Raw genomic sequence first — 121,896 nt, 5'->3', positions numbered from 1 at the left:
TTGTGCGAGGATTTAGAGAAGGAACTGCAGTGCGGTCTTCCTCTGTGAAACAGCTTTGGAAAAAGGTGTTTAGTATTTCAGCTTTACGCGTGTCATCCTCTGTTTCAATGCCATCATCATCCCGGAGTGTCTGGATATGCTGTTTCGAGCCACTTACTGATTTAACGTAAGACCTGAACTTCCTAGGATTTTCTGTCAAGTCGGTACATAGAATTTTACTTTCGAATTCACTGAACGCTTCACGCATAGCCCTCCTTACGCTAAGTTTGACATCGTTTAGCTTCTGTTTGTCTGAGAGGTTTTGGCTGCGTTTAAACTTGGAGTGAAGCTCTCTTTGCTTTCGCAGTAGTTTCCTAACTTTGTTGTTGAACCACGGTGGGTTTTTCCCGTCCCTCACAGTTTTACTCGGCACGTACCTGTCTAAAACGCATTTTACGATTGCCTTGAACTTTTTCCATAAACACTGAACATTGTCAGTGTCGGAACAGAAATTTTCGTTTTGATCTGTTAGGTAGTCTGAAATCTGCCTTCTATTACTCTTGCTAAACAGATGAACCTTCCTCCCTTTTTTTATATTCCTATTAACTTCCATATTCAGGGATGCTGCAACGGCCTTATGATCACTGATTCCCTGTTCTGCACTTCGGGTCTGTTTGTTATCAGTAGGTCCAAGATGTTATCTCCACGAGTCGGTTCTCTGTTTAATTGCTCGAGGTAATTTTCGGATAGTGCACTCAGTATAATGTCACTCGATGCTCTGTCCCTACCACCCGTCCTAAACATCTGAGTGTCCCAGTCTACATCTGGTAAATTGAAATCTCCACCTAAGACTATAACATGCTGAGAAAATTTATGTGAAATGTATTCCAAATTTTCTCTCAGTTGTTCTGCCACTAATGCTGCTGAGTCGGGAGGTCGGTAAAAGGAGCCAATTATTAACCTAGCTCGGTTGTTGAGTGTAACCTCCACCCATAATAATTCACAGGAACTATCCACTTCTACTTCACTACAGGATAAACTACTGCTAACAGCGCCGAACACTCCACCACCGGTTATGAGGTAATACACAAGCCAGGTGTGAAACATGCCAATGCTGACGCATTGAGCAGGAAAGTGGCAGTATTTCAAGTAACAGGGTTGATTGAAGATGAGTGGAAAAGGGCACAAGCCGTGGATAGTGATTGCCAATTGTTCAGAAAGCGACCGCAGTTCCTGGTACAGGGCGGGCTACTTTGCAGGTCGACGAAATGCGGCCCACGCGTCGTCGTACCAGCAGCGTTTAGATGAAGTTTTGCACAGGCGCATGACCATTTTCTTTCAGGTCATGGTGGGATAAGAGCTACGGATAGGCGGATAGCGGAGAAGTTTTGGTGGAGGACACGACGTCAAGGCGTAGACGAGTACGTCAGGAATTGTGTGCCATGTGCACAGCGTGCGTACTTGAGCCATCAAAAGATTCAGCTTCAAAGATTACCAGAGGCAGACAGACCTTTCCAAGAAATCGGAATTGATGTATTAGGCTCATTTAATAGGAGTGCAGCAGAGAATAAGTATGTGTTAACAGTGATTGACCATTTTTCTTGGTATTTAGTCATGGTCACATTACCATATCAGAAAGCAAGTACGGTGGCCCAAGCTTTAGTTAGTAATTGGTTACTCAGGTATGGGATACCTCAGTCCTTAATCTCGGGTCAAGGTCCTAATTTCACGTCTGATCTGATGAAGCAACTGTGTAAGTTACTGAAGGTAAAGAAACTGCGGACTAGTCCATTCCATCCGCAAGCAAACGGACGAACGGAGAGAGTGCATCTCACGATCGCTAAGATGTTGAATCACTGTGTAAATAGTCAACACACAGACTGGGATGTGTACTTCCAATTCGTAACCAGTGCATATAATAGTAAGGCACATACGTCGACAGGATTGTCGCCGTACGAGGTGGTGTATGGGCGGAAGATGCCATAACCTTTTGACATGCTTCGTCCAAGGCTGGGAGCGGAGGGCGAGCATGTAAGGCAATTTGCGAAAACCATTAAGGAAGTATGGCAGAGAGTTAGACGAGATAACACGAAAGCGCTGGAATGACAAGAACGGATGGGAGGTACCACGAGGAAGTTGCCACAGTACAAAGTAGGCCAATGGGTGATACTAGCTAATCCGTATGTTCCAAAAGGGAGAAGCAAGAAGTTCACAAACAAGTTCCAGGGACCGTACCAGGTAGTGGAAGTGACATCACCTGTCAATGTAAAAGTACAATTGCCTACCAAGACAACTGTGGTTCACGTTAGTAGAGTTAATCCGTTCCAGGGGTTAGTAGATCCGTGTATATGTACTTCTCCTTCTGGCAGAAAGCGAAAAGAAGCGCCAGAAGCAGATAGTAAACCGGGTATTAAGTATAAGTTGTGTTCGATGGATGTGTAGTTAGCAGTAATTATCATGTGTGTATTATTTTTGTGCAAGGACTATTGCTATTTTATTGGTATTAAGGGGTAGTGATGGGAGTTTTTTCCTTCTCTCTTCATTCTGTAGGTGACACAGGATGGGGTACACGTGGATAGTATGGGGCGTAGTCCTATGGCAGCTGACACAACCTGGCCAGGTACAGGATATGCCGTTGCGAAGTGGGGTGTTGTTCGGGAAACAACCAGATGTGGTCCTCACGAGTCACGAGTGTACGCTTCGGCTGGCACTCAACATCCTGCAGGTAAGGAACGAGATGCGGCAGCTACAGGAGGTAGTATCGAGTGTGGAAACTGTTGCATCTAAGAACGGAATATTACGGGACGTGCAAGAACAGTACGAGGCTTTGGATAGGTCATGTAAGGAAATAAGGGGACAACTGCGCCAAGTCGTGAGCATGATTCCACGGAGGAGAAAAAGAGTAAAGAGGGGTTGGTTGGATGCAGGTGGGAAGTTTCTGAAAACAATTTTTGGAACAGCGGATAGAGACGATATTGAGGGTTTGAACAATTTTTAACAGTTATTCGCGACAAGTAGAAAAGCATAGGGAAGTTAGTGGATATAAACACAACAGAGATACGGGGATTAGGTACAGCGTTGTTGAATGTGACATGTGTGATGCGTGGGATGGCTGCAGGGTTACGAGCATATATACAACAAACACAGAAATTATTGAATACGGATCTGGAACAGGTACAAACGCGATTGGATATAGTGGAAAGGAAGCTGGAAATGGCTAAATTGCTGCAGGAACTGGATAACAGCATTGGTGATGCACGAGTGAGGATGGATGAATTGCAAGAGGCAGTACATCACGCATTGCACGGGCAGGTGAGTGTGACGTTGTTGTCACCAGAAAAATTCAGACGGAGTCTCAACCAGGCAGAGGGAGACTTTCCAGAGGCGGTAGAGCGCGTAGTGCCGATAATTGAAGCGATTATGTCACTTTTTTATTATATGTCTAGGATTAAGGTAACAACGGATCTAGTTAAGATGTACATAAGGATTAGATTTCCAGTAACTAGTGTGGGGAGACAGTATCACTGTTACACAGTGCATCCTTATCTGGTCAGATGGGAGCACATGGGGAAGGGCGTACAGTCCAGGACAGAGGAGGTTTTATTAATTTCTAAGAAGGTGGATACTAATGCTACTATGTCGTGTTTAGAGTAGATGTCTAACGGAGTCAGTTTCCATTTGTCCATCACGGGTTGTTTTCACAGGCAAGGGGTCGTGTGAGATCCAGTTATTTAGGGCAGAAGCAGAAGCTTCGGAGTGTCGGGGAATAATAGTGAAGCCTACGCCACATTTTCACCAAAATGGGAGGCATTGGTTGTATTCAGTATTCGCTACGAAGAGGATATCAGCCAAGTGTTATGACAATGGGAATTGGACATCAACCACGGAGATGGAATTACAGGACAGAAGTTTGCTAATCAATGGAACAAATTGTGAAATAGTAGGGGATAGTTTCAGCTTACCAGCGACAGTCTCGGGAGTCACCAAGGTTACAGATACGCATCTGACGTTGTAATGGCCAAATGCGTCATTCAGCATCGCTCCAGGACAAAACTTTGACGTATATTAACAACACTTTGGATGCTACACTATTGCAAACGATAGATAAATTAGTAGATTCGGAGAAAGGTCAAAGTTCAATGCAGCAATTATTAAGGCATATGGAGGAGTACGATACCAGGCGGAAACGTAGCATAGTGACCATTGGTATTTCAACCAGTACTATTACCGTGTTGATTGTACTTATCGGTGTGGTATATGTCTTATTAAAACGAAGGATTCAGCATGTTAATGCAAGACCGCTCCATGAGATTTCTGTAGAATGCATTACCAGTAGGACATGAGTCAGGGCAACCTGGATGTATACAGGGAAGAAGTAGAATATAGGATAGAACTAGAGATAACGTATAGGGTAAATTCGGGGACGAATTTAATTTTTAGGAGGAGGCAGTGTTGCGGCCACATGTAGTAAGTGTTCCTTCACGCAGTGGAGAATGGCAAAACAGAGGCACGCCGGCGACCAAGGCGTTGCGAAATAAGCACGCACATATAGCCTTGCTGACAGCAGCAGTCTACCAACAGTCTGCCGCAAGGACGCACACAGACCGGGCGCCGAGCGAAGCCTGGAGAGTGCTGAGTAAGGGGAAGTGAGTCCAGCACGCTAAGCTACGCTGCAATATACTGCGGGAGTAATAGCAAAAAGCTACCACCGAGGGTAAAAAAACGTCCTCCTTCTGGATTTAAATAGTGGAGCGCAGGCAGCAACAGACAGAAGCCATTAGGAAGCAGTTCGGATCTGAGGACGGACGTGGTACGTGTCTGAATGTTCAATCTTCGTAGGTGACGATTCTGGAAGTCTGATCCAGCTCGCAGGAGTCATCCGTTCACCACCAGATGTCAACTCCAGCTCTGAAGGTCAACCCGAGTTCGGTCGGCACCATGGCTGACTAACTACAGCGAGAACTTCCAGCAGGACCGGCCGCAGCGCGGTCTTGGTCACAGGCGCCGCTGGGGACTGACGTCCGGACTTCACGGCAACGCAGCGCCATGGCGCGTGGTCCGTCCATGACGGGACCTCACGGACATCGCGACTGACGGCTTCCCAGCCGCCGGTGCAGCAGTCGTCGGCAGCTGACCTCACGGCGATGAGGCTCCGTGGGCGTGCCATACTGGGGCGCCAGGTGGCGACGAGTTCATCTCAACCACAGGGCGTCCTGGATTCAGCTGAGCACTGGTGGCCTGAGGTTCCCGAGTGCGATCAGCGGCGCGTGTGGCGCGCATTGTCGGAGGATCTACACAGCAGCAGCCAGGCAGAGGAATCCGCACGGCTGGGCAGCGACGACGAGGGAGAAATTGTAAAGAAAGTTCAATAAATAATTGTAAAACTCCACGCCGTTTCGCCGGCCGAAGTGGCCGTGCGGTTCTAGGCGCTGCAGTCTGGAACCGCGAGACCGCTACGGTCGCAGGTTCGAATCCTGCCTCGGGCATGGATGTTTGTGATGTCCTTAGGTTAGTTAGGTTTAACTAGTTCTAAGTTCTAGGGGACTAATGACCTCAGAAGTTGAGTCCCATAGTGCTCAGAGCCATTTGAACCATCCACGCCGTTTCAGTCTTTGGCGCAGCCACTGTGTCTGCTGCTAATGTCTGCTGCTAACAAGTGGTGCAGAAGTCGCAACAATACGAAGCATGACGGGAAGCAAGTGCTCCACAATAATGTTCATATAATCCACACACGCCCTGGTGCCTTCTATTATTACCACAGGTCCCATGGAAGACCAGGTTAATGTCATCCATCGCATAATATTTCCTCCACCGACCTAGGTCAGTGGTGCAGTGCAGGTTTAGAGCAACAGATTCCCTAGATGGCGGCACATCTGTACACGATTAATCCCACTAGGGAATTTTATTAATCAGCAATCCAATATCGATGATCCCGTGCCCATTGCAGTCGTAATTGACAGTGTAGTTGAGGGTACATAGGAAATCTGCTGCAGAACCCGTTGTTCAACAATGTGCGCTAACGATTTTCTCCGAAACACACAGTTTCAGCATCCTTCAACCACTTTAGAGAGATGCTCAGTCTTTTTCGACATACTCTTTCCTATGTGCCTGACCATCATAACCTACTCTTTATCAAAGTCGCTTAAGTCAGCGATTTCCCAATTTGCGACCCGTACAATGATTCCTCATTTGTCTCTGCTCTGCTTTCATACTTTTCTTACCACGTCAAATGCGTGCAACGTCACCAGGTAGTATCAACTTTTATGGTGTTCAGCGAACTAATGTTTTTAAGTTGTCAGTGAAATTTTTTGAGTGGGTTAATATAAGTTGCGTCAATGCTTTGTTCCTTAAGTATTGTTAGCATAGATCTAGTTGAAATCGAGTCAAAATCTTTCTCATCATTTATAAATCTACATCACGATGTTAATTAATTGTATATGCTGTGTTCTTCATTATCAGTCAAGATTTACAATCGACGAGTTGTGCTATATCCACCTTTAAAGCCAGCTTGTTCCTGTGTTTGATTAAACGCAATGATTTTGCTTACAACTGTTAATGAAAACTGAAATCTTGTAAATTATTTAGGGAAAGCTGAAAGCGAATAGCACTTCATTTTTGTAGATGTTCTTTCCTGAGAAGTTGTCAGTTATACGCATTGTTCCAATTTAACGTTTTTAATACATATTTATACCAAGCGAATTTCACAGCTGTCTTATATTGTTCCCTTTATTTCATAAATGTGCTATATTTAGTACTCACCAGCAACCAACCCACAATGGATAACGTTTGTTTCTAACACATTGTCAGTCAGGAAGTTGGACTGCCACAAACGCATCACTAATGAAAACACTGTCGTTATACCAGGTAATATAGTTGATTGAGCCTGTTTGCATTTGTAGATTAGTGAGACAGCAAATTTAAGCTAAAATATCGTAAAATTGGAGAATCTTTCAACAAGACACAAAACAAATTTATCTATGTAATTTTTAGTTAATGTCTGGTTACAAGTGTTGGTTTCCAAAATAGACAACAAGATACATAAAATCCATACGTGTCTGAGTACGTAATACATACTGTTGGCGGAAGCAGGGCAATAGACTTCATGTAAGAAACTGAAACTAACGCACATGGAGCAAAAAATTCATACAAAATAATCCCTGAAGTGACAGAATTACAAATTTGATGTATCCAGTAGTTTTGGAGAATGTTTTTTTATGTACTTTGATGGTAACATCTCAGTAAGAAATAGGGCATCAGTCACATTATGTCAGAGGCTCTCACCTAATAGATCAGAAACCGGTCGGGCAGACCCATCACGTGGGCAACCATCACTGCCACTGCATGCCTCAGCATAGCAAATGCGACTCGATGCCTTCAAGACCGGCCACCAGGAGGCGAAGCCTGCGTCTACAGAAGGCACCACCGACACCGAACCTGATAGAGTCCGCGCGCCGCGTAGCAAGGAAAGAGTGCCAACAATATTCCGCTGCAGGCAGCTATGTAAGCCGACGACAGGAGAGCACCAGGTAGCACCAACATACAGACATAGCACAGCAAAGCTAACTATTATTGCCAGTCGCAAACCAGCTGACCAGTCGGCAATGCAGTGAAGCCGTACTGCACAAACCCAACCACAGTGCGATCGATTTAGGGCCAATCGACCACTCATATAACGACCTTGGCTTGTTACAGGGACAGCTGCAGCTGGCCCATGAAACTTTGCAGGTGCCCAGCGCAGCAGTACCTCTCCTCGATAGGACTGACACTATTTATGACGACCTAAGCAACGACGACGCTACCGAGCATTGAGCGATACCCAAAAGTAAGAACAACCCCGCCCTTGGATGATCAGTCACTGTTAGCAAGAAAATCGCTACTGCTCTTACTATCCGACCAGGCTATCACAGAGGTTTTTTTCCCTTGGCGCTTGCCTTGGCACTGTTTTTTACCCCTTTGGCCATGAAACCGCTACCCTTCTTTCGCCTTTCGCCCACCATCTATCTCCTCAATGCCACCGTACTAGTGGGTAAACCTACCCAGACGTATGGATAACATCACGGCTCCACATCCCGTGAAGGCCTCGATTAGTAACTAACAAATACAGAGGGAACAGTAAGTAGATTTCTTATGATGACCTCCATGTCGGTGTGGGTGTGGAGGGGCTCCACCCTTAAAAAAAGCACTAGTCAGTCAGGCTTCGAGAATCTTCGCTGGGCCAGACAACGGGGGCTACTAACCCCATCAAACAGGATTGCTCTCGAAATCCGTCCTCAGCAATAATCTCCGTTGCCAGAAATCGTAGGTTTTTCTCCCCGACTCTCTCACTGACTGATATCCACGGTCGTTAGTTCCTGCAGCGACGTTATTCTGAATAGGACTTGCTGGCTTTGTTTTCGGTCCAAGCTCTAAGTGCTATCTTATTGGACCTAAACACGGACAGTCGTCATCCTCGGACTCAGACTTTTCAGCCATGAACTTAACATATAGCCAGAGGTCATTGAGGAACCAGCAAGTGGTCATTCCCGTGTTGGCTTCAGGCAGGATTTTTTTTCTGTCCAACCAGTGCCCTGGGCTCTTAGTGCAGTCTTTCCCTTATTTTGAGCCACAATTATTCAGTACCCATTCTGTTACTCTTGCTACTGTATTCTTACCTTCTAATTGCCTACAATCGGAGCGAGAGTTTGTTTTGTTCAGTAAACTTATTATAACTTGGACTTTCTTGTGCCGCTCAGCACGACACTTCAATCACCGGTTTAAATAAAACAGTAATAAGAAATACTTTCCAGATCTCCTTTGTACTGTAGCGTCATGGGATCATGTCCGAGCCCAGTGGCGAAATCGAGGCACTTCCTGACAATCACTGGCTCAGCATTTACACTATGCCACTGGCCTTGCAACTACTACCAAGATACAGGGAGCAATAACCATCATTAACAGCACTTGGCAGGCCGCGTGCTTGACCTCAGCTGCAACAAGACCTGCATTGTTGTGTATGAAAATTGGCTGTCCAGCCAGGGTGCAGCTTAGACATGTTGCGACAACTGGGCATCAACGTCTACTGTGTGCAGGCTGCTACTGCGAGGTTGCCAACGTTCTTCCATCATCCCGACGGGACTGTCAGCCGGGGGTCTAGCCACAGACTGTATGGTCTTAAGCCACTATGGTCGGACTGAGCCAGCCACCACCCTCCGACCACCGGTCCCACGTTCGACCCTGGGCCACACGCTGGCTCCTTCTATCGCAGTTATGAGAGCAGCGTCACAGCCACCTGATGTAGCACCGAGGCAGTACGGTGCGCTGCTAGCTAGGTCAGTGCCGAGCCGTACTGACAGAAAGCACTTATTCTAGACACACAATTGCCACTCCGTCCCGGCCAGAAACTCACCCCCTACCGACTTGCCCATCCAACTTAGAAGTAAATTTGTCACCGGTAGTTCTGCATCTACCACCTACCACCTACCATCCTCCGCTCGCCTATACCTAGCCCATGCTTTTACAAGTGATACCACAAAACCTGTTGAAGGTTGGAATGAGGACGATGACAGGGGCATTGCAGAAGTGATGTTCGACGAAAATGTACAAGTAAGTGTGTGGGGTTGCATAGGCCCATTAGGAAGATTTTGCCTTTTCTGTTTTGTTTTCCTAGGTATACTGTAAATTCCTGGTAGTAATAGTTGTGCAAATTGGCAGTAAGTGAAGAAGTGTCAACTCAAGAAACAATTCATCACTTGCTGCACCAGTTAACTAAAGTGCAGGCTGATAATGTGTATTTATATTGTGAGATACACAGACTTAGCGAAGAAAGAAGGGAACAGCCAATTCATAACATGTCCCCATCAGTCTTAGACGCAAGAATGGTATCATTAGTGACTACACTGTGGTGTAAATCTGGGGAATATTAGGGAATTTAAATGACGAGCAGTTGTTAAGTATGGCTCGACTATAATTAGCTGGTGATGCTAGGTCGTACGTGATGTGTCACGATGAGTTTCGAAACAGTCAGTCCTTCCAGGATGCTCCATGTGCGTCAGTTTCAGTTTCTTACATGAAGTCTATTGCCCTGCTTCCACCAACAGTATGTATTACGTACTCAGACACGTATGGATTTTATGTATCTTGTTGTCTATTTTGGATGGACCAGAACACATTTGCACACTATCGGAAACAACTGAAGGGAATAACTCAAAAACAGAGAGAGTTTGTGGAGAGTTTTATGGATCACATAAGGAAGATAAACATTAATATGTATGAACCGATAGATGACGATAATTCCAATAGGGCAGAGGCAGAACAAAGGGTGCCAGAAGCATTTGTGTGAGGTTTGTCTTCTGAGACGACGTGTAAAGTGTGCGTAGAGTTTGCACCGACTTTAAACGAGGCCGTAACAGTTCCAACGGCTTTGGCCATGATAGACGCCGTGAGCAAGCCTAGGGACAGGAAAGTATGTTTTAATATCAAGTTCAAGTGTTATAGGTGTATTCAGCCAGGTCACCTCCAACGATATTGTAGCAAGTTTCAATGTATGAAGTGTAAATACGTTGGGCTCTGAACTAGACTGCCAGCACAGGAACACGCAAACATGAGAATGGGGTTCTGGGGTGGACCTCTCTCACCAACGTTAAATCAAACAGGGAACAGTACAGCCACTGTGCAGCGTTCCCAGCGTATGTCAGCGGGAGGCACCCTATGCTAACTCAGTGGCAGACTACTTCTCTAACCAGCTGTGTAGGAAACTGAATGTGCAAGTTTTTGCTAGATACAGATTCGCAGGTATCCGAAGTCAGTCAGGCATACTTGGTACAAGAAATCAGAACCCAACTGGTTGTAGGCTACGTGGTGCAGCAGTTTGTAGATTTTCGAGTGCAGATATCACTCACCTGTAAGGATTGTCGGTTCGAATGTTTCCTAATTCATTCCTACCTGGTGGCACAGGGAGCCCTGAGGAGATTCATTACACGAGGTAAGAGATACCAGACATAAAGTCCCAAACACTGCTCCCCACTCTGGAGTTGCTGCAAAGCCGGGCCAAGTGAGTCACCGTCTGTCCCAAAAAACTACTATGTACAGCACCGGGCTCGTCCGAGGTAAACCTGTTCAGTACACAGAAACCAGCATTTGAGTGTTCCAGGCAGGTAATTGCAAGCAAAAATGTCAAATTGGCTGTTTCCTGAAGCGTGTCCCGCAGTCACCATCCATACCAGTTATGGCCACGGGCACACTGGTAGCACAATGTGTTTAGAACTACGAGGGCAAGTGATGTTGATTAATGGCATCAGCTGCACAATTTCTGAACGGATTTTTATCCGCCACCATCCTCAAAGCCTAAACAATGAACGGACCAGGGGTCGATTTAACGTCCTCTCAATTTTGAGCCACTGCGGCCTGACAGCCACCGATCCAAAGCTAACTCTGGGCCGCCACAGGACAGCTCCTCCTGACTGCAATTACGAGAGCAGAGGCGCCGCCTGACACAGCACTTAGACAGTTCAATGTGCTGCTACCGAGGTCGTTGCCGAGCCATAGAGATGGAAAGCGCTGACTCCGACGTACGGTTTGTAGTCCGTCTCAGGCAGAGGTGTACTGCCGCTCGCCTCCTGTGGGCGCTGTGTCTGCTCTTGTCCAACTTAAAACCCAATAAATTATTTGCTGCCGCTTGCTGTATTCATATTCTGCAACCACTCTCCACCCCCACCAAAGAACCACTAGTCCACACCCAGCTCCACCTCTATAGTACACTATAGGAAAGCAGGTAGTACTTAGACATGTAACTTATATTCTATATTACTTTTCGAAGTTAAATACATGTATTTCTTAATTCTCTTAATAATTACAGTGATTGACGTTTGGAAGTTCTTCGTAACGATCAGTTTTCATCATGTGGATGATAAATGGGACCCATAGACAATTTCATGGTTAGTCTACTGGCATTCCGGTGGCGTTATGAACCGAGATGTACTCCTGCATTTTACGAACTCCTCTCACAAATCACTTGACGCTGTTGGGAACTCCAGTGAATGTTACCACTACATATCGCCATAAAACGATACATTCGTATTATCTAAGAGATCGTCTGCGTAGGGGAGTAGCGCAAGATTCTTGTTCCAGAACTCCATCCTCTCTGCGTCCTTATCATAGGCAAGTGTGAAGTTGGTCTGCATCAGCAAGTAGCTGCGGTTTGTGTTGTCGTACGGCTCCCACACCACAGGGTCTGCCTCTGGGGTCGGATTACTGAAAACAAAAGACAAAGCTGAAGTTGACTCGGTCTAGATCGAAGAGGATATTAAATTTTACAAATTTTAATTCATTTCTTCTGATTCAGTCGTTATCGTAGATAAACAAGAGACATAAATGTCTCAGGGAAAAATATAAGATCTGAAAAAAATTACTAGTAAAAATTTCATTTCAATTTTATCTGTTGAACTAAATTACTGTTAATTATTTGCGTCTTTTCATCTCTGACGCCTGCTACACTCAGTGTTCTTAGTACTATGTGTTATGTATCATAGCCCCTGTCTGTACACTTCAGGGAATTACTTCTGGGTATCGTAACACAAGTGCCACCAACCTGTACTCTCCTCTAATAAAGATTTTAAAAGCACTTGTTTCCAATATACATTATCTGAGTACTTAATTCCCATCGTTCTTCCTAACATGATAAACTTAACACTCGCATTTTACTTTCAGGCAGTCAAATATTCCAGGTATTATACGTGCACTCACTGAAATATCCCTCAGAAGGTTCGGTGATGACAGGGGAAACTCCCAACGCAGCCCGCTCAGATTTACTGGTAAGAGGGCCCAGTGGATAGCCCTTAAAAAACTGAACAGAGATTAAGCATGAAACCAGGAAGAAGGTGTAATGAACTATGAAAAACTATATAAACCATTGAACGGTCCAAGGATAAGAAGTGCAGCAACATAGAGCAGCCCGGCAGAGCGACCGCATCGTGGTAGAATGGTCAAACTTCATTCGTGCCAATATATACATTATGAAAAAATGCAAAATATAAACATTGAACGGTGCAAGGATATATATATATATATATATATATATATATATATTGGCACGAATGAAGTTTGAACACGGCTCGCCCGCTTGACAATATAACACCGTGACCATCCTACCACGATGCGGTCGCTCTTCCGGGCTGCTCTATATTGTTGCACTTCTTGTCCTTGCAACGTTCAATGTTTATATTTTGCATTTTTTCATAGTTCATGAAACCTTCTTTCTGTTTTTATGCTTGATCTGTGTTCAGATTCTGACGGGATATCCACTGGGCCCTATTATATATGTATTGAAATTTGTGTCTGTGTCGTGGTGTAACGTCCGCCTGCAACAGTCAGGTGTAAGGTAGCGACTTAAAATGAAAGTTCATTCTGCACAAGCACTCTATTAGCAGCCGAAAGGATGTGGCTTTCGAACAGGAGCCGCAAACATTTGATGACAACGTGACAAGTCAAGCGAATCCTCCGTTGGAAAACACGTCTGGTGTGTCACACACGGCATTAGTGACAGTAGGTATGTCATATATTAGGAGTCCCTTAACGTCGTACCTAATTTGTACCCCAGGTAAGTGAGTGAGGTATGACTCCTTGCCCGATATAGGTGTTTGTATGAATGTGAATGTAATCACTTCCAAGAAATGATGAAAACATAATAGTTTGTCACATAAGCAACAAATGAATGCAACAGTTTTACGATCACACAGTTTCTTTATGCTCTGTCAGAACATACGTTTTTAACGTTTTGAAGTTGCGTTTGGTTTTGGAAGCTTTGACTGTTGAATTCCTTTGTTGTAACGTAGTTCACTCCTGTTTATTTGTTGTTTACATTTCTGTGAGACGTCTATGTGGTTTCTCGGCTGTTCTCACTATTTATCACGTTTATTTCCGACGGTAACGTATTCTTACCACATGACTCATATTCTATAACCAGTGTATAGTATGACAACTACCAAGACTACAAAAAGGGAACAAACATTTCCATGACGGACGGACAGTTCATAATGTTGTGAAAAAATAAAATAAAAGGCGCGAGGGAATTCTGAACACAGCTTGTCCGCTTCACAGTCCAACACGGTGACCACTTAATCACGACTCTGGGCAGTTCATTTCCGCTCAATATTCCTAAATTTCTAAACTTGGACCTTTCACTGTTTCTGTTTTGTATTTTTTCACACTTCAGCACACCTTCTTCCTGTTTTCATGCGTGATCTGTATTCAGTTTTTGACAGGCTATCTAGAGGCCCATCTTATCACTGAATCGGAGACGGATGTGATGGGGAGTTTCCTTGTAAGAATATTGCGCAAACGGTTGTCAAATGTATGATATTTTTTGTGGTAAAAATGTCACACGTTTGACAACTGGTTGCGTAGCATTCTCAGTGCCAATTGAAGAGACAGATGTACGTTGGTTTCACAACAGCTTATCTCAGAAGTTTGTTGTTGTTGCTGTTGTTGTTGTGGTCTTAAGTGCGAAGACTGGTTTGACGCAGTTCTCAACGCTACTGTATCTTGAGCAAGCCTTTTTGTCTCCAGATAACTGCTGAACCTGCTTACTTGCTCTCTTGATATCCCTCTGCAATTCCCTCCCCCCCCCCCCCCCCCCTCCCATTTCCCTTCAATATTAAACTGAAATTTCCTGATGTCTCAGAATGAGTCATATTAAACAGTCTCTTCTTTTCGTCAAATTATGCCACACATTATTGCCTCAATTCTATTCAATACCTCCTCATTAGTAGTGAGAACTACCCAGCTAATCTTCAGCATTCTTCTGTAGCATCAAATCATTTCCAAAGCTTCTATTCTCTTTGTGTCTGATCTACTTTTCCTCCATGTTTTACTTCCATACAAAAATACATTCCAAATATCTTCAAAAACTGTAATTTATATCGAGGTTAACAAATTTCTCTTCTTCAGAAACACGTTTCTTGCCATTGCCAATCTACATTTGACATACTCTGTACTTTGATCATTATCAGTTATTTTGCCGCCCAAACAGCAAAAATCATCTCATACTTTCATTGTCCCATTTCCTAGTTTAGTTCCCGCAGCACCGCCTGATTTAATTCAACTACATTCAAATATCGTTGTTTTGCTTTTGTTAATGTTCATCTTATATCTTCCTTCCAAGATACTGTCTATTGCAAGCAACTGCACTTCTAAATCCTTAACTGTTTGACAAAATTACAATGTCACTAGCAAACATCTGAGTTCTTACTTATTCTACTTGAACTTTAACTCCTCCTTCACATTTTTCTTTTGATTCCTTTACTGCTTGTTCTATGTACGGTCTGAATAACATTGGGCATAGACTACAGCTCTGTCTCTCTCTCTCTTTCAATCACCTCTTCCCTTTCATGCCCTTCGACTCTTATAATTGGCATCTGGTTTCTTTTAGTTGCCGCATTTTATCCCTTCTATCTTCTGAATTTCAAAGAGTGTATTCCATTCAACATTGTCAAAAGTTTTCCATAAAAGCTATGAACACAGTTTTGCCTTCCTTTAACCTTTCTTCTAAGTTAAGTCATAAAGTCTGCACTTCCTCGTATGTTACAGCATTGTCTATTTATCTATTGGAACCTCTGCTGGCAAATTGATCTTCCCCGAGGTTGGCTTTGCCAGTCTTTTCCATTCTTCTGTAAATTATTTGTGTTAGTATTTTGCAACCATGAATTATTAAGCTGATATTTCGGTAATATTCACACCCGTCAGCACCTGTCACCTTGCTCACCAGGTGGAATAGTTTTGTCATGGCTGGCTCTCCAAACGATATCAGTTCTGAGCAAATTACGTCTGACCAGGGGTCTTGTTTCAGCTTAGATCTTTTATCTTCTCTGTCATGTTATTCTCACAGTATCGTACTTCCCATCTCATATTCATATATTTCCTATTACCTTCGCATAGTATTGCCTTCAAGTTCATTTCGACAAACTGCAGGGACGGATTCCTGAGTTGCAATCAAGGAAAAACGGTCCTATGACCATATGGCCGGAAGTGCATCGTTGTCGTTGTAGATGACGTTAATGAATGAGTTCGTCTGATTACATGTCATGCGTTCCTTGTAAGTTACATGCTGTGTGATTGACGAAGCGTACCGAAAGCAGCAGTATGGTCCGGTTTTCACGTCGGCAACAAGCCGAGATGGTGTTTTTGTACGGCCAGGCAGATGGAAACGGTCGAGAGGCAGCACCAAAACAAGTACCCTCACAGACACAAACCACACCAGCCCTTTTTGAGCGTTTGTGTTATCAGGGGTCCTTTGCAGACAGATGATCCTGCAGGAAGATGACGGATTTGGAGGACCAGATTCTACAGGACATTGAGGCGAGCCCTAGTACAAGCTCCAGACAAGTGGCAAGCCAACATGGTGTAAGCCGAAATATGATTATGTGCAGCCGTGTGTACTGCATCCAATGGAGGCCACTTTGAACATCTATTGAGACTGTGTTCCGGGACGATTTTTTGTTGTCACAGGCACACTGTCCATTTCCATGTTAATAGGACATTTTTTCCTCCATTTCCAGTCAAAAATCCTTCGCTGCATTTCATCGGTTTTATCAATGCTCACGCATTACCTTTCCCTGGTACAAGTTCCCATCTTAGCTCTCGATATTCACATAGCTGTTTCTCTTTCCTCCAAAGGCCTCTTTAATGTATCTGTCTCTTCACTATTTATGCATGCTTCTGTAGTCCCGCGTTGCTCCTCTAGGCACTCCTGCTTAGCCATTTGGCCCTTTCAGTCAATCTCATTTCACACCTGCTTCATTTGCAGTTTTATATTTTCTCCTTTTATCATTTAAACTCAATATCTCCTGTGATATCCAAGGATTTCTAATGGGCCTTGTCTGTTTATCTACATGAACCTCTGCTGCCTTTACTATTTCATCTCTTAAAGTTTGTCACATGTCTTCTACTGTATACCACTCTCCTGTTTCAGTCAGTCGTTGCCTAATGCTCTCTTTGAAACTCTCAACAATCTCTTCCTCTTATAATTTATCCAGGTCCCATTGTGGCATTTATGCTTCACCTCCTCCTACATTTCATTATCTTTTTACTGCTACATTTTTTTCATTCAGCATAGGAAGATTTACTGTAAGGTAGAAGCGTACACTTCACGTCACGCAACAGATGGTCAAAGAGCTTGAGACCTGTGCTGGAACCTTACAGACAAAAGGGACTCGCCTGGAAGGCTTTGTTCAGAAGGACATCACTATCAGCATTTTCAATATTAAAATGCACCACCAACTGTTCTTGTGTCGCTGCTTGCACTCATAGCAGTAACTTTCAAACTTCACGTAAAAAGAAACAGAAATTTAAGTTGATGTTGAGACTTGATAGTCACAGACGCAACTACTGACCCAAGGCAGCGTGCGTCTACTAGTTAAGACAGCTCACCAGGAATCTATGTTCGGTTTCCGGGCAGGCAGCTCGTACTTTAATGTCTCGAATGCGATTTCTGGTAAAAACTAATTGAATCGTTAAAAGCTGCTTCGAAGAACATTTGTGTGATATCGTGTGAACTGTGAGATCGTGTGAAGCATTTTTTGTGACTTTTAGAGTGTTCTACAAACAAAACGTATCCAAAAACAAGTATTGACAGCAGAATGCCTCTCAGAAATTTTTTCTTTGTTTCATTGTCATACAAATAGAAATAAAAATCAAGAGGCCTCCTAAATTCCGTAATTTTTAATTATTTAGTGGCACTGAATTCTTTCCGATTTGCCAGTTTGTAATGCACTGTTTCCTGCATTCACGCTGAAGCGTGCGGCCTGCGGAGAAGGAACTGATTGGGATGACGTCTACAAGACAAGATGTAAGCGAGTTGCATTCAGGTGTGCTACGGAAAATGAGCGCTGGTATTACTTGCTGAAATTCATCTTGTTAAATACTGGCACATCTTTTGGGTGGGAAGTGTTATAATCAGGAACTCAGAATGAAGCATATGAGGGTTAAAATTTGAGTTTGCCGTGTGACTGCTAAAATTACGAAAGTTGGAGGGGTTAATTAATCCACTTAGCATTTTTCCTATTATCACCAGGAACGTTACACCATCTCCTTAATTTCCTACATTTTTGCAAATTCTTCAGTTTTATTCTACAATTAATAATTAATAAACTGTGATCAGAGTCCACATCTGCGCCTGGAAATGTCTTTTGGTACCGAAATCTCTTTCTTGTTAATATATAATCATTATGAAACCGTCCAATGTCTGCACGTCTCTTCAACGTATACAATCTACCTTACGATTCTTATACCGGTAGTCAAGAGGTAGCGTCTTCCATTTGTAATCAAAACGTTCTCGGCCCCGGGTTCGAACCGCGCCACTACTTAAATTTTGAATAAAAATTATTGATAATGGCTGCCAAAGACTACCGGTGTAAGAAGTCACCCTTATTCTGCCAACGGCCTTGTCGAAGAGGGCGAAGGAGCGGACATTGTATCAGGACACTCTCTTGCACTTGGGGTTGGGAAATTGCCTCTAAAAAGTGGAAGAATCAGCAAAGATCAACGGCATGAGGATGCAGAAGGCAATGGAAACCACTGCATCAAAGATACCTAACGTGTATCCACAAGATATGTGCCCTGTAATTGAAAAAGTATCATGATGATTTTCCATTGGAAAAAGAGTCCGGACTAGCCCCCTATTCGGATGTCCGAGAGGAGGTGCCGAGGAGGAGGTGACCATGAGAAACAGAATGAATAATCTACGAAAGGATAACATTCTACGAGTCGGAATGTGGCATTTCAGAAGTTTGAACGTGGTAGGCTAGCTAGAAGTTCATAAAAGGGAAATGCTAAGGCTCTGTCTAGATATAGTGAGGGTCAGTGAAGTGAAATCGAAAGAAAACAAGGATTTCTGATCAGACGAGTATAGGGTAATATCAACAGCAGCAGAAAATGTTATAACGGGAGCAGGATTCGTTACGAATAGGAAAGTATGACAGAGAGTGAGTTCCCGTGAACAGTTCAGTGATACGATTGTTCTCATCAGAATCGACCGCAAACCAACGCCCACAACAGTAGTTCAGGTATACATGCCGATGTCGCAGGCACAATATGAAGAGGTAGAGAAAGTATATGAGGATGTTGAACGGGCAATTCAGTACATAAAGAGAGAGAGGGAAATCTAATTGTCATTGGGGATTGGAAAGCAGTTGTAGAGAAAGGTGTAGAAGAAAGGATTACGGGAGAATATGGGTTTGGTAATGGGAGTAAGAGAGGAGAAAGACTAATTTCAGATGTTAATAGCGAATCCTCTGTGCAAGAATCACAAGAGGAGGAGATACACTTGGAAAAGGCCGGGGGATACAGGATGATGTCAGTCAGATTACGCCGGCCTCAAGCAGATATTCCGAAGTCAGATATTGGATTGCAAGGTGAGCCCAGGAGCATATATGTACTCAAAAATGGTTCAAATGGCTCTGAGCACTATGGGACTTAACTTCTAAGGTCATCAGTCCCCTAGAACTTAAAACTACTTAAACCTAACTAACATAAGGACATCACACCCATCCATGCCCGAGGCAGGATTCGAACCTGCGACCGCAGCGGTGATGTTGAAATGAGGCTGAAGTTTAGTCAGGAGGAATCAGTGAGCAAAGAAGGGGGGTACGAAAGAACTAAGGATTGATGAGATACCTTTGAAGTTCCCTGAGGCTATACATACCGCGATAATGAGTACATAAGTAGGCAGTTCAGTTGAAGAGGAATAGGTATCTCTAAAAAGGGCCACTTCAGATGTTGCAGAGAAAAGCGTGGGTACAAGGAAAGAAATTGAGAAGAAACCACGGGTAACAGAGGAAATACTTCAGTTGTCAACGAAAGAAGGAAGTAAAAAAATGTTCAGGGAAATTCAGCAAAACAGAAATACAAGTCACTTAGGAATGAAATAAAAAGGAAGTGTAGGGAAGCTAAGGTGAAATGGGTATATGAAAAACCGTGAAGAAATCGAAAAAGAAATGATTGTCGGTGGGATTGACTCAGCACTTAGAAAAGTCAAAACAACCATCGGCGAAATTAAAAGCAAGGACGGTAACATTAATAGGGCAAAAGGAATTTCACTGTTAAATGCAGAGGAGAAAGAGGATAGGTGGAAAGAGTACATTGAGAGTCTCTATGAGGGGGAGGGCTTATCTGATGACGTTATACAAGAAGAAACAGGAGTCGATAGGGGTGAAATAGTGGATCTAGTGTTAATTCAGAATTTAGAAGAGTTTTGGAGGACTTAAAATCAAATGAGGCACAAGAGATTGATAATATTCCATCTGAATTTCTAAAATCACTGGGCAAAGGGGCAACGAAATGACTGTTCATATTGTTGTGTAGAATGTATGAGACTGGCAATATACCATCAGACTTTTGGGAAAACATCATCTTCACAATTCTCAAGACTGTAAGAACTGATAAGTGCGAGAATTATCGCACAATTGGACTAACAGCTCATGCATCCAAGTTTCTGTCAAGAACAATGCACAGAAGAATGGAACACAAGATTGAGGATCTGTTAGCTTAAGGAAAGATAAAGGCACAAGAGGTTCAGTTCTGAAATTGTGGTTGATAATAAAACCAAGGCTGAAGAAAAATCAAGGCACGTTCATAAGATTTGTCGATTTGGAAAAAGTGTTCGACAGTGCAAAGTGGTGCAGTATGTTCGAAGTTCTGAAAAGAATGTGGGTAAGCTGTAGGGGGAGACTGGTAATATACAATATGTACAAGAACCATGAAAGAACAGTGAGAGAGGAAGACGGTGAACGAAGTGCACACATTAAAAAGCGTGTAAGACAGGGATGAAGTCATTTGCTTTTGCTATTCAATCTGTACGTCGACGAAGCAATGACGGAAATAAAAGAAAGACTGAAAAGTGGGATTAATCCAAGGCGAAAGAATATCAATGACAAGATTCGCTGATATTGCTATCCTGAGTGAAAGTGAACAAGAAGTAAGCGATCTGTTGAATGGAAAGAGTAGTCTATTGAGTACAGAATATGGACTGAGAGTACATCGAAGAAAGAAGAAAGTAATGGAAAGTAGCACAGATGGCAACAGCGAGAAACTTAACATCAATATTAGTGATCAAGGAGTAGATTAAGCTAATGAATTCTGCTGCTTATGCCTACGGCCGACGGAGCACGGAGAACACAAACAGCAGAGTAGCATTGGTTAGAAGGGCATTCCTGGCCAAGAGAAGTCTAGTAGTGTCAAACATCTGTCTTAATTTGAGGAACAAATTTCTGCGAATGTACGTTTGTAGCACAGCATTGTATGGCAGGGAGATATGGACTGTGGGACAACTGGAAAGGAAGAGAACAGAAGCATGTGAGATGTGGTACTATAGACGAATTTTGGAAATTAGGTTGATTGATAAGATAAAATGTGATGAGTTTCTCCGCAGAATCGGCGAAGAAAGGAATATGTGGGAAACACTGACAAGATGAAGCGACTGGACGATAGGACATCTCCTAAGACATCGGGCAATAACTTACGTGGTACTAGAGGGAGCAGCAGACGATAAAAACTGCAGAGGAAGACAAAGGTGGAATGTATCCAGTAAATAATTGAGGATATGGTTTGTAGGTGCTACTCTGAGATGAAAAGGTTGATACAGGAGAGGATAATAATGTCTTTTAACTCACTTACATTCGTTCAATCTCCTCGTCATTTTCGGAGCTGTTGAGATATATAATTGTAGTAGTTTGTTGGGTGATGGTTTTTTGTCTACAGAGTGAATTACCTCAAACTTGAATATTGCGGAAATGGAAAGTGCTATTGATGTGCAGTTTCACAAAAAGGATTGGTAGTCAGTGACTCGTATTGGTAGCCAATAAACAGATTGTCATAATACTTAGCCGGCCGGGGTGCCAGAGCGGTTCTAGGCGCTACAGTCTGGAACCGCGCGACCACTACGTTCGCAGGTTCGAATCCTGCCTCGGGCATGGATGTGTGTGATGTCCTTAGGTTAGTTAGGTTTAAGTAGTTCTACGTTCTAGGGGACTGATGACCTCTTAAGTCCCATAGTGCTCAGAGCCATTTGAACCATTTTGTAATAATACTTAGAAAGTGCTTTTTTTTAACGGAACAGTGGCTATTGACAGTAGCAGACTAAAACTAGACTAAATTAGAATGTTACTGTCGTTCGTTGCAGAATTCTAATGAGAATCTTTTACGAGATATCTTATTTTGAAAAATTTCCGCACCGACCTCATTTGTGCATTTTAACTTGCTTCGTTGCTAGGTACGATGTTACGTTTACTTACAGTGTGCTTGTGTGTCCCTTGAGTGCATTGCGACTTGCTAGTCAGCTAGTGTGTGAGAGTCCAAGCAGTAGCTCTTGAGAGGACGATGGAATTTACCAGTGCAGAAAACGCATGGTCATAGTGTGTGGAGAGTGTTAGAAAAACGAAGTTCGTTCTTGTACGTTATATGCAGCAAGATATCCCAATAGACGTCAATCATCTCGGCAGTTATTTATCAACCCCTTCAACCTGTTTCGTGGAGATGGAAGTCCTAGACAACGTAACAGAAGGAAACGATTGACGACAGAATAGGGTGAAATTATTCTTCTTGCTACAGTTGCAGTTAGTTCCCGCGGAATATCGTGAGGATGTGGTATGAGTCAGGCAAGTGAACTACGGATTCTCCTTCGACACGGGTTGCACCCCATTCACATCAGAGGACCAGTTCAAATGGCTCTGAGCACTATGGGACTTAACATCTGAGGTCATCAGTCCCCTAGAACTTAGAACTACTTAAACTTAACTAACCTAAGGACAACACACACATCCATGCCCGAGACAGGATTCGAAACTACGACCGTAGCAGTCGCGCGGTTCCAGACTGAAGCACCAAGAACCGCTCGGTCACTGCGGCCGGCAGAAGACCAGTACCTTGGCCAGCCCGTTCCCTGGATTTGACGTCTGTAGACTTTTTTCTGTGGGGAAAGCTGAAATCCACCGTCTACAAGGACATACTAAATACACCCGATGGTATGAATCTACGTATACTTAGACATATCCGTTGAAATGCTAACACGTGTGCAGCTGTCGTTTGATACCAGTCTTGTAAGCTGTCTCGTTACCAGTCAGAATCCACACAACTGGGGTGTGCTTTTGTGTTGTTCTTTAGTGTGTATAGTGTGTACCACCACAGTTAGAGAGCAAGTGCCGGTGTTGGAACAGTGCTGGTGTTGGAACCTTTCAAAATACACTATCGTGTAAACAACTCACACTATAATCATGAAACAAACAGCACTGACATTCATTTACTCTACTTCTAGTTTGTTAACGTCAACAGGCATTGTTCCATTAAAAAGTGTATGTTTGTACTAAAATACATTTTCTAAGTATTATTACAATCTGTTGATTGGCTAACAGTACGAGCCCCCGACTCGTGATTGTCGCGGTGACATCCAAAGATGACCTGTTATGAAACGAAATAGCGTCGCAGACCATCACTCCTGGTTGTCACGCCGTATGGCGGGCGACAGTCAGTTTACTACCCCGCGCCTCTCCACTGCGTCTGAAGACACGTCTTCGGGCTGTAATCTCATTGACTGAAGTAGAATTGTCTTCAGTGATGAGTCCCGCTTCGAACTGAGCCCAGATGACCAGAAGAGACGTGTCTAGAGACACGAGTCTCTCCCCAGTTAAGAACATTTGGGGCATTAATGGCACGACGCTAAAACCAACCCGTGTTTTGTTTTTGACGACCTAACGCGCCAATTGGATAGGATTTAGCGCAGTAGCTCTCAGGAGAGCATCCAAAAAATCTACCAATCAACGCGAAGCCAAATAACTGCTTGCATGAGGGCCAGAGGCGGACCAACATGTTTCTGACTTGCTCAATTTGTGAAATCATCCTGTATTTGTGCATTAGGGTAATTCCTTCGCGGGGCGACGGTTTTTTTTTTTTTTTTTTTTTGCAGTGAAATCGTTGGTGTTTTCTGCTAACACAAACAAACGATGACTCGTTTAGCACAATTGAATGTTCAATTTTCTGAGACAAAATGGTTTATTTATTGGATATTTGTATTGTATTTGCGCACTCCAAAATGCATACTAAAGCAAGTAAATGTTCAACATACCCATACTTAGCGAAGTTGGTCCAGTATCGCAAAATATTCCTGCGCACTCTCTCTTCCTCTGAGTCGGGATCGAAGTTGTACACAGTGTCCTTTCTGAGGAAAAGGAAGGGCTGCTCACCAGAATGTTTTACACCTGGAATAATATGACAGTGGATAATAATAGAATCATAATTCTTGTCGCCATGATTGAGATTCATTTCAGGTATGACAAAAATACTCAAAAGGTCTTAAACAAAAATTTACTACCACACGCACAAACTTTTTGCAAACTTAATCGCTGGATAAACTTATTGTTACAGTACCGAACTGAACACAATGTGAAAAAGCGCAAACAGAAAAAACTTCTCTACTTGTAATGATTTACACTAATTTCACATTTCTTAGTTATTGGATAATTTACTTCTTTCTGAATGATATTAGTGACTACTATTTACATGAATAATGTACAAAAATAGAAAACCTAGTTGCTTTGGTTTTTAGTTTTTGTTTGGTACTTTCTGTCAAACCTTATCGTATTTTCCTTTTAGCGTTGTCCGCTAAGGGGGAAGAAATGACTGATTGTTATATATTGCAAGAGAACCTCTTACTGTCTCAGCACATCCTGCACACATCAAGAACGATCCATTAAAATTATCACTTCCTGTTGGATAAACAATTTCCAGGGGGCTTAACGCCAATATCGATTGTTACAAAACGCGAAATGCGAGCCCTCGAAATAACTGTCACATGCGATAGGAATCCCTACCAGTACAAGAAACGCGATACATAGCTATGGCACGGAAAAAATCTTGCCCATGAAATCAGTATTAGTATAACTTTACTTACACAACTGAATTTGTGGTACAAACAATTACTAAGGGATTTTTCTTCAGGATGTGAAATAATTCCTCTAGTGTATCATCAACCCAGTTTATTATCCAATCGTAGAATACTTACTGTTCGGCTGTACTGAAAAATACAAAATTATTGTTCTATAGTTTCTTCACACAAGTTTCCTGACGCGCCCGTTTTACAAATACTTTGTGATGCAGTGAAGGATTTACATATTAATTAACTAAGGGTAGTACATTTTTAATTATTATCTCGTGATATTCTTATCACGATTCAGTCTGTGCTGCCAGGTTTACCTGAGCCACAAAATAACTGGTTCGAGAACTTCTGTAGACAAATCGGTCGACAATTACTCGTCTGGAGAACACAATATCATTTGTTTACGTATTCTACAGAAATCACATATCAAACAAAAGATTCATCACAAGCAGCACGTCAAACGCAAGAACAGTACAGATGATTAAGCTTTCATACTACACTCCTGGAAATTGAAATAAGAACACCATGAATTCATTGTCCCAGGAAGGGGAAACTTTATTGACACATTCCTGGGGTCAGATACATCACATGATCACACTGACAGAACCACAGGCACATAGACACAGGCAACAGAGCATGCACAATGTCGGCACTAGTACAGTGTATATCCACCTTTCGCAGCAATGCAGGCTGCTATTCTCCCATGGAGACGATCGTAGAGATGCTGGATGTAGTCCTGTAGAACGGCTTGCCATGCCATTTCCACCTGGCGCCTCAGTTGGACCAGCGTTCGTGCTGGACGTGCAGACCGCGTGAGACGACGCTTCATCCAGTCCCAAACATGCTCAATGGGGGACAGATCCGGAGATCTTGCTGGCCAGGGTAGTTGACTTACAAATTCTAGAGCACGTTGGGTGGCACGGGATACATGCGGACGTGCATTGTCCTGTTGGAACAGCAAGTTCCCTTGCCGGTCTAGGAATGGTAGAACGATGGGTTCGATGACGGTTTCGATGTACTGTGCACTATTCGGTGTCTCCTCGACGATCACCAGTGGAGTACGGCCAGTGTAGGAGATCGCTCCCCACACCATGATGCCGGGTGTTGGCCCTGTGTGCCTCGGTCGTATGCAGTCCTGATTGTGGCGCTCACCTGCACGGCGCCAAACACGCATACGACCATCATTGGCACCAAGGCAGAAGCGACTCTCATTGCTGAAGACGACACGTCTCCATTCGTCCCTCCATTCACGCCTGTCGCGACACCACTGGAGGCGGGCTGCACGATGTTGGGGCGTGAGCGGAAGACGGCCTAACGGTGTGCGGGACCGTAGCCCAGCTTCATGGAGACGGTTGCGAATGGTCCTCGCCGATACCCCAGGAGCAACAGTGTCCCTAATTTTCTGGGAAGTGGTGGTGCGGTCCCCTACGGCACTGCGTAGGATCCTACGGTCTTGGCGTGCATCCGTGCGTCGCTGCGGTCCGGTCCCAGGTCGACGGGCACGTGCACCTTCCGCCGACCACTGGATACAACATCGATGTACTGTGGAGACCTCACGCCCCACGTGTTGAGGAATTCGGCGGTACGTCCACCCGGCCTGCCGCATGCCCACTATACGCCCTCGCTCAAAGTCCGTCAACTGCACTTACGGTTCACGTCCACGCTGTCGCGGCATGCTACCAGTGTTAAAGACTGCGATGGAGCTCCGTATGCCACGGCAAACTGGCTGACACTGACGGCGGCGGTGCACAAATGCTGCGCAGCTAGCGCCATTCGACGGCCAACTACCGTTCATTGACATTAAATGCTGGAGAAACATGGGAAGATTTGATGCTGAGTGTGACGTGCAATAGAACACTGTGCTTTTTGCGTGGTGCAAACACTGAAATGTTAAAATATTAAACCATACAGTGGGGAAGTAATGATGTAAGTTCGGCTTCAATAGTTTCTCTTAAGTGATGATCGGCACCAGTAGCACCCACAATTCTACCTACTCGCATCGCAACTGATATACAGAGTGTAACGAAACAATACCGACAAATCCCGACGGACGCTGGATGTCTTGAGTAACAAATTAAGGATGGGAACATATGTCCACAAAAGTCATCCAATGAGCTAAAAAGCGTCGAAATTGCAAAAGCTTGCAGCTAGACCACCTATTCAGCAGGAAACATCACCTGGCGGAATACAAACGACATTTTGAACATTGTCCGATTCTTAGTGTGATGTTCCATCGGCTGTCCGTCAGCATACGAGCTCACGTTTGCTACAGAAGGGGTGGCTAGCAGCATCCATTGACCGCAGGCAGTATAATCTCAATTACAGCCACAGGAATTTGGCATTACGCACATTTTCTGCAAAGCAGTGCTTTTAATCAAAACGAATCAGCCTGTACTGTAAATGGATTAACGTTGCTCTTGGAATAGTGGTCAAATCTTGCACTAAAAGATGAGGAGTTACATACCTTTAGTCCATGGCAACAATGATCACAGTGACATCATGACATTTCGTGGCCCAACACCCAGGTTTCGATGTGGTCGCTTTTCCTCCCCGTTTGTGTCACAAGATGCACACAACGTTAGATTTGTCCCGCCGAAAAATGAAACCAGTGTACTAAAGTCTTCCTATGTGCCATTATTCTGTTCTTTTACGCTTCTCGTAAGTTTAAGCTTATATATATGTTTGTATGTATGTAACGCCTACGTTATGTACTTTTCGGGAACGTGAAATATAGAAGGTATTGTAGATATCTGAAATCGACTGCCTCAATTCACTAGCGTGGTTAAGTGGAGCAGAAGCAAAAAGTATTTACATTTGTTAGGAATTAGCATTATGAGTGTAGACTAGTAGCAGCTGCTGATGCAAAACCAAACTGACTGTATTGGAGCTTATTAAAACAAAGCAGCAGGCATCATAGATTGTATCAGCTGGTGTCATTTAGTAGAAAAGGGTACAGTAAAAAAGAATAACTGGAATCGAGATTTAGGGCTGAAAACATACATAATTTATCTTACATGATAAATTATGCACAAAAACATAAAATAAAACTGTGATTGAAAGTCAAAAAGACGTAAACTGAGGTATTTGGCAAAAAAAAGACCCAATTGCTGTGAAGGAAGACTATAAAAACGATCAGTTCTAAAAGAAAAATACCTGGCTACAAGTGGGGAATACAAAGAAATCAGCATTTACTCCAAAAATCGATGTAAAGCAACCAAACATTGGACATTGGACTTCTCGGAGGAGACGACAGACTCTAGGGCACATTGCTGTGTATCTAAATCTGGTGTATTGGACATTGTGTATCCAGCAACAGAAAAGCTGTATGCATAGTTTAAAACCAACAGGCTAAATACATGGCCACACTGTAAAAATGGGTCCCTCGTTATTGCAATTATCTTATAAAATGTTGTGTACAAAAAAACAGTGTCATTAGGGTTTTCTGCAGAATTCTTGGGGGGGGGGGGGGATATTCGGAACTGTGACCATATATTTTTTTTTCGCAAAAGGCCAAATATCTTTTTTACAAGATCAAAATTTCGCATAGTAATATTGTTTTCTAGAAATGCCGCAGAACTATTCCAATTTTGTACAGATAACTCTAGAACTAAAACATACATATCAAGAAATCTGCAAAAACTATGTATTTCTCAAAAGTCAGGTGCCAGCATCACCGGATTCACAATATTCTGCAATAGCGCCCGATGCCGACATCAGCCCACATAGTTTTGACGCACGGTTATACCATAATCGAAGCTGCTCCGTTGCTGATTGGTCCGCTATCTAAAAATGCTCAGGAAGCTCTGAATAAGGATAACCGGCGTTACAGAGATTTTACACGCAAATATTCCCGTGAAAAAACGATACAGGTCTTATTCCATCGGCTTCTGACATCTGCGGGCCCAGTCATCTCGAGAGTTCAGAAAATGACAATTGAAAAAGATAAGATTAGATGCTATCTGAGGTAAAGGATCAGCTTTTTGAACCGTTTTCCAGTGAACAACCGACAATGACACTTCTGAATGCAATGTCGACACAAGCGACGTATGAGACTGTGATTTCGATTGAAAAATGTAAAATATCAGATTAAACACTTCAGTAAGGTAATTTTAACTTCTAATTCGTTATCATCGACCTGACGTCAGCAGCTCGTGGTCTTGTGGTTAACGTTGCTGCCTTTTGACCTCGAGGCACCGGTTTCATTTCCCGTCGAGTGCGAGGATTTTCTCCTTTCGAGACAAGATGTGTGTGTTGTCCTCATCATATCGACAAGCACGTCGCCCAAGTGGCGTCAACTAAAAAGACTTGCGCCCGCGACCGAATTCCCCAGCAATCTCACAATTTCTTACACGCGAATTTTTGCGCGAATCATGGAGCAGCGGAGGCAGTACCGGTGTAATCGCTTGTCATTGTTTTAAACGAAAAGTTAAACATAGAACCTTCTGACACCTGGGCGTCTTGGACGGGAATGAGTACATCATTGTCTGCACCAGAGCAGTTAAGAGGGTGGGGGAAAATCCTTTGTCTGTTGGCGCTCGGTCCAGGAAGGAGGGAGAGTCGCAGAGTCGCAGAAAATTCTTTGTCTGTGGAGAACTATCCCCGGTAGGGGGGGGGGGGGGGGAGGGAAGGGGACCGGCAGATCTCACGTGGGAGGTGGCAATGCAGTACTCCTCCGCTGGTGTAAAAACAAGTCCTTTGTTGGCGGGCTTAGCACCATAGCCTCTCTATTGCTTTGTATTTCATGACTGTTAAGCTCACCTGACAAAAAAGTAAGCATTACAAGCATCATCTAATACCGGATAATTGCTCCCTTGAACTTGACAATCGCCTGGATTCGGTTAGGAACTGAGTCCAGAAGACTGTATAGGTACATTCAGTTCAGGTCAAGCCACAAGCTGAGGATTTCATTAAGCAGTTCTCCCAGATTGGGGGGATTATGATGATGATGATGATGATGATGGCGGCGTTTGACCCACTGTTCAGAAATGTCCCACGGACAGATCAGGTGATTTTGCAGACCATTCGATATGTAATAGGGTGAGGGAGTGTTCAGAAAACTGGTTACATTCTCTTCCAGCCCTATGAACGTCGTTGTGTCGTCTTGAAAACAAGGGTATCAATGGCCTCTTGTGAGATTACATGCAGTTCCCATCCCAATGTTCTATCGCTAAAATTTCACTAACAGCTTGGGATGGACCTTCATTCACTGCCTACAGCATTCCTATCGGGTTTTGAAGCGATTTTGATTCACAGGCCGCGAAACGCGTCTCCAGTCCCTCTCAGTCAGGATTTTTACACTCTCACAATTCTGATGTCGTGTTTCGTGGCCACGTGAGCTAAACCACTGTTTGTGGATATGCTGGACAGTCCGCCGCATAACTCAAGAAAATCCAGCAACCTCACACACCATATGGCCACGGGCGCAACCAAACACAATTGCCCCTTTTTGTCACTCTGTCACGTCTTTAATTTGTCCATATTTGCGTACATAGTTCACTTGAAACATAAATCTTCATTGATCCATTATTGACCGTGGGACAACGGCTAGCATGTACTTCAGCTCTTGGTGGCCCGGCTACACAGAGTCTGTGTCGCCTGGCCACCAAGAGCTGTTGCATAACGATTTGATTCACGGATACAGTTATATGGCTCCTTCCGTGTATATCGATTTTAAGACTATGACGTGTGGGACCTGAAGATGGCATCAATGTAATGCCGAAACTGGTAGCACATAGAAGTTCATAAAATAAATTTCTACAATACATACGGCTGTTGGTAAATTATTGCATTATGGAACATAAATGTCCCACTGATCGCTACTGCCCTGTGCTCACGTAGAGACAGTGCATACGCGGTTGAGCATGTGACGCGAAAGCTGCGCCACCTGTAAAGGCGCAACGATTCATCTCCGCGTGGCACTGGGACGACTAATTTTTTGTGTGGTGCTCTTATTTATTCGCATACTGACAATCATGCTGGTTCCCTTTATTCCGTTGTGTGGTTCATTTGTACGTTGGTATGACTGCTATATGGACAAAACGTATGAAAAACACCAACACGTGGTCTTAAGTTTAAACCGTCAGAAGTTAGAAAAAGGTAACACGATTTTCTAAATATATATTAGAATACTGAGTTTTTTATTCATCAAATTGTTTGCGCACCGTTCTCAGTACTTACCCCATTGAGTGACGTTTACATTCTTTCCACGGTAATCAAACTCATAGTAGAAGACGGGCAGCTCTGTCATTTCCGTCACTCGCCTCACGAGCGCATCAATCGGCTCCAAAAAACGCAAATCGTTGCTGAACTGTTGCAATGAAACAAAAAAAAAATAGTAATAAAACTCTCATTTGGCGTACACTGTAGGAAGTAAAAATGAGCTGTTATCTTCAGGAACCGTTAGTTCAACACTAATGATCAAGGCTCTCATAAGTCATACGTAAAGCCACATCACAACTGGTAACTTTATCTTGGAATTCTTCCATTTGGTCCGTGCTAGCATAGAAAAACAATAATACGAGAATTGTGAATCCGTCTTGATGCAAAACACTTTTTGTTATTTATTTACTTATTTATTCCCCAAACTAGTTTCAGCGACAAATATCGCCATCATCAGTGGGTTCTTTAAATCTAAAACATGCAGAAAATAGCAAGGTTAATAAAACACTTAACACATTATTACATATGCACTGTTTGTGTCTTAACTATTGTTTTTTGTGGATATTTTATTACTACTTTATTTACTGCACAATACAATATGGTTTTAAGAATTGTTGCCGCTGTTTGCGGCATATTTTCAGTACTTTTTCCGTTGCTGTTTTTCTCGACATACCTCACGTCATCTGCAACTGTGTGAGCGGCTGTTGGTAAACAAATACTAAAATGTGAACTTACGTACGTCAGCCTTATACAGTTGGGATTGCGGTGGTGTTGTGGATCCAGTTTTGGTGTGTTCTAGTAGTAAGAAAGTATCTTCAGAAAACAATATTTAAAAACAAAGAGTGCAAATTTAATAATATGTTACAGTGTTTTATTAACTATGCTATTTTCTGCATGTTTTAGATTTAAAGAACGCACCGATGAAGGTGATATTTGTCGCTGGAACTAGTTTGGGGAGTAAATAAGTGAACAAGTAACAAAAAGTGTTTTGCATCAAGGCGGATTCAGAGTTTCCATGTTGTTGTACATCACAATTATGTTACCTACTCTGCTGTTCTTATTTTGTATCACAATGTCGTCGAAATTTTCGAGCTGAAGAAACTTAGGCAATTCTAGAAGCACATTAGGAAAATACTAGGGAGCGGTCTATGTTTTGGTAACAACGTATAACAAAATATTTTAAAACGAACACTCAGCTCGGTCACAACTGAAAAGCTAACAGATTTGACAGTGAAGTGTTAATTACCATCAGTTGTGTACGACACGTGAAAGAGCATTAAAGTTCAGTAGATCATTATCTGTTATTTCGAGTAATTTTATGCTATCAAACATATGTTCTTCATGATTCGTCTGACAATTCCCACTTGCTAGTCATCAGTCATATTCTACCCTCGCTCTTTTTCGCGTCATATTTGTGATATGCACTTATTCGTATGCAGTTGAATGTATGAGATGTAGTGCACTCGTTCGTGTTTGTTATGTGCACCCTTTTTTTCATATTTGTTTTCGATATCTAAAAAACTTGATTGTCTGGTGTTCTTTTTCTTATTTTCTGATGAGGAAAAATAGGACATTTTGAACAATGAACCAACAGGCTCCCTTCTTACGGGCTGAAATTAAATTTCATGAAGATGGAAGGTCAACTCGTCCCATAATGAACAGTATCAATGCCCAGGCATCTTACAATTGCAAAGAGAATCATAAGTATCTCCATAGCTTGTACACTTTCCATCAGTCCTACACTGTAAAAACATGCCACAAATTAACCAACTGTAGATAGAAAATAAGGATTACAAATGAATCTTGCTTGACATTGCTTGAAATTGCGAAATATCACACAAACCATCCAGTACACAAATTCATAAATGCCATCAAAGATAATGTAACACACCACAGAAAAGTGAATACTGAGAATATATCGAAAACCTTACAACGTTTATAAATTCAATATGATAATGTTTACACAACAAAGAATCATCTGTTATTATAGACACAATGACCACTGTATCTTACTGTAAGGAGGTAATGCAGAAGAAATTGGAAAAGTGGAAGAAACGATATCTTCAACACAACCTAATGACATGTTTAATGTCAATATCGAAACACACATCCAAATAAATTTCCTTGACTTGGTGATAAGTAAATGCAATGAAAAATATAAATTTGCTACCCATGAGATACCAACTATTACTAACGTAGTTATTAATGCAAGGTAGACTCACCCACAGCTAAGCCAAGATAGCCTAGTTTAGAGCCATTCTCTAAGAATTCTTAACTTTGCAACATGTTGTTGACAATACTAATTATTTCATGAGTATTTTCTATAAATTGTATAAGATGATAAAGATTGTATTTACACTAAATCTTCAATGGCATCTATGAAATGGGTTACCAGTAAAAAAAAAAAAAAAAAAAAAAAAAAAGAGAGATCGAAGAAGAGAAGGAAGTATATGCTTCAATGATATAACAGACATGTTTCAGATAAAATAGGTCAATGGGTTCTCATACACACGATAAAAAGTAGGTTTTAAAGTTGAATATACAGTATAGTATGCCAAAAATTATAATATTAAAGTTCTGTAGCGTATAAACAAATCTGTGGTTGTTGTGATAAAGTTCATTTCTGCCAAACTTGCATAAACTTCATTACACACCACAATGAATATTTGTACAATCATGTTGATAACACAATATGGTGAACACATCACCACTGGTATTCAATGACCAGTATTCAGTAACCAGTATCCAGTCAGCTCATGAGCAGAAAGACACACTGTGTAATGTATTGGAAGAAAAATCAATAACTGAAATCTACGCCAACCTGAAAAGTTGTAGAATCAACTCCCTTAGTGAACAACATGAATTTTATCATCACAATTGACAATTATAAAGACTTGTTACAACAGACTTAATTGTGGTAGTTTCTATATAATGTTTTGTGACCCTCTTTTCTTATTCAATGGACCGCTGGCCAGTGACAACATCAATATGATCCACCAATATCAGTACAAACTAGTGGCCTCCCTACACTGAAAAATAAAGGTTCTCCTGCACCCCAGCCTTTTCTAAGGTTCCTGCATGTAGAAGGACTGCCTGAATAGCAAGATAACCGCTGAGGTCACATTGACCATCCAGTTCAACATATCTGTGTTTGTGATTTCAGGCATATTTTACATAACTGCTACTACTTTTAACACAACAGTTAATATTCATATGTAAGTAATTCCCACTCTTTCAAGTTCAAAAGTTAGTCACTGCATTGCACTTTTTACATCAGCTTAGTTCACATTTTTGACTTTCCATTCTGACATTTAAATATTCTAAGTACTTTTTTTTTGAGATCTGTCACCAGCGCACCTGCAAGTGTCAAGATTTCTAAATGATAGTAATTATTTAAATCTCATGCACATTTTAAGTCAGTTCAGTTAAAAATTGTGTCCTCTACATTGTTTACTTACAAAGTTGTCATTTGTATGTAATTGGTTTATGTTCATATTACATAAAATCGGAAACACCATGATTTATATTTTCTTCTTGTAGATCTGATGGTTGCTGTAAAGTTGAAATCAGGTATCCGTTCAAATATAACAAACATACTAAGACTGTGAATTCTGTGATGTATTAAGTTAACGGATTGTTGACACTGCCATCAAATCCAGAACAGCATTAGTTAGACATTCTGCAGGAACTGGTATCACTTCTACACACAAGCTGGTGGAAATGACCCCTATGGAATAGTCTGTTAGGCGACGTATTTAACGTTGGCTGCGTGCAAGCGATAGAAAGTACTGGATGCTTATGTTCTAAATGTGAACATCAGCCAGCATGACCGAAATAAAATCAGTTCATGGTCCATACCAAACTACTCATTTGGACAGTGTGACCATCTTGGTAATTTTTATGCTTAGTGGTGTCTAATTTTCTGCCATCTATCACATCTGACACCTTGATGTAAACTATAGTATGGATTTTCATAAGTGAAGGATTTCCACATACAACTGTAAATAACAACCGTCAACAGCTAACATCACGTTAGTTCAATGAGTTTTGCACTGGCAATGATATCAAAATGTTACTTCGATAACACTCCACCCACAGAGTAATGGATAATAGTGAGAGAGGACACATTCAAGCATAAGCTGAATATTTCCCTAGGGAAGGTGGGGAAGGAAACACAGAAGCAACGTTTTACCTATTCTAAAGCACATATCACACAATCCCAATAAACGAAAAAGCCCATCGGCGACACTTAATGAAAGAAGAGAATCTTACTGCACCTGCTCCACTCCATTACACACGCCAAGCACCTCTTGTTTGAGGATGGGTGATGAAATTTGGTCCTGTACGTTTGGTAGGTCGATGTAGTGGGCTCCAGCTGTGATGGAGGCCACCCATGGCCAGAGAATGCACATTTTCGTTGACAGACAGGGTGTCACACGGCACCAGAAAAACCATCTCTAGCCACAGTAGTCACATCAACAACCACATTAAAAAATATTAGGCTACCAAGGTACACGCCAGAGCAGCACTGTGAGGCATGAGCAGATATCCTCAGCGGCGAGAGGCCATCAGATTTTAACATCCCTTCACGGTCTTTTGATACACGACAGTCAATTGCTTGAATGACACATCTCATTTTTTAGTATCATAATATTCTCTAATTCATTTGATTTGAGTTGCATTGAAGCTAGTTGCCGGTTTTCACTCTTGTGGATTGGTAGTCGGAGGCCGATAAAACAGATTGTAGTAATACTTAGAAAGTTTATTTATGTGCAAATATACACTTTTTAAATGGATTAATGCCTATTGACATTAACAAATTAAAGTAGGCTAAATTAGAACGTCAGTGTGTTGGTTGCAGTATTCTAATGAGAGTCCTTTACGAGATATCGTATTTTGAAAAATTTGGACACCGTTACTTGTTTCTGCAATTCAACTTACGTCGTTGCAATGTACGATGCTATGTTTGCTTACAATATTTTTGTGTGTTCCTTGAATGCATTGCATCTTACTAGTCAGTTAGTGTGTCACAGTCCATACAGTAGCTCTTGAGTGCACGACGAAATTTAAGAATGCAGAAAAAAACAACATGCTCATAGTGTAAGGAGAGTGTTAGAAGAACGCAGTTCGTTCTTGTACGTTGTATGCAGCAAGATAATCCAATAGACGTCAACCATCTCGGCAATTATTTATCAACCTCTTCAACCAGTTACGTGGAGGTGGTAGTGTAACACCCAGCCAACGTAACAGAAGGAAACAAGTGACGACAGAAGAGGGGGAAATTAATGTTCTTGTTGCAGTTGCTGCTGCTGATCCACAGCTTAGTTCCCGCGGACCCTCTAACCTAAAAAAAACCACCCAGTCCACGCCACACAGCCCCAGCTACCCGTGTAGCAGCCTCCTGCGCATAGTGGACACCTGACCTGTTCAGCGGAACCCGAAACCCAACCACTCTTTGGCGCAAATCGAGGAATCTGCAGCCAACATGGTCGCAGAACCGTCTGTGCCTCTAATTCAGACCCTCCACTCGGCTCTTTACCAGAGGTCCGCAATCGGTCCTGTCGACTATGCTGCAAATCGTCAGCTCTGTTTCCATCTTGTAAGCATGCCTGGCAGCCTTTACCACTTCTGTTAGCCGCTCGAAACCATAGAGAATCTCTTCTGATCCATAGTGACACATATTGGTACCGACGTGAGCAACCACCTGCAGTTGGCTGCACCCTGTGCTCTTCATGATGTCTGGGAGGACCCTTTCCACATCTGGTATGACTCCACCCGGTATGCACACGGAGTGCACATTGGTTTTCTTACCCCTCTTGTCAGCCAAGTCCCTAAGGGGCTCCATAACGCGACTAACGTTGGAGCTCCCAACTACCAATAACCCCACCTTCTGTGATTGCCAGGATCTTGCAGGCTGAGTGGTTTCCTCTGAAACAGGACAGGCGACAACACCTGGCTCAGCGACAGTATCAGCCACAAACAGCACCTGGAACTTGTTTGTGAGACAAACCGGGGAGGTCTTAAGTGCGGCCCCCTGGGAAGTCTTTGGTCGCCTGCTTCGCCCTGGGGCGACCTCCCACTCGACCACAGGTGAGGGGTCTGCCTCAGTGCGAGAAGTAACTGGGTTGGCCACCGGTGAGAACCGATCGGAGGACTCGCACGTGCTGGACGTTCTTTGGATCCCCTTGGCCGGCCCACAACAGTGGTGCCCATCCAATGCAGCCTCAAGCTGTGTGACCGAAGCCATCACAGCCGGAAGCTGAGAGAGAAGTGTCACCAACTCTGCTCGCATCCGCACACAACAATCGCAGTCCCTGTCCGTACTAAAGACCATGGAAAACTAAACAATGCAGATAAACGGACTATCGGCACGTGCTGCGCAACTCTACTGTGGACCCTGACGAAAACACACGAACTGTGTCTAGTAATTCGCAGATATTCAAATACCTAACCATCGAAGCACTCAGGTGAAACTAAATAATTTGCCCCTGATTAGGAACTTTTAATACGTCACAGAAGCGGGTTAGTTTCCGACGAAAACGAAAACTGAGGCAATTAGATATTAAATTTAGATGCAGAAACACAAGAAATTAAACTATTGGAGCACACAGATGATATAATAAAATTCGTTCCTAGTTAGGAACTCGTAAATATCACAAAATCGGTTACTTCCCAGTTGCTGCGTCTGTCTCGGTCGGCTACTACTGCCCGACTTAAAACTGCCATTATAAAAACGAAACAAGACTAAAACTGCGCTAACAAAACAATCATCACTCCAGATGAACAGAACAAGCCAGGTCGACAACACAGGCGGTACTGAACTATTAATGAGTTGTACTATACACTCCTAGTTGCAGAAATCCGTACTACGCAGGCTCCGCCCACGGCAATGCTATTCTGGATCTTTTTGGGTACCCCCTCGAAAATACACTGCCCGACGAAAAGTGAAGCATCCAGAAGAGGAGAAGAAAACACAATGAAGCTTCGCAAGTTGAGAGTCAGTACGCTACTTCGATAATTACAAACTCGTGTCAAATTTACAAAGGACTTGGCAGTATGAGCAACACCTATCGCTATGACGTTATGAGCATCTGAGCTGGATAAATGTAATGATTCTATTAGGACTGGTGTCATAGAGCCCTTCTATTCTCTGTTGACGCAAGATGGCCCACTACTGCTATAACTAGTATTTAATGTCCTATATACTGTCACAGAGACAGTTGAGTTGTGTTGGTCTCACACCTTTTATTGGGAATAGATCTGGGGCTGTAGTTGGCGATGGGAATACCTCAGTGGACCATTCATAGAAACATGCGCCCATTGTGGATGAGGAGTGGTTTGTTGAATAATGGAACCACGATACTAAAAACCCTAGAGGCACACATAAGGACGCAGGATCTCAGTGCCGTACCACTGTGTCACCAAATTTCCATCAATCACGGCCAGTCATGCCCTCAGCTCATACCTGGTGGCTCCCCACTCTACGATGCCAGGAGTAACACTGCTGTGCCTCTCCAAAACATTTTAAGCATGGTATCTCACCTCAGGTCTCCACTGTACAATGATCATCTTAGGTACGCAGAACCACTACTCATCGCTGAAGACAACACAACACTGCTCATGACCAGTCCAAGCTCCCCACTCATGACAGCAAAGGGAAGCCTACACATGGGGCAGTAATTCTCTAGTCAGGCCGCTTCTATTCTGCGAACAGTGTTATGGGATGACGAGGAAGTTGCAGGGAAGCCAGCACGTAGGACGGTAATTCCCTAGTCAGACTGGTTCTAGGTTCTTACGAATGGCTTGGGATGATCAGGATTCTACAGGGAGTCCATTGATTGTTACTGAAAGACAAGCACAGACGTGAAAGAGTTAAAATGTGTTTAGTACACAATATGTCAATCCTCTCCTGTGATGACCACACTTGGTTAAACAGAATCTTGACAACGAGTACACCTCCTATCCCATTCCCATGCAGTCCAACATCAGATCACTGTCCCACTTGAATACGCCACAATACATATTGCACAATTCAATTAGCTGGACAGTCGGAGACTCATAATGAGGACCCTTTCAAGCCTTGTAATACGCTGATAACTTTATTTCAAATAAATATGCAACATCGTCTTGCCCTTCAAAGAGATCACTCCAAATTTGACATTCTTCACATCACTACCAGACTTGGTACCAACACTAAACACAAACAACACTAATGCGTCCTGGTGGCTGTTTTACCTGTCACTGAGAATTACAAATGCTTGTATTGGATTAAAAGCGAAATTAAAAAGGTATACAAGTTAGAAGAACATCTGACTTACGAAATGTATGATTTTCACCTTTGATTTTTTACTGTGGTCCTCACTTCCATAGATAAGATAATCACACAACAGGATGTAACAAAAGATACCATCTGAAGAAAACTAATTCTCGGTGTAATAATAATAACAAAGCAGTTATGATAACATAAGTAGCATACATATATTTTTATCCACGAGTGACGAATTGCAAGTAATCCAACTGAATTAATGTATACAAGTCTCAAATATAATATTGCACCTGACTTAAATCGATTAATGTAAGATGTATTATTGCACAATTAAAGACTGTCACAAAAATGGCTACACTTGGTAGATTGGAACAGTTCAAAATTGCTCTGCAAACTAAGCAATTTATTGAAAATGAGAAAATAAACAAAATCTAGTGAAGATCCCCAAGCCTTAAAACTCATAAATAATAAACTAACAGTTATACAAGTTATAGTACCTAATCAAGACCCACTTTTCCCTACTAGAGAAGATAAGCACATTAGCAAAACTTTCGATCTCGTTAATGAAGATGATATATGTGAGGGTACTAAGGATCCTACCAAGCTAAAATTAGTAAACTAGCTGATGACAGTAATTATTTGTTTTTACCACAAGAAAAAGCTTAGGTATTTGAAAGTGATGAATCTGCTATTACCCATAGTGAAAGCCCAACCTAAATTACATAAACAGGATACCCCTATCTGATCTATTGATAACAACATTGACTGTAAGTCTTATTTACTAAACAAAAAGTGAATAAAATTTTAAAGACAGTATCCTCAAATGAAAATTATTTCCATATTAAAAATAGCCCAGGAGAATTTTAATATTGACATTTTACGATGCAAGGTTTCTATCATTGAACATTAACAACCTCTACACTAACATTCCAGTTAAAGAAACAATAAATATTATTAAACCCAATTTGTTGAAGGATAAGACGGTGAATACTTGAGAACTAGAAGACTTCACTGATTTGCTTGAAAATGTACTAGAATTTAACTGCTTTCCGTTCAACAATAAGGTATATTGCCACAAGGATGGGTTGCCTATGGGCAATTCGCTAAGTGGAATGGTAGCTGATATATTTATGAATCATATTGAATCTTTTTTTTTCAATGAAAATCCGAAGTAAATTTATTTTTTACACTGACGACATGTAAATACTATACAGAGTGGAAAGGACGAAATAAATAATCTTCTACATAACTTAAGTAAGATGTATGCTATATTACAATTCACAATTGAACACGTACTTAATTTTGGCATTTCTATGACAGGTAGGGACAGAATGATACGACGTATGAAGACATCAAGGAATAATTTCCATTGTACTAGAGGGAGTGTTAGATAGCAAAAACTGTAAAAGAAGACAGAGATTGGAACACACCCAACAAATAATTGAGGATGTAGGGTACAAGTGGTTCTCCGAGATGAGGAGGTTGGCATAAGGAAAGAATTCGTGGTGTGCCACCGGAGTTTATGTCCTCTTACGTTTGTGTTTTTTTTTTTCTTTAATAACTTTAGCTCTTAATCAATAACTGTATCATGAAGTGTTTCTCAGACCTCACATCACACAGCCACCACTACCATACCATTTCGCCCTTATTTCCAGTCCATCTTCCCACCAGTTCGTATGTCAACGTTTCTATTACTCAGTTACACTACTAAGTCTTCTCAGCTTTTTCAAATGGCTCTGAGCACTATGGGACTTAACATCTGAGGTCGTCAGTCCGCTATAACTAGAACTACTTAAACCTAACTAACCTAAGGACATCACACACATCCATGCCCGAGGCAGGATTCGAACCTGCGACCGTAGCGGCCGCGTGGTTCCAGTCTGAAGCGCCTAGAACCGTCAGCTTTTTCCATTGACGCTTTTCTCATGAGTTTATATATACAAAAATATTCAAAACATTTTCTCTCTCAGGTAACAATTTACATATGGTCTCCTGTAAATCATAAAATTTGCGCAAGCACAGTTACATTATAGTTTTATGTGCTAATTACAAAAAATTATATATTTTAATCTACAAGATTCATCTCTGGTGGGCAGTTATTTTAGTTCTGTGTCAATTATGACGCGTAAAACCTCCTACCGACGGCTAGAGCTAGTCAAAATCAATAGCTGCGCTGTTTTATTCAGGAATAACCTACAAGTGAGTATTCCGTTACGTGTGCCTATTACATTAGCATACGCTCTATCGCAGATACATTCAAGTATGTTGCCTTGGCCGTAGTTAGCCCTGGCATCTGTTCACAAGCGTTTTGCACCACTAACTTTACTTTCAGATGCAAAAGTGATTCACTGATACAAGATTTGCCACAAACGAGGCATCCTACAGTTGACACCCACAACCTAGATGGTTCTCCACGTAAGCTAGCCATTAGACAATGCAGTAATTGTTTCCCATGGGGCCTGTGAACTAGTCATCCTACTATCCTGACATTTCCACGCATAGCATTTGAGGGTTAGGATGATGTTCCAACACTCGACACCCACGTACCACCCAACTGGAGTCATTTTTGCGTGGGAAGCTTCCCGTTGTCTGTGCCTTCCAGAGGGGAAAGGTTTTGGAGTTCTATTACAAACCATGCAGAATCAGAGAAGACAGATCTAGAGATGGCTACCAACAAGAGTGCGTACCTGGGTTGATCACAACGTCACTGTAATTGCCGCGGCAGCTCCGACATTGTTGGCCCTGACGCACAATATAATACAAGAACTGAACAACGTTTATCATCAACTTACTGCCAACTATGAGAAGTACTTTGGATATTCGCAAACTTCAGCTCTCTGCAAGGCGTCTGGTATCTGGCTGGCTGGATCACAAATAACTCACAACACGTCTACTAGGACTTGAGCCACACTCGCGACAAATTTTAATGATTTCATAAAAGCTATCATACGATCTATAGAAAGGAAATGTGTCGTTTTACGCTCTTTACTTCATCATAAAACTGACTGTTGCAAACAGTTTATTTTATAAAATTATGAATGGGTCTGTGATATAAACTCTTTGAAACGTTAAGTTACGGAGATCTCCACTGAGATTATGTCTTTATTTGCAAATTGTAAGCTACTGCACAGTTTTCAGGCTTTTTAAAGCGCATTCCCAGCGTCAGTACACTCGGGTTCTGCAACGAAACAATTCTCTGCTCACCTTTGTGAGGAACGTTTCGTGAGACACACTCCGGACGTCTGTGAGGTATCGCTACAAAACCATTGTATTGCTAAACTTTCGTATCATCCGTTTTGAAGTGCTTTTTTGGAGTATATTTCATCTACTTCCGTGTCAGCGACGCATTTTCAGAATCTTTCATCTAAGGGAATGGCGTTCCTCAAAGTAGTATATCAGGCTCTCTCCAAAACAGCCGTGAACAATATTTCAGCCATTCTGTCTCGTTCTGTTGAGAGTTTGTAAGCAGCTTCTCAGCTTTCTGTTTTTTTGTAGTCTTAAAACCCTGTTAATTTTTGCTGTGCTTAACGGACTGGGCCGTTACACAGTCATGCGCGTTTATACTAATCCTTAAAAAACTGTTTTACATGACCGTTGCACCTTTTACATGACTATTGCGCCTGATCTCAGTCACGAATAAATTACGAATACATGGTCATCACACCCAAGTTGTTATTTTGTTTATAATTGCTGAATATTTTGAACTGAGCCAGCTGACGTACCTGTAGAGCTTACATGAATCTTGCAGCATTTGTTAGGTACTGAACTGAGTGAAACAATTTTATAACGCATCGGAAAGATATTTTTTCTCATCACACTATACCGTGTACCACAGAGGGGACTGCGGTGCCATTGCGAGATTTCGTGAAGATGAAATCATCAAAACGATCGCTGTGCATGATGTTTGGCCAGAAAATTGTTGTTTCTAGTCTTGTAAAGTCATCGTTAGTAATAGAAATTAGTGAATATACGGAGAATGGACAGAAAATGCACATACTTTTCTCAGACGGGTGTCAATATGCAAATCAGTATAAGAGAAAATTGTACATGAAAGTCCACCTGCTCAGCTGAGTGGAAACGCGTTGCCTACTATGCGGCGGTCCTGTGTTCGATTCCAGACCACGTTGGAGATCTTCTCCCCTCGTGGACTGGGTGTTGTGTTGCCCTCATCATCATCCACCATCACCGACACGGAAGTCGCCCAAAGAGACGTCACATTAAATAAGACTTGCACCTCGGCGGCCGAACTTCCTCGGGTGGGGCTTCCCGGCCAACAATGGCACACGATCATATTTTGTAGATGAAAAGCAAATTGGACGACCTTCAAAAGCAATCGAATAATAGCCTGAATCTGTTCATGTTGTGATTAGAGAAATGGCAGTTTTCACAGCTGAGGTGATTATTATCGCATGTAGCAAATATGTACGAGGCATACACACAAAAAGCTGGTCCCGCTGTCTGACTACAATGTGTAGAGTGGATGTATATATGTAACAGTGCGTATGGTAGCATTGTGTTTATGAACTGAAAATATTATATGCAAACCTTTCGATGTAATTCATACTAATATTATAAACGGAAAAATAAGTCTGTCCGCTAATTTTTCACGAGTAAACCGCTTAATCGATTTTGAAGAAATTTGGTATGGATATAACTTGAATGCCGAGGAAGGACATAGGCTACACTGGAAAGGGTATAGTACAAGATATTTATCTGAGGAATATTACGCGAATTATGGAAAAATATTTAGTGTTTGGAATACTTATTTAGTCTGGTGTGGGCTTGAGCTGTTTTTTCGGTCAGAGGGTCTCGGGAAAACACAAGAAGGGCTTCATTCACAAATGGTGAAGACTGAACACGGGAAGAATGTAGATACAGGAACCATTGGTATAACAGTTGTAAATTGTCGTAGCTGTGTTGGGAAAGTACCAGAGCTCCAAGCGCTAATGGAAAGCACTGATGCTCAAATCGTTACAGGCACTGAAAGCTGGCTAAAGCCAGATATAAGTTCAGCCGAAATTTTTGCGAAGAACCTAACGGTGTTCCGAAAGGATAGGCTAAACACGGTTGGCGGTGGCGTGTTTGTTGCTGTCAGAAGTAGTTTAACTTGTCGTGAAATTGGGTAGACACTTCCTGTGAGTTAGTATGGGAAGAGGTCATTGTTGGCAACCGGAATAAAATAATAATTGGCCTTTTACCGACCTCCCAATCCAGATGATACAGTTGCTGAAAGGTCCAAAGAAAACTTGACTTTGATCTCAAACACGTACCCGATTCATACGATAATAGTTGGTGGTGACTTTAATTTACCCTCGATATGTTGGCGAAAATACATGTTTAATTCCGGAGGTACGCATAAAATATCATCTGAAATTGTGCTAAAGGCATTCTCTGAAAATTATTTCGAGCAGTTAGTTCATGAACCCGCGCGAATAGTAAACGGTTGTGAAAACACACTTGACCTGTTAGCAACAAATAATCCTGAGTACACAACGAGCATCAAAACCGATTCAGGGATTAGTGAACACAGGGTTGTCGTAGCGAGACTGAATATTGTAATCCCCAAATCCTCGACATATAAGCGAGAAATGTACTTATTCAAAAAACAGATAAAAATTCACTTGAAGTCTTCCTGAGAGACAGTCTCCACTCATTCCAAATTAATAATATAAGTGTAGACCAGATGTGGCTTAAATTCAAAGAAATAGAATCGGCAGCAATTGAGAGATTTATTCCAAATAAATTAACAAACGACGGAGCTGAACCTCCTTGGCACACAAAACGGGTTAGCACACTGTTGCAAGAACAACGAAACAAACATGCCAAATTTAAACAGACGCAAAATCCCCAAGATTGGCTACCTTTTACAGAAGCTCGAAATTTAGCGCGGACTTCAATGCGAGATACTTATAACAGTTTCCAAATCGAAACTGTGTCTCGAAACCTGGCAGAAAGTCCATAGAGATTCTGGTCGTATGTGAAATATGTTAGCGGCAAGAAACAATCAATGCCTTCTCTGCGCGATAGCAATGGAGATACTATCGACGACAGTACTGCCAAAGCAGAATTACTAAACACAGCCTTCCGAAATGCCTTCACAAAATATGACGAAGTAAGTATTCCAGAATTCGAATCGAGAACAGCTGCCAACACGAGTAACGTAGAAGTAAATATCCTCGGAGTAGGATAAATCACTTAATTAAAACAAGTCTTCTGGTCCAGACTGTATACCAGTTAGGTTTCTTTTGGAGTATGCTGATGCATTAGCTCCATACTTAAGAATCATATAAAACCGTTCGCTCGACGAAAGATCCGTACCCAAAGACTGGAAAGTTGCACAGATCACACCAATATTCAAGAAAGGTAGTACGAGTATTCCACTAAATTACAGGCGCATATCGTTAACATCGATATGCAGCAGGATTTTGGAACATATTGTGTTCGAACATTATGAATTACCTCGAAGAAAACGGTCTATTGACACACAGTCAAAGTGGGTTTAGAAAACATCGTTCCTGTGAAACACAACTAGCTATTTATTCACATGAAGTGTTGTGTGCTATTGACAAGGGATTTCAGATCGATTCCGTATTTCTGGATTTACGGAAGGCTTTTGACAAGGTACCACGCCAGCGGCTCGTAGTGAAATTGCGTGCTTATGGAATATCGTCTCAGTTATGTGAGTGGATTTGTGATTTCCTGTCAGAGGTTACAGTTTGTAGTAACTGAGGAAAAGTCATCGAGTAAAACAGAAGTGATTTCTGGCGTTCCCCAAGGTAGTGTTATAGGCCCGTTGCTGTTCCTTATCTATATAAACGATTTGGGAGACAATTTGTGCAGCCGGTCTTCTGTTGTTTGCAGATGACGCTGTCGTTTATCTACTAATAAAGTCATCAGAAGATCAAAACAAACTGCAAAATGATTTAGAAAAGTTATCTGAATGGTGCGAAAAGTGGCAGTTGACCGTTAATAACGAAAAGTGTGAAGTCATCCACATGACTGCTAAAAGGAACTGGTTAAACTTCAGTTACACGATAAATCAGTCTAATCTAAAAGCCGTAAATTCAACTAAATACCTAGGTATTACAATTACGAACAACTTAATATGAAATTTGGAAGGAACACAAAGAAAATTTTGTGGGGAAGGCTAACCAAAGACTGCGTTTTATAGGCAGGACACTTAGAAAATGTAACAGACTTACTAAGGAGACTGTCTACACTACGCTTGTCCGTCCTCTTTTAGAATACTGCTGCGCGGTGTGGTGTGGGATCCTTACCAGATAGGACTGGCGGAGCACATAGAAAAAGTTCAAAGAAAGGCATCAAGTTTTGTATTATCGCGAGATATCGGAGAGAGTGTCACAGAAATGATACAGGATTTGGTATGGACATCATTAAAAAAAGGCGTTTTTCGTTGCGACGGAATCTCCTCATGAAATTCCAATCACCAGCTTTCTCTTCCGAATGCGAAAATATTTTGTTGACACCGACCTACATAGGGAGGAACGATCACCGCTATAAAATAAGGGAAATCAGAGCTCGTACGGAAAGATATAGGCGTTCATTCTTTCCGCACACTATGCGAAATTGGAATAATAGAGAATTGTGAAGGTGGTTCGATGAACCCTCTGCCAGGTACTTAAATGTGATTTGCAGAGTATCCATGTAGATGTAGAGTGTGTTTAGATGTAGTCTTCACTTTTGATCTTGATCATATTTCTGAAAATGCTTTTGTTGTTTGGTTTTTTCTACATAATACAGTTCAACGGAATTAATACAATGCCTATGCAATCCTTTACTTGTTTGATTCATATTACACACTATAATATCAATTCCAATATTATAAAAACGGAAGTAAATCTGTCACGTTTTCACGACTAAACGGCGTAATCGATTTTGATGAAATTACAGCTGGAATCTGCGTTGGCTACCGTCGACATGCTTCTAGCTAATGCTCGAAGCTGCGGGGACGTCGGGGCGCCAGTGACGAGACCTGCGACACCTTTGGTGCGACTGGAATCCCCTGGTGACCCGGACGTCGCAGCGGCTTCCGATAGGCAACATTTGACCGGTCCTTCCTCACTCCAAAGTGGGTGGCAGACAGTAGTGGGTTCGCGTGTCACTGGGCGGAAGGCGGAAGAGGGAGCAGTATCGGTGCTTCCCAGTGCTGATGATAACTCCGAGCCAGCACTGGATACCTCTCCTGTTAGGCCAGCGGTCGATTTTCCTGTCCAGTCCGGACAAGTACAGAGGGAGGGTATGCTAGTCATTGGGAGCTCCAATGTTAGGAGGGTGATGGAGCCCCTCACGGAAATTGTAGGCAAGGCGGGAAACAATTCCAGTGTGCATTCGGTATGTTTGCCGGGAAGTTTCATCCGTGATGTGGAGGAGGCCCTGCCGGCGGCTATCGAGTGCACTGGGTGCAACCGGCTGCATGTAGTGGCACATGTCGGCCCGAATGACGCCTGCCACTTGGGTTCTGAGGCCATCCTCGGCGCCTTTCGGCGGCTGGCTGATTTGGTGAAGGCAACCAGCAACGCACACGAGCTGCAGACTAAGCTGTCTATTTGTAGCATCGTACCCGGGGTTGATGGTGGTCCTCTGGTTTGGAGCAGAGTGGAAGGTCTAAACCAGAGGTTCAGACGGCTCTGCAACGGTATAGGATGCGAGTTTCTCGACCTCTGCTATCGGGTGCAGAATTGTAGGGTTTCCCTTCATAGGTAAGGCGTGCACTACACGCAGGAAGCGGCTACTAGTGTAGCGGAATAGGTGTGGCGTGCACATGGGGCTTTTTTAGGTTAGAGAACCCCTCTCTTGGGAGCAAAGATGATTTGCCTGTTAAATCAGGCACAGCGACCTCAGAGAATCTTGGTCCTCGCAGATCAGAGATAGAAAACAATGTGATTTTAGTAAACTGCAGGAGCATCCAAGGAAAGATCCCAAAATTAGTATCGCTTACTGAACGTTATAATGCACAGATAGTATTAGGAAAAGAAATCTGGTTGAAGCCAGACGTCAAAGACAATGAAAACCTAAGTCCAGACCGGAATGTTTATTGTAAGGAGAGGTTAGTCGCCAATGGTGGCGACGTGTTTATTGCAGTAAAAGAATTCGATAAAATCTAGCGAGGTTAACACGCATTTCGAATGTGAATTAATCTGGGTGAAATTGAGTATCAAAGAAAGGTCAAAAATGGTAATCGGATGCGTTTATAGACCACCTGCGTCAGGATCTGTAGTTACAGAGCGCTTCAGACAGAACTTGCAGAATATCATTAGTAATTTTCCTGATCATGCCGTTGTAACAGGAGGTGACTTCAACTTGCCAGGTACAAATTGGAAGATTTATGCCATCAAAATTGGTGCCAGAATAGGGAATCGTGTGACATTGTTTTTAGGGATGGGAAAGATCTACCATGCTATAGCCGCGTTAGAAAGCGATACGTAAACAAAGAACACTTCATCTCAAGTTCAAGAGAAGTAAAAACCTAGCTGACAAACAAAAGCTGAACGAAGCTAAAATGAGAGTAAGGAGAGCAATGAGAGAAGCTTATATCTTATAATTAAATGTAAGGGAAAATAGGCTGAATATATGAATGGAAGTTTGTGTTGTGGAGGGCACTCAACCTGGGTAGTTCGTGCAGCAGTGTTAACGAAAGTGTTGTGGTGGTGTAATGGTTAGCATTTCTGCCTAGCAAGCAAGAAGACTCGGGTTCGAGTCCCGGCCGCAGCACAAATTTCAATTCGTTTCTTCTGCTTCGGTCATTATCGTAGAACGAGAAAAGTGTTCAATGATTCTGAAAGCAAGACGCTGTCAAACGATCTCAGTAAAACGCGAAGAGATTTTGGTCGTATGTAAAGTCAGTAAATGGTTCAAAATCATCTATTCATTCTCTCAGGCGACCACACCGGCACGGAAACGGAAGATAACAGAGAGAAGGCAGAAATACTGAATTCGGCCTTCCGAAGTTGTTTCACCGTGGAAGAACGTAACACTGTCCCTCCTTTCAATCGTCGTGCGAACGTCGAAATGGCAGATATTGAGATAACCGATCGCGGAATTGAAAACCAGCTACAGTTGCTTAGTAGTGGAAAGGTTTCAGGACCAGATGATTTACCTATAAGATTCTATAAAAATTGTGTGAAAGAACTTGCTCCCCTTCTATCAGTAATTTATCGTAGATCGCTTGAACAACGAAAGGTACCTAACGACTGGAAAAAAGCACATGTCATTCCCGTTTCTAAGAAAGGCCGTAACGCATATGCACACAATTATAAACCTATATCGTTGACGTCAATCTGTTGTAGAAGTGTGAAACATGTTTTATGCTCTATGACGTCCTTGGAAAATGAACACCACCTTTGCGGAAATCAACATGGGTTCCGCAAACAGAGATCCTGCGAAATTCAGCTCGCTCTGTTCCTCCATGACATCCACAGCGCAGTGGACAACGGAGTTCAGATTGATGCCGTGTTCCTTGCTTTCAGTGAGACATCTGCCACCGTCCTCCATTGCTGTTTAATGAAAAAAATACTAGCTGACGAGGTATCGGAGCAAACCAGCAACTGGATTCAAGATTTTATTGCAGGTGGAACTCAACACGTTACTCTTGACGGAACTAAATCGACAGATGTTAAAGTTGTGGTGTCACCGCCAGACACCACACTTGCTAGGTGGCAGCCTTTAAATCGGCCGCGGTCCGTTAGTATACGTCGGACCCGCGTGTCGCCACTATCAGTGATTGCAGACCGAGCGCCGCCACACGGCAGGTCTAGAGAGTCTTCCTAGCACTCGCCCCAGTTGTTCAGCCGACTTTGCTAGCGATGGTTCACTGACAAATTACGCTCTCATTTGCCGAGACGATAGTTAGCATAACCTTCAGCTACGTCATTTGCTACGACCTAGCAAGGCGCTATTACCAGTCACTATTGATGCTATAAAACATGTACCGTCAAGAGCGATGTTCACCAATTATGGGTTAAAGTTAAGTATTCCAGAAGCTCCGCACTTTTTTTACTAGACTCAACTCCTTTAACTGTTCGAGACCTCAGGCCAGCCTGCGTGAGCTTAAACGCGTGCCTTTCGGCTTCCTCCTAGTGGCTTGGCTGTCTTGCCAGTCCACAACAAAAGTAATATCCGGAGTACCACAGGGAAGCGTGATAGCACCGTTGCTGTTTACAGGATATATAAGTGATCGAGTAGAAAGCGTCTCATGCTCTTTAAGACTATTCGCAGATGTTGCAGTTGTTTACATCAAATTAGCAACGCCAGAAGATAGCAAGAATTTGCAGAACGACGTGCAGAGAATTGAGGAATGGTGCAGACTCTGACAGTTGACCTGACCCTGAACGTAAATAAATGTAACATGTTGCGCGTACATAGGAAAAGAAATCCACTACTGTACAGCTACACTATTGATGACAAACAGCTGGAGACAGCGTCTGCCGTAAAATATCTAGGCGTAACTATCCAGAGCGACCTTAACTGGAATGACCACATAAAACAGATAGTAGGAAAAGCAGACACCAGACTCAGATTAATCGGAAGAATCTTAAGGAAATGTATCTCATCCAAGAAAGAAGTTGCTTATAAGGCGCTTGTTCGCCCGATTCTTTAGTATTGTTCATCTATCTGGGATCCCTATCAGGTAGGACTGACAGAGGAGATAGAGAAGATCCAACGAAGAGCGGCGCGTTTCTTCACGGTATCGCTTAGCTGGCAAGAGAGCGTAACGGAGATGCTAAACAAATTCCATTGGCAGACGCTACAAGAGAGGTTTAGTGCATCACGGAGAGATTTGCTATTGAAATTTCGGGACAGCATTTTTCAGGAGGAGTCAGACAACATATTACTCCCCCCCCCCCACACACACACACATACAAATCGCGTATTGACCACGAGGAGAAAATTCGAGGAACTAGAGCCAATACAGAGGCTTACCGACAATCATTCTTCCCACGCACTATTCGTGAGTGGAACAGGGTTGGAGAGATCAGATAGTAGTACCGAAAGTGCCCCCGGCACACACCATTATGTGGCTTGCGGAGTATGATGTAGATGAATATGAAATGTGGTATGAGTATGGCTTGAGCCCCGAGGAAGAAAATAGGCTATTTCGAAAATTCGTTTTAACTTTTTGAGAACTTACTATTTGTAAACATGGTATACGTGAGCGGGATGCAGACGACGCTTCCGCGGAGGTCGGTGACTCTGAGTGCTTATAGATTATTCCTTGACAGTACGAATCCCATGTTTACTCGTGCGCGTGTTTTCTGGAATTTTAAAAAGAATTAATACACCCTGGCGAAGCTGGACAGTTTTTACGGCGAAATATTCTAGAGATACGCCAATGAAATTCTCCGGTAAGCCCGAGAACGGTGTTTAAAACTATTACAGCGGGAAAGCCTCAAGAAACAAATTAGGACCTATTAATGTTACTTATTTAACGGTATCCGTCGCAAAAGTGAGTCTGATTCAGCACATAATTCTTAGAGAGCTCGACCTGCGGAAGTTACTCGAACACAACAGATCTCGTATCACTCTCAGATCCGCCGGACCTTAGAACATCATGCGGTCTTAAGAGTTGGAGAGACATCAGAAAAGTCTCAAGCCCGTCGCATTTTAGATGCTGTGTGTTACGCGCCTCCTATAGCTTTTGAGACACCTGAAGACTCACAGCCGGCCGGGGTGGGCGAGCGGTTCTAGGCGCTACAGTCCGGAACCGCGCGACCGCTACGGTCGCAGGTTCGAATCCTGCCTCGGTCATGGATGTGTGTGATGTCCTTAGGTTAGTTAGGTTTAAGTAGTTCTATGTTCTGGGGGACTGATGACCTCAGAAGTTAAGTCCCATAGTGCTCAGAGCCCTTTGAGCCAAGACTAACACCGACACCGTCATTTAAATGCTGTACGAAAGACGGAGTCACGTCGTGCCTTCGCATGTACTCGTAGAACGTAGGAGGCTTCCAGTGAGACTGCACTTCATTGTGATCCATTAATTCACTACGTTCATCATCGATGAGCCATCTGAGGGAGAATGAATAAAAAATGTGGGCACTGTGATGCATTGAAATGCAAGGAAGAAGCGGTTAGTTAGTGCTGCTCTGGTGGCAAAATCTCACTTCGATTACTAGCTGAAAAAAAGGAACCCTTACAAACTCAGGATAACAAAATTATTGATGTGCAATGGGTACAGCTAGTATTCAACATATATTTGAAAAAAAAAGATGGTATAGAATTGTGTCTGTTTATCTGTTTTTTAAGGGTACCTGTAATGGCAGTTCTTGTAAGAACTGATAGTCATTGTCAGTCTGACCAATATATGGCATGCCACAACAGCAAGGAATACGAGCGACAGCGCCCTAAGCAAGCCAGAACGCTAATGGAACTTAAAAGGGCCCTAACCTTAGATGGAGGTCATAAAAAACATTTCTCACCATATTTCCGCAAAATATGACCAGTCTTAGAGATGCTCCTGCGTACGGCAGAATGGCCGTAGACCTTGGTACCAACTCGCTAGTATCATCACTCACCCGGTGCACTGTTGGTCGATAGCGCAGCGCTAGTCTGATCTGTCTTTCACTTTATCCATTCTGATAGAAGATGACCTCAGTATGGGCTAACTCGGCTGACAATCTTTCAGGATCTGCAATGACGCGGGCCATGTGAACCGAGGTATGAAGTACCCCTTCACGCCGAGCCGCGTGGTGACAATAATCAGACTGTAGATATAAGTGAGTGTGTAGGCTTCCTATAAACAGCATCTTCCAACGTAGCATCAATCTTCCTCCTGACCAAAGCACTAAGGATGGAAAGGCAGTCATCCATTTCCATTTCCATCGTGAAACGAATATTCGGGCGGATTGAATTTGGGTCTTCTAAAAAGTCGTTCAGATTATCACTGCCATAAGACAACACAACAAATGTATCGTACACAAACGTCTGAAAGCCGCCGACTCCAAAACATGTTCCCTGATGTCTTTCAACAAATTTGCAATAACAGGTGACAACGGGCTTCCCTTCGGATCTCCACTTGTTTACTCATAAAATGGTTCAAATGGCTCTGAGCATTATGGGACTTAACATCTTAGGTCATCAGTCCCCTAGAACTTAGAACTACTTAAACCTAACTAACCTAAGGACATCACACACATCCATGCCCGAGGCAGGATTCAAACCTGCGACCGTAGCGGTCGCGCGGTTCCACACTGAAGCGCCTAGAACCGCTCGGTCAGACCGGCCGGCGTTTACTCATAGTACTAGTCATTGAACAAAAAGTAAGTGGAAGTCAACACGTGTCGAAACTAGTTCGTTACTTCAAATCTAACCTCAATTAACCGTAACGAAGGAGACAGTGACACACGATTGAAGATAGAGACCACACCAAAACTAACTGTAATATAATGCAGATCAACGTGAGAAATCATCCTAGTTCTTAATGTGATACTCATACCGACCAACTAGCGGGCTCAAAGGAGTAACAAGGTGTTTTTCTACACGATATGTCGGAGCACCAATGTTACTCACAGAGAAATCCTTCCTTTGTGGATCTCCGGAAGGCCCTATAGCGCAGGGGGAGCAGCACAGTAAGGATTAAGACTCTTGACAGTCTCCTGCACAAGGAACTTTTCTTCAGGAGGCTGTTAATTTCTTCTCACCAGGATTTGTGACGTCAGCACCGATCTTCCGATACGCTGAATCATTTAGTACACACTGCGTCTTTTGAACGTTATCCTGTTTCTCCAGAACAACTGTAGTATCGTCCTTGTCCGCAGGTAAAATAACAGTATCCAGATCAACATTAAATGAACGTAAAGCAGTCCTATCTGCTGCTGTTGTATTACCCTTGGGTGGATGTGCCTTTGTGAACAGTTGACAGGGCCGCGTGGGGTAGCCGCGTCTTGTCACGGACCGCGCGGCTGTCCCCATCGGAGGTTCGAGTCCTCCCTCGGGCATGAGTGTGTGTGTGTGTGTGTTGTCCTTAGCGTAAGTTAGTGTAAGTTATATTAAGTAGTGCGTAAGCTTAGGGACCGATGACCTCAGCAGTTTGGTCCCATAAGACCTTACCACAAATTTTCAAATTTCAACAGTCGACATGCCTCGCGCCTAGCCTCCTCTGCAACCACTGAAGGTATTTAAAAACGCCCTGTTCAATATAACTAAGAAAATCAACCACTGGGAAACGCTTGGGTGTCGGTGCAAAATATTAAATCTCTCCCTTTCACTGTCGATAACTTCTGTCGTCGGTCATCTGTGTGATGGCGCTAGTGTTTACTCTGTGTGAGCTTGTGTGTATGTGTGTGCGTGTGTGTGTGTGTGTGTGTGTGTGTGTGTGTGTGTGTGTGTGTCATCTTTCCGGATTTTCTCTGCAAACCGAGATTTTAAATTCACTTGCACATCGCTTACTTGCTGTATTTTTGCCTCAAAAATGACAGCGTGGTCACCTGTCGAAATATCGGTGGTTATCGATGACATCACATGGCCGCTTACCCATAGGTCATTTTGAAACGGTACAGTAGTTTCCGCTCTATAAGCAGCAGGTTTCGCTGCTCGCTCGCACCGGGAAATAGAAACAGAGGCGGCTCCACAGCCAATTTTATTACACGATGCAGCCGGCCGCGGGTGCAACAGAACCCATGTGGGCGGGTGGAAAGAAATGTGTCAGGCTTCATAATACGTATTTATATGTGTCGTGTATTATGCGTTTCTTGTACGTGGATGTGAATCTGCACATGAACTTTCCTAATCCTCCTCACACCTTTCCGTAAAGCGTGGCCAAATCTTTGTTGGGAAGTAGTTCTGTAGTATAGTAGTGCCAACCTTACTCCCGGCTAGGGGATCAGAGAGACAGCACAGGCAGGTAAAAGTCAAAGACTTTCCAGTGTCACAAGATATGGGGTGGAGAGGTTGGTCACGGCCAAGTGGTTCGACCACCCCCTCCACCGGGGCCCAGGAAGACCTCCGAGTGCCCGCCATATTCGGAGGAGTGTTACAGAAGACGGGTAAGTGAGCAGACGTACCCTCAGTGCGTCTGTCTCAATGTTCACGCATGGAAGAGAGGTATTTGAATATTTGTACTAATTCGTTTATTTCCAGTTTCGGATTGCGTAAGGTAATGAATGTGCTCGTTTTATTCTGGAAATTTGACAACCTGTGTTAAAGTATCTGGTCCCCAGTTTGCCCGTTATCCTCCTCAAATAGTGAATCTCCTATGTAAAATATTGGGAGACTTTGAAGGTATACATTTGGCCAACGCAATTCCGTCTTACCCGTAGAAATGTGCGTGCAGATTAGAATATAATACACCCGAGCTACAAGTTGTAAAATTATGTGTGGGTCCTCCAGCCCCTTGCCTAGTGTCGTACAGAAAGGACACGCTCTCTAGGTAGCGCTCTCAAGCTCCTCTCCCCAGTTATCCGTTGCGCAATTTTGATTCAGGGCTTGACGACATCAGCTTTCATCTGGTGTCCCTAGGCAAGGAGGTAAGACGGTAAACTTTCAATTTGAACTTTGTCTACGCTGGCAGAAACTCAGGTCTCACATTTAACTTTAATTTTATTTTATACTGATATGTTTTCCTGCAATTTATGTAACGACAAGGCCTTATTCTAAAACTGTAAGCTGCTTTCCTTTGTGCGTAGTAGTTACCACAATGTACCCGTAGCCACTGGGCAGCAAACTCGTACATGATGGGAAATAAATAAGTATTTGGTTTATAAGTATGTATGCACTAAGTGTAGTTGCTGATTTACTTACAGCCACAAGCTCGTCAGCATCGGATTTCGCAGATATACTGTCGTTGCCGAAGTAGAACTCCCTAAGTTTAAGAGCTGCCTCCTCTTGCTGCTCTGGTGTTGGTAAGTGCAAGTTGGGGCCCACCGACTCCACAAACGTGTTGTTCAGATTGCTGATTTTGTCTTCGTCGTTCACTAAATTGTAACCTGTACACGAATGTCAGGTAAAGACACAGGTAAAAGCCATTATGATTGAATATACAACAGTACATAATTAGTCTTAACCCTTTCGTAGCTGATGGGATAAATCTGTCCCACTAAAGTAATACGTAGTTTGGAGCTTTGGGACGTCTATGTCTGCCTAGTGATAGGATGTAGCTAGATGTTTTCGGAACATGGAGAAAAATACACTCATCAAAAATACTTTTGCATCACCTCGGTTCTGAGAGTTCCGGAACCTGTACTGGAAATTACAATACAAATCAACATAAACATCATTTCCACCCTTTTTATTGCTCATGAAAGCCACATATTGTATGTTGTACCACCATGCAGCTAGAACTTCATAGGTGGTGGTCCAGATTTCTGTACACACCGGTACCTCTAATACTCAGCAGCACGTCCTCTTGCATTGATGCATGCCTGTATTCGTCGTGGCATACTATCCACAAGTTCATCAAGGCACTGTTGGTCCACATTGTCCCACTCCTCAACGGCGATTCGGCGTAGGTCCCTAAGAGTGGTTGGTGCGTCTCGTCGCCCATAAACAGCCCTTTTCAATCTATCCCAGGCATGTTCGATACGGTTCATGTCTGGAGAACATGCTGGCCACTCTAGTCGAGTAGTGTCGTTATCCTGAAGGAAGTCATTCGCAAGAAGTGCATGATGGGGCCGGCCGAAGTGGCCGTGCGGTTCTAAGCGCTGCAGTCTGGAACCGCGAGGCCGCTACGGTAGCAGTTTCGAATCCTGCCTCGGGCATGGATGTGTGTGATGTCCTTGGGTTAGTTAGCTTTAACTAGTTCTAAGTTCTAGGGGACTAATGACCGCCAGCCGGAGCGGCCGAGTGGTTCTAGGCGCTACAGACTGGAAGCGCGCGACCGCTACGGTCGCAGGTTCGAATCCTGCCTCGGGCATGGATGTGTGTGCTACCCTTAGGTTAGTTAGGTTTAAGTAGTTCTAAGTTCTAGGGGACTTATGAACTCAGCAGTTGAGTCCCATAGTGCTCAGAGCCATTTGAACCTTTTTTTTTTTTTTTTTTTTTTTTTTGCAAGATGGGGGCGTGAATTGTCGTCCACGAAGACGAATGCCTCGCCAATATGCTGCCGGTATGGTTGCACTGTTGGTCAGAGGATAGTATTCACGTATCGTACAGCCGTTACGGTGCCTTCGATGACCCCACCTAATGCCATTTCAAAACATCAGGTAACCTCCACCTTGCTGCACTCGCTGGACAGTGTGTCTAAGGCGTTCAGCCTGACCGGGTTCCCTCCAAACACGTCTCCGACGATTGTCTGGTTGAAGGCACATGCGACACTCATCGGTGAAGAGAACGTGATGCCATACCTGTGCGGTCCAGTCGGCATGTTGTTGGCCCCATCTGAACTGCGCTGCATGGTGTCGTGGTTGCGAAGGTGGACCTCGCCACTGACGTCGGGAATGAAGTTGCGCATCATGCAGCCTCTTGCGCACAGTTTGAGTCGTAACACGGCGTCCTGTGGCTCCACGAAGAGCATGATTCAGCATGGTGGCGTAGTTGTCAGGATTCCTCTGAGCCATAATCCATAGGTAGCGGTCATCTACTGCAGTAGTAGCCCTCGGGCGGTCTGAGCGAGGTATACCATTGACAGTTCCTGTCTCTGTGGATTGATCCATGTCCGAACAACATCGCTTTTGTTCACTCCGAGACGCCTGAACACTTCCCTTGTTGAGAGACCTTCCTGGCACCAAGTATCAATGCGGACGCGATCGAACCGCGGTATTGACCGTCTAGGCATGGTTGAACTACAGACAACACGAGTCGTGTACCTCCTTCCTGGTGGAATGACTGGAAATGATCGGCTGCCGGACACACTCCGTCTAATAGACGCTGCTCATGCATGGTTGTTTATATCTTTGTGCTGGTTTAGTGACATATCTGAACAGTCAAAGGGACTGTGTCTGTGATACAATATCCACAGTCAACGTCCATCTTCAGGAGCTCTGGGAACGAGCTGATGCAAAACTTCTTTTGATGTGTGTATTACATACCATGAGATGGTTATGCTGAAGGCTGTAAGTGATCGAATGGAGCGACGTGTGTTTATAGAGTGTCTGTTTCACGAAAATCAGATCAAATCATCATTTTCTCCTTTCCAAAAATGCCTGAAGTATCTAACGTATTTTCTTATAAATAATAGACATTGTTTTGAAACATTAATACACACAGCAGTAGTTGTCGTGGTTTGCAAATAATTTGTATGTAGTGGGACGTATACGCTCCAGAAAACTTCATAAAATGTAGAAAACATTGGTGTGTGATACGTCAAAGACATGATAAAATGTTGAAAACTTGTGTAGCATATTTCATATTTTTCATTGTCAGTAAAATAAAAGTGTTTTGGTACTAGTTTTTTTTAATAATTTCCATCATTATAAAATTATTCTAAAGTCAAAAATTGAGTTCTGGAAATCCTACGACCACACGAAAACACGGATCTAGTAGGGTTCATGGCACATACGTGTCCCACTTCACCTTTTTTCAGAATCAGTCAACTTAAAATTTTTTGTGGTTAAATTACATTATTTATCAGAAAAGAAGACAGGTTTTGATCTTTTAGTTTTCAAACATATGCTAAATAAATTTTATTCATGAAAGGGTTAACTGTAACGAGAAACTCAATACGTTAGAGGTAGAAGGCTGTTCTGGGAAATGGCAACCATTTACGTTTATTATCAGTTACAGAGACGTCTAGCACCAACGTTACGCTGTGCTTTTTATTATGACACTGGAAATTCGTGGATACAAACCCAACTCGGCGGAAGTGACCCCAGTCAGAATAGGCACTCGGTTGAATCGTCCATCGGTGAGCATCTGAATAGGAGATTCCGAGAAAAAGGCACCCTCCAATTCTGGCTCAATGTGCGGCCACCAAGGAGAATAAGAGAACAGCGCCTGTTCCTGAAACCAGAATCGAATACGGCTTACCTGTCAGGATGTTGAGTCATCTCAAGTAATAAATCGTCGCCTTGAAACTCTTCGTGAAAGGAACATTAAACAATAACTTTCATTTCTTCCACTGATAAATGCTAGGTTCTCCATGGCCCAAAATCTGGAATGGCTTTGAATAACTAGAGAATGGCGTAACTAAAAATCTGAAGTGACAGCGAAGAACAGTGGAGTAGTGATAAACTGTCGCTAACGTTTCAGCAGGTGAAAGTACAGCAAATATTTGCGCAGCAGCTCACTGTAGCAGAGGCCAATGTCGCGATTATCGAGGACATGGGGAGTAGCAAAGGAGTGAGATGACAGAAGCAGTACAGGTAACTCAAGCAGGGACCTGAAATTGCGGGCATTGATGAACATGAGAAAACAAGACATATCAGCTATAATCTTTGGTTTAATTGTAATTCGGCGGCATTTTAACCAGTTATTTCTGTGCCCCACTTCCTTCGAAAAATAAAATTCCAGCTAATTAGTTCGATGCGGCTGCCAAAACGAATCTACTGAATTTCTAGTCACGGATTTATGTATATATCGGAATCGGTAGAAGTCAAAAGATACTAAATGTCATGTTGCGTTATTTCATAAGAGAAGTCTCTCAATTTTCTGTAGGCAAAGCAGCTATCACTGCCTTAATGAAAGCTGACATCAAATTCAGACCACCTTCTACATATTTCTTTACAAAGTTTTTCCCGGAGAGTTGGGTAGCGTTCACCTTTTTCTTACCCTTTTCAAGATTATTAATAGCAAAGATTCTTTTGATTCCCAGGATACATAGTCGATTTCCCCTTTCTTGGTTCGGGACCACCGACTTTCAGGATTTTATTTCATTACTGTGTCGGTACTGAGATCCACGTCTCACCCAGAATACCCAAACACCACAAAGAATCAGTTGATTCTTTTTGAAGGACCTGAACAACTCGAAGATAGTAACTTTTGGTACGACTTCTGTTACCTTTCTTCGAATGCAGGAAATATGCGTAACCCTATCTCAAAATGAAATCTACCTCCGAATACTCCTTGATGTAATATGTTTCGAACACATTTAATCCAATGGCATGTTGCACACATTAATGTGACCACCGACTATAATCGACGTCAACCTGCAATAACAACTCGCAGACGACAGCTTGTAGCACGAGCAGTCGAGGGTATGTAAAGGCGTCGCAGGGACGCGGAAAACAGTGCAGTCGTTGTAGTTAGCAAACGGAGCGATATATCTGAGTCCAAAAGGGCATGATCAAGGGCTTTCGGGCCATGGTCGGAAGCATATCCAAAACAGCTAAGTTCCTAAGCTTCTCGTGTACCATTGTACATCGTGCGTAGTAAAATGGTGATATCCAGAACCGGCTTCCAGACAGGTTAAAATATGCCATTGTCAGGCCTCTCAACAAAAAGGGGGAAACCACAGATGTCAATAATTATCGGCCAGTATCCTTGCTTACAGCATTTTCAAAAATCTTTAAGAAAGTAATGTACTCAAGAGTGGTTAGCCATCTCAACAGTTATGGGATACTTAGTAAATCACAGTTCGGATTTCAGAAATGCTGTTCCACTGAGGCAGCAATATACAGTTTCACTGTCCACATAATAGAGTCTTTAAATAGTAAAATGTCATCAGTAGGAAGCATTTGGTTGTGTGAACCACGACATTATGTTAGAGAAATTACAGTTCTATGGTATAAATGGAACAGCATATGAGTGGTTTAAGTCATGTCTACAGAACAGGAAGCAAAAAGTCTCTTTATATGCTTCAAGGGATTCAAAGGAGTTTGCCACTTCATCTAACTGGGGTGAAATTACATTAGGTTTCCACAAGGTTCGATCATGGGTTCCCTCCTGTTCCTGATGTATGTGAATGACCTCCCTTCTTATGTGAAACAAGATGTTGAACTGACAATGTTTGCTGATGATACAAGCATAATTATTAATCCAGTAAAAGAGAGTCCGATAGAAAATGATACAAATAAGGTCTTTGGAAAAGGTATTAATTGGTTTTCGGCGAATGGGCTTGCTCTGAACTTTGAAAAAACACAGCACGTCCAATTTTCTGCTGTAAAAAGTATAGATCCTTCAATAAACATAACACATCAAAAGAAGTCAGTAGACAGGGTAGAGCATAGTAAGGTTTTCGGTGTACATATAGATGAGAATCTTAATTGGAAAATTCATATTTTGGATCTCATAAAGCGACTAGGTTCAGAAACTTTTGCAATCAGAATAATTGCCAGTTTTGAGGATGTAGAAATTAGTAAGCTAACATACTTTGCATACTTCCACTCTCTGATGTCATACGGAATAATATTCTGGGGCAACTCAACACTTAGGCAAAAGGAATTCACTGCCCAAAAGAAATTACACTCCTGGAAATTGAAATAAGAACACTGTGAATTCATTGTCCCAGGAAGGGGAAACTTTATTGACACATTCCTGGGGTCAGATACATCACATGATCACACTGACAGAAACACAGGCACATAGACACAGGCAACAGAGCATGCACAATGTCGGCACTAGTACAGTGTATATCCACCTTTCGCAGCAATGCAGGCTGCTATTCTCCCATGGAGACGATCGTAGAGATGCTGGATGTAGTCCCGTGGAACGGCTTGCCATGCCATTTCCACCTGGCGCCTCAGTTGGACCAGCGTTCGTGCTGGACGTGCAGACCGCGTGAGACGACGCTTCATCCAGTCCCAAACATGCACAATGGGGGATAGATCCGGAGATCTTGCTGGCCAGGGTAGTTGACTTACACCTTCTAGAGCACGTTGGGTGGCACGGGATACATGCGGACGTGCATTGTCCTGTTGGAACAGCAAGTTCCCTTGCCGGTCTAGGAATGGTAGAACGATGGGTTCGATGACGGTTTGGATGTACCGTGCACTATTCAGTGTCCCCTCGACGATCACCAGTGGTGTACGGCCAGTGTAGGAGATCGCTCCCCACACCATGATGCCGGGTGTTGGCTCTGTGTGCCTCGGTCGTATGCAGTCCTGATTGTGGCGCTCACCTGCACGGCGCCAAACACGCATACGACCATCATTGGCACCAAGGCAGAAGCGACTCTCATTGCTGAAGACGACACGTCTCCATTCGTCCCTCCATTCACGCCTGTCGCGACACCACTGGAGGCGGGCTGCACGATGTTGGGGCGTGAGCGGAAGACGGCCTCACGGTGTGCGGGACCGTAGCCCAGCTTCATGGAGACGGTTGCGAATGGTCCTCGCCGATACCCCAGGAGCAACAGTGTCCCTAATTTGCTGGGAAGTGGTGGTGCGGTCCCCTACGGCACTGCGTAGGATCCTACGGTCTTGGCGTGCATCCGTGCGTCGCTGCGGTCCGGTCCCAGGTCGACGGGCACGTGCACCTTCCGCCGACCACTGGCGACAACATCGATGTACTGTGGAGACCTCACGCCCCACGTGTTGAGCAATTCGGCGGTACGTCCACCCAGCCTCCTGCATGCCCACTATACGCCCTCGCTCAAAGTCCGTCAACTGCACATACGGTTCACATCCACGCTGTCGCGGCATGCTACCAGTGTTAAAGACTGCGATGGAGCTCCGTATGCCACGGCAAACTGGCTGACACTGACGGCGGCGGTGCACAAATGCTGCGCAGCTAGCGCCATTCGACGGCCAACACCGCGGTTCCTGGTGTGTCCGCTGTGCCGTGCGTGTGATCATTGCTTGTACAGCCCTCTCGCAGTGTCCGGAGCAAGTATGGTGGGTCTGACACACCGGTGTCAATGTGTTCTTTTTTCCATTTCCAGGAGTGTAGTTAGAATAATGTGTGGGGTTCATAGTCGCACATCTTGTAGGTATCTTATTAAAAGGTGAGGAATTCTCACATCTGCTTCACAGTACCTTTACTCAGTAATGAATTTTTTTCTCAACAACATGGACCAGTTTAAAATCAACAGCGACATTCGTGATTACAAAACCGGAAAAAAGAAAGACCTACACTATCCTTTACTTAACCTATCTTTGGAACAGAAAGGAGTAAAATATGCTGCTATAAAACTTTTTGATATATTACCAGGTTAAATAAAATGTCTGGCAGACAGCAGTAATAGTTTCAAAAACGAATAGAAATCATACCTCCTTGACAACTCTTTCTCTACCATAGATGAATTCTTGAATATGAGTAAATGGAGATGTAATATATGCATTTTGTGCCATTTAAGGGAATCGGATAGATAATAGAAATATTTAGGTATAACACTATAATGTAAAGAAAAAACAACAAAAAAACCTTGTTTCCTGTGCGCATTTCTCGTGCATTTGACACGTTCCACATCATAACGATTTTCCGTGCTATTGATCAATGGAACACGTAACTAACTAACTAACTAACTAACTGTTGCGCCCATGCGTCATAGACGACAGGGGTATGCAGCGAACATTGCTGCGTACGGGCCGCCGGACCAGGTGTTTGGTTAATGCACTCTTGCTGACTGCTGTTCAACGGCAACAGAAGCAGGAATGTGCACACCAGTACAGCAGCTGGACTTCCCCTGAGTGGCGACAGGTGGCCTTTGCAGATGAATCACAGTTTATGTTCCATCAGACAGATGGCCGTTGGCGTGTACTGTGTGAAACGTGTGAAAGCAATCGCCCCGCTAGCGTTATGGCCTGGGGAGTATTATCCTGGCATTCCGTGGGTGATCTCGTCATCCTCGAAGGCACAATGGATCAACACAAGTATCCATTAATCATTGGGGATCATGTCCAACCCTACCTGCCGTTTGATTTTCCTCGATACGATTGCATCTACCAGCAAGAGAATGCAATGTGCCATATAGCTCGCATGTAGTACACGCATTGTTCGAAGAGCAGCAGGATTAGTCCACCGTACTGCCCTGGCCACCAAACTCCCCTGATTTATACAAAGTCCAGAATCTGTGGGACCACCTTGATCGAGCTGTTAGCGTCACAGATCTGCAATTGAGAAACCGGTTGTAGCTGACTATGGCGCTGGAATCGGCATGATTCCACATCCTTGTCAGTACGTTCCAAAACCTCACTGACTCTCTACCTGCATGACTCGCAGCGAGTTCGGGCTGCAAAAATGGTCATTCAGGATTTCGAGAGGTGGTCACAGTAATGTTACTGGAGAGTGTAATTTTAGATACATTTTTGTCAATTAAGGTCAATAATCGGTATCCATAAACGCTCCGGTACATCACATGTTCCAAGAGAACAGAAATTTAGCTTCTCTAAAAATTTCTCTACTATTCACCAAATGTATATTATCGTTGTCTCTATGAAGTGGTCCGCTATATCAGTCATTCAAGTATACCTCACTACAAACGAGATGTGAGGTGTCGTGTGGAGGACCTGAAAGATAATGTACAGTACGTCACCTTGCACTTCTCGTTTGGTACGAAATTACTGTTCATTACTTATGGGAATACAGTTAGACTGCTGCAACTTATTCTTTAAAGTAACTCTGTGTTATCGATCATGAACCGTCACCCATAGAAAAAAAGATATCCACAAATCTTCCAAGACCATGTCGTTACAAGTGAGAGGTCTCGTTGCATTGTAACCAGTCTGCGTCGCATCAGTTTCGTGCTGATTGTTCGTAAATCGACAACATCGTTGCACAGATAATGAAGATAGCAATTAACCTCTTAACGTGGATCAGAGAGAACACATCTAGAAATAATTCAGTACCTATTTTGGACTGCTGTTTATGCGTTTATCGAAACTTTGCAGGTCTGCGACAGTTCCATAAATACAGTGCAGCTGAAATTAGAATCTAAATCCTTGATGGCCTGTACTGATGTTGATGATTTAATGGTCACAGATGCAAAACACTGTGTTTGTATACCTCATCTGTCAGGACCAAGGACGTATCAACCACCAGGTCTGTTGCATTGAGAGAGCGTAGGAAATCAACCAGCTGTTGAGAGTCATCAGTCTTGAATCCCAGGGCAGCTCCAAGTCTGAATGCGTGCCTACGGGCCCATTCCATGGAGAGCGGTTGTCCGATGAAGTTTCCGCTCTGAATTATGACCTTTGAGAAGAGACCTGTTAGAAATATGAAAAGCTTGTTATGGTTGGGATTATAGCACCTTCTTCATTTGGACACATAATTAGTATAAAAATATGAGCTAATTTCTACAGATGCATCCGGGAGTTGAATGGTCATCCTGATTTAAGTTTACTGTACCTCCTAAGAATGATTTCTTAAGCAGCCACACAACTTCCTTCCTCTAACCTCTGTCTGTGCTAGTGCCCGTCTAGCGGCCTGAACCTCAAATGGACGTTAAACACTAATCTCGATTGTACTCCGTTGTAATTTTTCTTGTACATACTTCCAAAGAAGTTAGTAGACATTTCGTCCGTGTAGCGATCCTATCTGTCGTTCCCAAATGTTGGGTGGATGGGAGTCATATTATGCCTCTTAGCGTGGGGGGTGATTACATTCAGACGCAACGGGGAATGCGTGATAAACGCATCAAGCAGCCTTTTCGCTTATCAGGTAAAAAGGACATATCATATTGACGAAAACTTAAATTAGAAAACCATTTACTATATTTATTTGAACTCTTTGGATTCGACTACTTTCGCCGTAAGAGTAATTGCCAATATTGAGGATATAGGCGTCAATAAGTTAAGACATTTTACATATTTCCTTACAGCATAATATTCTGACGTAACTGCTAACTTACGCAAAAATCTATTCAATGCACAAAAGAAAGTAATTAGAATTATGTGTAGGCTTTACACATGTGCATCTTTTATGTATCTCTCGAAGCAGCTGGAAACATGAACCACAACTTCACAGTACATTTATTCACTTCCAAAATTTATTATAAACAATTCACCTGAAATTCATAAGTATAGCAAATAGAACAGTAAAAAGGAAAAATTAACTGCTCTCCTCTTTGGTGACTAACTTCGGCAGTGAAACTGATGAAATGCATAGCTGCAAAACTGTTTGATAATCTACCAATAGAAATAAAATGTTAAACTGATAGCAGACGTTTTCTCAAATGTAGACTAAAGATGTTTCTCCCTGCCACGCCCTATACCATAGAGGAATTCTTTAATGCTTGTAGTTAGTCGCTCTTAGAGAAAAGAAATCTGTAAGAGGTCGCCATGTTGCCAAATAAATATTTTTTTGAGTTTTTGTGTGTTCTGACTTTCCAAACGTTCCACATCATAAACTTTATCGTGATTATGACCTATGGAACATGTAACTAACTACACAACATTTCAAAACGAAGAAAGTTCTTGGTTAGTAATTGCGTCATGACAGTAAGCCGTTCATAATCCAGTCGATTTTGAGAAAGTATCAACATTTTAAAGTTTCGAGGACTGCTGAAATCAATTCCGCAGCTTCAAACACGTATTCTAAGTACACTGCACGACAACTGATAAAGAAAAATAGACATTTTATAAGGAAAAATTGCCAGTTGCTACGAAACAACTGACTATTAATACGGAACACCCGACCAATGATAGTAAAAGGAAATGTAGAGGGCGGAACGTGTTAACTGCAGCAAAGCCGGTGCTCGAATGTCTGTATGCATTCGACAGTACATGGAGTACGGTGTTTCGCGAAGTTCTTTTTTTGAATACGATTAGTACGACATTTAATGCGGTACGACAAAGGCCTGCAAGACATCATCCCAGTGCTGGCGATTGTGGACGGCTTGAAGCCGGTCAAAGTGTCAGTACTGTAGCCACAGTAATGGGTGTGTCCAAAAGCGTCATCCCGCTGAAGGTGGAAATAATATGCGAAGATACGCAGGTGGTCATAGATGGACCACCACACCGCAAGAGGCTTAGAGGAAGAGACATCTCTTTCACTCCTAACCAGGTCGCTGCAGGCCTCGCAACCACTACAATTACACATGTCTCTACCAGAACCATTTCACGGCGATTGAATGAGGCTGGTTTGCATGCTCTGAGGCCTGTTAAATGTATCCCACTTCAACAACGTCATCGTCGACGCAGAGTCTGTTGGTGTTGGGAGTATGTTGGTTGGGGTCAGCAACAGTGGTCCAGAAGGATGTTCTCCAACGAATGTCGCTTCACTGTGGCAATTGATTCTGGTCACCGTTTATTGTGGAGTGTTCATGATCGTCACTGGTATTGCGCTATACACTGATGTGACAAAAGTCATAGAATGCCTCCTACTATGGTGTCTACCTCCTTTTCTCCAGCGCAGTGCATGTACTCAACAAGTCGTTCGAATACCACTGCAGAAGTATTGAGCAATGCTGCCTCTATAGCTGTCCATAATTCTGAAAGTGTTGCCGGTGAAGGATTTTGTGCACGAATTGACCCCTCGATTATGTCTCATAAATGTTTGATGGGATTCATCTCGGGCGATCTGGGTGGTCAAACGATTCGCCCTGATCCAAACCAATCGCGAACAGCTGTGGCCCGGTGATACGGCGCATTATCATCCATAAAAATTGCATCGTTGCTTCGGAACATGACGTCCATGAATGATGATGATGTCCTCCTCGCCGTGTCCGGCGACAGCGACTCCGTCAGTCTTCTCTGTCCTTGTTGTGGTAGGCTCGGATGTGGCTCGCGAATCCGAATTTCGCTTTGAATATCCTGTTGCATGAAGCACAGTGAAGTTGACCAGCAGAGTTGTAAGTATACGTGTAGACAGGCTCGAGCTGAGATTTTCGGAGCTCTCTTTTAGCATCCAGGTTCATTAGACGCTTTTGTTCGAATTGTTCGATGCTCTTATGTACAGTTGATCGCCACTCCGATCGGCGCAATGCTAGCTCCTCCCAACGGTTGCTTGGAATGCCACAGGCTGCAAGGTGGCGTTTAATGGTGTCTTTATATCGCAGGTGTTGACCACCTTTCCTCCTCTTCCCGCACGAGAGCTGCGAGTAGAACACCGCTTTAGGTAGCCTACTGTCATCCATGCGTACTATGTGACCACTCCATCTCAGTTGATGTTTCATTATTAAAGCTTCAATACCAGCCAGTTTCACGCGGCGCAAAATCTCCGTGTTTGGGACACGGTCTTCCCATTTGATGCGCAGAATTGATCTCAGACATCGAAGATGAAATTTATCTAGCTTCTTAATGTCAGCTTTGTAACAGCACCAGGTTTCCGAGGCATAGAGTAAGGTGGATAAAACTACTGCTTTCTAGACTGCAATTTTTGTTTGTAGTTTGATATCATGTGATTTCCATACTCGGTCATTAAGCTTACCGAAGGCTGAGGCTGCGCTGGCTACACGCGCTGCGATTTCCGTTGTCAGGCTGTTGTCACTTCTAATTTGGCTTCCCAGGTATTTGAAATTTGACACATTTTGCAAGGGTTTGTTATTTATCTCAATACTGGAGTCATCTGCATTGAGACCTCTAAGTGGCTGTTTGAGAACTTGCGTCTTAGTGATGCTAATGGCTAAGCCAAATCTTCTGCAGGAGGCATTTAGCAGATTTATGTAAGTCTCAAGAGTTTCGCAAGAATTAGCCATCATGCATACATCATCCGCGTAGAGAATCTCTAAGATGGATAGTTTGGTTACGCGACTTTTTGTTCTGAGGCGAGAGATGTTGAAGACACTTTTGTCTGTCCTTGTGTCGAGACTAATTTGATTACTACAGGCTTTGGTCGCGTCTCTCGTAACAACTGCGAAGTAAAGTGAGAAGAGTGTGGGAGCCAGAACACAGCCTTGTTTTACACCACATGTCGCGGGAAACTGTTCTGAGATCTTGTCCTCATGGCGGATTTTTGCCATCATGTTTTCATGAAACTGCCGAATCATACTGACAATTTTGTCAGGGCACCCAGTTTTCTTTAGTATGATCCAGAGAGCTTCCCGTGGGACACGATCAAAAGCTTTTTCCAGGTCTACAAAGCACATGAACAAAGGCCGATGTTGCTCTAAGCTTTTCTCTTGCATTTGTTTGACAACAAATATGGCATCCACTGTGCCTCTGTTTGGGCGGAAGCCACACTGGGTCTCTGGTAGCAGTTTTTCTGCAAAGTGTGTTAACCGGGTGTTAATTATGTGGGCAAGGACTTTTCCCGCTGCTGAGAGAAGAGAAATGCCCCTGTGGGAGCTGCAGTCTGATATGTCACCCTTGCCTTTATAGATCTTGGAAATACAAGCATCTTTCCAGTCTTGTGGAATCATTTCATACTCCCAAATCCTTAATATCAGAGCAAACAATGGTTTCTAGATGCTTGGCACCCCATATTTATATAGCTCTGATGGCAAGTTATCTAATCCTGCTGTTTTGTCATTTTTCAGCTTAGCCAGTGCTGAAATGAATTCATCGTAGGAAGAGGCATCCGCAAGTTGTTCCTCAACTGGCAGGTCTTCAAGTGCTTCTATGTATGGAATATCGGTTGTCTGATTGTCGGGATTAAGAACGTCATTAAAATGTTCCGCCCACCGAGACAGGATGTCACTCTGTTGCGTCAGCCGACAACTTTTATCTTTGTTATAGACTGGTGCTATCTTCCCAACTCTTGGACCAAAGATAGTTTTCAGGGACTCAAAGAATATGCCCGTTTGGTGTGTATCGGCATATAACTGTATTTCATTTGCTTTATTTGCCCACCAACTGTCTTTGAGAGCACGTACCTTCACTTTAAGATTCTAATGCGCTGCTCTACGCTTGTTATCATCAGGGGTGCGAAGAGAGGTTCTGAAATCATTAATAAGCTTTCTGATCTCTGGATCTGAGTCGTCAAACCAGTCCTGGTGCTTCTTCTGAGGCTTTCCCAAGACTTCTGAAGCACAGCCACGCAGTCTGCTAGCGTATGCACTCCACTGTTCATCTACAGGGGCAGATTCAGATATCAAAAGGCCATCGACACCAAATTTTTCATCCAGTTTTGCTCTCATAGTCTGATCATTGGCCAAGATTTTGCAGGACAATTTTGTTGGTACTTTGTGTGAAGCTCGGCGTGGTGCCTTCAAAGTTATCTTTAATTTGGACCTCACGAGTCGATGGTCTGTCCATCCCTGAGCGCCTCTCATTGCACGTGTGACCAGTACGTCACCAAGATCTTTTTTCCGTACTATCACATAATCCAGAAGGTGCCAGTGTTTAGATCGCGGATGCATCCATGTCGTTTTATATTTTTCAGGCAGACGAAAATATGTATTTGTCAGACAGAGTTCAAACTCGGCACATAGAGTTAGAAGATCCAAACCATTCGAGTTGCATTTACCAATCCCATGGCGACCGAGGACTCCATTCCAAGCACTGAAATCATTCCCAACACGAGCATTAAAATCACCAAGTAACAGAAGTTTATCTGCAGAAGGAATATCCCTAAGGACATGTCGGAGGTCTTGGTAGAACTTGTTCTTCTCTTCATCCGGAGATGGCAATGTAGGTGCGTATACATTGATCAAGTGAAGATATTTCTTGGATGCCAGGTGAAGTCTGAGTGTTATTATTCTGTCACTGATACCTTTTGGGAGTTCTGTTAGTGAACATGCCAATTTATTGCGTATGGCAAAGCCTACCCCACTTTCCGCCCTTTCAGTGGATGATTTTCCACTCCAGTAGTAGGTATAACCTCCGAGCGGTTCACATAACTGTCCAGAGTCACTAAGACACTTATGGCGGTAATGTCGATGTTATATCTAGCCAATTCCCTTGCGATAAGTCCTGTCTTTCTCTCTGGGCACTGATTATGGTCGTTATCCTGTAAAGTACGGACGTTCCAGACTCCAATCATTAGATATTTAAGGTAACTGTTTATTTTATTATTTTTTTGACCGCATATGTTAGTGAACAAGTGACCGCAGTTTGCCACTTGTGCTGGGTTGAGACGGGCTCTGTTTAGGCCACCTTTTCTAGGCACCTCCCTGGATTAGGGAAAGCAGAGCGATCCTAAATAGGGCTGCTTTGTCGTCTGACGAGCTGCCGAACCAGTCCTCCCGTCTCTCACGAGTACCAGAACGACCATCACCGTCTGACCGACTAACGTGCAGAGCACCAACTAAGGTTCAGGTACACTAAACCCTTGTCTCACCATCAGTACTCCATCGCCGCAGGACTTTCAAAGCTCATAGTCCATTGAAACTTTGCCGGAGTCATCTGCGCGTGAAGGAATTTAAAGTGGACAAGCAGTTGCGCAGATGCGGATCCACTCTCTCGTCCTCCGCCTCTGGTTGGCAGTGGATCGTAGGGCCGATACGACTGGCAAGAGGCAGGGGATGCAGTGAATGGCCATATGCCACTGGAAGTATCCTGACATACGCCCTTAAGGCACATCACAGGTGCCTTGCTTCGTCGGTACAAAAGCCGTAAGTGTTTACCTATCGATATTACCCGCCTCCTACACCGATGAAGAGACTGACAGAAGGGAAGAAGGAAAGGGAAGGGGCTGGAAGGGAAAGGGAGGAAAGGACGGTAGGTCGTTGTGAGGCACACTTCGTCTGGCTCCTCTGCTGAGACCTGACCGGCTAGGTTGAACCTGCCAGTAGCTACGCTACCACCGGTATAGCTCTCAGCATCACAGGAACACGCAAACTCTCCCACCCGCACGGACAGTGCTACGATAAGGTGGTGCCTCCAGGGAGAGATGAATAGCTACAAATGGTCTCCAAGTATCCGAGCATCCAGAGGATGAAGTCTATTCAATGTAAACACAGCCCACACCATTGTGGAGGCACCACAAGCAGGCACAGTGTCTTGTTGACAACTTGGGTCCACGGTTTCGTGGGATCCGCGGCACGGTCAAATCTTACCATCAGCCCTTACCAGCCCACCAGAGTGGCCGAGCGGTTCTAGGCGCTACAGTCTGGAACCGCGCGACCGCTACGGTCGCAGGTTCGAATCCTGCCTCGGGCATGGATGTGTGTGATGTCCTTAGGTTAGTTAGGTTTAACTAGTTCTAAGTTCTAGGGGACTGACGACCTTAGAAGTTTAGTGCTCAGAGCCATTTGAACCATTTGAGCTCTTACCCCTGAAATCGGGAATCATCTGACCAGGTCACGGTTTTCCAGTCGTCTAGGTTCTAACCGACATGGTCACGAGCCCAGATGAGGCGCTGCAAGCCAAAGCACAACCGTCGGTCGTCTGCTGCCATTGCCTATTAACGCCAAATTTCACCGCGCTGTCCTGACGGATACGTTCGTCGTATGTCCTACATTGATTTCTGCTGCTATTTCACGCGGTGTTCCTTGTCTGTAAGCACTGACAACTCTATGCAAACGCCGCTGCTCTCGGTCGTTAAATGAATGCCGTTGACCACTGCGTTGTCCACGGTGAACGGTAAAGCCTGAAATGTGGTACTCTCGGCACACTCTTGACACTGTGGATCTCAGAATATTGAATTCCCCAACAATTTCCGAAATGGAGTGTCCCGTGCGTCTAACTCTAACAATCATTCCGCGTTCAATATCTGTTAATTTCCGTCTTGAAGCCATAATCATGACGTGAAACGTGAATCACCAGAGTATAATGACAGCTCCACCAAAGCACTGTCCCTTGTATACTGTGCATAAGCGACAGTGCCGACGTCTGTATATGTGCATATCGCTATACCATGAATTTTCTCACTTCACTTTAGTGTGACCAGGCATTATGCACAATGGCGGTAAATAGCTGCGTACCTTAGCGTGATATAGCGTCACAGCACAGGGGTATTGCAGGGAGATTATCCTATATAATGTCTGGTCAGGGGTTCGGTAGTTCTCGACTCTCTGTATACAGGCTATGCCTGTACACTCAGGACCGTTGAGGTGTCGGTTACACACGAAGTGAAGATATTGAACGCATGGAACGGCCTGCGTACTCCCCGGACCTAAATCCTAGGACATGTCTGAGGTGCTCTTGGCAGACATATTTCTCAAAGAATATTCTCTCTCAAAACCGTGCAAGAACAGAAAACCACCTTGAGAGAGGAGTGCGACAATGTCCCCACAGGACTCCTCAACAGTTTGGTATCCAGAATGAATAGCAGGTCCAGTGGCTGTGCATTAGTGGCCGAGGAGGGTATATTCCTTACTGAGAGTCTGATGTCCATCTTAAAGTTGGGAATCTGACCTGCGTCAAACATAAACATAAACATTGTTTATGTCTATTATCCTGCTTCCGGATGTGGTGAAATCTGTACCATTTTTCGTCGTAAATATACCACTCCACCTCTATTACATATGTATTCTGTTCCATGTCGGCCATCGTCCCTTGTGATTATTTCAGTCCAACAATGCCTCTGTTCCTTAGCAATTGTCAATCAGTTATTAATAGGATATTAGATTTATGTACATGAGAAAAGAGGGAACAATAAGACAGGAAGACCAAGAACGAAGTGCTCGGATTAAAAAGGATGTAAGATAGCGATACAGTCTTACGCCCCTACTGTTCAATCTGTACATCGTAGAAGCAAGGACGAAACCAAACGAAAAGTTCAAGAATGGAATTAAAATTCAAGATGAATGTATATCAATGACAAGATTCGCTGATGACAGGGCTATCCTCAGTAAAAGTGAAGAAGAATTACAAGATATTCTGACCTGAATGAACAATCTAATGAGTGCAGAATATGGATTGAGAGTAAATCCAAGAGAGGTGAAAGTAATGAGAAGCAGCAGAAGTAAGAACGGAGACAAAATTTAACTTCAGGATTGGTGATCATGAAGTAGATGGAGGTAAAGAATGCTGCTACCTAGGCAGCAAAATAACCCACGACAGAAGGAGCAAAAAGGACATAAAAAGCGGAGTACCATTGGCAAAAATGGCATTACTGGCCAAGAGAAGTCTACTAGTATCAAAATAGGCCACGACTACAGGAAGAAATTTCTGAGAATGTACGTTTGAAACACAGCATTGGATGGTAGTGAAACATGAACTGTGGGAAAATTGGAATAGAAGAGAACTGAAGCATAATGTGGTGCTACAGAAGAAAGTAGAAAATTATGTGAACTGATAAGGTAAGAAATGATGAGGTTGTCCGCATAATTGTCGAGGAAAGGAATATATGAAAACACTGACAAGAAGAAGTGACAGGGTGGTAGGACATTGGTTAAGACATTAGGGAATAACTTCCATGGTACTAGAGGGAGCTGTACAGGGTAGAAACCGTAGAGAAAGACAGAAATTGGAATACATCCAGAAAATAATTCCAACGTCCAGGCTGAGGTGAAAAGTTTGGCCCAGGAGAGGAATTCTGGGCTGGCCGGATCAAACCAGTCAGGAGACTGATGACTAAAAAAAAATTTCTTTACGTGGGTTACCCATCTGGTTAATTATTTTCCAAAGCAGTCTCACAATCCACAACCTTATATGTCGGACGAAGCTATAGTTATCTTCTCTCACACGTAACACCAACCAATGCACTTTACTTCATGGTACTGTTATACAGTTATCAACAACAACATTATTCGCTTATGCAAACATATTGTAAAGTGTATGACCTGAAATGGTGAAAATTTCGGCACACTACGGTGAGACTGAAAAGCGCATGGTAAACGTGGAGCAACTGACCTGTGGACAGTGGGGAGACCATGTGGAAGGAGACGGCCATGCCGCCAGCGCTCTGCCCGTGCAATGTGATTAGGTCCGGATCACCGCCGAAGCTCGCGATGTTCTGCCCAACCCACTTCAGCGCCAGCAACTGGTCCTTGAGGCCCGCGTTGCCAGGTACCACCTCGTCGCCGGTGCTAAGGAAACCTGACACGAGTGATTGCTGCTGCGTCACAGTTACCGCACTACTATACAGGGTGTAACGGGTGTAAGTGCAGATATTTATATATGTGGCATATTAATACATACAGAACACACATCAGAGAGTTCGTAGTCTTTTCTGTGCGTCGATCAGTCTTCCCACCAACATCTCACGAACTTTACGACGTTCTCTGGGTGGCTGTAAGTGCACCAATAAGTGGTTTGCGCCTGTCTCTATAGACTAATTGCTTCGCGTCCACGTCTCCATACTTCAACACTAGGCCTGCTGCCCAGGGGAAAAGAAGCGCTAGTGGCTTGCTTTTGCTTGGAGGTACTAACTAACTTAAAAAGACACTACTCCTAATAGCTATATTTATTAGTCGGTAAATGAAGTGAATACTGATGTAAACTTGTTCATTACACTGTCCTCAGTCAACATTTGAAATATCTGCACTTATACCCGCTACACCCTGTATAATGTCTTATTTTAAAGGTAACTTCATGTGTTGTTAAGGCATTGTGGTGATTTGATCCTTAAAAATGAATAAAAATCTTTAAATTCTAAAATATTATAAGGTCGTGCCAAATGTTTTAGTATGTTTCGAGTTCCTTAAGTTCTTCATCATTCAATAAACGTTTCATACAAGAGAAAAGTTGTTTACAGAAGCAAGTAGTTTACACAGTTATTTCCATTCACTAGTAAGTTACGTAGTCACTTTTTAGGCAAACTCAAATTAAAGGCATCTTTAGATTCAAAATTGCGTTACAAGAAAGGAGGAATATACGTGCTCCATATACGATCCCCCAACCTGCTGGAGAATGTTACGTTTCACGTAGATAATGTGTTGGACATTAAAATTGAACTAAAAAACTCTCTGCTAACGTATACATGTAAGCTCTACACTCCGAAAATATAAATTCAGATTCCTTAACTTGCTACCAATAACATCCATGACCTATGTAGAACGAGAAGGGTCAAGAAAGCTTTTCAAAGTAAGAAGGAAATACTGGAAACGTTAAAAATTACTCGTTAATAATAAACAGGCTAAACTAAGAAGCTCCACTGCTCTTATTTTACTTTCTTTGGAACACTCTGAGCCGAAACTAATCGCTCCTGCATCGAATCACTTCAGGTGTAGTTCATAGACTGCTGATTAGAAACGCAAGACACAAATAAGAAAAGATTTGCGATAATACATTCATACTGATAGTGCTATGGAGTAGAAAACTATAAGGCATTGCGGGAGATGACAATACATAGTAAAATGAATATCCTACAAGAAAGGCAGTCCTGTGGAAAGACAGAACACGATGGAGAGGCTTGTGTTCCCGACAGACCCAGCCAGTGGCTGGAAACTTTCCAAGATGATGATGATGATGATGATGATGATGATGATGATGATGATGAAAGGCAGTCCAACTGAATTTTAAAATCTGAAGTTTATTATTCACAACTTTCACCTCTTTCAAAAGCCTCTAGGAAAGAAGGACGCACAGAAGAAGCTCTACCTTTTTGCACTATTGTTTCAACTATGTTATCAAAGTGTACATCGTTTTTTCTGTCTAATCGATACTGTTTTAATACTCCTGTTGTTCTTGGAATAGTTCATATTATCAATCACCACTCCCAAGAAATAGGTAGGTTCGGGCATGATGGAGTTAGAATTTCAACACACTTTCCAGAATGGTTCCTTCAAAAATTGCAAGTCCGATTACAACCGCAATCTCTTCATAGCGAACTTGTTTCCCATCAAATGACAATGGCGTCGCTATTGAAACTCTACAGTCTTCCTTCCCTTTATCCCTGCTTATTACTGAACATAGTTATGCTAGCACTTTTCCTGGCTGAGAACATCCTTTATAAAGGTACAGACCACAGACATGACAGCAAAAAAATAAAAACAGTGCTGACGTCGCTTCCAAATTTCGACGATATTAACTGGTTTAACGTACTTGGTACCGCTTCCTCCGTTTTCTCATGTAGTGAATCGCACGCAGCACGTATGGGGAGAAATCGGATATCAGCGCATGTATGAGTCACGAGAAAATGGTTCATTTGTTATGTCTACAACAAACAGCGGTTGTGGATAGTATGTGTCCAATTACTATGATTAAGAAGCCACAGTGAGAATTCTGTATGAAGCATCTAAATGGTTCAAGATTCAGAACGTAGTACGGAAAGGGTGCATATTGTCACAATGTTCATTCAGTATATATGCAGGACACATTATGAGGCATCCCGCGTTAGGTGAAGAAGAAACCGGAATTAAACTAGCTGGGATGAAAGTAAATAACCTTGGATTTGCTGATGATACCATCCTGATGGCAGTAAATAAAGAAGAATTAGAGATCCACTTACTTAAGGTGAAAGAAGGAAGTGTAAAGGCTGAACTAATGTTCAATGTGAAGAAAATAAAAATTTGGAAACTACATCCACGACTTCATGACATGTGAGAGGAAGAACAATGGTAGTTTTTACTACGTTCAATTACCTCGGCCTCCAGACTACTGCTGATGGTGGGTGCAACCACGAAATCAAGAGACGCTTGTTACTTGGTAGAAGGGCAAAGACCAATCTTAACAATGTGTTAAGGACAACAAAGATACGTATAGTAATGGCTATGGTTATTCCAGTTGTGAAGTTAGAATACGATATCCAAACCGTAAGAAAGGTTGAACATCGTGGAATATACTTTCTTGAATCGTGGTGTTGGAGGAAAGTCCTTAGAACAAATAGGTCGGTATTATAGTTAAGTAATGCCAGATTGCTTCTTGAACGGTCTGGCACTGAAACAAAAATTGACATACTGTGGGTACATCGTGAGAAGACATGATTGGCTGTAAAAGACCTTAGTGCCAGTAAGTTCAAAAGCACAAGTAGAAGAGAACAGGAAAGGATGAGATGGATTGACGGCATCACACAAGTTATGGATTCCAATCTGGATATTCTTCTGAAGATAGTACAGGGCGGAAGAAATTGGCGTGCTTTGGTTAATGGAATTTCGACATTCATTTCACCAAAAACATATCTGTTTGAGATCCGCCTTCCTTAACTATTACACCAAACGGAAATCTTTTGGTTAATGGGATCACAGAGAGCTGGAATAGATTGAAAGAATAGAGAGACAGAGACAGAGAGACTATTGATTTGTCAGTAATTTTTATATACAGTTTCAGAAAAGTGTTTTTGGTCGTTTATGGGCTACCAATGAAAAGAAACAAAAAAGTAATTCCCGTATTCCTGGTGTTGTTCCCGTTGTGATAATCAATCTGATGCAGCTCATCATGTTATCTATCCTGTGCAAGCCTCTTCATCTCCGACTAACTACTGCAATCTACAGTTGTTTGAACCTCCTTACTGTACTCATCTCTTGGTCTCCCTCTACAATTTTAACCTCCTACATTTCCCTCCATTACGTAACTGGCTATCCCTTAATGTCATAGAATGTGTCCTATCAACTGAGTCCATCTTTTAGTCAAGCTGCACCAAATGTTTTTCTCCTCAATTCCACCCAGTATAGACTAATTAGTTACATGATCTACACAGCTAATCTTCAGCATTCCTCTATAGCACCACGTTTTTAAATCTTCTGCTCTTTCCTTGTCTGAACTGTTTTCGTCCGTTCGGGGCTACACTCTAGACAAATATCTCCCGGGAAGACTTTCTACTTAACAAATTTCTTTTCTTCAGAAACGCTTTTCTTACCATTGTCAGTCTACAATTTATACCGTCTCTATTTTGACCATCATCAGTTATTTTACTGCCCAAATAGCAAAACTCAGCTACTACTTTTAGCGTCTCATTTCCTAAAATAGTTTCCTCAGTTTCGCTTGATTTTACTCGGCTATAATCCCTTACACTTGTATTGCTTTTGTTGATGTTCATCGTACATCCTTCATTCAAGACACTTTACATTCCATTCAGCTGCTCTTCCAAGTCCTCTGCTGTCTCTGCCATCAGCAAACCTTAAAGTTTTATTTCTTCTCCATGAACGTTAATTCCATCACCAATTTTTCCCTGATTTCCTTTAATGCTTCCCTCTCATGTCTCTCGATTCTTATAACTACCGCCTGCTTTCTGCGCAAGTTGTAAATAACTTTCGCTCCCTATATTTTTCCTGCGGTACTTTCAGAATTGCAAAGAGCTTATTGTAGTCAATATTGTCAAAAGTGTTATGTAAGTCTACAAATGCTATAAATGTATGTTTGCCTTTCCTTATCCTATCTTCTAAGAGAAGCCGTAGGGTCGGTATTGCCCCGCGTCTCTATTTATTCTTCCGGAACCCAAACCGATCTTCTCCGAAATCGATTTCTACCAGCTTCTCCGTTCTTATGTATATAATACGTGTTAGTATTTTCCAACAATCACTTACTAAACTGATAATTCGATAATATTCACACCTATCAGCACATTGTAATTATTGCATTCTTCTCGAAGTCTGCGGGTATTTCGCCTATCTTGCCACCAGGTGGAATAGTTTTGTCATGGATGGCTTTCCCAATGCTCTGTCAAATTATTCTCGCACTATCGTGTCCCCGTCTCATCTTCATCCACGTGCTCTTCCCTTTCTATAATATTTCCTTCAAGTTCGTTTCCCTTTCCCTCTATATACTCTTTCTGTTTCTAAATTTTCTATTCTTTGCTTAGTACTAGTTTTCCATCTGAGCTCTTGATGTTCATACAGCTGCACTTTCTTCAAAGGTCTCTTCAGTTTTCCTACAGGCTGTCTCCATCTTGACCGAATTTTTATAAGACATAATAATTATAGTAAACTTTCTTTCGAATTTCGTTAATAACAGAAGTTAGTGTAAAGCAAAGGAAAACTGCTCTTTGTGTATGCACATAATCCCAAGTGTGATGATTCTTTCTGTGCGCTGCACCAAATTTAAAATATTCACCTTCACATACTGTATGATCTTCTTGTGACAGTAACACGTTACTTTGGAATCAGAAACAGTTTTCTTGCGTTTCATTTCTTCCTTAGCTGACGTCATCTGAACCACTATTTCTGCAATAATTCAATTTCATTGACTGCACAATGGCACTTGTTCTATCTGCAGGCCGGCCGCTGTGACCGAGCGATTCTAAGCACTTCAGTCCGGAACCGAGCAACTGCTCCGGTCGCAGGTTGGAATCCTGCCTCGGACATGGATGTGTATGATGTCCTTAGCTGAGTTAGGTTTAAGTAGTTTTAAGTTCTAGGGGACTGATGACCTCAGATGTTAAGTCCCATAGTGCCCAGAGCCATTTGAACCATTTGAATCTATCTGCAGGTAGATCAACTTTTAAGTTATCAGTTATATTTAGTGGCACATCTGATTGTAGATCGTTGATGCAGTTAAGGAAGTGGAATAGATCGAGAATATAAACTTGGAGAGTGGAGACCATCTCAAGTTTACCAGCTAAGCAGGGGAAGCAACTTAGCTTATCCCATGGTCTAGATACACACCTAGTGGCCCAAGCCGATAATTGATGGTGACAAGAATGACACCATAGGAGACAAGGAAGTCAGGTCCGTACTGCTGGTCTGAGCCACTGCCGTAGGTGAACCCCCCTCCATGGATCCAGAAGAGCACAGGAAAACCTGAACCCTCCCCTGGAACGTCAGGGACGAACACGTTCAAGTAGAGGCAGTCCTCGGAGCCATCTCCCGTGTCTTGTACGCAGTCACTGCCGTATTTAGTAGCATTGTATACACCTACCCAGTGCGTTGCCGGCTGGGGATCCTGGAAAACATAAAGAGAAACATCCGAAGACATCATGAACCACACTGCAAGTGCACCATTTGTTTTTGGTGCCTGCTGATGTGATCGCATACATGTTCATTTCATTTCAGCGACATTAATCTTATTTACATATCTGAAGGAACTTTGTGTCGTTGAACTCTTTAGGAGCTACGTAGCGTGTCAGTAATGTCAAACACTGCAACTATTATTTTTCTTTGACAGATGCAAAACTTTCACGTGATTTGCACGTGTGACTTCATTTGTCACACGCACGTTAAGATTCTATACATTTATAGATGAAGAGAATTTGATTAGTATTATCTACAGGTTCATCCCAATTTGCCTTTAATTTGCCTCCAATACGTCTGTTACTTCTAGTGACAGAATTTGTATTATCACAGATTACGTGTTGTTGCTTTTTTTTCACTGACATTCGTCCAAATATTTTATATTTGAAATCTCAGATGTAGGCAACTTCAATATTCCCTTCAAAATTCGTAACAATCATACCGAACGAAACGTAAGTCATATAAATAATTTATAACGACTATCAAACCTCTTTTCAGTATTAATAAATGTTATATTAGTTCTCTTACAAAGGAGTTCAAGATGAAAAAAATATATTATTGTTCGACCTACTACCCAAATTATTTGCAAATTCAGAGTTACTCATAAACACGCATCCAATTCAACAAAGCTATACCTTCTACATGCAAGATAGAAGCATTGGATGAGGGCGCGATTATTTGGAGGGGAGAAGGGTGAATTTAAACTTACGCATCGAAACTAAGCGTTTACCATCGTGTAATGGGTATAATTTGCCGGTTTCAATGGTTGCCGGTAAGACTATCCCACCTCCCGGTTTTCGACCTCCATGCCCAGAAAGAATTCACACAGCTCTACACGTTTTTGTTTATCACAGTCATAAAGGTCTTGTAGCAATTGAATCCTCCACGGGTAGAAACACGCCGCAAAACAAACTAGACAGACATGTGAGAACTAGGTAAGTTTTGCATGCCATGACGAGGAGAGTTCTGTGAACTACGGGCAAGAATCTGTAAAAATGCGCTATACGTCTTGAACGATCCCTTCGCTCAACATGTGGATTTTCTCTTACGTAAACAATCAGTGCCTTGAACTTGCTGACGCTGATCCTCTCATCGAATACTTTGAGCAGTATGAGGTGCGGTTCTGTACCCTCGACGAAAATCAACCCACCAATTTGTAACTGAATTGCACCTGTTGAAACGGAAGAACGCGAAACACCTCTTGTTGCTGTGTTCTTACCATATCGACTCGACGCACACTGGGCACTGAACGATCGAAGTACTGCGCCAGAAGACCTCCATCATCAATCACATAGACCGGAAACTTATAACGAAAAGATAAATATTTAGTTTTGACGTGTGAGTTAAAATTCTCTCCAAGTTTATATCTTCATTCTTGTACACGATGCAGTCTTGCGAAATCAGATGAATGTTTTTGAAACATCTTTCTGGACTACTCAGCAGGCAGACAATAGCTTGGTCAATTTTTGAATTCTTAGGGCGACAAACGTTAAAGTATATTTACAGCATTTTCAACATTCTGTTTCATAATAAACTATGATTATAATGTTTTGTTAATGTCCTTAGGTTTTAAATTCTTTACTTATTGTCTTTCTGCCCCTATACTTGCTATCTAATCACATACGCTACTTGACAAATGTAGATAGTAGGCTGCATGATAGCTGCTAAAGAACAACTGCCGCCTGCTAAGGAACAACGGCCAATTGCTACGGAACACCCAAAAATTGCTACGAAACACCAGACCAGTTATAGTAAAGGAAAACGTAGAGGACAGGACATGTTAACTGCAGCGAAGCCGGTGCACGAACACTCTACGTGGATTCGACAGTCCATGAAGTACGGAGTTTGGTACAGAGTGTTATGGAATCGATTAGTGCGCCATTGCGTGTAGCACTGCAACATGTCTGCAAGACACCATTTGAGCTATTATGATTGTGGACGGGTAGCAGGACGGGTCGAAACCAGTCAAAGTGTCACTACTGTGGCCACAGAAATGGATGAGTCCAAAAGTGTCATCTCGCGATTAAAAAAAGCCCCTCAAGGTGGAAATGTTATGTGAAAGCATGCCGAGGCTCTTAGATGAACCACCACACCGTAAGAGGATCGATACGTAGCCCTAGTGACGAAACGGAACAGACATCTCATTCCTACGCAGATCGCTATATACCTTGCAACCGTTACGTGTACACGTGTCTCCACCAGAATTATTTTCTGGCGATTAAATCAGGCTAGTTTGTGTGCGCAGAGGCCTGTTCCACATCAACCACTCAATCGTCGGGAAAGAGGTCGTTGTTGTAGGGAACATGTTGTTTGGGGTCAGCAGCAGTGGTTCAGAGTGATGTTCTCCAATGAATCTAGCTTCACTGTGGCACGTGGTTCTGGCCACTCGCTAGTGTGGAGAGAAGAAGTGGGGGGGGGGGGGGGGGGGACATGCTACACACCACAGAATGTTCATGAATGTTATCGGTAAGGCCTACGCGCTGTGGTGTGGCTGGCATTATGCACAATGGCCAAACACCATTGCATATATTTGCGCGAAGTCCTATTACAACACAGCGTTTATGCAGAGTGATTATTCTGGATCACGTGAGTATGTCTAGGGGTGCGGTAGGTCTCGACTACCACTTTATGGACGACAGTTCCTGCCCGCACAGGACCTCTGAGTATTTGGACACAATGGAAAGTGATGGTATTGAATAAGTAGAATGGCGTGGTACTCCCTCGGCCTAAACGCTAAAGAGCATGTCTGGGATGCTCTTGGCAGAGGTGTTTCCCAACGAACATCCCCTCCTAAACCGTACAAAATCTGAAAACAGCCTTGAGAGAGAAGAGGGATAATATCCACCATGGACTCCTCAACAGTATGGTAGCCAGCATCAATAACAGGTGGAAAATGTGCATTAGTGCCCGAGGTGGGCATATTCGTTACTGAGAGTCCAATATAGATGTTATGTTGCGAGTCTGACCTGTGTCAAGCAAGAATGTTATTTATGTCTGTTATTGTCCTTTCCCAAGTGGTGAAAGTTGTACCATTTCTCGTTTTAAATATACTTCCACTAGCTATGTACCATGTTCCGTGTCGTCCATCATAGCCTCTGATTATTCCCGTTCAACAATGCCTCCGTTCTTTAGCAACTGTCAAGCAGCGTAACACTTATATTTACTATGTTTTCTCTCCATTTTCTTCCCTTCATTTTTATTGTTAACCTTTGTACACTGATGCAGTCGTTACTGGTTGGGTCATTAATATCTCATAGGAAATTTTAAGACAATTATCATTCAGAGTCTAAGTGATATTCAAGTAAACAGAAATACTAAAAGCAGTAAATTCATCTTGAACATTAATGAGTACGAGCTCTGTGCTGCTGCACACTTACTCACCCGGAAACGTAGCTCTCCAACGGGTGGTTCCGCGTACGGGATACCCAGAAACGCCGTGTAAGTGGTATTGTAGACGCTAGTAGCCGTGGTTCCAAGTAGAGTACCCTGTTCCACCGTCACCAACACATCCTCGGCCTGCAATGACATGAAGCAGCAGAAAGTAATCTCAACTTGCAGTACGAGAAAGAGCAAGGATTTATAACACGTGACAGTAGTATAAACAGCATTATATTACACGGCACGCTGCCAACACGTTTGGATATACTTATCGCACATTGCATTCCATAGCTAGTATTACAAATACGCTAGACGAGAAAAAATTAGGCACCCAGAATACATGGTTAGAGATCAATGTAACTTAGTACGGGTGCACATCATCCGCAGCTATAGATAATTAGCGTTTATACCTCTGTGACAGATAGAACGGCCACCAGAATGTATTTGTGTTGTTCGTGTGTAGATTCGTTACAAGACCTTGGGTGTAAACAACATTAGATGTTGAGTGATAACTGCGAAGCACACTGAGATGATGCATACCTTTGTGAGACACCGTTATCAGCACCTGACTGAATCAGGGAAGGGCCTCCTCAGGGATCTCCATTTGGCCATTTATTTAGTAGGATTGTCCATTCCAATGTGACAATGGACCGATGTTGTACTTCATGGGAAACTGACGGCAGGCATACTCGTCGTAAAAGTTCTGGTCGAAACGTGTGGTCACCACAAGGGAGGATTGCCGTATTGTGCACCAAGTACATCGAACACCTTCACATCTGTGACTGCCATCCGCGTACAAGTAATGTACTCTATGCAACATTCTGTGCCATCCCGCACAATCGGTCGGAGACTCACAGCAGCCTATGCGTCCCACACATAGGGTGCCAGTAATACCACCACACAGACGGCTGTGTCTGGAATGGTGCCGTGACTAGGAAGCACGGACTGCTGATAAATGGCGTCGCACTGTTTTCTGGGATGAATCGCGATTGTGCCCTACCCCAGCTGACTATCGTCTGCGATTATGGCGGCGGCATGGGCAGGATTATCATTTTGCAATGTTTTGGAGAGGCCCGATGGTATTACTCCCAGTCATGGTGTGTGCAGCAATTGGGTATGACTTAAGGTCACGGCTAGAACTCACGGACATCCTGTGTCCTCGTCTGTTAATTCCCACGCGACAATAACGTGGTGCTAGTTTTCAACAAGACAAGGTTCGTCCACACATGGTAAATGTCTCTATGAATTGTGCGTGACGTTGAGATAGTCCAGTGGCCAGTGATATGCCCAGATGTGTCCCCAATAGACCATGTGTGGACCAGTTCGGACATTAACTTCGTCCCAGTGCCATTATCCAGGATACCATAGGTTAGTCACGACTGTTATGCCCCAGGAGAGGATACAACAACTTTGTAATACCCTTCCCACATGAATCAGTGCACGCATCCTAACTGTAATACATACCATTCTTGAAATTTTCCAGCGTAAGGAATATTCCATGAAATTTTTGGATTGCAGCCGAATTACGTAGACTTGTTGCCACGATATTTAGGTTGAATGGCTGTCAGCCGAAATATCGTGGCAAGAAGTCGACGTCATCCGGCTGCAATCTCGAAATTTCATGGAATAGTCGTCTGTTATTATTTTTGTCACTGTAAAGGATACGCTCAGTAATGGAAAATTGAGAAACGAAATTCGTACCAGAGACATAATCTCTACAACGTAGCAGTGCCACTTCGCATTTGAGTATTATATTGTGTCATTTATGCAAAGAGAGTGTCGCGCATTCTGCAATGTAAATGTGTTTTTACTGATCAAATACGCGTCCCGTAGTGTATTGCTTTCAGGTTTCAGAGCACAATTATGTGCCCACCGCTAGGGACTTTAGTCTTTGTAAACTTTTTTCTAGAACACTAATATAGCGGTTTTCTGAAGTCGGCGGAAACAAGCATCGCGAAGCACAAGGGTTGCCGGGTAGGCGGTAGTGGCGTTGTGATTCAAAGCTCTGACTAGTGCACCCAGAGGAGCCATTGTTCCTCTGGTTTGCGTTGTGTACTGAACATCTACTAAATTAGAAGTCAGTGCTGAAATGTTTCGTGTAACTGATGTCAAAGTATGCTAGTGACTACTCGTGGTATATGTCAATTCTGAAAAAACTACTGAGTACTACCGCGCTTTCTCACAGAGCAGACGGTTAAAATTGGCAGCGACCGAACACAAAAAGCTAAAAAAGCGTACTCATACAACTTCCATTCGTGCAGGGCCCATCGATCAAGGGAAAGTTTACATTTCTTATCTGACAAGAGGAAACCGCCAAAGGTCGCTGCCTGATAAAGTCGAAATTTTACAGGATGAAAGATGTATGAAAATAACGGGACATCTATGTTGGTTTATTCAATAGTTTACGAGCAAATGATGTTCAAAGTTTCGACTCTACTTCATCAGTCCATTTGCGGTGAACCCGTGGTCTACGGGTATCGTCCTTCATGTCTCTGATTAATAATCAAAACTTTCTGTGTTCCGGTTCAAAACACAGCCAATGCTTCATTTTTTTGGGAGGGGGATGGGGGACTGGAGGCCCTAGGGAAAAAAAGGCACAGCTTCGAATTTTTGCGCTCCGTTTTCCGATTCAGTCTTATGTTCTTTTCCTAAAAAGCTGTCGCAGAAGTGTGTGACATCAACATTTTTGTGTCATAGTTCAATACGATGGAATGATTGACAAACGAAATAAGTATTCCAAATCTTAGTAACGCTTTGAGTATCAATGGCTTCCGTCTGAAACCACCATTTAATTCATTTTTTCATACGAAACCACCTATGCTATTGCAAGACAGAGACGTCTAGTGTACGCTGAGGTACTTCTAGAATGCAGTTCATTGTAGCAGTCATTTATACTGATCAACCAGAACATTATAACCACCTGCCTAATAGCCCGAATGTCCACCTTTGCCACGTATGACAGCGGCGGCTCGTCATAGCATAGAAGCAATGAAGCCTTGGTAAGTCGCTCGAGGGAGCTGACACCGTATCTGCACGCACACGTCACCTAAACCCTGTAAATTCCGGAGAGGGGGGGCAATGTGCTCTGACGCCATCTTCAAATCACATCCTAGACGCGTTCGATCGGGTTCAGATCTGGCGTATTAGGGGGCCAGCACACCAATTGGAACTCGCCACTGTGTTCCTTCAATCACTCCATCACACTCCTGGCCTTGTGACATGACGCATTGTCTTGTTGAAAAATGCCGCTGCCTTCCGAGAAACATGGTCGACATGAAGGGATGTATGTGATCTGCAACCAACGTATGATACTCATTGGCCCTCATGATGCCTTGCACGAGCTCCACTGGACCCACGGATTCCCACATGAATGTTTCCCTAGAGCATAATGGAGCCCCGTCAGCTTGTCTCCGTTCCGCATTAGAGGTGCGAAAGAGTTGTTCCCCTGGGAGACGACGGATTCGCACCCTCCTATCGGCATGATGAAGAACGTGTCAGGTTTCATCAGACCATGCAACGCTGTGCCACTGCGCCAACGTCCAGTGCCGATGGTCACGCGCCCATTTCAGTCGTAGTTGCCGATGTCGTTGTGTTAACGCCACATGCGTGGGTCGTCGGCTGTGGAGGCCCTTCGTTAGGAGTGTTCGGTGCACTGCGTGGTCAGGCACACTTGTGTCTTGCCTGGCATAAAATTCTGATGTTAATTCCGTCACAATTCACCGCCCGTCCCGTTTCACCAATCTACCCGGCCTACGACATCCGACATCTGTAATGAGGGGTGGCTTTCGGCCCATCACAATCTGCCCTCGGTCAGACTCAAGAGATCGCGCACCAACCCTATTCTACACATGGACAGAACACTCGCTGATACTACATGCACCTTGCGTGTGTCTGCCTAGCAGTCATTCCTCGCCAGTTGATGCTACAATCGAATGGATCGGTTTATATCGATAGCATGCACCTACCTCCTCCGTAGATCTGCAAACTGAAGCGAGTATGGGCCAGTCCCCCACTCTCTCTACCTATTAAGTCATAAGAAACAGCTAAAAGGTGTTTCAGAAAGTTACCAGAACGAAAAATGCTCCTATCATAGCACAAAAAAGACGAATATAGAGATGTAAAAGAAGAGAACCAGCTTTTCGACTTATCTGTCAGCTTTAAAGTCATTTAAATCAAAACGTCTTGACATACTGGCGCTTTTTCACTTTTTAATAATGGTACCCAGGTCACGTAATATAATGCATCGTGTCACATAAAGTAACATGATACATGATGTCATGTCATATAACATCACGCGTACAATCATATCATTCATGTGTTACGTCGTGCAATCGCGCAATATGACCCAACTTGTCATTAAAGTTTTGGATGCATGCATCCCCACTCTCGGATACTTCCTATTATAGATGCACTGTCACTCTCGATTGCTTCCTATTGTAGATCCACCGCACTCTCTAGAAGCACATAAATCTGTGTCTACTTGTTCTTATACGCCTCACCATACTAGTAACAGGTGGTAGTTTTGAATGAGAAATTGGTCCCTGGGAAAAAGTCACCCCCTACCAGCCAGAAATTAAAAAAATTATTTTAACGTCCCACAAGGAACAAATCCACCCCCAGAAGTTTCATCCCCCCCCCCCAATAAAAACTTTTTTAGCTATATGATATTACATATATTGTCTGGTATGGCTGGTTAATCCTCTGGATTTTGGTGACAAGAATCAGGGACTTTGGCCTATAAATTACAAGCTGCAGGAGTGTTAAGATCCTGCAGTTAAGAGAGCTCAGTGCGCTGGCGAAGAAGGGTTATCTCGTAAAAAAGCGCTAATGTGTCAAGAGGTTTTGATTTAAATGTCTTTGAAGCTGCCACATAATTCGAAAAGCTCGTTCCCTTTTCACACCTAAATGTGCCCAAGGCCTATTCGCCTTTTTTTTCTATGATAGGAACAGTTTTCATTTTGCTTCTAAACTTTTACTCTACCATAATTTTGACATTAGATCGCCATAGCTTGGCAACCGATGTAGTTTTTTATTGACCTGGGCAACGACTGATCAGATATACGTTTTTTACTGTCTTTCGAACTGTGTTGCTTATATCGTGGCAACGGATAAAGCTTTCACAAAACAACAGGCTACCATTAATTACATGTATTTTTCTATCTTCTTACAAAATTTGTACCGATTCGCCCAAGTTTGAAACAGAAGTTGCACTCGTAAATAAACTGACAAAAACGTATTTTTGCGCGTGAAATCCGAATGACACTAGATTTTTTGAAAGTGATTTTTCAATTTTATCCTACGAACACACTGTTTATTTATTTGATTTAAACCGTTTTTGCACATAAAATTCACGAAACAAAGTGTATGTGCAACATTTAGCTCGACTTCGTTTTGATTTTTTCAATTTACATACCTTTGTGCAAAGTTTGAACCGATTCGTACTAAAATAAAATATAGAAGTGACACGGTTCAGGAACCTCCCAGAAAAACTTGTTTTTTTCACTTAAAAACCAAACGAAGCAAAATTTTTTCCAAACGGTAAAAATTTATATTACAGCAAAGTCCGATGCACTGGTGTACCAAGTCTAAGCCATCAATCTCGCTTCCACTCCGAAGGTATTTAATGGTGTGGTGAAAAATCCGAAAGGTACACGTACAAATGGTGTCATTAGCTGAGCATTAATTTCAGCCTTTTGTAAAAGGAAGTAATTGATTTGCACGATTTGCCTAGGCGCCAGCTCCGGTTTATCTTTCAAACCTTGCTTAATGTGCTGTAACATAGCTACAGTAAGACAGACATTCGAATGGTTATACAAATAACCGCTGGTCCGAGCTAAACCAAAAGCTTTTTGCAGCATGTTCTTAGCTCCAATAGGACCCGAGCACCAAGACATCCACAAACTGCGATTCTCCGTGTGGCCTTTTCGTACATACTTGCTGCACCGCGGACCGATCCTCCTGCTGCTCCCCTTACAAATCACGGCGGGGAAGGCCGGCCGAAGTGGCCGTTCGGTTAAAGGCGCTGCAGCCTGGAACCACAAGACCGCTACGGTCGCAGGTTCGAATCCTGCATCGGGCATGGATGTTTGCGATGTCCTTAGGTTAGTTAGGTTTAACTAGTTCTAAGTTCTAGGGGACTAATGACCTCAGCAGTTGAAGTCCCATAGTGCTCAGAGCCATTTGAACGGCGGGGAACTGCGCAGACATTACCTACGGGTTTTCATTTTCCACTATATGGAGTACACATATAAGTCACCAGTAATGCTAATGCAAGAAACACATGTGGACAGATTCTATGTAAATCTCTGCGCATTGTTCTACCTCGCTAGAGGAAAATTATTTTTAGTTGTCTTGTATGGCAGCTGTAGCATTCTTCTGGGAAGGTAGTTTTCTCCACCATAACCACTGCTCGCTTTTCATTTTACAGGTACCAATACCCTCATAACATTCCCTGGCAAGTTTTCTTATATCCGTAAAACTTTACTGAGGTCGTATTTCTACGCTGAGGTAACAGAAGTCAGGGAGGAGTGATACGCACAAACAGGGTGGTTCATGGATCGTGACCGGGCCAAATATCTCACGAAATAAGCGTCAAACGAAAAAACTACAAAGAATGAAACTTGTCTAGCTTGAAGAGGGAAGCCAGATGGCGCTATGGTTGGCCCGCTTGATGGCGCTGCCATAGGTCAAACGGACATCAACTGCTTTTTTTAAAATAGGAACCCCCATTTTTTATTACATATTCGTGTAATACGTAAAGAAATATGAATGTTTTAGTTGGATATTTTTTTCGCTTTGTGGTAGATGGTGCTGTAATAGTCACAAACATATGGCTCACAATTTTTGACGAACAGTTGGTAACAGGCATTTTTTTTTAATTAAAATACAGAACGTAGGTACGTTTGAACATTTTATTTCGGTTGTTCCAGTGTGATACATGTACCTTTGTGAACTTATCATTTCTGAGAACGCATGCTGTTGCAGCGTGATTACCTGTAAATACCACATTAATGCAATAAATGCTCAAAATGATGTCCGTCAACCTCATTGCATTTGGCAATACGTGTAACGACATTCCTCTCAACAGCGAGTAGTTCGCATTCCGTAATGTTCGCACATGCATTGACAATGCGCTGACGCATGTTGTCAGGCGTTGTCGGTGGATCACGATAGCAAATATCCTTCAACTTTCCCCACAGAAAGAACTCCGGGGACATCAGATCCGGTGAACGTGCGGGCCATGGTATGGTGCTTCGACGACCAATCCACCTGTCATGAAATATGCTATTCAATACCGCTTCAACCGCACGCGAGCTATGTGCCGGACATTCACAATGTTGGAAGTACATCGCCATTCTGTCATGCAGTGAAACATCTTGTAGTAACATCGGTAGAATATTACGTAGGAAATCAGCATAAGTTGCACCATTTAGATTGCGATCGATAAAATGGGGGCCATTTCTCCTTCCTCCCATAATGCCGCACCATACACTAACCCGCCAAGATCGCTGATGTTCCACTTGTCGCAGCCACCGTGGATTTTCCGTTGCCCAATAGTGCATATTATGCCCGTTTACGTTACCGCTGTTGGTGAATGACGCTTCGTCTCTAATTAGAACGCGTGCAAAAAATTTGTCATCGTCCCGTAATTTCTCTTGTGCCCAGTGGCAGAACTGTACACGACGTTCAAATTCGTCGCCATGCAATTCCTGGTGCATAGAAATATGGCACGGGTGCGATCAATGTTGATGTACCATTCTCAACACTGACGTTTTTGAGATTCCCTATTCTAGTGATATTTGTCTGCTAGTGATGTGCGGATTAGCCGCGACAGCAGCAAGAACACCTACCTGGGCATCATCATTTGTTGCAGGTCGTGGTTGACGTTTCACATGTGGCTGAACACTTCCTGTTTCCTTAAATAACATAACTATCCGGCGAACGGTCCGGACACTTGGATGATGTTGTCCAGGATACCGAGCAGCATACATAGCACACGTCTGTTGGGCATTTTGATCACAATAGCCATAGATCAACATGATATCGACCTCTTCCGCAATTGGTAAACGGTCAATTTTAACACGAGTAATGTATCACGAAGCAAATTCCGTCCGCACTGGCAGAATGTTACGTGATACCACGTACTTATGCGTTTGTGACCATTACACCGCCATCTATCACATAGCGAAAAAAGTGGTCCAACTAAAACATTCATATTTCTTGATTACTAAGTCTTTCGCGACGGAGTCCTTGCATAAAAAGTTCTCGGTTTACTTGCCGCGTCAAGTAAACCGAGAACTTTTTATGCATTCATATTTCTTAACGTGCTATACGAATACGTAATAAAAAATGGGGGTTCCTATTTTAAAAAACGCAGTTGATATTCGTTTGACATATGGCAGCGCCATCAAGCGGGCCAACCATAGCGCCATCTGGTTTTCCCCTTCAAGCTAGACGAGTTTCGTTCTTTGTAGTTCTCCGTTTGATGCTTATTTCGTGAGTTATTTGGGCCGGTAACTATCAATGGACCACCCTGTATATAGATGGCAGTGCATTGGCAGAGTTGTCATTCATAGTCAGGCGATACATATGAAGAGGTTTTCGATGTGATTATGGCCTCACGACGTGAATTACAAGGCTTTGACCGCTGAATGATAGTTGGAGCGAGGTGCATGGGACATTCCATTTCGGAAATCGTTAGGGACTTCGATATTCCAAGATCCACAGTGTCAAGAGTGTGCCAATTTTAGACATTACCTCTCACCACGGACAACGCAGTGGCGACAGCCTTCACTTAACGACCGAGAGCAGCTGAGTTTGGGTAGAGCTGTCAGTGCTAACACACAGGCAACACTGCATGAAACAACCGCAGAAATCAATGTGCGACGTATGAACAACGTATCCGTTAGGACAGTGCGGCGAAATGTGGCGTTAATGGGCTGAATGGGCTGTGGCAGCAGACGAGCGACGTGAGTGCCTTTGCCAACAGCACGAAATCAGTCGCATCGTTTCTCCCGGGCTCGTGACCATATCGTTTGGACCCTAGACTACAGCCGGCCGCGGTGGTCTCGCGGTTCTAGGCCCGCAGTCCGGAACCGCGCGACTGCTACGGTCGCAGGTTCGAATCCTGCCTCGGGCATGGATGTGTGTGATGTCTTTAGGTTAGTTAGGTTTAAGTAGTTCTAAGTTCTAGGGGACTGATGACCACAGCTGTTAAGTCCCATAGGCGCTAAAGACTACACTGTTGAGCGCCCATAACACCATATCCACCTACTGTTAAGTCCCATAGTGCTCAGAGCCATTTGAACCCTAGACTACACGTGATGACTGGGTGTTGTGTGATGCCCTTAGGTTAGTTAGGTTTAAGTAGTTCTAAGTTCTAGGGGACTGATGACCATAGATGTTAAGTCCCACAGTGCTCAGAGCCATTTGAACCATTTGAACCTAGACTACAGAAAAACTGTGACCTGGTCAGACGAGCTCCGATTGCACTTGCTAAGATCTGATGGTGTTGCTCGAGTGTGGGATAGACCCCACGAAGCCATGGACCCAAATTTCCGACAAGCTACTGTGTAAGCCGGTGGTGGCTCTATAAAGATGTGAGCTGTGTTCACATAAAATGGACGGGGTCCCCTCGATGTTCGACTACTTGGAGACCATTTTTAGCCATTCATGGATGTCATGTTCTCCAAGAACGATGTAATTTTTATGGATGACAGTGCGCCACGTTTCCGGGCTGCAATTGTTCGCGATTGGTTTGAAGAACATTCTGGACAATTCGAGCGATATTTTTTTCCACAGATATCGCTCTACATAAATGTCATCGGACATTTATGACATAATCGAGTTTATGACATAATCGCGATTATGGATAGCTACAGAGGCAGCATGGCTCAATATTTCTGCAGGAGACTTTCAACGCCTTGTTGAATCCATTCCACGTCGAGATGCTGCACTAGACCGAGCAAAAAGGAGGTCCGATACAATGTTGGGAGCTATCCCATGACTTTTGTCATCTCAGTGTATAGTGGAGTTATTTTCTGTTTGTTTAGTGAGTTCTTACTTGCACTTTTTAAGTGAACTATTATGTAAAAAGACAATGTCAATTTCATCGTCTCCGCTTTGGAAGAAACACTGCGTATGTTTGGTAAGTGGCTGCACTCATTGCAGCCCATTCTACAAGAGATTTATGCAATCTACCAGTAACACAGTTAGATAACTTTCTTGTCACTCATTAATTTACAACCAACTGACAACAATATTGTTACACGACTTTGCAGTATGCTGTCGACGATAGGCAGCAGCAAGATGCCACATTTACGAATTCAGCCCCTTGCTCACCAAGTCCATACGGTTCACTGAAAACATCACACCTACAAATTAAACGCTTCTCAGTCTTTTTTTATAGAAACATATTTTACACAAAAGCTGGCTTAACATCTGCAAATGAGTACTGACTTAATAAATTGAAAATGATTCCACTACGTAAAAACGGACTCAGTGAAATTATTTTGCCTATTCACATAACAGGAAATGCTGGTTAGGTAAAGTCTGTCAACTGAAAAGCGAGAAGCACTGATAATGGAAGAAGTTGCCTTTCCAGGAAGAACATTACAACTGTCTTGTACGATGACTAAGTATCAATATCGCCTCTACTAGATTAGAGCAGTACGCAGATATTTACTTGGAATCTGTCCATAACGGTTTCTTGCGCTGGTACTATTAGTGTCTGATATCTGTATGCCATGTAGTGGAGAACAAGCACCCCTAGAGTGTGTGTGCACTCTGTGTCGCCAGTAATTTGTAAGACGAGCTGACGAAGGATAGTAATGACTTTATGAAATACACTGTGGATATTTGTTATGACATACTGTAATGGCGTAGAGGGGGTGGGGACTCGTCTGCCCCTCTTCAGTTTGCTGATCAACGAAGGAGGGAAGTGCGTGACCATAATGCGGCAACCTACCTTCCCTCACGCACCTACCCTCCACCCAACACCCGTCTCCAAACCGCCACGGCCTCAGAACACAAGCTATCCGTTAATATTATTCCGCTGTTTCAATATTTATTCTTCGCCCTCTTCATTTAAGAATAAACAACAGTTTTATGACATTAAAATACTATATACGTGTGTGTAATTTTTCTATCCCCTGCAACGCGGAATCGTTAGTCCCAGACAAAGAAAATGAGCAGAACCTTTGATGTAGGTAACTGAGCGTAGTTTAATTTTCCACTGGGAAACAGTTTCCCTAGAAGCAGCGGTTCTCGGGCTATTAAGAAAAACATAAAAAGTGGCTTTTAAACGATCCCCCTCCCCTCACCACCACGCCCACACCCCACTGGTGAGGAATCTTAGTACGTCGTTCATGGCACTCCATTCAACCACTATAGAAAAATTTTCGACTACACGAATTTTTTTCGTTGTTCGACGTTTCTTGATCTTCGTTGACCAGGCTATTGCCACTTCCAGACAAGATATACTAATGAATGTTTCGAATTGATCATGTCCTTGACACCATTAAGCTGTCGTGAGATTGTATTTTCTTTGACTATATATGTTACTGATATGGAAGCAGTAGATAAAACCAGATGAGGCAAGATACACGTGAACATCTGAAACAACATAACTCAACAAAAAGCAAAATTATAAATCAGAGATTTAAATATAGGAACAGCAGCTTCTGGACGAAAGGGTACAGAGCCTGAACTACAGTTTGTGTCATGTAGTAGTAACTTTATTCATTCGCAAATCACTTTTAGAAGGAAATGGGAAGTGGGAACGCAGTTTAAGAACAAAAAAAAAAAAAGAAACAAAATTTATGAGTAGAGTTATTTCCATACCTGCAAGTATAGTTTTACGAGGATGGAACACATAGTCGGCTGTGACCTTATCGTAGGAACCGTACCAGTATTTGTGCGAAGACATTTAGGGAATTCACGCTAAACGTAAATAACAATGACTTGATGGAGATTAGAGCGTCCATCATCCTGAATAGAAGGGAAGCCATTTAAAAGCAAGCAAACTTCATTCGGTTTATCGTTAGTATAAATACTGTTTTCTTTGTACATCCTTCCAAAAAATATATTTAGTAGCATAATAAATGCGACTACTCTGATCATTGCACGCAGTACATACACAACGCACACATTATCGGCCAACATCAGGATCCTGACGATGATGTTGGTTTTCATTTTGTGTACCGCAACTTCCCATTTCTTTGCATCATAACCTGAGTGAACAGTCCTCCATAACGAGTCAAATGTTGATTGCAGGAGGAGGATAACGTATTAGCGTCATCCATTAAAGATCTTTGGTGTAAACTTTACCTGAAAAAAAAAGTAAACAAATCATCAAACCAGTCAGAAGACAGACGACTACAAAAGCGTGCTGTAGAACGAAAAGGACGTGTTGTTATTATTTGCTTGTGTTAAATTTTTTACCAAACCCCTCGTCTGTGCTCTCTAAGTAATTCAATGCATAGACTGTGCTGCCTAACATGCACTTTTAAACTGCCTCTTGAAATAAGTTCATTTTACTACTCTATTTAATTTTCTTGGTGTATTTATTCCACAGATTCATTCTTTGATACTGCTGCCCTGAGTTTTATATTTATTCATTCTTGGCAAATGTAAGTTCATTCGAGACCTTATTCCAAGGTCCTGCACAGAAATGTTTGCGCAGTAATTAAAGTTACTTTCATTGTACATAACTGACTGACAAATGCATTCACAAAGTGTACTTAAAATCCCAAATGTTTTGAGCAGTTCTTTACAATGAGCTCCAATACTACTTATCGTCCTTATTATTTTGTCCCTTTTCTGTAGTTTATAAACAGGATACATATTTTGTGCATGTGTTTCCCAGAAAAGCTTTCCATAGTTAAGAAATGAGCGTATGTGTTAACAGCATGAAAAGAAAAAAAGACAACGGCTGTTACACACTGATGACAAGATTGTAAAGGAATAAACTGTTTCTGACGTCGTGTTTTCGATTATCTCTGTGCGTTCACTGCACTTCAACTGAGAATAAAAATTTATTTTGTGTGTTAGTTGGTTTTTAAGCAAGTCAGGGTCTTTAACATGCTCATGACACTTGCTTCGTTCACGATTAGAGTGATATTATTGCATATTAATCAACTCTAAACCGCCTAGATGGTTTTATTTGCTTTCTCCCAAGTAGTTATCTTGTTTTTCTTTTTTTCGTCATTATAATGAGAGTATTTGCCATGGCTAGCACTTCCGAAATATTTATTGACGTGTATCAGAACACATTTCGTCCTAACTGTAAGGAACTCAAATTAAAATGTTTCGGTTCTGAAAAATTTTTTGCCGACTGTTAAGCATTGTTTGCGTTTTGTGTTATGTGTATTCTTCGTACGCCATGTGCTAGGTATGATGAGAATCAGTCGATAACAGCGCCTCTTTTTCAAAGTGACTATGGCTTATTTTTGTAGAATGTTATCATCAACAGTATGATTAGCCGCAGACAGATTTAAGAATCGATTAACCTTATCAAGAGCAACAAGTGGCACTGCTGTAGATACGGTTTATCTGTATTACCTGCTAACTCAATTTCAATAGTAGTCCCATTCTGTCCCACGATCAATTTGTGCCGTTTTAGAGAATAAATATAGGGAGTATCAACAAGATTCATCAGATTTGGTAAGTCAACATTTTTGAAACTAATAAACGTATTCAAATAATTTTGTTTTTTGATGAATGGGAAACACAAAAAGTTTTTTTCATATCTTTTAATATGCCCCCCCATATGCCCCCCTAGAGATGCACGGCATATGTGAATGCGGTATTCAAATTGTCCCCACACTGCAGCGAGCATGTCTTGAGTTACGGCTTCCACAGTCTGGAACCGCGCGACCGCTACGGTCGCAGATTCGAATCCTGCCTCGGGCATGGATGTGTGTGATGTCCTTAGGTTAGTTAGGTTTAAGTAGTTCTAAGTTCTAGGGGACTGATGACCTCAATTGTTAAGTCCCATAGTGCTCAGAGCCATTTGAACTATTTTGAATGGCTACCACAGCTGCTGTTATGCGATGTCTCAGTTCATTCATTGTTGTTCGTAACAGAGGCACATAGAGTCTTTTGTAAACCCGCACTAGAACTGATCATATACAGTCACGTCGGTGATCTTGGAAGCCAGTAACGTAAAGCTAAGTCATTTGGTCTAGTGCGACCGATCCATCGTTCAGCAATCCTCTGATTTAAAAATTCCCGCACTTCCAGATGCCAGTGCGGCGGTGCCCCTCCACGCTGGTAAATGAAGCCTTTCGAATCAGTCTCCACCTGTGGGAAAAGAAATTTCTCAAGGATATCGAGATATGTGCTTCCTGTAACAGTGTTCTCGGCAAAGAAAAATGGACCATACACTTTTTCCAGTCAAACTGCACAAAACACATTAAATTTTAGAGAGCCCCTCTCATGTTGTACAACTTCATGTGGTTGTTCCGTACCGCATGTTCTCACATTATGACGGTTCACCTTCCCATTTAAATGGAATGTTGTCACCAAACGCTAAGCGAGGAAGAAAAGTGTCATCCTCCATCTCACCAAGAACGAAATTACAGAACTCTACACGTTGTCGGTTGTCACCTTCACAAAGAGCTTGCAGTAGCTGAATTCTGTACGGTTTCATGTGTAAACGTTGACGCAACACACGCCAGACGGACTTCGGGGGCATGTTGATCTGTCGAGTTGCACAGCGAACGGATTTCTGCGGACTCCTTGTGAAACTACGGCGGATGCGTTCGACGTCTGTGTGAGACACTAGGGGACACCCTTGTGATTTGCCTTTACACTAACAACCGCTTTCTGGGTATCGTTCATGCCACCGGCTAATGCTCTGTACTGTAGGAGGATCCACACCATACCTAGTGCGAAAGTAACGCTAAACGGTTATTACTGACCCGCACTGCACAAAAAGCAGAACACAAAACTCTTTCTCTTGTCCCGACACCTTTTAGACTAAAACTGAAGTGGGCGCACATTGCTGCTACCGAGAAGGAACGTGTCAGACTCGAGACTTCGCTCTTTCCAACAATGTGTTGTTCACGCACATATCTCAAATAACGTAATAGTTGTGATTTTTTTAATCAGATGATACTTTTCGATACATTCTACAAATGATACAAATCATGATATACCATGCTACAGCTTATTAATCTTATGGAAGAGACAACTAAAACAACCAACGTAGCATAATAATTTGTGGCAGTGTTGAATGGGTGTAGGTGGCTGGAGATGAATGAGTGTGGGTGGGGGGGGGGGGTGTTTGGTACGTGATTCCTACACTGTGTTATCAAAAGTATCCGGATACCTGGCTGAAAATGATTTACAAGTTCGCAGTCCCCTCCATCGGTAATTCTGGAATTCAATATGGTGTTGGCCCACCCTTTGTCTTGATGACAGCTTCCACTCTCGCTGGCATATGTTCAATCAGTTGCTGAAAGGTTTCTTGAGTAATGGCAGCCCATTCTTCGTGGAGTGATGCACTGAGGAGTGGTATCGATGTCGGTCGGTGAGACCTGGAACGAAGACGGCGTTCCAAAACATCCCAGAGGTGTTCTATAGGATTCAGGTCAGGACTCTGTGCAGGCCAGTCCATTAACCCCGTTACTGTCGAATAACCACTCCGCCACAGGTTGTGCATTATGAACAGGTGCTCCATCGTGTTGAAAGATGCAAGCGCAGTCCCCGAACTACTCTTCAACAGTGAGAAGCAATGTAGGCCTGTGCTGTGATAATGCTACCCAAAACAACAAAGGGTGCAAGCCCCCTCCACGAAAACCACCACCACACCATAGCACTACCGCCTCCGAATGTTACTGTCGGCACTACACACACTGGCAGATGACGTTCACCGGGCATTCACGATACCTACACCCTGCCTTCAGAACGCCACATTGTGTACCGTGATTCCTAACTCCACACAACATTTTTCCACTGTTCAACCGTCCAATGTTGTCCTTACACCAAGCGAGGCGTCGTTTGGTATTTACCAGTGTGATGGTGGCTTATGAGCAGCCGCTCGACCATGAAATCCAAGTTTTCTCCCCTCCTGCCTGACTGTCATAGTACCTGCAATGGATCCTGGTACAGTTTTGAATTTCTGTGATGGTCTGGATAGATGTCTGCCTATTACACATTACAGCCCTCTTCAACTGTTTGCAGTCTCTGTCAGTCAACAGACAAGGTTGGCCTGTATGCTTTTGTGCTGTACATATCCCTTCAGGTTTCCTCTTCACTATCACATCAGAAACAGTGGATCTAGGGATATTTAGGAGTGTGGAAATCTCGCTTACAGATGTATGACACAAGTGACACGCAATCACCTGACCACGTTCGAAGTCCATGAGTTCCGCGGAGCACCCCATCCTGCTCTCTCACCATGTCTAACGACTACTGAGGTCGCTGATATGGAATACCTGACAGTAGATAGCAGCATAATGCACCTAATATCAAAAACGTGCGTGCCCGAGTACTTTTGATCACATAGTGTACGTAAGACGCTGCTCGCCTTGCCTTTTGGCTGTGGCGAGGGTATAGTTGTCCATCCTTTCCTTCACCCATGCTCGAGGTAAATTCAGGTCGTGATGTAGGAGCAAAGGGATGAGAGAGACATGGGGGCGCTACCCATCCAATTAACCATTCGTGACGGAGAACTAAGAAGGGACAGAGGGATGGAGGAGTAAAGTTGACCCTCCTGTCTTTTGATCACATTTGAGAAAGTAATAGGATGTGAACAAGTACGACAGAGGACAGAGGGGGAGAGGACAGCTGCCGTACTTGTTCGTTAGCCATGCTCAAGAATGTGTCAGGACGAGAACCAGGAGGGGGAAGATAGGGAAATGGAAAATCTGCCGATCCTGACCTTCAACCATGCTTGTGAAAGTACTAGGACGTGTACTAAAGAGGGGGAGGGGGAGGAGGCTACCCATCCTGTCATTCAGCCATATTCGGGAACGTGTCAGGACGTAAATTAGGAGTACGGTGGAGATTGGGAGGTTGGACAGCTTCCATAGTGTCCAGCTATGCCCGAGAAAGTACTAGGGTGTAGTATAAGTGAGAGGAAAGAGAGAGTGATAATCTGCCCATCATGTCCTTTGGCCATGATAGAAAATGTATCAGGCCATGAACTAGTAGGATAGTGGAGATTGGGGAATGGGCAAGCTGCCTGTCCCGTTTTTCATCCATACTCAAGAACGCGCCAGGACGTAAATTAAGAGGAGGGGGGAGCGAAGAGAGAGATGGAGTAGCGCCCCGTCCTGTTCTTCCGTCTGTACTTTGCGCGTGTTCTATTTTCTTGGTGTCAGTCCATATCGCTAGCTTATGCGCACTCTTTAGTTCAGTGGTGTGGAGGTAGTTCCTAGGCCCTCGAAAGGGCAATGTGTGCACGATCGCAGTGAATTTAGAGGCTTGCGATTGGCAAGTATGGAAGGCCAACAGAAAGGAGAATTTCATCATCCAAGTGACGTGTCGACAATGAGTGGGGCCGATCATTGTTGTGTACGCAGAGGCTGCACTCTGTGATTAATACACATGCCGTGGATGGAAGTAAGATCGTTTGGACTGCACAAAATTGTGGTTCTACTAGCTAGTGGTGAGACTCAATGTCCCTGTCGAAGTACTGGTTTCGCATGGGAGTCAGCCAATGCGTTCTGGTTATTTGTGTTTCTTTTCGGTTAAAGTTTTCCTCTGAAATATTGCTGGCGCTTGTGCCTGGGGATATTGTATAAATTTTGGCCTTTGTCGTTCTGTTATTTACACTGTAGTCTCTTGCACGTGGTGGTGATTCTATGAATACATTTAATGTGACCAATCTATGGGCCGTGACACTTCAACCTTTCTATTCTCTGTAACCTGCAGATTTGGGCAGGCTGCTATTTATGGTGTATTAATTCACCATGTTTCAGTTAGAGATCTAAATTCTGATATACTAATGCATTTCAATGTGGCCAGTCTAGGGACCATGATGGTAGAGTAATCTCTGTTCTGTGTAAACTGCAGATTTGGTCTGTTGTTTCTTATGTGTACTAATATGCTGTGTTCGTGTTAGAGACATATGCTCTGACGTATTGATATGTTTAGTGCGAGCAATTGATAGGCCTTTGTAGTTGAACTATTGTTTTTGAGCAAACTACTGGTTCGGCAGGTTCCTGTGTATTGTTTAGTGTTGTGTATTAATACCCACTATTCCAGCTAGTGGCTTAAATTCTGGTGTAAATGTTCTTCCAGAAATCGAAACGAGATTATCGGCAAATGATAATAGTCTAAATTACGTGTACCTTGACATGTTACTTTTGCGAACCACAATAATGTATATTCACGTAATATGCACTACTAGGCAGCTGAAAATCCACGCTGGCTTCATCAGGTACAACAACAACGACCGCGAAAGCGTAAACCTATGGTGCAGGACCGCAGGAAATTACAATTCGGGATCTTACTTCATACCAGCGGTGTTAAATGGAAATACGTATGCACACTTTCTTACGAATATTTTTTTTTCTTCTAGAAGAGGTACCATCAGGTAAGCGACATTGCGTATAATTCCAACACGACGGCTGCACAGATCACTCTTCCTGAGTTGCAACCGAAATTCTGAATGAAAGGCATCCCCACCGTTGAATAGGACGGAATGCTGCAGCACGTGGGCTAACCAGGTCTCTTGATTTGACTTCTCTTGAGTTTCTTCTATGGAGAGCACTGAGAGGTGCAATGTATCATGGAGCCCCAACTATACCAGACAATATAAGCTATCGAATCGCTACAGTATGCAACGGCATATCATCCAACGCACTTTCATCTATTTCTCGACCGGCGACTGCAGATGTGCCTTGTAGTCGGTGATAACAACTTGAGCACATACTTCAGAAAAGTGTAAAACTATGATTCGAAAATAAAGTATTTATTTCGTTGGTGACGTGTCGTCAGTCTTTATGAATAAACTGTTTGGACCATTTAAAGTTTCAAATGTGACTTATAGATACATTTGTCCGGCAGCAGGTGGTTTACTTTAATTTAAGAAGCATTCAGGCGTCTCCAGGCAAAGACGCTCTCTCTGGCGGAGGTTCAAGTCCTCCCTGGGGCTTGGGCGTAGGGTAGTTTAAGTTAGATTAAGTAGTGTGTAAGCCTAAGGACCGATGGCTTCAGCAGTTTTGTCCCATAGGAACTTACCACAAAATTATATATATATATATATATATATATATATATATATATATATATATATATATATATATATATATATATATATATACCTTTTCTTTAATAACTTTCACTGGCCAGCGCGCTTTAGTTTGGAGTCACACGCCTAGTGAACGTATAGATTTTTTGCTTGCAAGCCACCTACAGCACTAACTTGTGCTGTTTGAAACATATGGAAGATGTTGACTGCTATTAGCGCCTTTAGCCACATTTAAAAGGGAAAAACAAAATCAAAACTCCTGTTAAGTAGATCAAGTTAGAGAAATTGTTTGGTTAAGTTAATTTCCACCTTTTTCGTCAATACTAGAAAAGGGAGGAGTTCAAGTCAAATTTTTCGTGCGGTCACTTGTGACCGACCTGACTAAATTTCTTTGTTGGAAAAATAGTTGATATTTTTTGTAATTAATTTGTTTAAAGAGACAAGTTAAACGAGATCATCTTATTTGTTGCATATTGACTTGCTGAGCTGGAAGGCTCAGAATAATACCCAAACTTAATCCCAAATTATTCTAGAGAGGATGCAGCTCTGAGCGTAGTTTAAATGTGTTTCGTTGTCTCTTGTAACCTGAGTAATAATATTTTTCCTTTGTGTTTCTTTAAGGTGTGATGATTTTATTCTAGTACTTGATCCACTTGGTGGGACGTGCTAAATCGGAGGAAAACTGATTGTTCTACCAAAGAAAATTTATTTTAATATTTGTCACCTGCTTTAGTGGGAATTTCAGACATTGCACGAACATATCACTGCTGCTCTATCATTTTGGTGGAACGTTTCTGAGTGAGTACATTTAAAGTACCCAGAGGTATAGGTAAACCGACTTAGTTTATATAAGTCTCTTTTAACTGTTTGCCCCGTGCAACAAGGAAAATTCAAGTTACATTTTCTGATACGTTACAAAAGTTTTATTAATCTGCGAGGGTGAATGGTTTTCCTATGGGAATTTTTTTACAACGATTGTAATTTGTCAGAACTTCTGTGTTACTAATTATGGTATTCTGACTTACGAACTAAGACTTTGGGGGCTCCTAGGAACTGAGATTAATTTATTTAATATGCTGTATTTTTGTACTGTTCAGTGGAATGTATTTCGATTTTGACTGGATGACTTCCACTGCCACTGTTCAGTAATAAATTGCGCAATTGTTTTCGTAAATAAGTTGTGGTTGATTAAACTGAATATGTATTGTTATTGTGGTCCAGAACCGTAAGGCTCCCAACACAACCCAGTTCTCTAACGCCACAGGTCATGGTCGAGAAATTATAGGACGTGAACTAGGTGGGGGTCGGTACGGGGAGGGAAAAAGTGCCCTGCCAGTATTAGGAGACGAGTAAAGTGGGGAAGAGGACAGCTGCCTGCCCTGTCCTACTGCCACACTCGAGAACATATTAGGACGCGAACTAGGTGGAGGGGGAAAGAGAGAGATTGTAAATTGAAGTAGGAGGAAGCAGGAGAGTGACTGAGTGGAAAGCTGCCGCTCTTTTCATTCAGCCATGCTCGAGAACGTACTAGGCTGTCAACTAGTAGCAGGGTGGAGAGAGGGATATGGCACGACTCCACTTTTAAACCCATTTTGACTATTTTTCGACCGTGACTGTCTCAAGAAATATGTGAAGGTTTTTTTTAAATTACCGCTACCAGTCACAAACTTTGTCAACTATTGTATTATTTATTTAGCGACATGTTTCGGGAGTTATACCTCTTCTTCAGGATAAATGGCATTACAAAAACCACTTTACAATAATGTCATACTGATTTTAGCAGTCTTTTCGTAACTGCTGTGGTCATCCTGTGGAAGAAGAGAAAACTTAGTAAGAGGCGATGTCACTTTGGAAGCCTGACTGATGTTTGCACGAAAATATTTTGTAACGGTCACTCACTTTGTTCTTCTGGCGTGGCAGTCTCGTTGTGGTGTGTTGCGGTTTTTCCATTTCCGTGGCTCTCTTGGTCACTGTTCACAAATTGTCTCTAACATAGCAGTAACTTGGAAACACGATCACAAACAGTTCTGTAGTGCAGTGAACAAGATGGCGGTCGAAATACAGCTGGTTTCGATTTGACTATCGATTTGTCGATCTATGTGATGTCAGATGTTTACATGTCTTCTGCACGTCTTGATATCATATTAGAGATGTAGGTTGACAAAATACGTTACAAATTGAGCACCTGTGACAATATTATTGGACACATCATGATATAAACTATTTATGTTACATATTTCTAAGCTATTCCTGGGGCTAGAATCAACGACTGTTATGTTATGTATCTTTTATTCTAGGAGTACTGTAGTGAAATTGGAAAAGAAATGTGAATTTTTGAAGTCTGTCATTTCATTCAAGATCTCGTTACTCCCCATGTGGCCATAGATGAATATTTCCATTTATTCCAAGATGTCTATTTTTCCAGCTTTTTTCTAAATTGTGTAGTACTTTGAGATCGTTGTCTACTGTAACACTGTGTCCTGTTTCATTTATATGTTTCGCTACAGCTGATTTATTCTGGTTGCCAAGTCTGAAATAGACAATTTGTTCTTTTAAGTGGATTTCAAAATTTCTTCCTATTTGGCCAATGTAATACTTGTTGCAATGACTGCATGTAATTTTATAAATTCCTGCTTTGTTAAGTTTCTCTGTGGGATGTGAAATGCCATGTATCAGTTTCTTTTTTAAGTTGTTGTTGGTAGCAAAGGTAATCCTGATGTCTATTTTTTAAACAACCTGGCTATTTTGTCTTGTATGACACCTAAATATGGTAACGTTATTTACTTGAGTTTTCGGATGTTGTGTGAGGAAGCTGTCACATTGTTTGTTGTTATTTAAAGTTGTGTGTTGTGATAGTGTGTCTGTTTCATGTTCGTGATAGCCATTATTATGTGCAATTTATTTGATAGTGTTCATTTCTGTCTCATAGTTGGCAGCATTAAGTGGGAATTTCTGTGCTCTGTTTAAGAAGGATCTGACTGTAGCTTGTTTATGTGAGTTGGGATGTGTGGAAGATTTATTAATGACTGTGTCTGTGTATGTTGGTTTTCTGTATACATTGATATTTAGGGTTTGGTCTGTGTTACTTACTGTCAAGCCCAAAGAATTAATTTTGTTATCTTTCTCATATTCTGTGGTGAACTGGACGGTGTTGTGTAAATTATTGAATCTGTTTAATGGAGTTTCTATTTCATTGTCAAATGTCATTCACCTGAGACCGCAATGGTAACATGTAGTTGTAAGTACAGGGATAAAATATATATGAGGCCGGTTTTTTTCCTAGGACCATTCTGTCTAAGTGTACTTGGCATGCAGTGACTATGACCTGTGCGGGAATCGTTCATGTTTCCCGTTAACGATAGGAGCTGTCCGAATGGAGAGGTCTGTTGGAGTGTAGGATGTAGCTGACTTAATCATGTTGTCTTCTAGACAGCCGAATAGCGAACTAATACTTAGTATCTGTTGGGCAGCTTTCGTGATTGCGTGGAAATTTGACAAGATTCAATATGGACGAGTGTTTGCGCTGGGCCATTATTCCCGCCCATGTAAATTGTTTGGTTGACTACTTCTGCACATTTCGCACCTTTATTTGAGGGAAGATCGATTGTGGTGTGAGCATCTAGCAGGTGGAAGATACGTTTGCCGGTTCTCTAGACTTGAGAAACACCTTAATTAACTTTGTAAATTATAGGGATCATTTGGAATCTGCTACATCATTGACATCATTATTCGCAAGTGGAAATATCAGTTTCATCTTTGTTTTCGAGTTTCCACGTAAATGTCTTCCCAGACGTGACAGATTTCTAGTTAGTTAGTGGTGTACAGCACGCCCCACCTAGCTAAAGTTTAGGGTTTGTAGAGAAATTATTTCCAGTCTATATCTTTGGAATTATGTTGTGTGAGTGATCGGTAGGATACTGCTGTGTGCTTGATATCGAGAATTACCGCGAAAATGGTGTAATATTATGGCAAACCATGTGAAAATACATGTGTTCTTGTAATCCCAGAGTCTGGAGATGGGTGTAGAAAAGCAAGCAAGCATCAGGTCCGTTTGTGCCGAGGGGAACGAGCCCGAATTTGTAGAACAATTCTAAGAGTGACTTCGGTCTGCTGCTCTGGTCACCCATGAGGAATGGATGACCACCGACCACACAGGGAAATTTCTAGTGCTGCAAAGAGTGTATACAGTGCTATCTGTCTTTGTGGTGTATGCACAAATGATATAAAAGTGCTGATTTTGTATGGCACAGGAAATGAATTGTATGTTTACTACATCGACAGAGTACGCGGTGATATATTGCTGTGTTGGAGATCGGTTTTGTGCTCCAATATTCAAGCTCCTGTCCTCAGTGAGAGAGCAGTGTAATTGAGTAAGAGTTTTTCAACATTTGACGATATGTAGGGGTACTTTGCAAGCTTTAATTGTCAGTTCAGTATCGTGATCTGTTAAAAACAGTTTTTTGGCACTGAAAGCCTCATCTGCAGAAAAAAAAGCAGACAGTGCTTCCACACCAGTGGCATCAGTAATTCGGCGGGTAAATTCGATAAGAGCCAATCATAACGCTTGATTCATTCACAAAACATCCTTTGTACTAGGATATAGGAGTCTCTACATAGTGGCGAGAACATTTGTGTATGTTGAAAGCAGGAAGGGTAGGATGTGATGGACAGGGTGCCACACTACAACCATCAGGAGCAATGCATTCGGCGTTATTCGGCGCTACTTTCGTAAACAGGTTCTGTTAGGGTAAGAATTTCCGTTCATACAAGCCAAAACATCATGAAAGCTCCTACAAAAGTGTACATTAAGTATTTCTGGAACACTATTTAATTTCTGAGTGTTCGACTTGGTTATTATTTTAGATAGCCATGTGACTTCAGTACACCAATGAGAACAATGCCAGATGCACTTGTGATGGTATGTAGCTATGCTCAGCGATGCATCAGCCACACATCACAGATGCCCCATTAGAATCGCGAGCTGTCAAACAGATTTCTATTGCATGATCTGTGACGTCAGTATGCGCATCACACATGTCCCGTTAGGATCGTGAGGAACAATGCACCCTGTGCTATTCTGGAACGAATTTCTGCAGTGTCTGGGAGGATGAGTCGCTCGGCAATTAGGTCTTCGCTGGACTGCAGGTAGAGAGAGGGATCACACTAGCATCGGTGAACACACGCGCACTTTGCCCAGAGGATGACTTGGCGCTTATTTAGATAGACATGTGACATCAGTATAACACTCGAAGGACTTGAAATGTAGAGGTGGCTTTGACATGCCATCAACAGTGGCGTGAGAGCGCTGGCTTGCGTCTGGCAGTGGCTTATGGTGGTGTCGATGCACTCGCCCATGGAGCATCTGCACTCTGCAAATAAGTCTTCACTCCCATCAGGTCACGTCAGCAACGGTGCCTAGGTGATCACATATCTCGAGAGGAATCTCAGGTGTCAAGTGTCAAATGGATGCCAACGCCTCATGCTTGGGGGACCCGAATGGGCACCTGTGCTTGACTTGGCAGCTGATGGCCTCATCACTTCGTGGGGACTGCATCCCAACTTCTGGGTGCATCTGAGGTGGCCTCCTGTGGAGTCCAGTAGACAGGGGGCAGCGAGCAGTGCCTGGGCATGCTGTTATTGTGTTTGTTGCATTATTTTGCAAGCAGGTCTGTAGGCTGTGCTATGCATTATTTGGAAATTTGATTTTGTGTCTGCACATCAGTGTACTGCATTATTTAGGAGGAGTTTGCATGTCTGTGTGCTGTCTACTGAAATTGTTTCGGTAATTTAGGAGTTGTTTGCGTGTCAGCAGAATGTTATTATTGTAATTTATGAGTAGTTACAGGTCTGTAGGCAAGTGGCATGACCCCAAGCATGTCAGAGTGTGTGTCTTGTATCAGTGTGATAAATATTAAATCTCAAATCCACATCTAAATAAATTGTTCTAAAATAAATAAAGTACACTCTTTCCTCTCTCCAGCATCCCAGCACAGGCTGAGTCATTTTCCCCTCCAGACAGCCATCTTGGGTTACATCACAGAATGGATGAGAGCACTCTCTGGTGTAATGTGTTCTAGATGTGGACCCCTGGTGAACAGACTGTTTCCCACCATTTTCCAAGCCATCTTGGATTATGTCAAGGAACAGACAACAGCACCCTCTGGTGGCAGTACTGTGTACTAGGTCAGTTGGACACTGGACTTCTGGCGACCACACTGTTACCTGCTATTTCACCACACCCCAGACCGCCATCTTTGATTATGTCACGGAACGGATGACAGCACCCTCTGGTGGCAGTGCTGTGTTCTAGGTCATTTGGACTCCTGACCCCATTGCGACCACACTGGTTCCTGCTATTTCGCCACACACCAGACCGCCATCTTGGATTACGTCATGGAACAGATGACAGCACCCTCTGGTGGCAGTACTATGTACTAGATCATTTGGACTCTGGACCTTGGGGTGAACACACTTGATGGCGGTACTGCCTCTAATTGTTTAAATAAATAGTGCATGCAAAATAAAGACTTATGTTCAACACAAGTCAAGTCCTTTTCTAGCCAGTTCCTAGGAGGAGGTGGCAGATGGATAACTTAGGTTACTGGAGGTAGTCAAAGTGCCCCTTTTTCAGCCATTTTCTTACGTTAGTGGATGTAGCCATGGTGTGTAGCATTGTCCTGATGGAATTTGAACTTCCTGCCATTTCCTAAGAAGAGATGGTGGTCGAGTGAGTTAGGCTAGTGGAGGTACCCCAACTGCCCTTTCTTTCCCCCCATTTTCTTAGGTCAGTAGAGATAGCCCAATTGACCTATCTTCCCTCCAAAATTCAAACTTCCCACCACTTCCTAGGAAGACGTTGCGGTCAGATGACTTAGGTTAATGGAGGTAGCTCAAATGACCTGTTTTCCTGCCATTTTCTTACTTTAGTAGAGGTGTGTTGAATTGTCCTGATGGAATTTGAACTTACCGCCATTTTCTGGGGGAGGGGAGGGGATGAGGGTTAGGTTAGTGGAGGTAAGCCAATTGACCTATCTTCCCGCCAAAATCCGCCCTCTTGGATGACATCATGTGTCATTGCCAAGTCTACAGGCTGCCTTCTTCGATGACGTCATCGCCACCAGCTTGGATACATCTGGCAACAGTGGAGAGTTGGATGGTATGAACATAGCTCCACTACTACTGGTAAGTTTCTAGCTAAGCTTAAAGTGAGGGGTAACAAGTTTACTACCTGTCTCAATATATTTGTACGAAAAGGCTTTTCCTTCTTACACGAATATAAAAACAAATCTAGGAACAAACTTCTCAGCGAAAATAATTTGAAACTGTCTGTACGTTTTGTGGCTCATGATTTCATAGTTAAGTCACATGCAAAGAAGGTGGGTCCCCCTAAACGAATTCTAAAGAAGGATTGAGCTAGTCAGTTCCATAATGAAAACTTGTAGATTAACAGAAAAGTGTAAAATACTTTAATATTGCAACTAGAGCTACCCTTTGCGCAAAAGCTTAATCTCCACTTTTGATGTGGTACAGTTGAAATGTAAAGGATCATAAAAGCATTAGTGCTATTAAACCATTTGCTTTGAATTCGGTTACTTCCATGTCACAGTAAGTACTTTTTTATATTACGTCTGTTGTATTGCATTACGCGTTATTTTTCTTTCTTAAGGACCAAGAACGCCCTGTTCCTAACATATCAAACCTTCATGATTGTCGAAGGAGTGCAGAAGATTCAGAAAGCAATTCCGCTCGCGTGTGGCCATTCAGTCCCGCCTTCCCAGCGCTGCCTGTTTCCCGGTTACGTCGAGCTCTGTTGACACTGGGGCTCTGCCAGGTAACCGACGAGCCGCTGGCCTCGATGGCGCATCGCGGCTCGCGCACTCCGTTGCCGGGAACACTTGAGCTCGATTACCCGCGGCGTGGGCAACAGGACGGAGCAGGCTCGGGAGGGTGAATGTCGCGCGATACACGCTCCGATCAGGTCATGAACTAGGAGGAGGCAGAGAAGAGTGACAGTGGAAAACTGCATGTCCTCCCCTTCAACCATGCCTGAGAACATATTAGACAGTGATCTAACAAGAGTTGGGAGAGAAGGAGAGGGCACAGCTGCCTCTAATGTCCTTCGGGCTTGCCTGAGAAAGTACTAGGATTTGTCCTAGGTGGAGGCAGGGCAGAAAAGGGGAAGGAGAAAGCTCGTCCTGTCCTATGGCCACAACACACACGAGAAAGTACTAGGACGAGAGTAGAGAGGGGAGAGGGAAACTAGCTGTCCTGCTCTTCAGGACGTTAACTAGGGAGAGGGAGGAAAGAGGGATAGGGGGCAGCTTTCCAACCTATCCTATCAAGCTCGAGAAAGTACTAGTATGCGAACTGGGTGGAGCGGGTGAGGAGGAGGGGAAATTTACCTCATGTCTTCCGGCCATGATCGAGAAAATATTAGAACGTGAACTAGGAGAGGGAAGATGACTTCTGTCCGTCTTGTCTTTGGCCATGCTCGAGAAGGTATCGTGAACTAGTAGTTGGTGGGATAGAGGGTTAAGGGCCAGCCTGCCTGCCTTGTCTTTCTCCGGGTCCGTCCTTAGCCGTGAAATCCAGTTGTTCACCCATAGCGCAACAACAACAACCAAGAAAATAGGTACAGCAGATGTTGATATGGGTTGCTTAAGGAGTCTCGCTTTCATGGATTGCTTGGATATCAAACTACTGCATTTTTCTCTGTGGGGAATTAGTATTTACTGTGCAATTGAATCTATTTCAAACAAAGAACGTTGGCATAATGTCCTACACACTGTTCTATGGGTCTGCAGCATGAAGTCTTGTGCAAAAGAATTCTGATTATTAATGTGATAATACACTGAAATTTCCATTGCTGCTTATGGCTCAGAGTTTAAGTATTCACTGCAAGGGTGCACCCCGTGAGAAGTATGGGTTAAGGAGGACAGGTATCACCATTCCCTTTCCCCTTGTAGAAAAAAATGTCTTCACAAAATGAACTAACATCTCCTACTACCGCAGAGTCAACTGTATCAGTTCGGTAGAAAGTTAGACTTTATCGCAAATACTGATTATCCAGTGCACACAATATCATTTGTCGTACTATCTCCAACCTATTCCTTCATACCCTGACAATCTTCTTTTAGCTGTGGATGTTAGATAGTTCTTGGCCCTGAAAGCTGCCAGTATCGTATCTTCAATTTACAGTTTTTTTTTCGTGGTACCAGCCAATGCCAAACACTACTAAAAATGTGGGTATAGAAAGAGGAATCAATTTACACGGCCGAACTCGAAGCCATTAAACGCACCCTAAGATATGGCATGTCCATACCAGCTACCCACATTGTAATATTTACGAACTCGCTCTCCCCAGTACAAACATTAACATCAGTAGATAAGGACAGAGGGAGTTGTTATTTACCATACCAAATAGCTGCTGCGGTATCAGAAATGTACAATACCTGTACAGAGGTATCATTAGCGTGGATCGAGGGAATGAGAAAGATGATCAGTTGCTTAAGAACGCAGTGACAAATTGCATACAACAGCTAAGCGCGCCAGCGGATGAGTTCATTGCAGCAATAGCGGGAATGGTCAAAAGCGGATGGAACTAGGCGTGGGATTCCGATGATCTGCAAGTGGACAGATGGCACAAACAAACCCATCCGCAGCTACTGAAGATATAATAGTATCTTGAAAAGTGGCGTCTGAAATGCAAATCAATTGCCATAGGTAATGAGACACAGTTTGTGAGGATCATTGCGAAGTTAAATTCCACTACTGCTGCAACACAGTTATAGACTCCACATTGTACCATCACCACATTACGACTGCGGGGAACTCCAGGACATTAATCGTATCTTCTCCGGCTGCCCCAGGTACAGAAGAGTCTCCGACTGGTTGATTACAGAGCTGCCTGGATACACATCGAGCACTTCTTTCTTGTATGTTAATCTTCTTGTTTATGGAGTATTTACACATCGCAGACGCTGTATCCATCTGAGCTACCGAGGACACAGATGAACAGCGCGACTGCAGGGACTTATCCTTTGCACACTTCGCGTGAGACTCACATTCCCAACTGTCCACAATTCTACATATGTAATGTACCTTATAGACATTTGCCCAACCACTCATTAGTCGCGCACGCTTTGGCGATTCCCGTAAGAGTTTGGGCAACCTGTGCCCATTCGCACAGACGAATGTCAATGGCTGGGTAGCCTTTAACTATATATACGAAGACAGTAACTTGTTCTCGAAAGAACAGTTACTATTGATGACCGTGCAGCTTTTCCCTGGAATAAATGATGACTAACTGAAAACCTCAGCTGCCGACAGGTGTTGTTGATATACCTCGATGTGGGCAGCTGAAAATTTGTGCCCCGACAGGGACTCGAACCCGGGATCTCCTGTTTACATGGGAGACGCTCTATCCATCTGAGCCACCGAGGACACAGATGAATAGTGCGACTGCAGGGACTTATCCCTTGCAAGCTTCCCGTGTATCCTCCGTGGCTCAGATGGATGGAGCGTCTGCCATGTAAGCAGGAGATCCCGGGTTCGAGTCCCGGTCGAGGCACAAATCTTCAGCTGTCCACATCGAGGTACATCAACAACACCTGTCGGCAGCTGAGGTTTTCAGTTAGTCATCATTTAATCCAGGGAAAAGCTGCACGGTTATCAACAGTAACTGTTCTTTCGAGAGCAAGTTACTGTCTTCGTATATACACTCCTGGAAATGGAAAAAAGAACACATTGACACCGGTGTGTCAGACCCACCATACTTGCTCCGGACACTGCGAGAGGGCTGTACAAGCAATGATCACACGCACGGCACTGCGGACACACCAGGAACCGCGGTGTTGGCCGTCGAATGGCGCTAGCTGCGCAGCATTTGTGCACCGCCGCCGTCAGTGTCAGCCAGTTTGCCGTGGCATACGGAGCTCCATCGCAGTCTTTAACACTGGTAGCATGCCGCGACAGCGTGGACGTGAACCGTATGTGCAGTTGACGGACTTTGAGCGAGGGCGTATAGTGGGCATGCGGCAGGCCGGGTGGACGTACCGCCGAATTGCTCAACACGTGGGGCGTGAGGTCTCCACAGTACATCGATGTTGTCGCCAGTGGTCGGCGGAAGGTGCACGTGCCCGTCGACCTAGGACCGGACCGCAGCGACGCACGGATGCACGCCAAGACCGTAGGATCCTACGCAGTGCCGTAGGGGACCGCACCGCCACTTCCCAGCAAATTAGGGACACTGTTGCTCCTGGGGTATCGGCGAGGACCATTCGCAACCGTCTCCATGAAGCTGGGCTACGGTCCCGCACACCGTTAGGCCGTCTTCCGCTCACGCCCCAACATCGTGCAGCCCACCTCCAGTGGTGTCGCGACAGGCGTGAATGGAGGGACGAATGGAGACGTGTCGTCTTCAGCGATGAGAGTCGCTTCTGCCTTGGTGCCAATGATGGTCGTATGCGTGTTTGGCGCCGTGCAGGTGAGCGCCACAATCAGGACTGCATACGACCGAGGCACACAGGGCCAACACCCGGCATCATGGTGTGGGGAGCGATCTCCTACACTGGCCGTACACCACTGGTGATCGTCGAGGGGACACTGAATAGTGCATGGTACATCCAAACCGTCATCGAACCCATCGTTCTACCATTCCTAGATCGGCAAGGGAACTTGCTGTTCCAACAGGACAATGCACGTCCGCATGTATCCCGTGCCACCCAACGTGCTCTAGAAGGTGTAAGTCAACTACCCTGGCCAGCAAGATCTCCGGATCTGTCCCCCATTGAGCATGTTTGGGACTGGATGAAGCGTCGTCTCACGCGGTCTGCACGTCCAGCACGAACGCTGGTCCAACTGAGGCGCCAGGTGGAAATGGCATGGCAAGCCGTTCCACAGGACTACATCCAGCATCTCTACGATCGTCTCCATGGGAGAATAGCAGCCTGCATTGCTGCGAAAGGTGGATATACACTGTACTAGTGCCGACATTGTGCATGCTCTGTTGTTTGAGTCTATGTGCCTGTGGTTCTGTCAGTGTGATCATGTGATGTATCTGACCCCAGGAATGTGTCAATAAAGTTTCCCCTTCCTGGGACAATGAATTCACGGTGTTCTTATTTCAATTTCCAGGAGTGTATAATAAATAAACCAATAGCAAAGGAGGAAATATCTATCTGAATGTTGAGGGGTATTTTATTACTATGCCAAGCAGTGAAACCGACAGTCTGGGATTTACATGCTTTTACAGCGATAATACGTGTAGTATATTTACGTTTGTGAGACATCATTTTCCATTGCAGTCTTGCCCATGTTTTCACGCCACGACGAGAATCTATCTCTGATACAGTGAATATGAGATTAAACAGGTAGAGAAAATAATGAAGAGAGCGATTTCATTCTGCACCAGCCTCAATAGTTACAACAACTGCTTAAAAATGATATAATTCGTTTCGATGAGCTCTTTTAGTGCTGAAAGGCACTACAAGCTTACTTCATGAAAATCGACAGTCAACCCTGAGTGATCCTCCATTAGAAAATTAGATGCACCAACAGTTCAGCATGATCACTTTCCTACTGAGAGATTGCTGATTATTCCATGCAGCTGTTCAACAAAGGAATGATTTACTATCGTAGATCATACAGTTAACTCATTACGTTCTTGTTAACAGACATGAAACGTGTCAGTTTACTCCTATTTACATTCATATTTTCCTGTAAAGAGATTAACTAAATTATACGTAAGATCATCATTTGTATTCGATATTCGCGTGCCTGTAAATTATACATGGAAACGTTTTGGTATTTTTAGTTTAATCTTGCGTACTGAGGGTATTCGTCAATTTTAAGGGTTACCTTGGTATGGTCAACGAGATGAAGAAGCAGGACGGACACAAGGCTGATGCAGCGCATATCCATAGTGAATTTTCTCCCGTCGAAACAGCAGCACTGGTCTACTGTTCACAAGGCGAAAGCTGCGATGCGACTGTGCTGATGTAAAGTCAGATGTCAGGGGAAGGACAGAGGAAATTGTGAGCACACGTGATTGTTTCTGCTGAAGTAGGAGAACCGATAACTCCGGCCAGACTGGCGATTAGATAATAGAATTTATCTTATGATCAAAAATATGCTTTCCAATCATTCAAATGTGATTACTAGCCATCTCAGTACCAAAACCGGTGCTTTCGAAATGATGATTAAACTAATCGCGCTATTTGTCCGCTACCTGAAATTCATCGAAATTTACATTACGCTCTAGGCAATTTACTTAGTTGATAAGTTGTTAGCATAGAAGTCACGGACTATAATAATGATGCCGACCGGAGTGGCCAAGCGGTTCTAGGCGCTACAGTCTGGAACCTCACGACCGCTACGGTCGCAGGTTCGAATCCTGCCTCGGACATAGGTGTGTGTGATGTCCTTAGGTTAGTTAGGATTAAGTATTTGTAAGTTCTAGGGGACTGATTACCTCAGAAGTTAAGTCCCATAGTTCTCAGAGCCATTTTTTTTATAATAATGATGTTTGGACATAGTTCTTTTTCTATTGTCTACTAAAAACGATTCTGCTTGCTATTTTTCTCAGCTGTTTCTGTAAATCATGCTTTTAAATGGTGGCAGTAATTGGTAACTAACGAAGAACGAGAGCTCAGCGAAAGCGTTAGTTTCATTCAAAAAATGGAACAATTAAGGGATATGATGAAAATATACACTAACGAAAAAAATGATGACCACCTGCTCAATAGCTGCTTTGTCCGCCCTGCGGAACGAAATACATCACTGATTATGCGAACCAGGAATCCGACAGTTTGTTCGTAGGTTTGTGGAGTTGTGTGGCATTAGACGTTTACCCACGGGTCATGCAATTTGCGTTAATATCGGGCCACTGACTTGCATACGCGGCGATAGCACCCGGCAGCGACCCGGAAGGGTTCCATAGGGCTTACGTCAGGTTGATTTGGTCGCCGAAGCATCAACATGTAATATTATAGGATTTCAGATACTTTGCGTATGAGATATTTGTCACAAAAGAAAAGGAAGCCAACGAGCTGTAGTTCGTAAAGATGCTAAACATCACAGCGCGAGAGTAATTTTTTTAATGTGCCTATACGAAGACGCGCGTCCAGCGTTTAAATCCTCTAAATAAACACTATGACCCGCTGGGCGCAGATACTTAAAATCATTGCCGCAGCGCCTGATAGCAAGAAGCTGCGAAACAGAAGAAAGAACAATCTATCTTTTGTTCAGAAATATTCTAGACACTTCATTACCCTTGTACGTTTGGTCGCCGACATGTTAAGACGTGCTACATAGCATTGCTACAAGCTGTATTTTTATTTCGTGTAAAAACTATGTGAAACGATGAACTAACATTCCGGTAACCCGGGTGAGGATACAATGCACTTACGCACACGCAAGGACATTTAATTTTAAGAAGGGACGGGCTGACAGAGCAGCGATTATTCGACTGCGCCATGCACAAAAGAAATATCAGATGTAAGACCTGCATTTATTGTGTATTTGTCAATGTCTAGTAGTTTAAAGGCAATTTGTTCAAAATATATTTTACAATGCAGTAATTTTCTTCTTATTCTTTTCTTTCACCAACCAAAAATGATGTTCAAATTGTATATGAGCTTTGTTACAGGTTCGCTTTTTATCGCGATGTCTCGATTGTATTTGGGAGACCACTAATGTGTTCAGCTTCTGATCTGTTATTCTTTCTCTTATGAAATTCCACTAATTTACTTTCATTTCCATTTTTAAATTCAAATAGGACCCTTAGGTGATTTCATCGAAGATTCTGATTGCGTGAAGGCAATCGGGGTCAAAAGGTCAATTATTCGCGCAATCAATCCGTACATCTCCTGAACACAATCAAGAACCGACGCATCGATGATCAATTAATAATCTCTCTCTCTTTTCCAGTCGTACTGAAAAACGGCCACACGGGATAGCAGTAAGTACGCAATCTGGTGTTAGGTTGCATTTTGCCAGTAAATATTACCAACCAACAGTTACAGCATCACTATTATTATCTACTACTACTTATTATCCAGAATAAGCAAGTTCCTAACGCTAGAAACATGAGTTCACTATAATGCTCATCAAACCACTGTAGCACGGTTCGGGCTCCGAGACACGGAAAATTATTCGGCTGAAAGATGATATCGCCGTCGGGGAAGACATCAAGCATGAAGGGACGCAGGTGGTTCGCAGTTGTCAGCGTGTCTTCAACTACTGCCACAGGTCCCAAGCAAGAGCAGGAGAATGTTTCCCATAGCATAATACCGCTCCCACCAACCTGCGTCCGTGGCGCACTGCATGTTTCGAGCGCCTTTCACCTTGACAACAGCGTTTATGGAGTCTGACCATCGACCTAGTGTAGCATAATGTGATTCACCCGAAGAACCGACTCGTTTCCATTGATCGGCAGTCGGATCACGATGGTCCGGTGCTCACTGCAATCGTAATTGACGATGTCATTGGGTAAACATGTGAACACGTACGGATGGTCTGCTGCGGAGCTCCATGTTCGTACGATGAACAGTGTGTTCCAAAACACATGTGCGTTCACCAGCATTGTACTCTTTCGGCAGAGACGCCACAGATCACAATCTATTCTACTTTACAGAGCAGACAAGCCTCCGAACCCGACATTCTGAGTAGAGTCATGGACGTCCAAGAATTTTTTGCCTAGTAGTAGTTTCTCTGTCCAACCTCTTTCCATAGATGCTCACGACAGTAGCACGTGAACGAGCTACCAGCTTCGCCGTTTCAGAGATACTCGTTCACAGACTCTGCTTAACAATAATATGTCATTTGTCCAAGTCGTCTTTCCCAATGGATTTCTCCATTTCCAGCCCATATCTTCACTAGGTTGATCCCCCGTCCGTCAGCGCGTCACGTGCCCGAAACGTCACCAGGCGGCATCCAACGTCGCAGTGGACAGTGGTCATAATGATTTCGCTGATCAGTGTATGTGGGTAAAAGCATATTGAAGTCAAGAACACAAGATGATTGTAGCTCCAACATCTCGTTCGTATATAGCATTACACATTCCTAGACGTGAAATACGACAAAACAACACCGTTAATTTTTGTTTATTTGTCTTGGCTAAGCGTTTAGGTCAACAACACCCCTGCCAAGCGCAGAAATGCCTGAAAAATGAGTGGGGAGTAAGTGGAAATCAGGCAAAAGTGTCGTAAGTAAACATCAACACTCAATATCTTATGTAACGATCTAGAAAGCAAAAGAATTGTAAATGTTTTTTATTTCACACCAATGATGGTAATTTAAATCAATAAAACAAAATGCGTTTGACCATATAAATACGCATTTTGTAGTAGTTGCTAGGACAGATTATAAATACCATTAGAAATAGAAATGATGTAAACATAGTTCAAAGACAGCTCTTGCTTTGAGAAGTTGAGTTGGTAACAGTGTTGTTAGCACATCACCTGCCCGCAGCACCACCCATCCATCGTCGCAGCCGAAAGTGGTCACAATGTTCTGGCTTATCGGAGTACTTCGTAAAATCCTGTTTGCAGCGTGTTTGTATGTGACAAGTTAAAACTGTTCTGGACCGAACTAGAGACCGGATACTTGCAATCCATGGGTAGAGTGCTGCCAAAGTGAAAGGCTGTCCATGAAAGGTAGGGATCCAGGTTCAAATCCTGGTCCAGCACGTAATTTTTGCATGTCACCTACATGGCTTGTCTCACTAGGGGTAAGATAGATACTGCCTACAGGAAAATTAAAGAATTAAAGAGACCTTTGGAGAGAAGAGAACCACTTGTATGAATATCAAGAGCTCAGATGGCAACCCAGTTCTAAGCAAAGAAGGGAAGGCAGAAAGGTGGAAGGAGTATATAGAAGGTTTATACAAGGGCGAAATACTTGAGGACAATATTATGGAAATGGAAGAGGATGTAGATGAAGATGAAATGGGAGATACGATACTGCGTGAAGAGTTTGACAGAACACTGAAAGACCTGAGTCGAAACAATGCCCCGGGAGTAGATAACATTCCATTTGAACTACTGATGGCCTTGGGGGAGCCAGTCATGACAAAACTCTACCATCTGGTGAGCAAGATGTATGAGACAGGCGAAATACCCACAGACTTCAAGAAGAATATAATAGTTCCAATCCCAAAGAAAGCAGGTGTTGACAGATGTGAAAATTACCGAACTATCAGTTTAATAAGTCACAGCTGCAAAATACTAACGCGAATTCTTTACAGACGAATGGAAAAACTGGTAGAAGCGGACCTTGGGGAAGATCAGTTTGGATTCCGTAGAAATGTTGGAACACGTGAGGCAATACTAACCTTACGACTTATCTTAGAAGAAAGATTAAGAAAAGGCAAACCTACGTTTCTAGCATTTGTAGACTTAGAGAAAGCTTTTGACAACGTTAACTGGAATACTCTCTTTCAAATTCTGAAGGTGGCAGGGGTAAAATACAGGGAGCGAAAGGCTATTTACAATTTGTACAGAAACCAGATGGCAGTTATAAGAGTCGAGGGGCATGAAAGGGAAGCAGTGTTTGGGAAAGGAGTGAGACAGGGTTGTAGCCTCTCCCCGATGTTATTCAATCTGTATATTGAGCAAGCAGTAAAGGAAACAAAAGAAAAATTCGGAGTAGGTATTAAAATTCATGGAGAAGAAGTAAAAACTTTGAGGTTCGCCGATGACATTGTAATTCTGTCAGAGACAGCAAAGGACTTGGAAGAGCAGTTGAACGGAATGGACAGTGTCTTGAAAGGAGGATATAAGATGAACATCAACAAAAGCAAAACGAGGATAATGGAATGTAGTCAAATTAAATCGGGTGATGCTGAGGGGATTAGATTAGGAAATGAGACACTTAAAGTAGTAAAGGAGTTTTGCTATTTAGGGAGTAAAATAACTGGTGATGGTCGAAGTAGAGAGGATATAAAATGTAGACTGGCAATGGCAAGGAAATCGTTTCTGAAGAAGAGAAATTTGTTAACATCGAGTATAGATTTAAGTGTCAGGAAGTCGTTTCTGAAAGTATTTGTATGGAGTGTAGCCATGTATGGAAGTGAAACATGGATGATAACCAGTTTGGACAAGAAGAGAATAGAAGCTTTCGAAATGTGGTGCTACAGAAGAATGCTGAAGATAAGGTGGGTAGATCACGTAACTAATGAGGAGGTATTGAATAGGATCAGGGAGAAGAGAAGTTTGTGGCACAACTTGACTAGAAGAAGGGATCGGTTGGTAGGACATGTTTTGAGGCATCAAGGGATCACAAATTTAGCATTGGAGGGCAGCGTGGAGGGTAAAAATCGTAGATGGAGACCAAGAGATCAATACACTAAGCAGATTCAGAAGGATGTAGGTTGCAGTAGGAACTGGGAAATGAAGAAGCTTGCACAGGATAGAGTAGCATGGAGAGCTGCATCAAACCAGTCTCAGGACTGAAGACCACACAACACAACAACACCTACATGCTCCTTATTCCTCTGTAACGCAACACTTGCTACGTCTGGACTAAACTTCCAAATAGTGTATCCATCGGGCCGACACTTAATCCATGTTTATACTTTGATATTTTATGGTGAACATTTCCCATAGGCTACAAGGTGCGCCTGGGAATCTTAGCGAATGGGACAGTGCCTAGATGGAGATACGAGT

At 43.1% G+C, this 121,896-nt stretch overlaps 1 protein-coding gene and 1 non-coding gene across 2 annotated transcripts; one reads left to right on the top strand and one right to left on the bottom strand.

Moving 5' to 3' along the window:
- Positions 1–11,810: 11,810 nt before the first annotated feature.
- LOC124607108 (cholinesterase-like) lies at positions 11,811–116,213 on the bottom strand. The gene is made up of 10 exons (XM_047139305.1): positions 116,090–116,213; positions 84,034–84,168; positions 80,308–80,584; positions 74,678–74,863; positions 65,067–65,266; positions 59,036–59,186; positions 56,052–56,236; positions 31,052–31,181; positions 24,065–24,197; positions 11,811–12,207 (listed from the first exon to the last, which is right to left on the bottom strand). Exons 1-10 carry the CDS (start codon positions 116,150–116,152, stop codon positions 12,003–12,005), a joined length of 1,665 nt encoding a protein of 554 aa, XP_046995261.1. The 5' UTR covers positions 116,153–116,213; the 3' UTR covers positions 11,811–12,002.
- Trnaa-agc lies at positions 48,959–49,031 on the top strand. The gene has a single exon. It is a non-coding gene; the product is annotated as a tRNA-Ala (tRNA).
- Positions 116,214–121,896: the final 5,683 nt, after the last annotated feature.

This window comes from Schistocerca americana, chromosome 3 (assembly GCF_021461395.2).
Source record: "Schistocerca americana isolate TAMUIC-IGC-003095 chromosome 3, iqSchAmer2.1, whole genome shotgun sequence".
In the NCBI taxonomy this organism is placed as follows: domain Eukaryota; kingdom Metazoa; phylum Arthropoda; class Insecta; order Orthoptera; family Acrididae; genus Schistocerca; species Schistocerca americana.
Note: the sequence above shows the minus strand (reverse complement) of the source record. Positions and strands in the feature narration are given on the sequence as shown.

Coding starts and splice junctions, on each gene's coding strand:
- LOC124607108 (XM_047139305.1), bottom strand. CDS start 116,152: ATGGATATGCGCTGCATCAGCCTTGTGTCCGTCCTGCTTCTTCATCTC. Junction 84,169..116,089: donor ATCTCGTTGACCATACCAAG/GTAACCCTTAAA, acceptor ATGTCATTGCAG/GCCGAGGATGTGTTGGTGAC. Junction 65,267..74,677: donor GGTCTCCCCACTGTCCACAG/GTCAGTTGCTCC, acceptor TATTTCTAACAG/GTCTCTTCTCAAAGGTCATA.